We start from the raw sequence: 144179 nt of genomic DNA, 5'->3' as shown, positions 1-144179 counted from the left end.
CTTGTAAATCAGAAATACCTAATATAAATGTGAACACTATTATAGAATCAGGGAATGTTGTGTTTTTTGAACATGTTTTTCCTTATAAGAAGGGACAGGAATTAAGTTCATAGAAAAGAACTTATAATTGTACACAAAGTCAGGAGACTAATGACAATCAAACTCAAGAGACTAGTAATGGTCTCAACTAACAGGATTTAACTGATGATGAGCCAAGACGAAGTAAGCCAGCGAGAACATCAAAATCCTTTGGTCCAAATTTTCTGACATACCTGTTAGAAAATGAACCTTAAAGCTTTAAGGAAGCAATGAAAGGTCCTGAAACACCTTTGTGGAAAGAGGTTGTTAATAATGAAATTGAATCCATTATGTAAAATCATACTTGGGAATTGGTGGATCTTCCACCCGGTTCCAAACCTCTTGGATATAAATGGATATTCAAGATAAAAATGAAAGCAGATGGTTCAATAGACAAGTATAAAACAAGACTTGTAGTAAAAGGTTACAGATAAAAGTAAGGTCTGGATTATTTTGACACATATTCCTCTGTGATAAGAATAACATTCATTCGCATGCTTATTGTTATAGCAACGTTGTATAATTTAGAAATACATCAAATGGATATTAAGACAACTTTCTTAAATGGTGATCTAAATTAAGAGATCTATATGGAGCAACCTAAAGGGGTTATAGTGCCAGGGTAAGAAAAGAAAGTTTGTCGGCTTGTAAAATCTCTTTATGGATTAAAACAAGCACCTAAGTAATGGAATGAAAAATTTGATCATGCTATACTTACTAATGAGTTTAAGATAAACGAACGTGACAAGTGCGTCTATGTTAAAAACACTGACCAAGGATATGCCATAGTTTGTCTTTATGTAGATGAGATGCTTATCATTGGAGGCAGTCAAAACATGATCAAATCAAATAAGCAAATGCTGAATAGAAGATTTGATATGAAAGATATGGGGGTCGTAGATGTAATATTAGGAACGAAAACTACTAAAACATCTGACGGATATGCATTATCTCAATCTCATTATATTGAGAAAATTCTTGGTAAATTTATCAAAGATCATATGAATGTAGCTAGAATACCTGTAGACATTAGTCTTTATTTATCAAAAAATATAGGTGATGCGGTGTCTCAGTTAAAATACTCTCAAATTATTGGAAGCCTAATGTACGTAATAAATTGTACTTGTCCTGACATAGCTTATGCAGTCAGTAAATTGAGTAGGTACACTAGTAACCCCGGAAAAGACCATTGGAAAGCGCTCATTCAGATTCTTAGATATCTAAGATTTACCTGTGATCATGGTTTGAACTTTACGCGATATCCTGCAGTACTCGAAGGTTATTGTAATGCCAATTGGATATCGGATACTAAAGATTCAAAATCTACTAGTGGATATGTCTTTACTCTGGGAGGCGCTACTATTTCTTGGAAATCCACGAAACAAACATGCATCGCATAATCCACATTGGAATCTGAGTATATTGCTTTAGACAAAGCAGGAGAAGAAGCAGAATGGTTTCGCCACTTCTTAGAAGACATTCCAATGTGAGCAAAACCTATGCCAGCTATTTGCATTCATTATGATAGTCAATCTGCAATAGGTAGGGCACACAATCATATATATAATGGTAAGTCACGACATATTCATCGTCAACATAATACAGTAAGACAATTGCTTTCAAATGGAATAATCTCAATAGATTATATAAAATCTAAAGAGAATATTGCAGCTCCGTTAACAAAAGGTTTGACAAAAGAGCAAGTGTATAGTTCATCAAAGGGGATGGGATTAAAGCCTATTACATAAGAGTCATCATAATGATAACCCTACTTAGATGACTGGAGATCCTAAGAACTAAGTTCAAAGGGACAACTAAGTTATGTGAGGCTCGTTAGAAATCACCAAGGGATTAAAATTCCCTACCCATTCCTATAGTGAGAGTGATATCTGCAATATATGTTGTATACAGGGGTTTAAGGATAAGCTTTGCTTTTAATGATTACTTATATCTTGATTTAGGCATAAAATCAAGATGAGTATGAGAGCTACTCACAATAAGAATCACCTATATGAATGTTGAACTGGGGTCGGTTCTATGAGAATGAAGAGACTAAATTCTCTAGAAAGCACTTATGAAAACCAAGAGCATTCAAGACCAAAATGAACACAACCGTGAGAACCACGATGTGTCAGAAGATATTTTGTGTGAAATCTATTGTCTTGACTTACACAAACGGCTGAACAATTCAAGGCATTACATCCAGTAGTTAGCTAGTAAGTCCAATAAGTTATCACTAGGGAAGGTTCAAGGCCGAAAACTACCTATTCTAATGCAAGATATTTTCGATTTATACTCTTTTGACAAATTCTGCATATTGTTGCATTTCCGTTGTCATCAAATTCCATTCATGTGGGGGATTGTTAGAAATGGTTTTGGGAAATTAAATTTTTCTTAAACTTTTGTCTATTTTTTAGGTGGGACCCATATCCCAAAGTTAGTGGGTCAAAGTGGTAATGCGTTCTATGTCGCGTTGTGATTCACGTAGTATATTTAATTGTTCAAAACCATTATCGGGTGAATGAGAAATTGAAACCAAAGTGAGCTCTATAGAAATGGAGTTTTTGTGGAAATTTCTTAAAGGTGTGGTTTAAGGCTTGTCCCACATTGATTTGGTGGGCATACTTTGAGTGGGTTTATAAGGCTTGAGTTTGGAACTTGGGGTAGGCCTCAAGGAGCACCCAAGTTTTGTAGAGAGGGAGGTTATGGGCAAACTGGGCTAGGCCCATTGGACCCAAAAAAAACACGCGCGCGCGCCGTCGTCCGTCTAGTCGGTTGGGCAGGCTGGGCTTGGGCGTCGGTGTGTGGTGTGAGGTTAGGTTGGGCTTGTCTGGCCTAATACCTATCTTTTTGGGTCAAAAAAATTTGAATTTTATTTTATTTTTTGGTAAAATAAAATCTATCTAGAATTCGAAAGTAATTCTGAAAAAATCTGACCTTTTAAATTCAAATTTTTGTTGGAAAATTTGCACATTTCTGTACAAATTTTGAATCTGTCCGAACAGATTCAGTTTCCTCTCTTACTTGTTTAATTTAAATTCAAATAGATTTGTATCTGTTTAATTTAAACCAAACAGGTACTATTCTTGTTAAATTCAAAACTAAGAGGCATCATTGCACCTATAAATAGACTAGTCCTCACTTGGTTTTTTCACTCAATTTTCGTCTAAAAAAAATAAAATATTGTAACTACCCTCTACATTTTGTTGCATTATTTTTCTTGTGTGAAAGTGTATAAATACAAATTGTGTTCGTTGTGCAAACAGTTTGTAATGCTGCTACTGTTTGTTGTTGATCATTTTATCTTGGGAGATAGACGTCCACATTCTGAAAGTACCAATGTTAAACACTGGACTTGATCAGAAAATTTGTTCAAGAAATTAATTAGTAAGTTATTAATTTACTTTCTATTTTATTTTATTTTTTTGCTTCAGATTTTGATTTTGTTTTTTGTAACAAAATAAAAATCTGTTTTATTTATTTTATTTTATTTTCTGATTTGATTTTTTTAATCAAACAATCTCTCTTATTTCCTTTATTTCTTTTGTATTCCGTTTGTTGTTAAGTATACAAACAAAAATTATTTTTTTTTAAATACAGTGAAGATTGTTTAACAAAAATTTTGTTGCAAAAGACATTGAAGGACCAATTTCTATTGTCATGACGATTGTCGCTAAAAGGTCGATCTTAAAAATAAAAAACAAGGCTTTTAGCAATAAAATTTTAAAAATGTCACTAATAAATAGACTTTTAGGGACAAAATAATTTGGTCTAAAAATGGTTTATTTTTTTAGCCAAAAAAATTGGTCCCAAAATGATAATAATTCATCACTAATGTCCAATTTTCGTTGCTAAAAATATAATGACGACACTTTTCTCAACAAAAATATTTAGTTCCTAAAAAATAATTTTATCTCTAAATTTTGATCTCTAAAATCTTAATTTTTTTTTGTAGTGTCTCTCAATAAGCTCTCTCTCTTGGTGAGCGCTCTCTCTCTAACCTTTTGTTTTTTTTAGCTTTTTGTTCCATCGTTATCTACAATTCTAACAACTCCAATCTAAACAATTGAGTGGAAGCATTCAGGATATGAATATTGAAGTGTTACCGTCTAGAGGAGATGTGGAGTCTGGGGAGATTCCATCTTTGGTCGATTTGGGTCTCAATTAACGCATCTGCAAGATTGGGTCAGGTATGGGATTTGTTGTTGTTTTATATGGTTCAATTTCATTCTATTACTGGTTCTTTAAAATTGTTTTTTTTTATTCAATTTAGTTCTTGTTGATTCTATGATAACTGTTCTGCTATTTTGTATTTATGCCTTTTGTATTGCAAATGATTGGTGGAAGGAAGGGAATAGGAATTCTTTGTGACTAGTCATATAATATTAGCTTAGTTGAGAGTATTTAAATATTGAAGTTTTGAAGTACTACTGATTTTGTTAACCTTACCAATAGTTGTAAACATAAAGAAATAAAGATAATTGAATGAACAAAGACTAGTAGCTTATAATGCATTCTGTGGGAAGAAATATGAGTACTGTTGAATTGTTTCAAGTTCACAATTAAAACAATTTGATTGTTTTTGTTTTCTTTTTTGATTTGAACCATGTAAAGGATATGCATTCATATCCTGAGTCAAGCCTTTATTACTTTGATGTTATATTTATGTTTTTATAAAATTAAAATGTTTTATATATATATATATATATATATTTTGTTATTTAATTATATGAATCTATAGTCCTAAAGCGATTTAATCCGTACTTAAATGGATTGATTCGGATTGGTTTCACGATTTAAATGGATTAGATTGGTTACAATTTTTCAAGAACCGTAGATAACAGATTGGTTTTGATTTTACCCTAATCTAAACCAATCCGAACCATGTTCACCCCTACCTAATGTAGGGTTGAGCAAAGGAATCCATATAATCCGTAATTCCATCCGGTCCAGTCCAATCCGGTAGGATTAGATTGGTTTTTTGAATCCGTGGTCTAGTTTCGGATTAGGAATTTGAAAATCCGTAGGTCACGGATCGGTTCCGGATTGAACCTCACAGTTCCGAATTGGAACCGATTCGGACCGTATACATTTAAGTCTATATTTATACCATGTACCCTCACATATAATATAATTTATTGTTTCATATAAAAGCTCAACACTAACCCTAATTCACCTCACACGCGGCTTAGCAGCTCATTCACTACCTTAGTGCCTCTCACACTCTCGTCTCTCTTTCTTCTCTTTCTCATCCATCTCCGATCATCATCCATCTCCAATCATGCATCTCAGACGCCGCTCACTCAGTCACTGCCTCTCACACTCTCATCTCTCTCTCTTGGTACTCTCTCTCTCTTCTCTTTCTCAGACACTCTCAAATCTTTCATCTCCGATCATCCATCTCAAATCTTTAACCTCACACACCACTCACTCACTGACTTTCACACTCTCATCTCTCTCTCTCTCTCTCTCTCTCTCTCTCTCTCTTTCAGATCCTCCATCTCAGATCAGATCATCAATCTCAGACTGGTAGCTGTAGCTCTCTCTCTCTCTCGGTGAGCTCACTCTCTTTCTCTCTCTATATATATGTATATATTATATTTTGTTTTTGTGGGTTTCTTCTGTAACCTGTTTGCTGATTTTTTTTAGCCCCTGATTTGTTACATTTGATAACTCTTATATATATTTTTTTGTAAGTTTCATTTGTGTTCTATTTCTTTTTGCATTGTAGTCTCAGATTTATGTTTGTTTTCTTTATAACTCTGTTTTTGCATTGTACTCTCAGATTAATATTATATTTGTGTATGATATGTTGGATTGCTCTATTTTTTAAGTCATAATTGATAACTCTGCTCATATATAATCTATTTGATTTCATCTCAGATCATCCTTTCCCCCTATTTATGGAGTTTGTTAATGTGTATCCAGAATATCAGGAATGTGTATCCATGATGTGATGCATTCATGCTTCTTCTTTTTTCTTTTCCTTTGTGTAATGTGCATCTAGTTTTAGGAGAACTCTTCTATGGTGGTTATGTTTTTTAGAAAGTAAAATATTCTATATTTTTATTATTATTTAATTATGTGAATCCGTGGTCCTAAACCGATCCAATCCGTGTTTATACGAATTAGTTCGGATTGGTTCCACGATTTAAACGGATTGGATTGGTTCCCATTTTTCAAGAACCGTAGATAACGGATTGATCTTAATTTTACCCCAACCCAGACCAATCCAGACCATGCTCACCCCTAACCTAATGTATATGAAAAAGTTTTTTTTTTTAAAAAAACAAAATTAATTTGAGATTTAAATAACTCAAGCCCATTAGATGCATGTGGTGGTAGATTTTTATTGATGCGGTAAATAATAAATGTATTCACTGAGATTTAATTAAAATACGAATCACTCTTTGTGATTCTCTATAAATTACATTCCACTCCTGAGGTTTCTAATTTCATAACAAATCGCTCATTTATTAATAAATCATGAAATCAATCAACAATTTTAAATGATGTTAAAAATATATTTTAATAAATAATTTAGATAATTTTATTATTGTATAAGAAAGCAATTATTAATTTCATTTTTTAGTTAATTCTGTTAAATAAAAAATTCTAATAAAAAAATATTTATAATTTTTCAAATCATAAAGATAATTTATATTTTAAGCAAAACTTTAAAGTGTATTTGTAATTTAACTTTATTTATGTTTGGTCCGATTAAGTGGTCAAAAAGGGTGGCTGAATTTTCTAGAAGAAAGTCTACTAAAAAATGTCGGGTAAATTATAAATACATATCTTGAGATTTATTTAAATTATAAATTATTTCATGTGGTTCTAGAAATTACATTATGCCCTTAAGGTTTCTAATTTTCATAACAAATAGATCCTTTTATTAATAAATTGTCAAGTTAATTAACAGTTTTTAATAATGTTAAAATTTTATTTTAATTAATAATTCAGATAATTTTATTATTGTATAGGTGAACAATTAGAAATTTCACTTTTTCAATTAATTCTGTTAAATAAAAAATTCTAACAGGGAGATATTTGTAATTTTTTAAACCACATGGGTAATTTGTATTTTAAGTAAACCTCAGAGGAATTTATAATTTACCCAAAAATATCTTATGGCCAGAATGACTGGAGGTAAAGTGAAACTTTTTCTTGTATTTGGATTTGTTTGGTTTGTATCTTAAAATATAATTTTTGAGAAAATTTTTTAAAATTTTGTTTGGTTTAAATTTTTTGAATTTTTTTTTTCAAATCACTTTCTCTCTCCTACGCATCAATTAATCACTTTTTTTTCTCTTATCTCTCATTCTCAATTACTTTTTCTCTCTCACACACATCTACTCAACTATAACAAGTTATCAAATTATCCCAAACTCCGAAACTCTAAAACTATTTTCAAAATATGCAAATAAACAAACCCAAAAAATTTATAAACTCTCTCAATTTTTTTTTTTTTGAAAATTTATCTCAAACATAAACCAAACACAATTGTCTTCTCCACTCTTGTATCGATTTTTTATGAATTTATTTTTTAAATTGTTGATCAAAATTATATTTTTTAAAACATAATTTCAAAATAATTTCAATTAAAAATTGATATGTATTTGATAAATAGCTTATGTTTATATTGATGTGTGTTAGTTCTTCCTAGATTATAACTAATTGTGGTATTACTTATCACTCATTATAATTTTTTATGATTATTATTTTGATTATAATTTAAAAAAAATTAAATTATATGTTATGTGGTGTTTGATTATTACTCATTATTATTTTTTAGTTATGATTAAAAATAATTTAATTATATTATTTGTGATAATTAATACTATTATAATTAACATATGTTACAGCCTTTTAAAATATAAATAATGATTTTTTTGATCATAGCCTTTCAAAAGTGTATTATAGCGTGATCCTAGGTCCATATCAATTTATAATGAGTTGGTTTTTTCTAGGTAGTTGCATTTGCATGTTCCTAAAATTATCTCTTTTGTTAGGTTTTTATTCTTGGCAATCCCGTTTGACAAAATTCCTTTTAGTTGTATTTGTTTTCGTACTTTTATTTTAGTGATGCTATGAGTTTATTAGATGCGAATCCAATTCGAATTGTGCCTTGCAGAGAAATTTGTGATGTTAATGCTTTCAAGATTGCCACTTCGCTGATTATGACGGGGGTCGAGCTGCCCGGTCAGCTCGTGGGGTCGAGGGGCAGCGCCCCCGATGCAAAATGCAAAAATTCATTCAAAGTTGCCTCTCTGCTCGAGAGTCCATTCCCCCGCTCGAGCGGAGAATGCTGAGTTCCAGAAGTTTGGTGAGCTTGCAAAAATACTATGATCCGTGTTTTCACGCTCGAGTGTCGAAATCCCGGCTCGAGCGTACATCCTGGTTTGGAACACGTCATATAGTGTCCCCACTCAAGTGTCCATTTCCCCGCTCGAGCGTACACCCTAGTGCGAAACACTTCATATAGTGTCCCCGCTCGAGCGTCAATTTCCACGCTTGAGCGGACCTCGTGATTTCAGATTCTATAAATTTGCAAGTTGCTCCAAATCTAGGATTACTCTTCCAGATGTTCTTCTTGGGTTCTAGTGTTTATATCTAGAGATATTTTGCTAGTTTTCTTTGATGTTTTGATTGAGTATTCAACTCATGGTTTAAAGAGTATACATTAAAAGATTATTTGTTTGTTCTGTTGGAACAATCTTCTATGTAATTAAATCAAACAAAATAAAATAAATCTTACAGAATTTATTTCATTGAACCGAATAAATAATTCAAGACCAAGTCGAGTGTGTGACACTCTGTCCTTAAGACAGCTTCGCCCCGCTACTGTGTTTACGGTTGAGTGGCGTCTATCTCCCAGGATACAATGATGTTCACAAATTTGTAGAAGCACTTCAAACAAATTTGTTCGGCGAACTAAACCTGTGATCTATACTCTCTTTGAATTATTCTAAAACTAAATATGAAGAATAAATGCACTAGAGGAAAAATTATACAGCAATGAGACAAAATAACAGACTGAATTTTTTCCGACCCCTAGACTGCTAGAATCAGATTGTATTTATAGGCAAATTTCTAAAGCCCTGAACAGGTACCAAACCTCGAAGTCAACAGGTGCAAAACTATTCACAATTTGAATATATGAATTGACCGTTGGTCAGAACAAAATTTCAAACAAATGAAAAAAGTGACCCGTTAGTGGAACAGATTCCTTCCACCTGTTTGGAAAATTTATTATTAAACTATTTGGTATATATATACTAAACAATTAGAATATATATATTAAAAGATTTGAATAGTTTAATAAATAAAGGAAGAAGTACAAACTTTAGGAAATCACTTAGGAACCCAAAAATTTTAATTTAGAATTAAATTAAATTCCCACAATTACAAACTTTAGGGAAACACTTAGGAATCCAAAATCTGAATTTAGATTTAAATTAAATTCTCACAATAATTTTTATTGAAAAAATTCAAATAAATTTTATCTAAAAAATTAATGTTAGACTCGAAAAACGACGTCAACTTCCCATTCACTCATAAATGGTTTTGACGTTCTGTCTTCACATCTTCGGACCCACCCCAAACAACGTTTGGGGCGCACTCAAATTTGGGCTAAAAAATATGCCTATATTAAACCATTTTTCCAACAATCCCTCACATGAATGGAATTTGATGGAGAGAAAATGCAACAACATGATCTAAATACAGAGAGTATAGAAATTGAAAATATTCTGCAAAGGATAGGTAGTTTTTTGCTTTGAACCTTCCCTTGTGAGGCACTATTGGATTTACTAGCTAACCAGTGAACATGATGTCTTGAACTGTTCAGCCGTTTGTGTAAACCAAGACAATAGCACTCACACAGTATATTCCTAGACACAGTTTAGTTCTCACTATTGTGTTCATTTTGGCCCTGAACAACCTAGTCTTTCATGAGTGCTCTAGAGAATTATAGCCCTTCACAAATCTCATAAAATCGGCCTAGTTCACACTCACATAGGTGATTCTTATGAAAAGTATCCTGCTATACTCCATTAGGTTAACCTAGATATAAGAATCATTAAAAGTTTTACTTAAACTAAAATGCTACAGACATCACTATTTCATCATAGAAATGGGTAGGAGTTAGACTCCCCAGTGATCCTTCTGAGTCATTCACAACTCGGTTGTCCCTTTGAACCTAGATCTTGGGATCTCCAGTCAACTAGGTTGGGTTGCCATTGTGGTAACTTTTATTTAATAGGCTTTAGTCCCATTTCCCTCGATGAATTCTTAACTAGCTCTCCTGCTAACCCTTTGATTAGTGGATCCGCTATGTTGTCTTTAGACTTCACATATTCAATGGAAATAATTCTATTAGAGAGCAGTTGTCTTACGGTATTATGTCGACGACGAATATGTCTAGACTTACCGTTATATATATGACTCTGTGCTCTTCCTATTGCTAATTGACTATCGCAATGTATGCATATAGCAGGCACCGGTTTTGGCCATATTGGAATATCTTCAAGAAAGTGACGGAGCCATTCTGCCTCTTCCCCAACTTTGTCTAAAGTTATGAATTTTGATTCCATAGTAGACCTAGCAATACAAGTCTGTTTGGAAGATTTCCAAGATACAGCCGCCCCACAAAGAGTAAAGACATACCCACTGGTGGACTTCGAGTCTCTAGTATCCGATATCCAATTTGCATCATAGTATCCTTCAAGTACTGCTGGATATCTAGTATAATTAAGCCCAAGGTTATGAGTAAATTGGAGATATCTAAGAACCCTTATAATTGCTTTCCAGTGTTCTACTCCCGGATTACTCGTATATCTACTTAATTTACTTACTGCATAAGCTATATCTGGGCGAGTGCAGTTCATCAAGTACATTAAGCTTCCAATAATTTGGGCATACTCTAATTGAGAAATACTTTCCTGTACATTCTTAGAAAGATACAAATTAACATCTACAGGTGTTCTATCAAGATGATCATCATCTTTGCTGAATTTGTCAAGTATTTTCTCAATGTAATGAGATTGTGACAAAGCATATCCTTCTGATGTTTTGGTAATTTTCATACCAAGAATTACATCAGCAATGCCCATGTCCTTCATGTCAAAATGTTTATTCAATATTTTCTTGGTAGTTTTAATCATATCATTATTACTACCTATGATGAGCATATCATCTACATAAAGACATACAATGACATAACCTTTATCTGTGTTTTTAATATAAACAAATTTGTCACACTTATTAATTTTAAATCCATCTGACATCATTGCCTTGTCAAATTTCTCATGCCATTACTTTGGCGCTTGTTTTAAACCATATAATGATTTAACCAATTTACACACTTTCTTTTCTTTCCCTGGAACAGAAAACCCTTATGGTTGTTCCATGTAAATTTCTTCATTTAACTCACCATTTAAGAAAGCGATTTTAACATCCATTTGATGAATTTCTAGATTGTATAGAGATGCGATGGCAATTAGCATTCTAATGGATGTTATTCTAGTAACCGGTGAGTATGTGTTAAAGTAATCTAGACCTTCTTTTTGTCTAAAACCTTTGACTACAAGTCTTGCCTTGTATTTGTCTATTGATCCATCCGCTTTCAATTTTCTTTTGAAAATCCACTTGTACCCAAGAGGTTTACAACCTGGTGGCAAATCCACTAATTTCTAAGTGTGATTTTGCAATATGGATTCAACTTCACTGTGACAGCTTCTTTCTATAAACGAGCTTCAGGAATGGACATAGCATCTTTAAAAGTTAAAGGCTCATTTTCTAACAAATATGTTAGAAAATCTGGACCAAAAGATTTTGAGGTTCTAGCACGTTTACTACGCCTAGGTTCATCTTTCTCATTTTGATCTAACTCTTGTTCTTGATCATGTTCTTGATCCTGACTAGTAATAGCATCATGAGATCTTTTATTGTTACTAGTCTCTTGTCCAGTCTTATTTGGAAATACATGTTCAAAGAAAGATGCATTCCGAGATTCAATAATAGTATTTACATGCATTTCGGAATGTTCTGATTTATGAATCAAAAACCGATATCCACTACTATTCTTGGCATAACCAATGAAAATGCAATCAATGGTCTTAGGACCTATCTTAGTCTTTTTAGGACTAGGAATAGCCACTTTAGCCAAACACCCCCACACTTTTAAGTATTTGTAGGATGGTACTCTACCATGTCACAATTCATAAGGTGTTTGATTCACTTTTTTTCGGGGTACTTTATTAAGTATATAATTAGCAGAAAGTATTGCTTCCCCCCACAAGTTCTGAGGTAATCCAGAACTGATTAACATGTCATTCATCATTTCTTTTAAAGTCCTATTTTTCCTTTCAGCAATTCCATTTTGCTGAGGTGAGTAAAGAGCAGTAGTTTGATGAATTATTCCATGTTCTTTACAAAATTCACCAAAAGGTGATTCATATTCACCACCTCTATCACTTCTAAGTTTCTTGATTTTCTTACCAAGTTGATTTTCAATTTCATTCTTATATTGAATGAAAGTTTCCAAAGCTTCATCCTTGGTTCGAATTAAATAAACATAATTATATCTAGTATAGTCATCTATAAAAGTGATAAAATACTTTTTCCCACCTCTAGTTTGAATTGATTTAAAATCACAAATGTCACTATGAATTAATTCAAGTGGTTCCGTACTTTTTTCAATTGAATGAAAAGGAGTTTTAGATAATTTTGCCTCAACGCAAATTTCACATTTATGATTTGAATCAATGTTAAATTTAGGTAAACATTCCATATTAATTAATCTACGCAAAGATCCATAATTAACATGTCCTAGTCTACCATGCCATAAATTTGAAGACTCAAGCAAGTAAGAAGAAGATGTAGTATTATTAATAACTGAGGGTACAACGGTCATTACATTTAACTTGAAAAGGCCATCAGACATGTAATCTTTTCCTACATACATCCCATTCTTTGTAAGTACAAATTTATCACTCTCAAATACTAGCCTAAACCCATTCTTACTCAATAAAGATCCGGAAACAAGATTCTTGCGAATGTCCGGTACATGCAGCACATTGTTGAGAGTGAGTTCCTTTCCTGATGTCATCTTGAGAACAATCTTTCGTTGTCCTTCTACTTTGGAAGTTGAGGAGTTGCCCATAAAAAGTTGTTCACCATTGTCCACTGTAGATAAGATGTGAACATCTTTTTGTCGGCACAAATATGGCGAGTAGCACTAGTGTCCACCCACCATTCTTTAGGATTTCCGACAAGATTAGCCTCGGAAACAACTGCAGAAAGATTGATGTCATCGACACCATTGAAAATATTGTCCACTTCGGTCATATGGGCTTGAGCAGGCTTCTTGCTTGTTCTTCTTTTGCCTTTACGTTTGTAACGGCTATCTTTGGCCCGATGTCCCTCTTTATTACAAATGTAACACATGCCATTAAACTTGTATTTCTTAGTTTCCCCTCCTTTAAATAGCATTTTCTTCTGCCATCTTTTAAAAACAGTTTCTAAGAACTTCTCTGGTTTTTCACCATGATTCGCTGGCACAGTCCCAACATAAGGAGAGGTTGGCGTAATGGCAGCCACCATAGACTGTGTAACGAAACAAGTAGTTTTCCATCCACCTGGTCTACCTGAATTTGTGTTTAATGGGGTTGGAGTAGTACCTCCCCCATATTTGATTTCATCTGTGAAAGTTGTTAAATTGATTAGGAAGGGATGTAAAGCGTATCTGTGTTCTGTACTGACTGTATCGACTAATGATAATGCTAATGTGAACTGTATTCCTATATTCAGAGAATTCCTAGATGTTTTTCCAGACAATTTGCCAGGGGATTTGACTGACAGGGAGATTGAATTTACCGTTGATGTGATTCCCGGAACACAGCCAGTTTCTAAAGCTCCTTACCGAATGGCTCTAACTGAACTGAAAGAACTGAAAGTACAACTGCAAGAACTGTTAGACAAAAAGTTCATCAGACCTAGTACCTCACCGTGGGGCGCACCTGTTTTGTTTGTAAAGAAGAAAGACGGCTCACTGAGACTGTGCATTGACTATCGTGAACTGAATAAGATAACTGTAAAGAATAAATACCCATTACCGCGTATTGATGACCTGTTTGATCAGTTACACGGTGCTAAAGTATTTTCGAAGATCGATCTCAGATCCGGATACCATCAGTTGAAAGTTAAATTAGATGACATTGATAAAACTGCTTTTAGAACGAGGTATGGACATTATGAATTTTTAGTTATGCCTTTCGGAGTCACGAACGCACCAGCTGCATTTATGGACCTTATGAATAGAATTTTAAAACCATACCTTGACAATTTTATTGTTGTATTTATTGATGACATATTGATTTACTCCAAGAGTATAGAAGAACATGAACATCACCTGAGACTTGCCCTGCAAACCTTAAGAGAACAGAAACTGTATGCTAAACTGTTTAAATGTGAATTTTGGCTTGACCATGTTATGTTTTTGGGGCATGTTGTTAGCAAAGATGGAATTTCCGTTGATCCGCAGAAAATCGAAGCTGTAGTGAACTGGCCTAGACCAACCAACGTGACTGAAGTCCGAAGCTTTTTGGGTTTGGCTGGATATTACAGAAGATTTGTAAGAGATTTCTCCAAAATTGCTTTACCATTGACTCAACTAACTCAGAAGGGGATATCATTTGACTGGACTGACCAAAGAGAATCTTCTTTCCAGGAGTTGAAAACTCGATGAGTGACTGCACCCGTTCTGACCTTACCTTCAGGTACGGATGGTTACACTGTGTTTAGTGATGCTTCTCATAAGGGTTTGGGATGTGTTTTAATGCAGAATGGGAGAGTAATTGCCTATGCTTCCGGACAACTGAGACCGCACAAAAAGAACTACCCGACCCATGATCTGGAACTTGCTGCAGTAGTATTTGCACTGAAAATCTGGCGTCACTATCTGTATGGGGTGACATGTGAAGTATATATCGACCACAAGAGTTTAAAATATTTCTTCACACAGAAAGAACTGAACATGAGACAGCGGAGATGGCTAAAACTGATTAAAGATTATGACGTACAGATATTGTACCATCCGGGAAAAGCCAATACCATTGCTGATGCATTGAGCCGAAAATCGATTGGAAACTTAGCCTGTTTACTCACTGGACAGAAAGAGCTGCTTTGTGACCTTGAAAAATCTGAAATTGAAATTGTTTTACGAGAACAAGGTGGAACCTTAGCTGCTATTTTTGCTCAACCGGCACTAATTGAAGGGATTAAAGAGAAACAGCAACTGGATGACTTCTTGAAAAAGATCATCGAAGAAAGAGAATCTAAACCGAGACCGGGATTCAAATTTGAGAATAATGTACTGAAATTTCAAGAAAGACTGTGTGTACCGAACGATACTGAACTGAAAAGAAGAGTTCTGCAAGAGGGCCACAACTCAAAATTTTCTATCCATCCAGGGAATACGAAAATGTATCAAGACCCGAAATTTAATTTCTGGTGGCCGGGAATGAAGAAAGAAATCGCAGAATTTGTATCGAAATGTCTTCATTGCCAACAAGTTAAAGCCGAACATCAACGACCCGCAGGCTTATTGCAGCCCTTACCGATACCGGAGTGGAAATGGGAACATATTACTATGGATTTTATCGTTGGGTTGCCTCGCTCCAGTAAAGGTATGGACTCGATTTGGGTTATTGTTGATAGACTGACTAAATCTGCTCACTTCTTACCTGTTAAGACAATTTATAATGCGGACAAATTGGCTATACTCTATATTGATGAAATTGTTAGACTGCATGGAGTGCCTGTGTCCATTGTTTCTGACAGGGATTCGAAGTTTACATCGAGATTTTGGCAAAGCCTACAGACTGCACTGGATACTGAACTGAGACTAAGTAGTGCCTATCACCCTTAGACAGATGGCCAGTCAGAAAGGACCATCCAGACTCTAGAGGATTTACTGAGAATGTGTGTCCTTGATTTTCAGGGAAACTGGGAAAGCCATTTGCCATTAGCTGAATTCGCCTACAACAACAGTTACCATTCGAGTATTGGTATGGCGCCTTTCAAGGCATTGTATGGCAGGAAATGTAGATCTCCGATTTGCTGGGCAGAAGTTGGAGATGGGCCTTTGCTTGGGCCCGAGATTGTATATGAAACAACTGAGAAAGTGAAACTGATACAACAGAGATTGAAAACTGCACAGAGCAGACAGAAGAGTTATGCTGATGTTAGAAGACGAGACAGAGAGTATGAAGTAGGTGATCACGTATTTGTGAAAGTGACACCGATGAAAGGCCAGACTCGTTTTGGAGTCAAAGGCAAGTTAGCACCGAGATACGTCGGGCCATATTAGATTATTGAGAAAATCAATTCGGTGGCGTATCAAGTTGCGCTTCCTCCTGAAATGGAGCATATGCATAACGTCTTCCACATTTCTATGTTGAGAGACTATCTTCGGGATCTTTTCCATGTAATAGAGCCTACTCGTGTAGTGCTGAGTGATGACTACACTTACGAGGAACGGCCTATACAGATTGTAAACAGACGGATCAAGAAACTAAGAAACAAAGAAATCCCGCTGGTAAAAGTTGACTGGCAGAACCATGGTGGTGTGTATGCCACTTGGGAAAGGGAAGAGGACATGGCTAAAAGATATCCTGAACTGTTTCCATTGAATCCTGTTTTCTTCCAGAACGAAGGTAACTCGAGTTTAGAGGACTAAACTCTTTATAAGGAGGGGAGACTGTAATAACCCTCATCACTGCTTACCGATAAAACATTGATTACCGTCAAACTGAACTGATTATGACTGATAATTGAACTGATTAAAGTACTGAACTGACTGACTAAACACTGGAACTGAATTGACTGAGTATGTGTGTTAATCTCTATTCTATCTGTTTGATTGTTTACTTGATCTGTCCACGTTTTACGTTTAAACTGTTAATTGAAGGCCTTATCGGCGGCTGAACCGGGAATTGATTGATGTTTTATGATCCTCATAATTAATGTGATTTTATGGTAAATTTATCTGAAAACTGATTAGGTATGATTAAATTAGATTAAATATTGATGGATTGCAAGTTTTGGACTTAATTACCAAACTAACCCTAGTGGTCCACTACTTGAATCATCTTTGAGCCTTACACTTGATCATAACATAACTCCTTCAGCCTTTCTTCTTGAGCCTTAGCCGACCAAGAGAGGGAGAGAGTGAGAGAATTGGATTCCATCTTGAGTTTTGCTTGGTAATTGAAGTATAGATCACATATTTGAGCACATAGTCTTCTAATTCCAAGACTTAGGTAAGGATTTCATCTTCTCATTCTTGTGTTTGAGCTAATTCTTGCATGGTCCATGTTACATTGTAGAGCTAAGTCATGTTTTAGTTCATACATGTTGATATAGAGCATAATCCATGCATGCATGTTTGAATTGTTGGATTTTGAGTTGAGTTCATGGCAAATTGTTACATGCATGTCCATGATTTTGTAATGGTCCATGTTTTCATCTTGTTTTTGGATCAATTGGCTCCTTAGAGCATCAAATTGAGCTTTGAGTTGTTTAAAATTCATGCATGTTTGCATGTTCTCCATGTTCATGAAATGGGTTTGAAATTGAGTTTGAATTAAACACCCTTGGGCTTTGATTTCTCAAATTGAGCTTTGAATCATGTTATTCCATGTGTTTACAAGTGTTTTTCCAGAAATTAGCCCAAGAGGATTGAAAATTATGCTTTTGAGCTTGAGTTTGAGCTTGGAGGTGCAATCTGGAATTTCCAGATTCTGCACTCCCGCTCGAGCGGGTTAAGTGACGCTCGAGCGTGGAATCCGAGCATCCAGTATTTTCTCTGCACTGTTTTACAGTCCGCTCGAGCGGAGGATTGGGCGCTCGAGCGGAGTCATGTGTCTCGAGCTCGAGCGGGCGTCGAGCGTCCGTCGAGCGGAGATTTCACCCATCCAGTACTTTTACAATGCGCTCGAGCGGGAAAGTTGACGCTCGAGCGTGTACCTTTGTTGCATGACCGCTCGAGCGGGGAAACCTGCGCTCGAGCGGGACTCTGTTTTTCTGAAACTTCTGAAACTGCTTTTAAACGTGTATCTTTGCATCCTCATCCCATTCTAGGCACTCTTAGGCCTAGTTTAAGACATCTTCATGAGGGCGTAGATGTAGAACACACCGAGGCATTAGGGGTTAAGTTACTATCTTTCCCAGCTGTGTAGCTTAGTGTGTTCAATCTGTTAACTGTGTAGGGTTGGTGACTGGGGAGGCACGCTCTAGCATACCGTAGCCCAAACTCTGTGAGTAACGATTGTGTAAAGATATGTTCACAAATGATTATCTTCTGAACAACTGAACCGTACTGTTTTCTGAACTGATTTACTGTTAACTGAATGAATGTATGTCCTATATTCTGAACTGTATTGTGGCATCCTTAGCACTTACTGTTTACTGTTACTGCGACAGAATTCTCTGTCGGTTTCCTTCTTGGAACCACTACTGTTTACTGACTGATGGCCATCATTACTGCTCGGTCTTTTAAGACCTACTGTTTACTGTGCTGTTATGCTAATGCGTGTACCACATATGACTGTACTGACTGAACGACTGAAATACTGATTTAATGAACTGTTTTCATTACTGTAAGGACATTCATTCTTAATCCCTTTACGCATTATGTTATTCACTGGGCTTTAGCTCACTGCTCTTATATATATGTAGGTGTTCAGGCACCAGACCGCGGCTAGGAGCGTCAGGGTTACTCCAGTTTTGTCAAGCCAGCCTATGTGCCTCACTGCGAGGTTCCGAGCCTATCGTGTTAAGGCTTAGGGGTGTTTTCCAATTCCCCCTTCTGTACTGTGTTACTGTTCTGTATAGACTGAATGTTTACTGCACTGTTATGTAAGGGGTTGAGTCCCTAGTCTGAATGATTGTACATTTTGTGCATACTGTTCTGTACTGATTATGTATATATGTATGAAAGTCTTTTTGCATACAGACTGTCACAGCTCATTGGACATTGTTTATTTACTGTTTTGGCTTCCGCCAGGCCCTGTACTCTGTTTTACTGTTCTACTGTTCTGCAGGCCTTCGGTAATCTCGGATTACTGGCCGGTTACGGTGCTAAACCCATAGGGCCGGGTTTGGGTCGTGACAAGTAATAGCGTCATGAGATCTTTTATTGTTACTAGTCTCTTGTTCAATCTTATTTGGAAATACATGTTCAAAGAAAGATGCATTCCGAGATTCAACAATAGTATTTATATGCATTTCGGAATGTTCTGATTTATGAATAAAAAGCCGATATAAACTACTATTCTTGGCATAACCAATGAAAATGCAATCAATGGTCTTAGGACCTATCTTAGTCTTTTTAGGACTAGGAATAGCCACTTTAGCCAAACACCCCCACACTTTTAAGTATTTGTAGGATGGTACTCTACCATGCCATAATTCATAAGGTGTTTGATTCACTTTCTTTCAGGGTACTTTATTAAGTATATAATTTACAGAAAGTATTGCTTCCCTCCACAAGTTCTGAGGTAATCCAGAACTTATTAACATGACATTCATCATTTCTTTTAAAGTCCTATTTTTCCTTTCAGCAATTCCATTTTGCTGAGGTGAGTAAAGAGCAGTAGTTTGATGAATTATTCCATGTTCTTTACTAAACTCACCAAAAGGTGTTTCATATTCACCACCTTTATCACTTCTAATTTTCTTGATTTTCTTACCAAGTTGATTTTCAACTTCATTCTTATATTGAATGAACGTTTCCAAAACTTCATCCTTTGTTCGAATTAAATAAACATAACTATATCTAGTATAGTCATCTATAAAAGTGATAAAATATTTTTTCCCACCTCTGGTTTGAATTGATTTAAAATCACAAATGTCACTATGAATTAATTCAAGTGGTTCCGTACTTCTTTCAATTGAATGAAAAGGAGTTTTAGATAATTTTGCCTCAACACAAATTTCACATTTATGATTTGAATCAATGTCAAATTTAGGTAAACATTCCATATTAATTAATCTACGCAAAGATCCATAATTAACATGTCCTAGTCTACCATGCCATAAATTTGAAGACTCAAGCAAGTAAGAAGAAGATGTAGTATTATTAATAACTGAGGGTACAACTGTCATTACATTTAATTTGAAAAGGCCATCAGACATGTAACCTTTTCCAACATACATCCCATTCTTTGTAAGTACAAATTTATCACTCTCAAATACTAGCCTAAACAGATTCTTACTCAACAGAGATCCGGAAACAAGATTCTTGCGAATATCCGGTACATGCACCACATTGTTGAGAGTGAGTTCCTTTCCTGATGTCATCTTGAGAACAATCTTTCCTTGTCCTTCAACTTTGGAAGTTGAGGAGTTGCCATAAAAAGTCATTCACCATTGTCCACTGTAGAATAAGATGTGAACATCTTTTTGTCGGCACAAATATGGCGAGTAGCACCAGTGTGCACCCACCATTCTTTAGGATTTCCGACAAGATTTGCCTCGGAAACAACTGCAGAAAGATTGATCTCATCGACACCATTGGAAATATTGTCCACTTCGGTCATATAGGCTTGAGCGGGCTTCTTGCTTGTTCTTCTTTTGCTTTTGCCTTTGCTACGGCAATCTTTGGTCCGATGTACCTCTTTGTCACAGATGTAACATTTACCATTAAACTTGTACTTTTTATTTCCCCCCCTGTAGAGCCTTGTGATGAACTTTCTCCAGAAGACTTTCGTTTCTTGGTTTTTGAATCATGTTCCGCCACATTTGCCTCCATAGGATGCTTACCAGCCCGCTTTTTAGAATTGTGGTTGTCCTCCTCAATCCTTAAACGCACAATTAACTCGTCCATAGAAATTTCTTCGCGCTTGTGTTTAAGGTAGTTCTTGAATTCCTTCCAGCCTTTTGGTAATTTTTCAATTAAGGCTGCAACTTGGAAGGATTCACTGAGAGATATGCCTTCTGCGTGAACGTCATGCAGAATGAGTTGAAAATCTTGAGCTTGGCTGATCACAGTTTTTGAATCAACCATTACAAAATCCAAGAATCTGCCAACCACAAATTTCTTTGAGCCGGCATCTTCCGTTTTGTACTTTTTCTCCAATGATTCCCAAAGTTCCTTTGCTATCTTGATTTTACTGTAGACGTTGTATAATGTGTTGTCAAGTTCGTTCAAGATGTAATTCCGACAAAGGAAATCGGCATGTTTCCAAGCTTCAACCGCAGCAACCACTTGTCGGTCGGTTTTATCCTCTTTCAGGATAGGAGTATCTTCACGGAGGAAACGAGCTAGGTTCAGAGTTGTAAGATAGAACAATATTTTCTGTTGCCATTTTTTAAAGTCAGTTCCTAAGAACTCTGGCTTCTCTCCATGATTTATTGGTACTGTCACCACAGGAGAAGGGGTTGGTGCAATTGCAGCCACCACAGTAGTACTTGTTTGGGCATTAGTTTCAGTAGCCATCAATTCTAATATATAAAACAAAATTATAATTAGAATTTACACTACACAGAAAATTAAACCAAATTCACAGAATTAAATTCTGTAAAAATAAAAGAAACAAGAATGTAACTTTTATTTTCTAATTAATTTGAAAATAAAATAAAATTTTATTTAAACAAATTAATTCCACACAGAAAATTAAATTCTGTAAAATAAAAGACATAAGAATATAACTTTTATTTTTTAATTAATTTGGAAATAAAATAAAATTTTATTTAACCAAAATAACTTCACACAAAAAATTAAATTCTGTAAAAATAAAAGAAACAAGAATGTAACTTTTATTTTTTTTTCAATTAATTTGGAAATAAAATAAAATTTTATTTAACCAAATTAATTCCACACAAAAAATTAATTTCAGTAACATTTCAATAATTAAAATACTGAAAATAGAATTTAAATTAATGAAAACTAAGAAAATAATTTCTAAAAAACCAAAATTAATTTTCTGGCAGAATTCCCCAAAAATATATTCTGAATTGTTAATGACACCAGTATCATACTACTAGTTGTCAAAGAAAAGAGACAGTATATTACTACTATCTGTCAAATAGATTATAATCTCTATTTGTTTTTCCAACTAGAATATTATTTTGTAAATTCACAGAAAATAATTTTCTTAAAAGAAGAAAGAGAAAAGGAAACAAACGAAAAAATTCTGTAAACAGAATAAATTTGAATCTGTCTTAAGATTGTTGGAACAATCTTCTGTGTAAATAAAATAAACTGAAATTAAATCAAACAAAATAAAATAAATCTTACAGAATTTATTTCGTTGAACTGAATAAATAATTCAAGACCAAGTCGAGTGTGTGACACTCTGTCCTTAAGACAGATTCGCCCTGCTACGGTGCTTACGGTTGAGTGGCGTCTATCTCCTAGGATATAATGATCTTCACAAATTTGTAGAAGTACTTCAAACAAATTTGTTCGGCGAACTAAACCTGTGATCTATACTCTCTTTGAATTATTCTAAAACTAAATATGAAGAATAAATGTACTAGAGGAAAAATTAGACAGTAATGAGACAAAATAACAGACTGAATTTTTTCAGACCCCTAGACTGCTGGAATCAGATTGTATTTATAGGCAAATTTCCAAAGCCCCGAACAGGTACCAAACCCCGAAGTCAACAGGTGCAAAACTATTCACAATTTGAATATGTGAATTGACCGTTGGCCAGAACAAAATTTCAAACAAATGAAAAAATTGAGCCGTTAGTGGAACAGATTCCTTCCACCTGTTTGGAAAACTTATTATTAAACTATTTGGTATATATATACTAAACAATTAGAATATATATATTAAAAGATTTGAATAGTTTAATAAATAAAGGAAGAGGTACAAACTTTAGGAAATCACTTAGGAACCCAAAAATTTTAATTTAGAATTAAATTAAATTCCCACAATTACAAACTTTAGGAAACAACTTAGGAATCTAAAATTTGAATTTAGATTTAAATTAAATTCCCACAATAATTTTTATTGAAAAAATTCAAATGAATTTTATCTAAAAAATTAATGTTAGACTCGAAAAACGACGTCAACTTCCCATTCACTCATAAATGGTTTTGACATTCTGTCTTCACCTCTTCGGATCCACCCCAAACAATGTTTGGGGCCCACTCAAATTTGGGCTAAAAAATATGCCTATATTAAACTATTTTCTCAACATGTTCTACATAAAAGAGAGAGTTGTTCTTCGGTGGATTCTGAAGAATTCGAGCTTGAAGCTTTGGTGGATTCTGGAGTGGCTCATCGTCAAGACAATTTCGAGGTGAAGACGGGGTTGGAAGAGACATATGGAGGTTGGTTCAATTCGGTCGTGGATTTGCTAGGTAATTGAGAGTATACCTGTGTAATTCCTTTATATCTTCTTAGTGGATTGCTTTGTGGCTGTTGCCCGTGGTTTTTTTTATCACAATTGGAGGTGTCCAATTGTGATTTTTTCACGTAAAATCGTTGTGTTGATTTGTCTTGATTGTTTGATTGGGATTGTTGTTCACTGCTTAAAATTGATACATAATCACAAATCAACATCTAGGGGATTTCTAGATTTTTCATCTTTTTTTTTTTTAATTTGTTTTCTTCCCATTTGTTGCACTTTGTACTTTTAAAATGGAAAGAAATGAAGTTTTGTTTGTTCTCTGGCCAAGAAAAGAGTTTCTTAACTAGCAAGGAAAACACAAGTAAATAGGAAGAGCTTATTGTTGATCTAGAAATAAAACACACTACGGGATTGTTTGGTATGTGACTTTTTAGTTTAAAAAAAAGAGAAATGTTAGGGATCATGAATTTTTTTTCATGAAAATGATCATGAAAGATTTGTAACCTTTAGATTACCTTGATTAGTGTGTAGTGCTTTATTCTAAATGTAATCCAAAGGTCACAAATCTTTCATGATCATTTTCATGATACCTAGCATTGCTGTTAAAAAAATGATATATAAATTTATTTTTTAGATTCAGTGATGTGTCAATAAAATGAGTAGTTGATACCTCTAAATTACTTACAAATCTAGCAATATGAATACATAACTAGAAGCGTTGAATGAAGATTGTGAGTCAAGGAGGCTGTGAATCAATAAAAGAGCTTTTGCAATTTTTGTGTTTCTTAAGAAATGGTTGATCAACGAGAGCAAGGAGGATGATACCGGTGGTAAGGAAACGAGGTAGGCACGGGAAGCTGGAAGCGTGGAATGAGAAGAGAAGATCAGGTCTGTTCACATTATTTGTAGACAATCTACCAGAAGCAATGCACCCAAAGAGCATGTATACGTTGTTTACAAAGTTTGGAGTGGTTAGGGATGTGTTTATCCCAAATAAGAGGAGGTCAGTAACAAAAACAAGATTCGGTTTTGTTCATTTTGATTGCCCAGTAGCAGCTCAGATTGCTAAACAAAAGGCAAATGGCCTATGGATAGATAACAAATCGTTGGTTGTTAAAAGTGCAATCTATGCGAAAGAGCAAACCGAAATCAAATGGAGGCAACCAGATCACAGGGGAAAGTTTGTGGTGCAACAAGATATGGAGGTAGTACAGAAAAATGTGAGAAATCCTGGTAGGGATAACAGATCCTTAGTTGAGGTATTAAAAGGGGTTGAGAAAAGAGGCACAACAATGACTACCATTGCAGTAAAGGAGATTGGGAATGGGTGGCTATATTCGAGCAAGATCATGAGACTTAAACCGCAGTACTCTAACATGGAGCTGAAAGAGGAACTAAATAACAGAGGTTTGAGTGATGTGGTAGTTAGAAGGAGAGCTGGTAAGGATGTGACAATAACATTCAAATCAAAGGAGGAGCTCAGAAGCAAAGAACGTGTACTAAATGCAGGGTTTCACAAATGGTGTAAATATATCACAGATTGGGCTCCAGGTCTTCATCTTGATCAAGAAAGATTGGTCTGGTTGAGTTGTTATGGGATCCCATTGAACCTGTGGAATTCTGATACTTTCAGAAAAATTAGAAGAGCATGGGGTGAGGTGGTTAACTTTGATGAGGATGTATGTGAACCTTCATCTTTCAGCTATGAAAGGATTAGAATCGTTACCAGTGTAATGGAGTTGATTAATTCAAGTTTAAATCTAGAATGCAAAGGAAAAATATATCCCATAAAGGGTATGCGAAGAACATATAGTGAATGAGGTAAAGAGCAGGTGCATGTGTAGTACATATGAAAGTGGAAGGGATTATGGAAGTTCAAATGTTCATGGTGAGGCACAGAAGGTAGAGGTAGGCAGAAATGAAGAAGATGATGATGTCATAGCTGATGAAGAAAGTGAGAAAGAGGAGGTGGCAAAAGGGGTTATGGCAGATCAGAGGCAGGGTAGAGGTGAGCTCAAGATGGAAGGCAGGTGGGAGGTAGTATCCGTAGTTGTAGAGTCTGCAGATTGCTTAGGGAAATCAAATGTGATAGGTCCAGATATAGAGGTATCATTGTTGAGGGAGGAAAGTAGGCAACTGCAGAGGCATAATCATGAAGATCAGTTAGTAGAGGGTCAGATTGTTACACATTGATTTATTTCGAGCATCAATAGGACTCAACGAGAAAGACTAGGTATTTGTCTGGAGGTAAATTTGGCCCAGGATCAGTTTAGTAGCCAAATCAATAGGCCTAGGCCATGTGGATCAGATCTGAAGAATTCAAGTCAGACCAATGAAGGGTGATAAGAAGTTTCAAGTCACCCAAACACCAAGGGCCAAGATAATACAATAATACAACAATTACTGCTTGAGGAGGGTGATAAGGAGAGAGTGGGAAAAGGGTGGCAGGTGCTTGTAATCAGCTCTTTGTGGGTGGACTACAGTGGTTAATACATGGTGCTATGAAGATGTTAAGCTGGAATATTAGAGGAGCTGGAAGATCTGAGAAAAAAAGACATATCAAGAAACTCCTAATCGCTAGAAAGATTGATATGGTTCTATTTCAAGAGGCATATCAATGGAGGTCAGAAGGTTATGGCATAGAGACAGGTTTGAATACATATCAGTGGAGGCTGAAGGAAGAGCTGGAAGGCTGTTATGTATTTGGGATCCTGGAATGTTTCAGTTGTCAGATTGTTGTAGCAACAGAAATTTTATACTACTATCAGGTACTCTTCATAATTCTTTTGAGTGTGTAATCCTCAATATATATGCTCCAAATGATGTGGTGAAGAGAGGCAACGTATGGGAGGTCCTGCTAAACATGAAAAGTAGCTTCTCAAAGCCTTGGTGTTTGGGTGGTGATTTTAATGAAATTAGAAATGTTGCTGAAAGAGTAAGGTGTTCAAGAAGGGATAGGGGAATGAAAGACTTCAATGAGTTCATAGATAGATGTGAGGTGACTGAAATTCAGATGCTTGGCAGAAAATACACACTGGTCCAATGCTCATGAGGGGATTAAATGAAGTAAAATTGATAGGTTCCTTCTTAGCCCTGAATGGATTGAAAGGTTTAAGCTCAAATTATGGGGATTATCAAGAACCATCTCAGATCATTGTCCCCTAGTACTTATGGAGGATGTGAGGGATTGGGGACCAAAACCGTTTAAGTTCTTGAATGCGTGGCTATTGCATCCTAAGTTTGTTTCTCTAATGGAGAAGGTTTGGGGAGAGTCACACATTGTAGGGGATGCTGGCTTCATTTTACAAAAGAAATTACAAGCTCTAAAGATGGCGTTGAAACAGTGGAATAGAGAGGTGTATGGTACTGTGGAATCAAAACTAAAAGCAGTGGAGGACGAATTGCATATGCTTGATTTGAAAGCTGAAATCAGTCCATTAGTGGAGGCAGAACTGAAAAAGAAAAGAGAGCTAAGAAGTGAGTTGTGGAATCTTAGTCGTATCATTGAATGGTCATGGCTTCAAAAATCAAGATTGGATTGGAATCTAAGAGGGGATAGGAATACTAGATTTTCCATATCATAGCAAGCTGCAGACTCAATAGAAATGCAATAAACTCCATTATAGTTGGGAGGAGTGTAATTGAAGAACCTGACCAAGTAAAACATGAGGTGTGGACCTATTTCAAAAAACATTTCTCAGAAGAGTGGAGAAGAAGGCCTGTGTTAATAGGGGATTTCAAGTCTGTAAGGAACAGTCAGAATTTTGCACAACTCGAAGTAGATTTCTCTGAAGAAGAGATATGGGCAGCAGTGAAGGACTGTAATGGTAATAAAGCGCCGGGTTCGGATGGTTTTAATTTGCTGTGCTTTCAAAAGAATTGGAGGGTGGTCAAAGAAGAAGTGATCCGTTTTATGAAAGAGTTTTATATTAGAGGAAGGCTAGAGTATGGGTTGAACTGCTCATTTATTACTCTCATTCCTAAGAAGGAAAATGCTTTGAGTCTAAATGAGTTTAGGCCAATAAGTTTGATAGGATCTATGTATAAGATTCTATCTAAGGTTCTTGCAACTAGACTAAAGTCAGTGCTTCATGAGGTAATTAGTGAAACTCAATCTGCTTTTATAGGAGGGAGAAACATATTGGATAGAGTGTTAATAGCTAATGAAATAGTAGATGGGTGGAAGAAAGCTAAGAAGAAAGGGTTGTTGTTTAAGCTTGATTTTGAGAAGGCTTATGATTCCATTAACTGGGAATTACTTGTTTCAATGCTTTCAAATTTTGGGTTTGGATCAAAGTGGATTTCATGGATGAAGGAATGTGTGTCATTAGCCAGAGTCTTAATTTTAGTGAATGGAGCACCGACTAAAGAGTTCTCTCCTCAGAAAGGGCTTAGACAAGGGGATCCTTTATCACCATTCTTATTTAACTTGGCGGCTGAAGGGCTGAGTGTTTTACTGAGGAGAGCAAGAGATTTAGGAATCATTAAAGGGGTGGAAATTGGTGTCAATAGAATAGTAGTTTCTCATTTGCAATTTGCTGATGATTCCCTTTTGTTTTGTAAGGCTAATAGGCAGGAAATGCTAAATATCAAAAGGATTCTTAGGTGGTTTGAAATCCTATCAGGTCTTAAGATTAATTATCATAAAAGTGTGGTGTGTGGGGTAGGTATTTCTGAAATTTTGAGCAAGGAGTTTGCAACACTTTTGAACTGCACAACTCAGGGGTTCCCATTGAAATATCTTGGAATGCCTTTGGGTGTGAGCCCAAGTAGAAAAAACATATGGAAACGAGTTGTGGATAAAATAAAGGCTAGGCTTTCTGGATGGAAAAAGAGATTTTTGTCATTTGCTGGTAGGTTGACGTTGATCAAGGCAGTATTATCTAATCTGCTAGTGTATTGCCTATCATTGTTTAAGATGCCTGAAGGAATTGCTAAGGAAATAGATAGCATTCAGGCTGCTTTCTTATGGAGAGGCACAGACTTGAAGAGGAAAGTACATATGGTGAGATGGAAGGAGGTAACGTTGAGCAAAAGTCAGGGAGGTTTGGGTATTCGGAGAATTAGGGATGTTAATATATGCCTTTTGCTTAAGTGGTGGTGGAGGTTTGCAAATGAAGGGGAATCTTTATGGAAAAAGGTAATATACAGCAAGCACAATCTGGAAGGGGCAGACTGGTTTCCTAGTCTAAATCAAGACAATAGGAGCTCAAAAATCTGGAAGGATATCTTGGTTGTGGCAGAGTGTAGAACCAACTTGGTTCAATTTTATGTTAATCATTTCAAGATTGTAGTGGGCAATGGCCTTAGAGTGAAGTTTTGGCATGATAAATAGTGTGGTGATGTATGTCTTAAAGAGGAATTCCCTAGATTATTTAGGTTATCCACTAAGCAAAGGGGATCTGTTCGGCTCCTTGTTGACAAGAAAGAAAATTCAAAAAATTGGGTGTTTAGTTTCAGAAGGCAGCTGTTTGTTTGGGAGGATAAGGAACCTATCAGGCTCCGAGAGGTACTGAGATTGGTTCCATCTCTTAATCTGGATGGTGTGGACAAACCAGTGTGGTTGGCCGCCAAATCTGGTCAGTCTTTTGTATCGTCATTGTACAATTACACAACAATAGAGGCTGTGGAGTTAGGGTTTCTTAGTAGGTCAATATGGGTGAACTATCTTCCACCCAAAGTGCAATTTTTTGGATGGCTTGCTTGGAAACATAAAGTAAAGACCTGTGTGTTTCTACAGAGGATTGGGATATTGGATGAGAGTGTATCTACTGATTGTGTCTTTTGCAAAAATGAGCCTGAGACAATAGAACATGTTCTTATCTTGTGCCCCTTGGTTTGGAGGGTGTGGACAGGTCTGTTACAGTGGTGGGGCATGCTTTGGGTGGTGCCAAACTCCGTCGAATGTCTGCTGCACTGGTGGGCTGGAATTTGGCTTAACAAAGCTGAGGGGAGAATTTAGAAGACCATTCCACTTGTAGCTTTTTGGTCAATTTGGAAGTGTAGAAATGATTGTGTATTCAATGGTGCTCAATCAAAAATGGGAGAATTGCAGGAATTAATCATCCTCAGAGTTGCTATTTGGCTTAGGGCTTCATTCAAAGACCTCAATTTCTCTGTTACTGATTTTCTGTTCAACATTTATCAGATTAGGAAATGTATTGGTAGAAGGGTGTGAATTTGTCTATTTGCTGTGATGTTGAAGGGTGTGTTTTGCACAGGTGCTGCTGTGATGCTCTGAAGGGTGTGTTTTGTTGTGGTGCAACTAGTCCAATGTAGTGTTGATGACCACTGGCATTTTGTTGCTGTGATCACTGGTGCAACTAGTCCATTGTAGTGTTGATGAGCAGTGGCCTTTTGCTGGGCAGTGTTGGGAGGGTGTGAATTAGTCCAACTGGGCAGTGGCATCTTGCTGGTGCAACTAGTCCAATGGGTGCTCTGCTTGGTCTCTGTAGTATCCTGAACTGGAGATGTAGTGTTGCTGTGATGATGTGATGAAGTTATGTTACTGTGCAACAGTTCCTCCACATTCGGGATGAAGGAAATTGCAAATTCATTCTGGCTTATGTTTTTTGAGCCATAGTGAGTGTGGAAGTGCTGGTTGGTTGTGTGCTGGCTGGTGGTTAAACTGTTATGCTGGTTGAGCTTTGCTGGTTGATGTAGCTTTGCTGTTTGCTGGTTTGGATCAAAATGGAAAGGCTGAATTGTTGTTATGAGCAGAAATGGGAAGGCTGCTTTGCTGCGATGTAGATTTCGCATGCTCTGTTGTGGCTGTTATGCTGTTTGGTGTTCAAACCAGCAGGCTGCTTTTAAGTATCACTCTTCCTGGGGTTCCTGTCAAGGCTGGTTTGGAGCACTGGTTTGTTTTCTGTTTCTCTTTGTTGGTCTCTCACCAACTAGGAGTTTGGAGCTTTTTTAGCTCCAAACTCCTCTTTATTGATGTAATTTTTCATACTCTGTATGTGTTTATCATCAATAAAGTCTTCCCTTTTGTCGATCAAAAAAATAAAAAATAAAATGAGTAGTTGCTGATTAGAGAATAATAGAGAAAAAGATTTGACTTAGATATTTTAATAGAGTAACACATTAATGGGTTTAGAAAGTGAATTTGATTTTTGAACCAGAATAACAATACTCTTTGGTTAAAATAGTCAAAAAATCAAAACACCCAATCATATCACTCTCTCTATTTTTTATATATATTTTCTTAAAAAAAAAAATTAAAAAACCAGCTAAAATAGTCAATTCTCAAATGAGCTCTAAATTATGCAATTGTCCTTTGAAAAATATCAATTTTATCATTATTATGAAAGAAACTTTGGAATTTTAACCCTACTAAAAGTTATATTTTTAGTTCATATTCTTCAAAACCTAGTCATTTTTACTTTTGCTTCAATTTTTTTTGAAAATCTCATTATTTCCATGCAATTTTAAGTATTTTAAAAGAAACTAATATTTTGACACTTAAAATTTGTTAGGTTTTTGTAATTGGCAATCTTGTTTGACAAAACTCTTTGCAGTTGTAATTTTATTCACTCTTTTATTTCAGTTGAATCCAACCTGAATTGTGCCTATGTAGAGGAGTTTGTAATCTTGAGTCGTTCATGTTTGCCATTTCGCTTACTATGTACAAGGATCGAGCAGTAATTAGTGCGCTCGAGCGGTGGATAGGAGCATGCAATTAAATTGTTTGACCGCTTAAGCGGTAATTTGTGCACTCGAGCAATGAATAGGAGCATCCAGTATCTTTGCTTGCAAATTGAACTTCTAGGAAGCAAGTTTTACCGCTCAAGTAGTGAATGTTGCGTTCAAGCAGTAGGCCAATATGTTTTGCGCCGCTTTTACTCACGCCGCTCAAGCGGTGAAGTGTGCACTTGAGCAATCTTCGCAAATCAATTTATTATAAAGTGCGTTGTTTGTTATTTTTAGGGTTTAAGCAATCCAAATTCTAAGAGAGTAGAGCTACCAAGGCTTTCTATATTAGAGGATATTTTTGTAAGTGTTTCCTTAATGATTTGAAAGTGATCAATGAATCTACGAGCTTTATATTGACTTCATCAAGGAGTTGTTTTTACTGTTATGTTCACAAAAGAGAGAGGTGTTCCTCGATAGATACCGGGAAACTTGGGCTTGAAGCTTTGGTGGATTCTGGAGTGGCTCATTATCGTGGATTCGACATTAGCGTTGTGGATTTAAAGTTGGGTAAGACAATTTCGAGGTGAAGACGGTAGTGGAAAAGGCACATCAGGGTCAATTCAATACAAGCGTAGATTCGTTAGGTAACTGAGGGTATACATGTGTAATTCATTTTTTCCTTTTTAGTGGATTGCTTTGTGATTTTGGTCCATAGTTTTTTTTAGGGCGAATTACAATAATGGTCCTTGTAGTTTGAGACTTGTGTCATTTTGGTCTCGACATTTCAATTGTGATAGATTTGACCCTGAATTTTGAATTTTGTTCCAAATAAGGATAATTGAAGACACCATTGCTCCATTTGAAGGCCAAAGTTGTCAATTTGATAAAATGTAAACTAGTTTGATAAAAATAAATGTCAAAAAAATATTTTTGAATTTTTAAAAATTATTTTTACCTACCAAAGATAAAATTATATAAAAATGATAATTTTTTTACATTTTTATTTTTTTACCAAATTAATTTTTAGTATGTGTTTGGATGATGATCATGTAATAAGTGTGGCTATTTTAGTTGATGTTTTTGGATGGTTATCATGTAATAGATTGTTGTATTTATTGTTAATAGATATTTTTGGATGGTTATCATGTAATGGATGGTTATTAGGCTTTTAATGTATAATCGATATGTTTAATATATAAAATATTTTTAGTTTTCAATTTTTGATTTAATTGATTGATTTAATAATGATATCAAAGTTGTCACTATATTTGACTTTTAAAAAAATAGAAACCAATTTAATGAAAATAAATATAAAAAAATTATTTTAAAAAATTATTTCTATCCTCCCAAAAGATAAAATTATATAAAATGATATGTTTTTTTTTTTTTTTTCACCAATTTAATTTTTAGTTTCTTAGAAAAAATTTCTCAAAATAGATTATGAAAATCAAACCAAAAGAACTTTATAACCAAAAAGTTTCAGCATTATTTATTTTTTTAAAAAAAGGCCATTACATTTCAAACAATATACAAGTTAACCAACACGAAATAAATTGTATTATGACTTTATCCTTGAAATGGACCATTTGCAAATGAAACATCTTCGATTGTCCTTATTTCGAATAAGATTCAAAATTCAGAGTCAAATGTATCACAATTGAAAAATTAAAGACCAAAGTGACACAAGTCCCAAACTATAAGGACTATTAGTGTAATTCATCTTTTTTTTTTTTAATCACAATTGGAGGCACTTTAATTGTGATTTTTTTCACATTAAATCGTTGTGTTGATTTGTTATTGATTATTTGATTGGGATTGGTATTCATTATTTAGAATTAAAATGTAATCATGACTCAATATCTCGAGTTATTCAGATTTTTCAAAATTTTAATAATTTATTTTAATTCCTTCAAAATAAATAATAATATTGTTTCAAGGACTTGGATCAAATCTTAGATATGAATGACAGTCATAGTGCATGACGTCGTAGTGGTACGTAGCAAAAAAGGGACATGTGGAGGGCTAAGGGTTGTTGTGGGATAGGAGGATGGTAATAGGAAATGGATGGAGATGAGGTGGCGGTGACAGCGACAACGGCGGTAGCAGTGACAGTGTGGTGATTGACAATAAAAACTAGTGGTAGGGAATTGCAATGTGAGTAAAGATAGATGAGAAACGAGTAAAGAGAAAAAAGAGGGTAAAAATGTAAGAAAATCGTGATTTTATAACTGTTTTGGGAGTTTCTCTCCACATTTCTTCTTTGGACTCTGTCTTCATAAATTTTTTAAATTACAATTTAGCCTATTAAAGTATCTCCATCAAAATAGTCAAATTTTTAGTTAAATTTTAATTAAAAGTCTATTTTTATATTTTAACTAACCATATTTTTAAATTTATTCTCCAACAAATTCTCTATTTTTTATTCTATTCTATTCTATTTTTATTTTATTTTTTTCCAATTCCAAATTTAATATTTAAGAGAGTATTAAAATAATGAATGATCACATTTGTTTAATAGAAACTGAATAATAGATTGTATAGATATTATATATATTCTCTAAAAAATTAACAATATTATACACCTATTACATATATATGTAGTATTATTATTATATTTGCGGGTTAGGTAGGATTCGGGTAAAAAATATTCCCCTCCACCCTTGACCCGAACCCAATCGAGACTTTAAAAAGCTTCCTCAAATCCGACCCTACCCTATTCAACTACTCCCGAACCCATCCCATTAGGGCCCGGGAGAGTCGGGGACCAGGAAAATTGGGGTATTGTGCCATCCCTAAGCGCAAGAGATGGGAGAAGGAGGAATGAGTCAATTTTGTTTATAGTTATAAGAATTCAATAAATTTTGTAAATTATTTATAAATTTTTTAAAACAAAAATTTTAGAACTTTTATAAATATAAATAGAAAGTTACAAAACATACCTTAAACATCTGAGAGATGTTTGGCAAATAACATAGGATCAAATAAGTTTAATCCTCTAATTTACAACATATTAGCAACTGTAACAACATATGAAGAATGAAACAAAAAATTAGAACAGAGAATTTCAAAATCTCTTGAGTGCCTCTTTCATTCTCCTCATCCCTGACGACAATGAGTTTCTGCCGAGCATCCCCTAGTGTATGTGTTGGCCGGAGGTTCATCATGGTGTGGCCCTATGTGATTACGACCCATAGCACCATAGTTGATATACTCGTCATCTTGAGTTTCAAATTCATGTTCCTCGTTTTTTTCCATTTCCATATGCGGAATATCTTTAGCTATGGTACTCACCAAGAATGAGCACAAGATTGCTCCCACACAAAACACAATCATTTTTTTGGATATGGAAGCCATAGTGAGCAAAATTATGGAAAGGTTTTTTGTGCAACAAGGAAAAAGTTAATGCATTGCTAGGATAATTCTCCCATATTTTATAGCTATAAAAAAGTTCCTATTTTAAGGCATGATAAGTTAGGAGTTTGTAATATGAGGTTGAGAATTTTTTTTTTTATTCAACCGAAAATTAACAAACATAGAAGTTTAAAAGTAGTATTACAACAAAATGGAGGGCTAATCCCTCTCAATACTAATTACAGTCATATCTGCTATAACCAAAACTCTTACATACTCTGGGGATCATCTACTATCACCACATGTTCATATTGAGCACACCCATGTTAGCCAACTTGTCTGCAACTTTATTTCCTTTTCTCAGGGTATGACCAAGTGAACAGTTGCATCTTTTCATTAGGAACATTATATCCTCTATGAGGGCTTTGTAAGGAGTGTTATGGCTTCTGCCACTCTAAATTAGCTCGATGGCGTATGAAGCATCAGAGGAGGAATAGAGAGAAAGAGAAGCCCCAATTCTTTTAAGAGCCAATGTCAAAGTTATGAGGGGTGACGTAACAAACTGAAAGACTGCTTGCCACGTGTCTGTAATATTAAGCTTTCGTTTGGGAAGGGTTAATGTAGCTTGACTTTTTAGCTTTTTAACAAATTTAATCTAGCTGAATTAGTTTTGTTTAGAAAGAAGTTTTGACTTTTTTTAATTTGGATATGAGAGTTGTGAGAGAAAAAAAAATGATTATGATTTAAATATGATATTTTATCTTATTTATTAAATTAATTTATTTTGTCTTTTTCTACTAATTTAACCAGTTTAATCCTTTCCAAACAAAGCCTAAGTGGTCTCAGAGGTCTTCTTGTGTATGTTGTGAGTTGTGTGTGACAGAAGCCATTTTTAGGTCATCATAGTAGTTCCATAAAATAATAGCAATGATTTGGATTTTAAATAAATATTTGATAATTTATACAAGATTCTTAGTATTTTCTAGAATAAATATTATTCTAACTCGAGTCTTGGTTAATTCATGATAGTTGTTGATTTGATTAAAATCAATTTTAAAAATAAAGAAATAAAATTTAAATAGGTTTTTAAAATTTATATATTCGACTAGACTCCACTTATTTATAATTATTTATATATATTTTCAAATTTTCATATATAGGGAAATGCACTATCCATAGAAATGTGGCTTCCCAAATAATGTCGGTAGAAAGAGTTCATAAATATGAATGAAGAATTAAAATAAAATAAAAAATTAAAGGAGTGTGAAATTCAAAACTAATTATAAGAATATGAATTTTTGATGTTTCATCCCTTTTACTTTCTATCGCTTCCTCTAACCTATAACCAATTAGTTTTTCCTATCTTAACCCCGTAGTTGGTCACCCGTCCGCCACCCTTAGTGTCACGATTTAAACCTGTCCCTATAGGTTTAGTGTTGTAACCAGCCAGTGATCTTGGGATTACTAAGGCCTCTGAACAAATAAATAACATACAAGGGCTAATGGAAACAAACACAAACATCTAACGTCCATAGAACTGTGTAGACAAACATGAGACTGAAAATTTAAAACTTAATTTACATAATTAAGACGTCATACCCATGTCACCATTCACACATACAGACAAACAAAAGGCTTGTTCAACTTAACAAAATAAATACAAAAGATTTGTCACATGATTCACAAAAACTCGACCATTGCAAAATAGGAACCTCATCGGGAGGCACTGTGGCTGGCTAATAGAATAAAACTCCAGGCAATCAACTCTGAGCCTGGTCACCTACATACATACATAATAATACGGTGAGTTGGAGCCTAGTGAATAACAACAGAGTAATCGATTTATGAATGATGTCCAAATAGTTTCAAGAATCAGAGTTCATATCAGAAACATATTCAAATTTATATATGTAACCAGAAATCATAAGCAGTTATATGTGGTACATCCATTAGCTATCATATCATCTTGGCCCTAGGACCAATATGCATAATCGGTATCGACGACCCCAAAGGTCCATATCTTGTGCACAAGTAGCAATGGTATTGTTTCCCCTAGGCAATGGCCATGTATAAAACACAATATTGTTTCCCCCGGGTAAGGGCCATATGATCATTAGCCACAGTATTGTTTCCCCCGGACGAGAGCCATATAAACATATGTCACGGTGTTATTTCCCCTTGAGCAAGGGCCATGTGAACTAAGGATGCCACAAATACATTTTAGAAAATCGAACATTCATTCATTATTCATAAAATAACAGTTTATAAACAGATCATATCTTATCATTTTGAAAATACTTATAATCAAACATAGCTTTATAGAGTTGTTACTCACAGATAGCTCTGATAACAAAATGGACTGTGCAGACATATTGGATAGCCTATGGCACGTGACCTACACAAGCACATAACAAATGCTTATTGAACACACACTCGGAAAACACATAACTCATTCATTTTCTATCTTGGTGTGTTTCTAATTCTTATCCTCATAATTACACATTAAATAAGGCGTAGGAATGCATAACATGCAATGAGGATGCCAAAATGTAAGTTGAAACACTTAGTCAAATTTTCAAAAACATGGCAGTCCGCTCGAGTGAAACATCGGTTGCTTAAGTGGTCTGTAAAGTTTGCAAAAGTACTAGTTGCCTGATTTTTATGCTCAACAGATATGTACCGAGCCTTCCAGCTGATACCGGTAAAAATGGTAATTGGTAGTGCTTGTAGCCTACTTATAGACACGTCCTAGAGATTCCCAGTGTTGTCGCCACTATCTTGTTTTCTGTTGTAAATGAAATGTTTTCATGAACTGTGATATAAGTATGGCATCGCATGGTTTTGGAAAGAGATATAAAATGTTTTGGCATGAGCATTGCATATGCATTCACTTTATAACTTCATTAAGATTCATACGCTGTGTTAAAATATCTTTACTGGGCTTTGGCTCACCTTATGTGGAAAACCATTTTCAAGTGCTGATGATATGCCTCCGCCAAGGTCGTAGCTTGGGAAGACTTGGAGCCAAGAGCTTCTTGTTTTGTTCTTGTTGTACTTATTTTGTACAAGCCTAGGGCATTATTTGTATTGAGTTTCAAACTCACTTTTGTTGTAACCAAGCATCGACTTGGAAAGTTGTAGCCATTAAGGCATTCATTTATCTGTTTAACTCTTATTTATATCTTTTGCTTATGACACATGCTATAGATTCAGGGTTATGACTTATGAATGTACAATTGCATGTGCCATATATTATACAACTGGATCATATGAATGCAAAGATATCATATTTTGAAATGTATTGGTAATTGGTAATTATTGTGAGATGATCCTATTGTTAATTACTTCGGGGGGTGACATTGCTCTAATCTCATTCTATTCCACCATTTTCCACTAGCCCCAATTCCAATCATTCCCTCATTTGCTTACCCTACAACTTCCTCCACCACTGCACCCCTAGTTCATTTTTCATACTATCACAACATTTCTAGTTCTTTCTATACACCACCAAAGCACCCTAATCCCTTTAACATTACCACCACAACACCCATAATCCCATGCAAGTCTCTTTGCAAAACCATGGATTCTCCATTCCCCCACGCCATTCCCATCTTTAAATTTGTACGAATCTCTCTAACGGTCACAATTTCCTTCTCTCTTTAACAATAGTGATTTGCAAGGAAGGAGACTGAGGGCCCGTTTGTTTTCAAATGTAGAATGGAAGGGATTGATAATGAGGGATTAATAGTGAGATGATTAAGTAAAATTGTATTTGTTTTGATAATAGTTGTTTGTGTGGGTATTGTTAAATTATTTTTATATAAAATAAAAATGAAATAATAAGACAAATAAAAACCATGGTTTTTACTTAACAAAAACTAGAATTTATTAAATATTAATGTTCAAAATGTGTAGTCCAACATTTAAAAAATAAAAAATAAAAAAAAAATTTGCTCTTGGACGGTTGACCGGCCAGATGACCAGCCGGACGTCCCCCCAAACGACCAGTAACACCCTAAGCCGAATAGACTATTTTTTAATACCATGTCTCTCGGCGAACTATGAATCCCAACACTGAAGACCCATCATAATCTGAAGGTACTATGAATCCCCTCCATAAATTTTCCAACAAACACAATATTAGTAGATCCCACCTCTATCTCAATCCCATCTCTTCCTCCATCTTCCAAAACAAATAGACCCTAAGAGTGAGTAGTGACATAGAAAATGGGTTGGCAATGATTAAGAATGGTGGCATGTTGGTGGACGATGAAGGAAGAGGTTACAAATAAAAAAAGAAGAATATATATATTGGAAGAGATTGTTAGCCGAGGTGCCACGTGGATGGACCAAGTCGCCGAGTTATGATGTGATCATATCTAAATCTGAGATATTCGAATAGATGACAAGAGTCCAAAATGGTTTTAGGTTCTGTGTTTCGACAAAGATGAGACTCTTAAGGGAGTTCATTCTAATCTAAATAGAAGGAGTCTTAGATAAGTGATATCCTTATAAATGATAGAATCCCATGAAGTAAGATTTCTAGGCGAATTGGATACTATTCACTACATAAAGAGAGCACCCATGTGGGTCTAAGGGACGCTTTAATTGAGAGTTGTTTTACTCAAGTTAATATCTTGTGATATAAGTTACTGACTTGATCGTTAGAGTGTCCCCGAATGGACGAGCCACCACGGTATTTCTTACTCTCTTATGTGCATGTGTTGGCTTAATCTATTCTGTCATGTGCTCTCCACCTAAGCTCCCTAGATCTCGAACAAGAGAATTGTTTGGTTATGAGGTTGTAAATCAATACCCACAAAAAGAAATATATTGGAAGAGAATGATGGGCAATTTCACCATTTCAATGGTAAATTTCACACATTTATGATTTTTGTTTTCACCTTTTACTATAAAAATGATTTTCCACAAATTTGAAAACATTCTCTTTTTTTCTTTTTCATTTTCATAAGATAGCGATTAATGCATATCAACATATTTTTCATTCCTTTGTCTTTTTCAGTTGTTTGGATGCTTTCCATACGGCCTGTACATCCCCAAATTAATTAGCACCAATATTTGTTCTCTTGATAACTCCATAGGTTTGGACCGGTTCTCAATTTCACCATTGAAGAGCTTACTTCTTCGCCAATTATGGTTCTCAGGTAAGTACCGGTGAGCACCCATATGCCCTATCTTACTTCGCAAACTCTGAGATGATGCATCCATGTTACAATTAGGGCAAGCCAAGTAACCTTTTATACTCCAACCATACATGTTACCATATGCGGGAAAGTCATTGATGGTCTACATGACTGTTGCATGCATTGTAAATATTTGGCCGTTTGAAGCATCATATGTTTGCACACCAAGCTCCCACAGATTGTTTAACTCCTCTACCAATGGTTGCAAGTAAACATCGATGTCTCTTCCAAGTGCGGTTCGTCCGGGAATAAGTAATGACATCATCACAAATGGATCTTTCATACACTTCCATGGGGGTAGATTGTAAGGCATTAAGATTACGGGCCACATGTTGTATGATGTACTCATATTTCCAAATTGATTGAAACCATCTGTGGCAAGCCCTACCTTTACATTCCGAGGATCCGCAGAGAACGTAGGATGCAGCCTATCAAAGTCCTTCTATGCCTCACCATCAGCTGGATGTCGTAATACTCCATCATCCACACGCTTATCTTTGTGTCATCTCATATATGTGGCTGTTTTTTTCGACATGTGTAATCTCTTCAACCTCGGTGTCAAAGGAATGTACCTCAATATTTTGTGTGAAATTTTTTTACCCGTTTTGTCATTCAACTTGTATGTAGACTCCATACATGTAAGGCAATTTTCCAATGTTACGTTATCCTTCCAAAATAAAGTACAATCATTCTTGCATGTATGAATGGCCTCGTATCCCAAACCCAATTCACGTAAGAACTATTTCGCGTCATAAAGGGTCCATGGAACAGTTTTATCACACTTTGGTAGAATGTCTTTGAAAATTTGCATAACCATATCGAAAGATTTGTTGCTCCATTTATTGTACACCTTGACGTGAAGCATCTTAATTACGAAGGACAAGATGGAGAACTTTTCACACTCTGGATATAATTTTTGTTGAGCATCATCAAACAACTTCATGAACTTTAACAAATTGTGCCTTTCCGAACTAGTATGCTCTTCGTCGATATGATCATTCATAAGACCACTCATGTAAATCTCTTCTAACATGGTAGGAAGTTCACCCAAATTTTCGTGATTGGCTGTCATTCTAGCTCCATTGCTTTCAGTATCATCGTTTCGCATAGTAGGAAGATCACGAGACATGGGAACATGTTCCCCGTGGTGCACCCAAGTTCGATAAGAACACGCGATTCCTCTTTGAATCAAGTGCAACCGTACAACTTGTCGACTAAATTTTATGTCGTTCAAGCAATAGATACACGGACAACGAATTTCATCCCCAGGTCCTAAATTCTTCGTAGCAAACTCAATAAGACTGAATGTCTTCTTGATACTCTTTACTTTTCAGCCTATCTTTTATCATCATCCAACTCTTGTCCATTATTCGAACCCTACACATCAAGCAAAGATGGTCAAGCAGAAGTAATATTCACTGAGAGTGAGAGATTACACTTTCTACTCGTTAAAAGGCTTGAAAAATATAGTAGACGAAACAAGGTGGGTATGGAAAAGTAAAATATTAAGGTAATTTTCTAAATAATTAGTATTTTGTATTTAATTGCAAATATTGTTATTGTGATTATTAGAAAAATTCCACGCCATCAATAAAAAAATATTATTTTATTCCATGTCATCACCACATCATTGTGCCTAGTCATTAGTGCACTATCTGGACTCGTTAGATCCACCACGAGCCCTATTTCAATAAAAAATAATAAAATAATAATTTGATATGACAATTATAATATGTTTAATTTATCGTGTTTGTCACAAAAAATATGAATAGTCTATTTGTAAAAACACACATATCTTCTTTTTTTTTTAAGGGGATGGGGGGAGATAAAAATAACAAACTGAAAAGGCTAATATATCGAATCAACCTAATTTTTTTTAATGATAAACTATTCAAATAATTAAAATAGAATCCATGATAGGCCCTACGAGACTGGACAACACCATTCAATCCATTACTATCAAAATCTCAATAAAAAAAGAGTAAAATCAAAATCAGTATAAAAAAAAGAGTCATTCTTTGGTACATGTGTATGCAAATTATAATATTTGTGATGTTGATTACCAAATTTATCACAACTAAATTGTGACATTTTGTTTTCAGGGCCGCTGCAGGGAAACCGCCGCTCGAGCGTAGAATTGTTGCTCCTAGCATTTGGTTGCATTTCAGGCATGTCTGCTTGAGCGTGAAATGTTAGCTTCCAGTAAATTTACTGTAGCACTGCAAAACTTGTGAAGTTTCTCTTTTTTCGCTTGAGCGAAGAAGTTATTGCTCAAGCGGACCCTCTTGATTGTGTCTGGACGCTCGAGCGTGGGAAGTTATGCTCGAGCGGGAAACGCAATATCAGCTTTTTAAATATGGTGATTCTAGATCATTCTTTCATCTCTTTTGTTCCATCTTCCATCTCCTCTTCCTCTCTCTATGAAACCCTAGATTTCTACCTCCCAATACCTCTCATACCTTTGAAATCCACCCAAAATTGCTTGCTAGAGGCAAAGAACACTGGAAGATTATCATTACCTACTAATTGGATTGTGGGTTTGCGATAGATTCATGAAGAAGCTTGGATTTTGGGCTTGATAGTTGAGGTAGGGGCACTTTCATCCTTGCATGTCCTCATTTGTGAAGAGATTTCAAGGTATTGTATGTGATTTGTAAATCAATTGGGAGATTTCATGGTATTGTGTGTGATTTGTGAACTAATTGAATATTTTGTTGGATTAAACCCTCATTTCACATGTTTACTCACTTGCTTAATATTTTGTTTGAAATCTCTCCATTCCTTCTTTAAAATATGAATATAAATGTGGTTAAAATCTAGATTGGTGATAAAGAATAGAAACCCCCAAATTAGGTGAAACCCTAAGTTTCCAAGTTGAGTAGAAGATACAAAACTCAATGGAATTTCTTTTGATTCATGAAACTTTGAGAACAATGGAGAGATGGGAAATGTGGATATTGATATAATTAAAGGAATTATAGCTTGTATGCTATTGTTCTTTGAGTCTTGTGCGATGTTCATATATATCGTAATGTTTGATGTTTGATTTTGGGATTAGAATGTGAATTAATTGCTGAGCATCCATCAGTCCAATGTGTGAGTCGATTTTGGGTAAATGTGGTGTTGAGTTAGTACCCGCGCGGGGAGTCTTAAAAGGTGCCCAAATGCCTTGTCTAGGCTTATCTCTGGACGAATGTGGAAAAATGTTTTGGGGTGTCCACACAGTCCCGCCGTATAATAGCCGGCGAAAGTTGAAAAATGGATGGTTTTCTTTAGGGTGTCCACGTCCCGCCGTATAATAGCCAGCAAATGTGGGGGTTGTTTGCAAAAAGTGAAAGTAAGGGTTGTTCTCTATTGGACTCATGTAGGTGAATGTGTGACATGATTTCCATGGTTGTGGATGTTTAATTGTTTTATATGATGACATGAATTGTAATTGGCCATGTTATATTATTCGGTTCATTCGGAATTGTTGATGATTATCTGTGAAGATGAATTTTATTGTATCATTTTATCACATAAATACCATAAACTTGTTCAAAGGATTAGATACCTGGATAAATGTATTCCTATTGGGCATATAGCTCAACCCTAATTTATTTTTCAGGAATTGATGAAGTTCAGCCTCATTGAAGGATTGGTTCAAGCATTAGCTCCACTTTCTTTTTGGGAAAAGTTGAAGTCAGAAGCATTTTGGTTGTTTTCCTTTAAATTTGGGATTTTGTAATAGAATTACTATATGTATTTTGTGATGTTGTACACCTAAGGGGCTTATATTTTGTTAAGTCATCTAGTTCATTGAACTGAAAAGGAAAATTGAAATATTATGGGAATGTATTTATTAAAGTGTAAACAATTGATTATTAGTTCAATGAGAAAGATGACCTTTTGGGATTTAATGACATCATGTTATTATTGTCCATTATAGTGTGAATTTCCAGGGTGTTACACAATTTTTTTTCAATCATAATTAAAAAATAATAACGAGTCATAACCAAGGGTAATGCTATGGTACATACCCTCAAAAAGGTGTGTACAAAATGTGAGTTGTGATATTTGTTTAGTTTTTTTTAATAATTGAGTGTTTGTACTAGCTTATGATATTTGTGAAGTTGATTACCATAAATGTCATAACTCAATCTTATATGAGTCATAACTACGAAAGAAAAAAGAAAAAAAAAAGAATTATAACCAAACATCAAATAAAATATAACTAAAGAGCTCTTGGAATATAACTAAAATAATATCATAACAAATATCACAATGAGTCATAACTAATACCATAAATTACTTCAGTGGTGGGCTAGTGACAATTTGAGAAAAGTTGAAAGGAAAATCTAGAGAGCCATATCCCTTGCAATACTTCGGTCCATTTGAAAGCACAGAAATAAGTGTGTATTTAATGGTTGCAATCCCAGTTTTAATGAAGTATGTGAACTTGTCAACATTAGAGTTGCTCTTTGGTTTAAGTCTTCTAATAAGATGGCGCATTTTTCAGTAAATGACTTTGTAACCTAAGACAAATGAAGTCTGCTTTGGTGGAAGACCTTTTTGATATGCTTATGTTATTGGGGGCTGTCAAGATTAGCTATTTTTTGCTCTGGTTTGTGTGGCTGAAAACAGGGCAGCCAGAGTGGTTGTTGTTATTTTGATTTTGATTTTTGGTTTCTCATCAATACTGGTGTGATGTTAGCATATGATTGAATTTGTATGTTGGTGCCAACATAATTAGGATGGATGTGTTAATTATGATACTTCTTGCACTCTCACCTTCCTTCTTTTTATTAATGTAATCCTTGTATGATGTACTTTGCGATTTATCAATAATGTTCTTTTTTAGCAGATAAAAAAAAAAAAAACAACTAGTGGCATAATGTTTATAAGGAAATCATAACCAACACTCTAATGTCATAACCAAAGACTATACAAGTTGTAATATATGATACACACCCATTTAGAATTTTCCAAGAACAAAACACCACATAAGAAAAGAAAAGGAAAAAAAAAATGGGGAAATAAACATAGAATCCAGGATTAGGGCAGCATCATACCATCAAATTCCAATTCAAATATTCAGCCATGGTCAATAAACATAAAATCGTATATTACCGGCCATACATGCAAATAAATACACAACAATGGATTAGGGCTTTCAAACTAATAAGAGAGAAAGGAAAATGAGGGGGAAATCAAACCAGTTAAACCCAATTTTAGAAATTACAAACCAATTTCAGAATTCAAACCAGTTGAACCCAAAAAACCAGTTGAACCCAATTTGAAAATGGATTAGGGCTAACTATTTTGGCCATCAAACCCTTAAAATTGAAGAAAACAAACATGCTTTGAACCAAACCAATTTCAGAAATCAACGCAAAATTAAACTAAAAAAATATATCAAACCCTAGAGTATTGTGTGAGAAATGGGGAAATAGATTAAGCGAAAGAGAGAGAGAGACCGAGATCGACAAAGAGGGATAGACACCCAGAGAGAGAGAGAGACCTGTGATTCGCCGCCAGTGGGGGAGGTGATTTGCGGCGGTGGCAGGGGTGCCATGCGACGCTGGCGAGCGACAGTGGTGCACGACGGTGGTGATCGTCAGTGGTGAGCGGGGGTGAGGTTTGGTGTAGACTCTATTCTCTGTGTGTATGACACAAAACATAGAGCAAACTGTGTAAGTGTAGAGAGGAGACACAGGTGCCAAAATTAATTCGTTTGCCTCTTAAAAAAAAAATTCAAGCTTTAGTGACCAAAAAACATTTTGTAGCCAATAGATACCATTTTGCTACTATTTTTTTTTTTTTGGTCGGCAAAGAGTTATCATATGACGATTAAATTTTTTTAGTCACCAAAACCTCATATTTGGCGACCAAATTATTTGGTCGGCAAAAAGAATTAAAAAAAAATCGCTAACTGTTTGGCGACTAAACTTTATTTTGTCAGCAAATAATTATATTTTCCGACAAATTAAATCTTTAGTAGCCCAAAGTTTAGACAATCGCCGACTAATAGCTTTTTAGTCGCCTATCAGTGAATATTTAGCGACTAAATATTTTCTTTAGTCGCCAATAAATAAGATATCTCAACTAAAATCATATAGTAGCTGAAACTTGAATCATCGCTAACTAATTTTATTTTTAGTCAGCAAAACTGTCTCTTTTGGCGACTAATTTTATTTTGGTCTCCAAATTTAGTCGCCAAATGTGTAAATTCTTGTAGTGAAAGCACCCTGTAGGTCTAAGGACGCTTTAATTGAGAGTTGTTTTACTTGAGTTGATATCTTATGAGATAAGTTACTGACTTGATCATCAGAGTGTCCCCAGGTGGACGAGCCACCACGGTATTTCTTACTCTCTTGTGCGCATGTGTTCGCTTAATCTATTCTGTCATGTGCTCTCCACCTAAGTTTCCTAGATCTCGATCAAGAGATATGTTTGGTTGTGAGGTTGGAAATCATCACCCACAAGAAGATATATATTGGAAGAGAATGATGGGCAATTTCACTATTTCAAGGATAAATTTCACACATTTATGATTTTTGTTTTCACCTTTTACTATAAAAATGTTTTTTCACAAATTTTAAAACATTCTCTAGGTTGGTTTGGGAAGTGGGTTGGCTTTTTGACTTTTTGGCTTTTTTGATTATTTTAGCTTGGGCTAAAAAGCTTGGTTTGGGAAGGGCTTTTTGATTTTTTTTTTGTGAGAGAAGAGTGTAATGATTATGGGTTGGATGTGATGTTTTATTTTTTGTGACTAAAATAGCATATTTTGTCTTTTGTGGCTAAAATAGCCAAAAAAGCCCAATCTAGCTCTTCCCAAACGGAGTCGCTCTCTCTCTGTTTTTTTTTTCATAAGATAGCGATTAATGCACATCAACATATTTTTATAAACTCAAACTTTAAAAATCTCACTTAACTTAATTCCTAAATATCCTTTCCCTGATCACTTAAACAATTGCCCACGGTCGCTCGCTCACTTTTTCTCAAATAATTGCTAACCAAGGAAGTGAAAGGAAAAATGAAAGGTCATGTAAAGGCCTTAATGGGTGTCTCAAAAAATTTGTTAGAAGAATTGAAATCCATGGGAAATTTGTCACAACCCAAACCCGCCCCTACAGGTTTAGCATCGTAATCGGCTAGTAATCCTGGGATTATCGAAGGCCTCTGAGACAGATTGTCATAATATTAGGGGCTAGCAGAAGCAAATAACAATATACAATGTCCATTGAGTTGTGCAGACTTATATGAGACAGAAAAATTTTAAACTTTTTATATACATATATACGCATCATCTTTAAGTCATTATATATATACAGATTAGACAAAAAGGGACTTAGCCCTATTTACGAAATACGCATGACTTGTTCAACCAAACACGAAAACAAAACTTAAAATTTAAATCACATGGCCATAATCACTTGACATATCCGGAACCTCCACGGGAGGAACATAGGTTGGCTGACAAAAACAAATTCTAGGCAGATGCCTCTAAGCCTGGTCGCGCGCGTGATCACCTACATACATAAATAATACAGTGAGCTAGAGTCCAGTGAATAATAACAAAGTAAAGAGGTTTTATGAATGATGTCCAGCACAAATTAGGATCCAGTAATTAAATCAGAACATATTCAGACTTCAAACAGAAATAGATTCAGATACACACTCATGTTCTTATTCTGACTTTACATAAGATCATACGTGGTACACCCATTAGCTATCAGATCAATTTGGTCCAGAGACCCACATGCATAGTTGGTACCAATGACCATAAAGGTCCATATCTTGTGCGCAAGTAGCCATAGTATTGTTACCCCCAAGCAAGGGCCACGTGCAGATTGGTCGCGGTATTGTTACCCCCGGGCGAGGGCCACGTGAATTAAGGGTGCCACAAATACTTTTCAAAAAATTGGACATTCATTCATAATTCGTAAGATTCAGAAAACAGATCATACCATACCAGACAGAAAATACTGAAGTTAAACATAACTTTATAGAGTTATTACTCACAGATAGCCGCAGAAGCAAATTAGAGGGATTGGACATATCAGATAAATCAGGCAGACAATGGCGCGTGACCTACACAAACACATAACACATACACATTGAAATACAATATTACTCCCTTGATCAAACTTGACTTTCCTAGTCTTTTTCCATCTAAATAGTCCGAAGTTCTACTATGCTTATTCTTTCTCATTCAAATAAACCGGGTTCTTATTTCACATATTCTTTCATTACTAAGCCCTTCTTTTCCAAATAGATTGATCTTTTACTTGGCTTTTTAAACAATTACCACTAGATCAATTATTCATTCTTCACTAACTAATCTATGTTGATTGGTAGCTTATTAATCTTTATTGAGTCATAAATCATGTCTAGAATACCTTGGAAAGAGATGATAATAAAAATGTGAACTAAATGCAACTTTCCAAAATATGCTGAAAATGGGTCCTCGCTCGAGCGCCACTTTGGCAGCTCGAGCGGACTGTAAAATTTGAAAAACTTCTAGGAGCTCGATTTTCACGCTCGAGCGAGACTTTCCTCGCTCGAGTGAACAACGCAAATTCTGAAATTCCAAAATTGCAATTTAAATTCAAATCTGGTATTCAAAGTCTCAAAACATGTATTTCTGGTACACAAAAATGGAGAACCATAGTATGCGTTAGTAAGCACTTTCAATTAGAAAACATTCATTCAAAATCATGTTCTAATTGCCAGAATTTAGTTTTAATTCATCTTATTAATATCAACCCACAATTCTAAAATATAAATTAGACTTCCCAACGTCTTGAAATTCCATGATGTATGTAATACAAATAGATCCCACCTTATTATTAATAACAAAATCAACTTAACTCAATTCTTGACCAAATACTTGATTTATAATCATGGGTGTTCTAAAATGTATCTAAATAGAATTATTCTAAAATGTATCTAAATTGAATAAAATTCTTAAATTACATCACATGCATAGATTAAATAAAAAAAATCTAATTATAAAATCAAAACTTTAGGATCAATTCCAAATTTCCATAAACTTGATTTTCTTAAAACATTTCCTTTGTCTCTTCAAAATATGAACTTGAATGGCTCGATTCCTTTAAAATTCATGTATTACAGGAAAATACTACAAAATCAAATCAAATAATTAATTTTCCAAATTAATTTCCACAACTATGAGTCCACTCAATTCCTTACTTAAAACCTTATTTCTCACAAAATCCATGAGACTAATTCCATAATTTTCTTAATTCATGATGCATGGAGGATTATCTAAAACATGAAATTAAAGTTATAAAACTCTTAGAAAATATTTGCATGTGTAAAATTTGGGTCAAAATTCAAACCAATTACATCCAAAATTCCTTTAATTCAATATTAAGTTCAAAATGTCAATGAATTCATAATTTCCCAAAACTTGCTCTCCTTATACCCAGACATGAAATTAATTCTCCAACTTTCTTAAAGATTTATTGATGCATGTAAAGATGAAGTCCAAATTCATGAGGAATAACACAAATTAAACTTACTTGATAAATTTTCCCAAACTCATTTCCTTAATCTCAAGCTTAACTCAATTTATTTTAACCTCAATTTAATTCATAGTCATAGATATTCCAAAATATGTTTAATTTGAGTCAAACTCTTAGATTACATTACATGCATGGGTTAATAATTAAGATCAAAACCCATATTTATTATTTAATTCTTCCAAATTACATGCATGTAGAAATAAGACCCAATTCATGCAAGATTACAAAAATTGAATGCAAAATAATTAATTTCTAAATTAATTTTCATAAATTGAACATAACTTCATTTATTCATCATCTTGCTAACTCCTCCTATTTATATGAAATTGGATCCAAGTTAAACAAATATAAGAAACCATAATTCATATTCTTTATCCTAACTTGATTTCACATGCAAACCCAAATCTTAACAATTTTGGTGTGTTTGGTAACGTTTACGTTTTCAGTTTATGTTTACAAAAATTTTATAAACTGATTTTTGTTTATTTTTAGAAAAACATAAACTACAAACGCGTTTGGTAATTGACAAAATGTTTAAAAAATATAAAAAATAAAAAAAAGAGTGAAAAATGGCAAGTGGTGGCGAAAGACAATGATGGAAAGTGGTGACGGTGGGTGGTAGGTAGCTGGTGGTGGGTAACGGTGGCAGGTGGGTGGGTGACCGTGGCGGTGTGGTGGATGGTAGCGAGTGGGTGGTGGCGATGGCGGTGGCGGGTGGTGGTGGCAGGTGGGTGGCGGATGGCGGGTGGTGGCAGGTAGGTGGTGGTGGCGGGTAGGTGGCGGGTGGTGGTAGTGGGTGGGTGGGTGACGGTGGCGGGTGGTGGGTGGTGGCAAGTGGTTGGTGGTTGTGGTAGCGGGTGGTGGGTGGCGGATGGCAGGTGGTGGCGGGTGGTGATGGTGGTTGGATGGGTGACGGTGGCGGGTGGTAGCGAGTGGGTAGTGGTAGTGGTGGCCGCGGCGGGTGGTGGGTGGTGGTAGCAAGTGGATGGCGGATGGCGGGTAGGTAGCGGGTGGTGGGTGGGTGGGTGGGTGACGGTGGCGGGTGGTAGGCGGTAACGAGTGGGTGGTGGTAAGTAATAGTGGTAGGTAGGTGGCGGGTGGGTGATAGTGTCAGTGGTGGTGGTGGTGGGTGGGTGGGTGACAGATGGCTGGTGGTGGCAGGTGGTGGATGGTGGTGGCAAGTGGGTGGTGAGTGGTGATGGCAAGTAGGTGGTGGGTGGTGGCGGTGGGCGGTGGATGGTAGTGGCGGGTGGTGGATGGCAGGTAGGTGGTAGTGGTGGTGGTGGTGGTGGTGGTAGTAGTGGCAAGGGGTGGGTGGTGGTGGCGAGTGGGTGGCAGGTGGGTGGTGGTGGCGGGTGGTGGATGGTGGTGGCAGGTGGGTGGTGGCAGGTGGTGGTGGAAAATGGTGGGGGTGGTGGTGATGGAAGACGGTGGTGGAAAATAGGGACGGGTGGTGACTAGTGTTGGGTGATAAAAAAAAAAAAAAAACTGAAAACTCAAAATGGAAACACATTTTTTGTGTTTTCATTTTTTGCCCAAATTTATAAACTGAGACCACTGATTTATAAATCAAAAATTTTACCAAACAAGTTTTTATTTGAGCTTTTTAAATTTTTATAAATATAAACAGAAAACTGAAAATACCAAACAGCACCTTTATAATTGACCTACAAAGCTTTATTTTTAATTCCCTCAAAATTCACCTTAAATCAATTTATATCTACATTATTTAAACAATAGTAGGCAGAGGATAAGATTTCTTACCTTAGGATGATTTTTCCACAATTTTTGACTTAAATCTTGGTATCCCACAAGGCTTTCTCCTTCCCCTTCTCTTCTTCTTCTTGGTCTCTCAGCCGTGCACTCTGTCTTTCTTTCTCTAATCTCAGCCGTGCTCTCTCTCTAATTTGTCTCCAGCAGAAACAAAGCTTCTATGACTCCATTCTTCATCCTTTTATTTTATTATTTTATTTATCAATTTAGTGGGACACTTGTCCACATCATATGAATCCATGTTTCATTAGCTTAACAGACTAATCACACTTTAATTTAATTAAACATCAATTAGCCTTGATTGATCATAACTAATTACGATTCCTACATGATTTAATTAGTCTAACTCGACTTCCATAATACCCAATTAATTATATTTAAATTTATCCTTCTGAATCAGATTTTTAATCCACTCCCAAAAGGCTCCAAATATTAAATTAAATTTATTATCATTATCAATTTTGATTTTCCAAATTATTTAGGCCTTCAATTTTTGATCAGACTCAAATTTCTATCAATAAATTACATATTCAAATTGAACACATCATAATTAAATTTAATTTATAATAACCACAATTCTCAATTCTCATGACTTAATCAACTCTAATTAGGACCTAATTAATCGAATCTCAATTTTACTAAACTGAATCGAATATTTAATTAAACTCTCAAATGGGTCCGTAATTAAAATTAAATTGATTCAATTTCTCAATTTTACTTCCTTAAGCCATTTGGACCCTTAGTTTCTAATTTCGAAATAACTCTTTAATAGAATCATATATGAATCAGACCGGCCTACAATTCCCATAAATCCCGAATTAAATTATAATACCCGGTAATTAAATTTCAAATCTTCTTAACTAATCAAGTACTAATTATCATACGTGATGGGTCATTACACAATTGGCCGTCAAGAGATAGCTAAATTACATCGGACTTGGGGTCACTACTATGGCAAACGCACAACAGTGACTGCTGTGCTTCATTTTGTGATACATTATGGGTTTATTTTTATGATCTGAACCGTTCATTTTGTAGGATTTGTTGAGTACTTCAAGCTTACCAAAAATCATATTAATCGGATATCAACAACTAATGATCGAATTGCATATTTTTATATTATTTTTCAAAAGAAAAACTTCCTGTTTGTTTTTTTGGTTACCAATCATATAGTTATTGGTATCCGATTAATATGATTTTTGGTAGGCTTAAAGTACTCAACAAACCCTACGAAATGAACGGTTCAGATCATAAAAATAATTTCATAATATATCACAAAATGAAGCACAACAATCACTGTTGTGCCTTTGCCAAAGCAGTAAGCCCAATTCCAATTACATCTACATATGGGTTGTACGTGTCCGCGTGTCTGAGTACCCGAAAGTGTCTCCAATCACCCAACTACTTTTAGAGCGCATGTGATCATCAACACATTACCTTTTTTCCATTCTATTTTATTTCAATCTTATTTAATCCTGGTTTGGCATATATTAAACGGAAATTTTTTAATTAAAATTGTCACAAAAAGATAAAATAATTTTTTAGTTTAATAAGACATAATATTACATTAAAATTTTTTAGTCTAATAAGATATAATGTCACAATAAAATTATAATCATTTCATTTTTTCTCTCACAAAAGTCAAAAAAACCTCTATTACTTGATGCTATGTTTATGTTTTTATAAAATTAAAATATTTTAAAGTTTTTTTATTATTTAATTATGTGAATCTATAGTCCTAAACTGATTCATTATATTTAAATGGATTGATTCGGATTGGTTTCACAATTTAAACGGATTAGATTGGTTCCAATTTTTCAGAAACCGTAGTTAACGGATTGGTCTTGATTTATCTCCATCCAAACCAATCCGAATCATGTCTACCCTAACTAATGTATAAGAAAAAGTTTTTTTAAAAAAACAAAATTAATGTGAGATTCAAATAACTCATGCCCATTAGATGCGCGTGGTGGTAGATTTTTATTTATACGGTAAATTATAAATACATCCCTTCAAATTTGATTAAAATACGAATAATTTTGTGTGGTTTTGAAAATTATATTTCATCCCTGAGCTTTTTAATTTCATAACAAATCGTCCATTTATTAATAAATCATGAAATCAATCAACAATTTTTAATAAATAATTTAGATAATTTTATTATTTTATAAGAGAGCAATTATTACTTTCATTTTTTTAATTAATTTTATTAAATAAAAAATTCTAATCAAAAAATATTTATAATTTTTCAAATCACATAAGATTATTTATATTTGAAGCAAACCTTTAAAAGTGTATTTTTAATTTATCTTTGTTTATATTTGGTCCCAATGAGTGGTCAAAAAGGGTGGCTGAATGTTCTAGAAGAAAGTCTACTAAAAAATATCCGGTAAATTATAAATATACCCCTTGATATTTATTTAAATTACAAATTACTCCTTGTAGTTCTAGAAATTACATTATGTCCCTAAGGCATCTAATTTCAAAATAAATTATCAAATGAATTAACATTTTTTAATAATGTTAAATTTTAATTTTCATTAAAAATTTAGATAATTTTATTATTGTATAGGTGAACAGTTAGAAATTTTATTTTTTCAATTAATTCTGTTAAATAAAAAATTCTGAAAGAGAGGTATTTGTAATTTTTCAAACCACATGGGACAATTTGTATTTTAAGCAAACTTCAGGAGTGTATTTGTAATTTACCCAAAAATATCTTACAGTCAGAATGACTGGAGGTAAAGCGAAACTTCCTCTTGTATTTGAATTTGTTTGGTTTGTATCTTAAGATATAATTTTTGAGAAAATTTTTTAAAATTTTGTTTGGTTTAAATTTTTTGAATTTTTAAAAAAAAATCACTTTCTCTCTCCTACACATCAATCAATCACTTTTTTTTTTCTCTCTCATCTCTGATTCTCAATTATTTCTTCTCTCACACACATCTACACAACTATAACAAAATATCAAATCTTTCCAAACTCCCAAACTACAAAACCATTTTCAAAATAACCAATCAAACAAAAAAAAATTCTAAACTCTCTAAAAGAAATTTTTTGAAAATTTATCTCCAAACACACTTGTCTCCTCCACTCTTATATCGATTTTTTTATAAATTTATTTTTTTAATTGTTGATCAAAATTATATTTTTTAAAACATAATTTCAAAATAATTTCAATTAAAAATTGATATGTATTTGATAAATAACTTATGTTTATATTGATGTGGGTTAGTTCTTACTAGATTATAACTAATTGTGGTATTACTTATCACTCATTATAAATTTTTATGATTATTATTTTGATTATAATTTTAAAAAAAATTATTTATATTTTATGTGGTGTTTAATTATTACTCATTATTATTTTTTAGTTATGATTAAAAATAATTTAATTATAATATTTGTTATAATCAATACTATTATAATTAATTAACATATATTACACAACCTTTTAAAATATAAATAATGATTTTTTTGATCATAACCCTTTAAAAGTGTATTATAGCGTGATCCTAGGTCCATATCAATTTATAATGAGTTGGGTTTTTCTAGCTAGTTGCCTTTGCATGTTCCTAAAAGTATCTCTTTTTTTTATTATTATCTATTTTCTTCCCATTTGTTGCACTTTCTACTACTTTTTGAAATGGAAAGAAATGAAGTTTTGTTTGTTCTCTCGCCAAGAAAAGAGTTTCTTAACTAGTAAGGAAAACACAAAAACAACTAGGAAGAGCTTATTGTTGATCTAGAAATAAAACACACTACGGGATTGTTTGGTATGTGACTTTTCAGTTTTAAAAAATAATATATAAATATATTTTTTAGATTCATTTTTTAGACTCAGTGATGTGTCAATAAGATGAGTAGTTGATGATTAGAGAATAATTGAAAAAAAGATTTCACTTAGATGTTTTAATAAAGTGACACATCATTGGGTCTAGAAAGTAAGTTTAATTTTTGAACCTGAATAACAATGCTCTTTGATTAAAATAGTCAAAAAAATCAAAACACCCAATTATATCATTTTCTCTATGTTTTGTACATAATTTCATAAAAAATAAAAAATAAAAAACCAACTAAAATAACCAATTCCCAAACGAGCTCTAAATTATGCAATTGTCCTTTGAAAAATATCAATTTTATCATTATTATGAAATAAATTTTAGCATTTTAACCCTATTAAAAGTTATATTTTTATTTCCCCTTCCGTCAAAACCTAGTCATTTTTACTTTTGCTTCCAATTTTTTTGAAAATCTCATTATTTCCATGCAATTTTAAGTATTTTAAAATAAATTAATGTTTTTACACTTAAAATTCGTTAGATTTTTATAATTAGCAATCTCGTTTGACAAAATTCCTTTCAGTTATAATTTTATTCACTCTTTTATTTCAGTTGAATCCAACCTGAATTGTGCCTATGTGGAGGAGTTTGTAATCTTGAGTTGTTCATGTTTGCCACTTCGCTAACTGTGTACAAGGATCGAGTAGTAATTAGTGCACTCGAGCAGTGAATAGGAGCATGCAATTAAATTGTTTGACTGCTCAAGCGGTAATTTGTGCACTCGAGCAACGAATAGGAGCATCTAGTATCTCTGCTTGCAAACTAAACTTCTAGGAAGCAAGTTTTATCGTTCAAGTAGTGAATGTTGCGCTCGAGCGGTCGGCCTATATGTTTTACGCTGATTTTACTCACACCGCTCAAGCGGTGATGTAACGCACCGACCCTTCACACGTCATCGATATTGTCCGCTTTGGGCCACGCCCGCACGGATTTGTTCTTCCTAGTGGGTCACCCATCCCAGAACTACTCCAACCTAAGCACGCTTAACTGTGGAGTTCTGTTAGGGATTTCACCACCCAAGAAAAGTCCTCGATGCTATATAAGGGTATAGGTTTTTACTTTTATAGCCCAAATGGTATCAGAGGCGACTCTCCAGAGTACCGAGTGTGGGCCCCTAGCGTCTCTCGGTGCATGTGGGTGGGCTTGCGGGCTTGCGAGATGGCAGGCTACTGCACGGAGACGTGCAGCCTTATGGGGGTTGGATTATAAGGCCCCGGTGTCCCACATCGGGAATGGAGAGGGAGTTCTTGGGCTATAAAAGTAAAAACCTGTACCCTTATATAGCATCGAGGCCTTTTCTCGGGTGGTGAAATCCCTAACAGAACTCCACAGTTAAGCGTGCTTAGGCTGGAGTAGTTTTGGGATGGGTGACCCACTGGGAAGAACAAATCCGTGCGGGCGTGACCCAAAGCGGACAATATCGATGACGTGTGAAGGGTTGGGGCGTTACAGGTGAAGTGTGCACTTGAGCAGTCTTTGCAAATCTATTTATTATAAAGTGCGTTATTTGAGCAGTCTTTGCAAATCTATTTATTATAAAGTGCGTTATTTGAGCAGTCTTTGCAAATCTATTTATTATAAAGTGCGTTACTTGTTATTTTTAGGGTTTAAGCAATCCAAATTCTAATAAGAGAGTAGAGCTACCAAGGTTTTCTATATTAAAGGTTATTTTTATAAGTGTTTTCTTGATGATTTGAGAGTGATCAATGAATCTAAGAGCTTTATATTGACTTCATCAAGGAGTTGTTTTTACTGTTATGTTTACAAAAAAGAGAGGTGTTCTTCGGTAGATTCCGGGAAACTTAGGCTTGAAGTTTTGGTGGATTCCGAAGTGGCTCATTGTCGTGGATTCGACATCAGCGTTGTGGATTCAACGTTGGGTAAGACAATGTCGAGGTGAAGACGGTAGTGGAAAAGGCACATTAGGGTCAGTTCAATATGAGCGTGAATTCGCTAGATAACTGAAGGTATACATGTGTAATTCATTTTTGCCTTTTTAATGTATTGCTTTGTGGTTTTGGCCTATAGTTTTTTTTAGAGCGAATTACAATAATGGTCCCTGTTATTTGTAACTTGTGTCACTTTGGTCCCTAACCTTTCAATTGTGATACATTTGACTCTGAATTTTGAATTTCGTTCCAAATAAGAATAATTGAAGACACCATTGCTCCATTTGAAGGCCAAAGTTGTCAATTTGATAAAAATATAAACTAGTTTGATAAAAATAAATGTCAAAAAAATATTTTTTAATTTTTAAAAATTATTTCTACCTACCAAAGATAAAATTATATAAAAATGATAATTTTTTTTCATTTCTATTTTTTTACCAAAGTAAATTTTAGTATTTGTTTGGGTGATGATCATGTAATATATAGGTGGCTATTTTTGTTGATGTTTTTGGATGTTTATCATGTAAAAGATTGTTATATTTATTGTTAACAGATATTTTTGATACTTATCATGTAATGGATGGTTATTAAGCTTTTAACGTATAATCGATATGTTTAATATATAAAATATTTTTAGTTTTCAATTTTTGATTTAATGGATTGATTTAATAACGATATCGAAGTTGTCACCATATTTGACTTTAAAAAAAATAGAAACTAATTTAACGAAAATAAATATTTTAAAAAATTATTTCTATCCTCCCAAAAGATAAAATTATATAAAAACGATGTGTTTTTTTTTTCACCAATTTAATTTTTCGTTTTTTAGAAAACATTTCTCAAAATAAATTATGAAAACCAAACCAAACAGAACTTTATAATCAAAAAAGTTTCAGTTTTATTTATTTAAAAAAAAAAAAGGCCATTACATTTCAAACAATATACAAGTTAACCAACACGAAATAAATTGTATTACGACTTTGCCCTTGGAATGGACCATTTGCAAAGGAAACATCTCTGATTGTCCTTATTTGGAATAAGATTCAAAATTTAAAGTCAAATGTATCACAATCGAAAAGTTAGAGACCAAAGTGACACAAGTCCCAAACTATAAGAACTATTAGTGTAATTCGCCTTTTTTTTTTATCAGAATCGAAGGTGCTTTAATTATGATTTTTTCCACGTTAAATTGTTGTGTCAATTTGTTATTGATTATTTGATTGAGATTGGTATTTCACAATTTAGATTTGAAATATTATCAAGAATCAATATCTCGAGTTATTCAAATTTTTCAAAATTTTAATAATTTATTTTAATTCCTTCAAAATAAATAATAATATTGTTTCAAGGACTTGGATCAAATCTTGGATATGAATGATAGTCATAGTGCATGACGTCGTAATGGTACGTAGCAAAAAAGGGACATGTGGAGAGCTAAGGGTTGTTGTGGGATAGGAGGATAGTAACAGGAAATGGATGGAGATGAGGTGGCGGTGATGGTGGTAATAACGGCGGTGACGGTGTGGTGATTGACAATAAAAACCAGTCGTAGGGAATTGCAATGTGAGTAAAGAGAGATAAGAAATGACTAAAGAGAAAAAGAGGGTAAACATGTAAGAAAATCATGATTTTATACTGTTTTAGGAGTTTCTCTCCACATTTCTTCTTTGGACTCATCTTCATAAATTTTTTAAATTACAGTTTAGCCTATTAAAGTATCTCCATCAAAATAGTTAAATTTTAATTAAATGTTTATTTTTTTATTTTAACTAACCATATTTTCAAATACATTCTCCAACAAATTCTATATTTTTTATTCTATTCTATTTTTATTTTATTTTTTTCCAATTCCAAATTTAATATTTAAGAGAGCATTAAAACAATAAATGATCACATTTGTTTAATAGAAACTGAAAAATAGATTGTATAGATATTATATATATTCTCTAAAAATTTAAAAATATTATACACCTATTACATATATATGTAGTATTATTATTATATTTGCGGGTCAAGTAGGATTCGCGTAAAAAATATTCCCCTCCAACCTCGACCCGAACCCAATTGGGATTTTTAAAAGCTTCCTCAAATCCGACCCTACCCTATTCAACTACTCCCAAACCCATCCCATTAGGGTCCGGGAGAGTCAGGGACCAAGAAAATTGGGGTATTGTGCCATCCCTAAGCGCAAGAGGTAGTGACTAGAGGTGTTGGTGAGTGGTGCTGGTGATTAGGGGTGGATGGTGGCCGGAGGATGGGAGAAGGAGGAATGAGCCAATTTTGTTTATAGTTATAAGAATTCAATAAATTTTGTAAATTATTTATAAATTTTTAAAAACAAAAATTTTAGAACTTTTATAAATATAAATAGAAAGTTACAAAACATACCTTAAACATCTGAGAGATGTTTGGCAAATAACATAGGATCAAATAAGCTTAATCCTCTAATTTACAACATATTAGCAACTGTAACAACATATGAAGAATGAAACAAAAAATTAAAACAAAGAATTTCAAAATCTCTTGAGTGCCTCTTTCATTCTCCTCATCCCTGACGACAATGAGCTTCTCTCTCACATCCCCTAGTGTATTTGTTGGCCGGAGGTTCATCACCTATGGGGTGTGGCCTTACGTAATTATGATGTATAGCACCATAGCCAATATAGTCGTCATCTTGAGCTTCAAATTCATGTTCTTCTTTTTTTTCCATTTCCATACGTGGAATATCTTTAGCTGTGGTGCTCACCAAGAATGAGCACAAGATTGCTCCCACGCAAAACACAATCATTTTTTTGGATATGGAAGCCATAGTGACCAAAATTATGGAAAGGTTTTTTGTGCAACAAGGAAAAAGCTAATGCATTGCTAGGATAATTCTCCCCTATTCGATATTTTGGTGGATAAGGGTTTTATAGCTATAAAAAAGTTCCTATTTTAAGGCATGATAAGTTAGGAGTTTGTAATCTGAGGTTGAGAATTTTTTTTTTTATTCAACCAAAAATTAACAAACATAGAAGTTTAAAAGTAGTATTACAACAAAATGGAGGGCTAATCCCTCTCAATACTAATTCCAGTCATATCTGCTTTGACCAAAGCTCTTACATACTCTGGGATCATCTAGTATCACCACATGTTCATATTGAGCCACACCTCTGTTAGCCAACTTGTCTGCAACTGTATTTCCTTTTCTCAGGATATGACCAAGTGAACAGTTGCATCTTTTCATTAGGAACCTTATACCCTCTACGATGGCTTTGTAAGGAGTGTTATGGCTTCTGCCACTCTAAATTAGCTCGATGGCGTATGAAGCATCAGAGGAGGAATAGAGAGAAAGAGAAGCCCCAATTCTTTTAAGAGCCAATGTCAAAGTTATGAGGGGTGACGTAACAAACTGAAAGACTGCTTGCCACGTGTCTATAATATTAAGCTTTCGTTTGGGAAGGGTTAATGTAGCTTGACTTTTTAACTTTTTAACAAATTTAATCTAGCTGAATTAGTTTTGTTTAGAAAGAAGTTTTGACTTTTTTTAATTTGGATATGAGAGTTGTGAGAGAAAAAAAAATGATTATGATTTAAATATGATATTTTATCTTATTTATTAAATTAATTTACTTTGTCTTTTTCTACTAATTTAACCAGTTTAATCCTTTCCAAACAAAGCCTAAGTGGTCTCAGAGGTCTTCTTGTGTATGTTGTGAGTTGTGTGTGACAGAAGCCATTTTTAGGTCATCATAGTAGTTCCATAAAATAATAGCAATGATCTGGATTTTAAATACATATTTGATAATTTATACAAGATTCTTAGTATTTTCTAGAATAAATATTATTCTAACTCGAGTCTTGGTTAATTCATGATAGTTGTTGATTTGATTAAAATCAATTTTAAAAATAAAGAAATAAAATTTAAATAGGTTTTTAAAATTTATATATTCGACTAGACTCCACTTATTTATATATATTTTCAAATTTTCATATATAGGGAAATGCACTATCCATAGAAATGTGGCTTCCCAAATAATGTCGGTAGAAAGAGAAATTCATAAATATGTTAAATATGAATGAAGAATTAAAATAAAATAAAAAATTAAAGGAGTGTGAAATTCAAAACTAATTATAAGAATATGGGGTATGTTTGGTTTGAGTTTTAGAGATGAGTTTTAGAAAAAAAAAATTTAAAAATTGTTTGGTTTGAGATTTTTCTCAAAAAATTTTCAAAATCACTTTCTCTCTCTTACACATCAATCAATCACTTTTTCACTTTCTTCTCTCCTTCTCAATCGCTTTTTCTCTCACACACATCTACTCAATTACAACAAAATATCAAATCATCCCAAACTTCCAAACTCCAAAACTACTTTCAAAATATACAACCAAACAAATCAAAAAAATTTCTAAAACAAAATTTTTTTTCAAAAACAACTCTCCCAAAAATAAACCAAACAAGCCCATGAATTTTTTATGTTTCATCCCTTTTACTTTCTATCGCTTCCTCTAACCTATAACCAATTAGTTTTTCATATCTTAACCCCGTAGTTGGTCACCCGTCCGCCACCCTTAGTGTTACGATTTAAACCTGTCCCTATAGGTTTAGTGTTGTAACTAGCCAGTGATCTTGGGATTACTAAGGCCTCTGAACAAATAAATAACATACAAGGGCTAATGGAAACAAACACAAACATCTAACGTCCATAGAACTGTGTAGACATACATGAGACTGAAAATTTAAAATTTAATTTACATAATTAAGACGTCATACCCATGTCACCATTCACACATATAGACAAACAAAAGGCCTGTTCAACTTAACAAAATAAATACAAAAGATTTGTCACATGATTCACAAAAACTCGACCACTGCAAAATAGGAACCTCATCGGGAGGCACTGTGGCTGGCTAATAGAATAAAACTCCAGGCAATCAACTCTGAGCCTGGTCACCTACATACATACATAATAATACGGTGAGTTGGAGTCTAGTGAATAACAACAGAGTAATCGATTTATGAATGATGTCCAAATAGTTTCAAGAATCAGAGTTCATATCAGAAACAGATTCAAATTTATATATGTAACCAGAAATCATAAGCAGTTATATGTGGTACATCCATTAGCTATCATATCATCTTGGCCCTAGGACCAATATGCATAATCGGTATCGACGACCCCAAAGGTCCATATCTTGTGCACAAGTAGCCATGGTATTGTTTCCCCTAGGTAATGGCCATGTATAAAACACAATATTGTTTCCCCCGGGTAAGGGCCATATTATCATTAGCCACAGTATTGTTTCCCCCGGGCGAGAGCCATATAAACATATGTCACGGTGTTATTTCCCCTTGAGCGAGGGCCATGTGAACTAAGGATGCCACAAATGCATTTTAGAAAATCGAACATTCATTCATTATTCATAAAATAACAGTTCATAAACAGATCATATCTTATCATTTTGAAAATACTTATAATCAAACATAGCTTTATAGAGTTGTTACTCACAGATAGCTCTGATAACAAAATGGACTGTGCAGACATATTGGATAGCCTATGGCACGTGACCTACACAAGCACATAACAAATGCTTATTGAACACACACCCGGAAAACACATAACTCATTCATTTTCTATCTTGGTGTGTTTCTAATTCTTATCCTCATAATTACGTATTAAATAAGGCGTAGGAATGCCTAAGATGCAATGAGGATGCCAAAATGTAAGTTGAAACACTTAGTCAAATTTTCAAAAACATGGCAGTCCGCTCGAGTGAAACATCGGTTGCTTAAGTGGTCTGTAAAGTTTGCAAAAGTACTAGTTGCCTGATTTTTATGCTCAACAGATATGTACCGAGCCTTCCAGCTGATACCGGTAAAAATGGTAATTGGTAGTGCTTGTAGCCTACTTATAGACACGTCCTAGAGATTCCCAGTGTTGTCGCCACTATCTTGTTTTCTGTTGTAAATGAAATGTTTTCATGAACTGTGATATAAGTATGGCATCGCATGGTTTTGGAAAGAGATATAAAATGTTTTGGCATGAGTGTTGCATATGCATTCACTTTATAACTTCATTAAGATTCATACGCTGTGTTAGAATATCTTACTGGGCTTTGGCTCACCTTATGTGGAAAACCATTTTCAAGTGCTGATGATATGCCTCTGCCAAGGTCGTAGCTTGGGAAGACTTGGAGCCAAGAGCTTCTTGTTTTGTTCTTGTTGTACTTATTTTGTACAAGCCTAGGGCTTTATTTGTATTGAGTTTCAAACTCACTTTTGTTGTAACCAAGCATCGACTTGAAAAGTTGTAGCCATTAAGGCATTCATTTATCTGTTTAACTCTTATTTATATCTTTTGCTTATGACACATGCTATAGATTCAGGGTTATAACTTATGAATGTACAAGTGCATGTGCCATATATTATACAACTGGATCATATGAATGCAAAGATATCATATTTTGAAATGTATTGGTAATTGGTAATTATTGTGAGATGATCCTATTGTTAATTACTTCAGGGGGTGACATTGCTCTAATCCCATTCTATTCCACCATTTTCCACTAGCCCCAATTCCAATCATTCCCTCATTTGCTTACCCTACAACTTCCTCCACCACTGCACCCCTAGTTCATTTTTCATACTATCACAACATTTCTAGTTCTTTCTATACACCACTAAAGCACCCTAATCCCTTTAACATTACCACCACAACACCCATAATCCCATGCAAGTCTCTTTGCAAAACCATGGATTCTCCATTCCCCCACGCCATTCCCATCTTTAAATTTGTACGAATCTCTCTAACGGTCACAATTTCCTTCTCTCTTTAACAATAGTGATTTGCAAGGAAGGAGACTGAGGGCCCGTTTGTTTTCAAATGTAGAATGGAAGGGATTGATAATGATGGATTAATAGTGATAGGATTAAGTAAAATTGTATTTGTTTTGATAATAGTTGTTTGTGTGGGTATTGTTAAATTATTTTTATATAAAATAAAAATGAAATAATAAAACAAATAAAAACCATGGTTTTTACTTAACAAAAACTAGAATTTATTAAATATTAATGTTCAAAATGTGTAGCCCAACATTTAAAAAAAAAAAAAAAAAAAAAAATTTGCTCTTGGACGGTTGACCGGCCAGATGACCAGCCGGACGTCCCCCCAAACGACCAGTAACACCCTAAGCCGAATAGACTATTTTTTAATACCATGTCTCTCGGCGAACTATGAATCCCAACACTGAAGACCCATCATAATCTAAAGGTACTATGAATCCCCTCCATAAATTTTCCAACAAACACAATATTAGTAGATCCCACCTCTATCTCAATCCCATCTCTTCCTCCATCTTCCAAAACAAACAGACCCTAAGAGTGAGTAGTGACATAGAAAATGGGTTGGCAATGATTAAGAATGGTGGCATGTTGGTGGACGATGAAGGAAGAGGTTACAAATAAAAAAAGAAGAATATATATATTGGAAGAGATTGTTAGCCGAGGTGCCACGTGGATGGACCAAGTCGCCGAGTTATGATGTGATCATATCTAAATCCGAGATATTCGAATAGATGACAAGAGTCCAAAATGGTTTTAGGTTCTGTGTTTCGACAAAGATGAGACTCTTAAGGGAGTTCATTCTAATCTAAATAGAAGGAGTCTTAGATAAGTGATATCCTTATAAATGATAGAATCCCATGAAGTAAGATTTCTAGGCGAATTGGATACTATTCACTACATAAAGAGAGCACCCATGTGGGTCTAAGGGACGCTTTAATTGAGAGTTGTTTTACTCAAGTTAATATCTTGTGATATAAGTTACTGACTTGATCGTTAGAGTGTCCCCGAATGGACGAGCCACCACGGTATTTCTTACTCTCTTATGTGCATGTGTTGGCTTAATCTATTCTGTCATGTGCTCTCCACCTAAGCTCCCTAGATCTCGAACAAGAGAATTGTTTGGTTATGAGGTTGTAAATCAATACCCACAAAAAGAAATATATTGGAAGAGAATGATGGGCAATTTCACCATTTCAATGGTAAATTTCACACATTTATGATTTTTGTTTTCACCTTTTACTATAAAAATGATTTTCCACAAATTTGAAAACATTCTCTTTTTTTCTTTTTCATTTTCATAAGATAGCGATTAATGCATATCAACATATTTTTCATTCCTTTGTCTTTTTCAGTTGTTTGGATGCTTTCCATACGGCCTGTACATCCCCAAATTAATTTGCACCAATATTTGTTCTCTTGATAACTCCATAGGTTTGGACCGGTTCTCAATTTCACCATTGAAGAGCTTACTTCTTCGCCAATTATGGTTCTCAGGTAAGTACCGGTGAGCACCCATATGCCCTATCTTACTTCGCAACTCTGAGATGATGCATCCATGTTACAATTAGGGCAAGCCAAGTAACCTTTTGTACTCCAACCATACATGTTACCATATGCAGGAAAGTCATTGATGGTCTACATGACTGTTGCAAGCATTGTAAATATTTGGCCGTTTGATTCATCATATGTTTGCACACCATGCTCCCACAGATTGTTTAACTCCTCTACCAATGGTTGCAAGTAAACATCGATGTCTCTTCCAAGTGCGGTTCGTCCGGGAATAAGTAATGACATCATCACAAATGGATCTTTCATACACTTCCATGGGGGTAGATTGTAAGGCATTAAGATTACGGGCCACATGTTGTATGATGTACTCATATTTCCAAATTGATTGAAACCATCTGTGGCAAGCCCTACCTTTACATTCCGAGGATCCGCAGAGAATGTAGGATGTAGCCTATCAAAGTCCTTCTATGCCTCACCATCAGCTGGATGTCGTAATACTCCATCATCCACACGTTTATCTTTGTGTCATCTCATATCTGTGGCTGTTTTTTTCGACATGTGTAATCTCTTCAACCTCGGTGTCAAAGGAATGTACCTCAATATTTTGTGTGGAATTTTTTTACCCGTCTTGTCATTCAACTTGTATGTAGACTCCATACACGTAAGGCAATTTTCCAATGTTACGTTATCCTTCCAAAATAAAGTACAATCATTCTTGCATGTATGAATGGCCTCGTATCCCAAACCCAATTCACGTAAGAACTATTTCGCGTCATAAAGGGTCCATGGAACAGTTTTATCACACTTTGGTAGAATGTCTTTGAAAATTTGCATAACCATATCGAAAGATTTGTTGCTCCATTTATTGTACACCTTGACGTGAAACATCTTAATTACGAAGGACAAGATGGAGAACTTTTCACACTCTGAATATAATTTGCGTTGAGCATCATCAAACAACTTCATGAACTTTAACAAATTGTGCCTCTCCGAACTAGTATGCTCTTCGTCGATATGATCATTCATAAGACCACTCATGTAAATCTCTTCTAACATGGTAGGAAGTTCACCCAAATTTTCGTGATTGGCTGTCATTCTAGCTCCATTGCTTTCAGTATCATCGTTTCGCATAGTAGGATGATCACGAGACATGGGAACATGTTCCCCGTGGTGCACCCAAGTTCGATAAGAACACGCGATTCCTCTTTGAATCAAGTGCAACCGTACAACTTGTCGACTAAATTTTATGTCGTTCAAGCAATAGATACACGGACAACGAATTTCATCCCCAGGTCCTAAATTCTTCATAGCAAACTCAATAAGACTGAATGCCTTCTTGATACTCTTTACTTTTCAGCCTATCTTTTATCATCATCCAACTCTTGTCCATTATTCGAACCCTACACATCAAGCAAAGATGGTCAAGCAGAAGTAATATTCACTGAGAGTGAGAGATTACACTTTCTACTCGTTAAAAGGCTTGAAAAATATAGTAGACGAAACAAGGTGGGTATGGAAAAGTAAAATATTAAGGTAATTTTCTAAATAATTAGTATTTTGTATTTAATTGCAAATATTGTTATTGTGATTATTAGAAAAATTCCACGCCATCAATAAAAATATATTATTTTATTCCATGTCATCACCATATCATTGTGCCTAGTCATTAGTGCACTATCTGGACTCGTTAGATTCACCACGAGCCCTATTTCAATAAAAAAATAAAAAAATAATAATTTGATATGACAATTATAATATGTTTAATTTATCGTGTTTGTCACAAAAAATATGAATAGTCTATTTGTAAAAACACACATATCTTTTTTTTTTTTAAGGGGATGGGGGGAGATAAAAATAACAAATTGAAAAGGCTAATATATCGAATCAACCTAATTTTTTTTAATGATAAACTATTCAAATTATTAAAATAGAATCCATGATAGGCCCTACGAGACTGGACAACACCATTCAATCCATTACTATCAAAATCTCAATAAAAAAAGAGTAAAATCAAAATCAGTATAAAAAAAAGAGTCATTCTTTGGTACATATGTATGCAAATTATAATATTTGTGATGTTGATTACCAAATTTATCACAACTAAATTGTGACATTTTGTTTTCAGGGCCGTTGCAGGGAAACCGCCGCTCGAGCGTAGAATTGTTGCTCCTAGCATTTTGTTGCATTTCAGGCATGTCTGCTCGAGCGTGAAATGTTAGCTTCCAGTAAATTTACTGTAGCACTACAAAACTTGTGAAGTTTCTCTTTTTTCTCTTGAGCGAAGAAGTTATTGCTCAAGCGGACCCTCTTGATTGTGTCTGGACGCTCGAGCGTGGGAAGTTATGCTCGAGCGGGAAACGCAATATCAGCTTTTTAAATATGGTGATTCTAGATCATTCTCTCATCTCTTTTGTTCCATCTTCCATCTCCTCTTCCTCTCTCTATGAAACCCTAGATTTCTATCTCCCAATACCTCTCATACCTTTGAAATCCACCCAAAATTGCTTGCTAGAGGCAAAGAACACTGGAAGATTATCATTACCTACTGATTGGATTGTGGGTTTGCGATAGATTCATGAAGAAGCTTGGATTTTGGGCTTGATAGTTGAGGTAGGGGCACTTTCATCCTTGCATGTCCTCATTTTTGAAGAGATTTCAAGATATTGTATGTGATTTGTAAATCAATTGGGAGATTTCATGGTATTGTGTGTGATTTGTGAACTAATTGAATATTTTGTTGGATTAAACCCTCATTTCACATGTTTACTCACTTGCTTAATATTTTGTTTGAAATATCTCCATTCCTTCTTTAAAATATGAATATAAATGTGGTTAAAATCTAGATTGGTGATAAAGAATAGAAACCCCCAAATTAGGTGAAACCCTAAGTTTCCAAGTTGAGTAAAAGATACAAAACTCAATGGAATTTCTTTTGATTCATGAAACTTTGAGAACAATGGAGAGATGGGAAATGTGGATATTGATATAATTAAAGGAATTATAGCTTGTATGCTATTGTTCTTTGAGTCTTGTGCGATGTTCATATATATCGTAATGTTTGATGTTTGATTTTGGGATTAGAATGTGAATTAATTGCTGAGCATCCATGAGTCCACTGTGTGAGTCGGTTTTGGGTAAATGTGGTGTTGAGTTATTACTCGTGCGGGGAGTCTAAAAAGGTGCCCAAATGCCTTGTCTAGGCTTATCTCTGGACGAATGTGGAAAAATGTTTTGGGGTGTCCACACAGTCCCGCCGTATAATAGCCGGCGAAAGTTGAAAAATGGATGGTTTTCTTTAGGGTGTCCACGTCCCGCCGTATAATAGCCAGCAAATGTGGGGGTTGTTTGCAAAAAGTGAAAGTAAGGGTTGTTCTCTATTGGACTCATGTAGGTGAATGTGTGACATGATTTCCATGGTTGTGGATGTTTAATTGTTTTATATGATGACATGAATTGTAATTGGCCATGTTATATTATTCGGTTCATTCGGAATTGTTGATGATTATCTGTGAAGATGAATTTTATTGTATCATTTTATCACATAAATACCATAAACTTGTTCAAAGGATTAGATACCTGGATAAATGTATTCCTATTGGGCATATAGCTCAACCCTAATTTATTTTTCAGGAATTGATGAAGTTCAGCCTCATTGAAGGATTGGTTCAAGCATTAGCTCCACTTTCTTTTTGGGAAAAGTTGAAGTCAGAAGCATTTTGGTTACTTTCCTTTAAATTTGGGATTTTGTAACAGAATTACTATATGTATTTTGTGATGTTGTACACCTAAGGGGCTTATATTTTGTTAAGTCATCTAGTTCATTGAACTGAAAAGGGAAATTGAAATATTATGGGAATGTATTTATTAAAGTGTAAACAATTGATTATTAGTTCAATGAGAAAGATGACCTTTTGGGATTTAATGACATCATGTTATTATTGTCCATTATAGTGTGAATTTCCAGGGTATTACACAATTTTTTTTCAATCATAATTAAAAAATAATAACGAGTCATAACCAAGGGTAATGCTATGGTACATACCCTCAAAAAGGTGTGTACAAAATGTGAGTTATGATATTTGTTTAGTTTTTTTTAATAATTGAGTGTTTGTACTAGCTTATGATATTTGTGAAGTTGATTACCATAAATGTCATAACTCAATCTTATATGAGTCATAACTACGAAAGAAAAAAGAAAAAAAAAAGAATTATAACCAAACATCAAATAAAATATAACTAAAGAGCTCTTGGATTATAACTAAAATAATATCATAACAAATATCACAATGAGTCATAACTAATACCATAAATTACTTCAGTGGTGGGCTAGTGACAATTTGAGAAAAGTTGAAAGGAAAATCTAGAGAGCCATATCCCTTGCAATACTTCGGTCCATTTGAAAGCACAAAAATAAGTGTGTATTTAATGGTTGCAATCCCAGTTTTAATGAAATATGTGAACTTGTCAACATTAGAGTTGCTCTTTGGTTTAAGTCTTCTAATAAGATGGCACATTTTTCAGTAAATGACTTTGTAACCTAAGGCAAATGAAGTTTGCTTTGGTGGAGGATCTTTTTGATATTGGGTGGCTGCTGTCAAGATTAGCTATTTTTTGCTCTGGTTTGTGTGGCTGAAAACAGGGCAGCCAGAGTGGTTGTTGTTATTTTGATTTTGATTTTTGGTTTCTCATCAATCCTGGTGTAATGTTAGCATATGATTGAATTTGTATGTTGGTGCCAACATAATTAGGATGGATGTGTTAATTATGATACTTCTTGCACTCTCACCTTCCTTCTTTTTATTAATGTAATCCTTGTATGATGTACTTTGCGATTTATCAATAATGTTCTTTTTTAGCAGATAAAAAAAAAAAAAAACAACTAGTGGCATAATGTTTATAAGGAAATCATAACCAACACTCTAATGTCATAACCAAAGACTATACAAGTTGTAATATATGATACACACCCATTTAGAATTTTCTAAGAACAAAACACCACATAAGAAAAGAAAAGGAAAAAAAAAAGGGGAAATAAACATAGAATCAAGGATTAGGGCAGCATCATACCATCAAATTCCAATTCAAATATTTAGCCATGGTCAATAAACATAAAATCGTATATTACTGGCCATACATGCAAATAAATACACAACAATGGATTAGAGCTTTCAAACTAATAAGAGAGAAAGGAAAATGAGGGGGAAATCAAACCAGTTGAACCCAATTTTAGAAATTACAAACCAATTTCAGAATTTAAACCAGTTGAACCCAAAAAACCAGTTGAACCCAATTCGAAAATGGATTAGGGCTAACTATTTTGGCCATCAAACCCTTAAAATTGAAGAAAACAAACATGCTTTGAACCAAACCAATTTCAGAAATCAACGCAAAATTAAACTAAAAAAATATATCAAACCCTAGAGTATTATGTGAGAAATGGGGAAATAGATTAAGCGAGAGAGAGAGAGAGAGAGACCGAGATCAACAAAGAGGGATAGACACCCAGAGAGAGAGAGAGAGAGAGAGAGAGAGAGAGAGAGACCTATGATTCGCCGCTAGTGGGGGAGGTGATTTGCGGCGGTGGCGGGGGTGCCATGCGACGCTGGCGAGCGACAGTGGCGCGCGACGATGGTGATCGTCAGTGGTGAGCGGGGGTGAGGTTTGGTGTAAACTCTATTCTCTGTGTGTATGACACAAAACATAGAGCAAACTGTGTAAGTGTAGAGAGGAGACACAGGTGCCAAAATTAATTCGTTTGCCTCTTAAAAAAAAAATTCAAGCTTTAGTGACCAAAAAACATTTTGTAGCCAATAGATACCATTTTGCTACTATTTTTTTTTTTTGGTCGGCAAAGAGTTATTATATGACGATTAAATTATTTTAGTCACCAAAACCTCATATTTGGCGACCAAATTATTTGGTCGGCAAAAAGAATTAAAAAAAAATTCGCTAACTGTTTGGCGACTAAACTTTATTTTGTCAACAAATAATTATATTTTCCGACCAAATTAAATCTTTAGTAGCCCAAAGTTTAGACAATCGCCGACTAATAGCTTTTTAGTCGCCTATCAGTGAATATTTAGCGACTAAATATTTTCTTTAGTCGCCAATAAATAAGATATCTCAACTAAAATCATATAGTAGCTGAAACTTGAATCATCGCTAACTAATTTTATTTTTAGTCAGCAAAACTGTCTCTTTTGGCGACTAATTTTATTTTGGTCTCCAAATTTAGTCGTCAAATGTGTAAATTCTTGTAGTGAAAGCACCCCTGTAGGTCTGAGGACACTTTAATTGAGAGTTGTTTTACTTGAGTTGATATCTTATGAGATAAGTTACTGACTTGATCATTAGAGTGTCCCCAGGTGGACGAGCCACCACGGTATTTCTTACTCTCTTGTGCGCATGTGTTCGCTTAATCTATTCTGTCATGTGCTCTCCACCTAAGTTTCCTAGATCTCGATCAAGAGATATGTTTGGTTGTGAGGTTGGAAATCATCACCCACAAGAGATATATATTGGAAGAGAATGATGGGCAATTTCACTATTTCAAGGATAAATTTCACACATTTATGATTTTTGTTTTCACCTTTTACTATAAAAATGTTTTTTCACAAATTTTAAAACATTCTCTGGGTTGGTTTGGGAAGTGGATTGGCTTTTTTGACTATTTTAGCTTGGGCTAAAAAGCTTGGTTTGGGAAGGGCTTTTTGATTTTTTTTGTGAGAGAAGAGTGTAATGATTATGGGTTGGATGTGATGTTTTGTTTTTTGTGACTAAAATAGCCTATTTTGTTTTTTGTGGCTAAAATAGCCAAAAAAGCCCAATCTAGCTCTTCCCAAACGGAGTCGCTCTCTCTCTGTTTTTTTTTTTTCCATAAGATAGCGATTAATGCACATCAACATATTTTTATAAACTCAAACTTTAAAAATCTCACTTAACTTAATTCCTAAATATCCTTTCCCTGATCACTTAAACAATTGCCCACGGTCGCTCGCTCACTTTTTCTCAAATAATTGCTAACCAAGGAAGTGAAAGGAAAAATGAAAGGTCATGTAAAGGCCTTAATGGGTGTCTCAAAAAATTTGTTAGAAGAATTGAAATCCACGGGAAATTTGTCACAACCCAAACCCGCCCCTACAGGTTTAGCATCGTAACCGGCCAGTAATCCTAGGATTACCGAAGGCCTCTGAGACAGATTGTCATAATATTAGGGGCTAGCGGAAGCAAATAACAATATACAATGTCCATTGAGCTGTGCAGACTTATATGAGACAGAAAAATTTTAAACTTTTTATATACATATATACGCATCATCTTTAAGTCATTATATATATACAGATTAGACAAAAAGGGACTTAGCCCTGTTTACGAAATACGCATGACTTGTTCAACCAAACACGAAAACAAAACTTAAAATTTAAATCACATGGCCATAATCACTTGACATATCCGGAACCTCCACGGGAGGAACATAGGTTGGCTAACAAAAACAGATTCTAGGCAGATGCCTCTAAGCCTGGTCACGCGCCTGATCACCTACATACATAAATAATACAGTGAGCTAGAGCCCAGTGAATAATAACAGAGTAAAGAGGTTTTATGAATGATGTCCAGCACAAATTAGGATCCAGTAATTAAATCAGAACATATTTAGACTTCAAACAGAAATAGATTCAGATACACACTCATGTTCTTATTCAGACTTTGCATAAGATCATACGTGGTACACCCATTAGCTATCAGATCAATTTGGTCCAAAGACCCACATGCATAGTTGGTACCAATGACCATAAAGGTCCATATCTTGTGCGCAAGTAGCCATAGTATTGTTACCCCCAAGCAAGGGCCACGTGCAGATTGGTCGCGGTATTGTTACCCCCGGGCGAGGGCCACGTGAATTAAGGGTGCCACAAATACTTTTCAAAAAATTGGACATTCATTCATCATTCGTAAGATTCAGAAAATAGACCATACCAAACCAGACAGAAAATACTGAAGTTAAACATAACTTTATAGAGTTATTACTCACAGATAGCCGCAGAAGCAAATCAGAGGGATTGGACATATCAGATAAATCAGGCAGACAATGGCGCGTGACCTACACAAACACATAACACATACACATTGAAATACAATATTACTCCCTTGATTAAACTTGACTTTCCTAGTCTTTTTCCGTCTAAACAGTCCAAAGTTCTACTATGCTTATTCTTTCTCATTCAAATAAGCCGGGTTTTTATTTCACATATTCTTTCATTACTAAGCCCTTCTTTTCCAAATAGATTGATCTTTTACTTGGCTTCTTAAACAATTACCACTAGATAAATTATTCATTCTTCACTAACTAATCTATGTTGATTGATAGCTTATTAATCTTTATTGAGTCATAAATCATGTCTAGAATGCCTTGGAAAGAGATGATAATAAAAATGTGAACTAAATGCAACTTTCCAAAATATGCTGAAAATGGGTCCCCGCTCGAGTGCCACTTTGGCAGCTCGAGCGGACTGTAAAATTTGAAAAACTTCTAGGAGCTCGATTTTCACGCTCGAGCGAGACTTTCCTCGCTCGAGTGAACAACGCAAATTCTGAAATTCCAAAATTGCAATTTAAATTCAAATCTGGTATTCAAAGTTTCAAAACATGTATTTCTGGTACACAAAAATGGAGAACCATAGTATGCGTTAGTAAACACTTTCAATTAGAAAACATTTATTCAAAATCATGTTCTAAGTGCCCAAATTTAGTTTTAATTCATCTTATTAATATCAACCCACAATTCTAAAATATAAATTAGACTTCCCAACGTCTTGAAATTCCATGATGTATGTAATACAAATAGATCCCACCTTATTATTAATAACAAAATCAACTTAACTCAATTCTTGACCAAATACTTGATTTATAATCATGGGTGTTCTAAAATGTATCTAAATAGAATTGTTCTAAAATGTATCTAAATTGAATAAAATTCTTAAATTAGATCACATGCATAGATTAAATAAAAAAAATCTAATTATAAAATCAAAACTTTAGGATCAATTCCAAAATTCCATAAACTTGATTTTCTTAAAACATTTCCTTTGTCTCTTCAAAATATGAACTTGAATGGCTCAATTCCTTTAAAATTCATGTATTAGAGGAAAATACTACAAAATCAAATCAAATAATTAATTTTCCAAATTAATTTCCACAACTATGAGTCCACTCAATTCCTTACTTAAAACCTTATTTCTCACAAAATCCATGAGACTAATTCCATAATTTTCTTAATTCATGATGCATGGAGGATTATCTAAAACATGAAATTAAAGTTATAAAACTCTTAGAAAATATTTGCATGTGTAAAATTTGGGTCAAAATTCAAACCAATTACATCCAAAATTCCTTTAATTCAATATTAAGTTCAAAATGTCAATGAATTCATAATTTCCCAAAACTTGCTCTCCTTATACCCAAACATGAAATTAATTCTCCAACTTTCTTAAAGATTTATTGATACATGTAAAGATGAAGTCCAAATTCATGAGGAATAACACAAATTAAACTTACTTGATAAATTTTCCTAAACTCATTTCCTTAATCTCAAGCTTAACTCAATTTATTTTAACCTCAATTTAATTCATAGTCATAGATGTTCCAAAATATGTTTAATTTGAGTCAAACTCTTAGATTACATTACATGCATGGGTTAATAATTAAGATCAAAACCCATATTTATTATTTAATTCTTCCAAATTACATGCATGTAGAAATAAGACCCAATTCATGCAAGATTACAAAAATTGAATGCAAAATAATTAATTTCTAAATTAATTTTCATAAATTGAACATAACTTCATTTATTCATCATCTTGCTAACTCCTCCTATTTATATGAAATTGGATCCAAGTTAAACAAATATAAGAAATCATAATTCATATTCTTTGTCCTAACTTGATTTCACATGCAAACCCAAATCTTAACAATTTGGGTGTGTTTGGTAACGTTTACGTTTTCAGTTTATATTTACAAAAATTTTATAAACTGATTTTTGTATATTTTTAGAAAAACATAAACTACAAACGCGTTTGGTAATTGACAAAATGTTTAAAAAATTTAAAAAATATAAAAAAGAGTGAAAAATGGCAAGTGGTAGCGAAAGACAATGATGGAAAGTGGTGACGGTGGGTGGTAGGTAGCTGGTGGCAGGTGGGTGGGTGACCGTTGTACCCTCAAAATAACAATATTAAACCCATCAAATAAAACATTCATTGACATACGAAATATCCACATTCTTCTATTCATCAGAGTTTCATTACAAAAGTATTACATGTTAATAACAAAAGCAAAATGCCCTACGGGCTTACAACTTTCCAAGTTAACACTTGGTTACAACAAAAGAGTGCTAACTTATCTACACATTAAGCCCTCGGCTTGAATATACATGTAATACATCAAAAAGGAACTTAAACAACAAAAATCTGCCCGCCTCTAGCCTCCCAAGTTATGACCTTGGAGGTGGCATGCTACCTGTACCTGAAAATGATATTCCCATATAGGGTGAGTCACAGCCCAGTAGAAATACACTAAACCAACCATGAACAATGACTAAAAGATTAGCAATTGATAGATGGCCAACACTGATACATCCACATAAATCACATTTTATGCCATACGACTTATGAGTCCAAGTTACTCTTCATTTTCCCCTTTTTAACAGATAAGCATATTAGCTCTATCGTCATCTCAACAGATATGTATAAAAACTATATCCCACATTCACAGATAAGCATATTAGCTCTATCCACATTCTCAACAGATATATATAACAACTATATCCCACATTCACAAATAAGCATATAAGCTGTATCCACACTTCACAAAGATAAGCATATGAGCTCTATCTTCACTTCTCTAGACAAGCATATGAGCTGTATCTACGGAGTTCATCCCCCATCTCCTCCCAACACTATCCGGTTTAGAGGTACATCCCCCATCTTCCCCTAAACCGCGAAGTACATCCCCCATCTCCTCCTCTACACATAACGTATACAAACACATTGGTTCTATATACCATCATTCAATACATAGAGTTAATGTATTCTATCAACCGTCAAATTTCATGACACATTCCATTGATTAGTTTTCGTTTACCTAATCATCATGCATTGTCTACAACAATCACAACTATCCTCCACCCATAGCCCAAAGCAGTTATTTCTAGACAGAAAATAAATGCATAAATGGATATTCAATCAACATTTCATTTCGATGAGTGATAAATAATTCAACTACACCCTTTAACCCCATACATTCCCAATCTCAACATTCCTATTTCATAACCTGATTTCTTACGATTAATTAACCCAATTAATCAACTAATGTAATTAGGGCATTTTCCATAATTAACATTACCACCCTTAAGGTCCCATTTTCATCAATGGTTCAACATTTATTCCATTTCTCTATGCCAAACATGCATCTAGGTTTATTATAAATAAAACCCCAACTTTTGTAAAATTACACAAAAGCCCCAAACTTTCGCAAAATTACCAAACCAACCCCAACATCTGAAAATACTAAAATTTAAAGACAAAATCCATAGAGAGGAGTAGGATATCCCTACCTCAATTCCGGAGCCCCAAGGGAGAAGATGACAAAACCCAATGTGCTCCAAATCTCGAAATTTTCAGATTAAAATATAGCCCTCGATGATCAACAACTTTTTTGTAAAGGCCAAAGATGAGCAAACCACTCATACTAGATCAAAACCTAGAGAGAAGGTAGAGTTCTAGAGTGAGAGGCTCAACAATGGTGTTTTGGAAAAGTAGGAGAGAGAAGAGAAAGTGAAAAAGTGATTCAAAAATGCCTAGCTGCCCTCTGTTATACGACATTCCCGCTCGAGCAGAAAACACAACGCTCGAGCGCCAGAAACACAAATCTGGACACGCTCGAACGCAATAAGACTCACTCGAGCGCCAAGACACAGAAATAAAATACATCAGCTCGAGCGAGAAAACCAGTCCGCTCGAGCGCAAATCTCCCTCTCCCAGAATCCTCACCAAGACAGTACTGCCCGCTCGAGCGCCAACAATCCCGCTCGAGCGCCACCTGCTCGAGCGCAGAAAAACCCGCTCGAGCGTAGAAAACTCCTCTGCAGAAGTTTTGCAGGGACACGAAAAACTAGGAGTGTGCAATCTCCGCTCGAGCGCCAGAACGCCGCTCGAGCGCTAAACTAGAAACCAAACTCCGCTCGAGCGCAGGATGACCCGCTCGAGCGTAACACCAAAAACCTGGGCAACAAGGATATAGACCAAGGCTTAATCCACCTGTTCAACACAAGCCCAAAAACATCCTAAAACTCAAACAACGGATTTAAAGGATAGCAACATGATAGATACAACTACCAACATCCACGGACACATGTCCAGATCACTATACAACAAGGGTAAATCCGGGATCGCTATAACCTCCCCCCCTTAAAGAATTTCGTCCCCAAAATTAAGCACAAGTTTTCAAAAAAATAGGTTTTTCCCCATTTTTAACAATGTTACTTTTTAACATTCAAAAACTTGACCCATTACCGGTCCTCCCCTCTTATCAAGAGGCATTTCACAATATGTAAACAACATATGTACTTTCAACATGCATCAACGTTACGCATTTCCTTTCCAATTTCAACAATATATTTCAACATATATAATGTTACATTCAACTTCCATATGAGGCAAGTTCCAAAACATACTTTCAATAAATCAAAACATTTTCAATGTTTCACAACTTAAGACATATACAAAAGCTCTTAAGTTCAACAACAGTTCAAAATCTAAATACAAGATTACATATCAACAAACAAGTCCGGATATTTCTCGCGGACCTCCAACTCACGTTCCCAAGTGGCTTCCTCCACTCCGTGATGTTTCCACAAGACTTTCACCAAAGGAATGGTCTTGCCATGCAGGACCTGATCCCGCCTATCCAAGACCCGAACCGGTCCCTCCTCATACGAGGCATCCTCATCTACCTCTAAGTCGGTCCAATCTAATACATGTGATGGATCCGGCTCATACTTCCGAAGCATACTAACATTAAAGACGTCATGCACCCCGGACAACGGCGGCGGTAAAGCCAAACGGTAAGCCACTTCCCCAATCCTCTCAAGGATTTCAAAAGGGCCAATAAACCGAGGGGATAACTTCTCACTCTTCCCAAACCTCACCTAGGTGATATTTTCAAGAAAACATGATCACCTACCTCAAACGCCAAAGGCCTCCTCCTACGGTCAGCATAAGATTTCTGACGACTCTGGCTTGTAACAAGCCTCCTACGGATAAGTTCAACTTTCTCCGTCGTCTCCCTAACCAACTCCGGACCCAACAAAGGTGCATCGCCCACCTCGGCCCAACAAACTGGAGACCTACACGGTCGGCCATACAAGGCCTCGAACGGTGCCATACCGATACTAGACTGAAAGCTGTTGTTGTAGGCAAACTACACCAATGGTAAGTGCCTCTCCCACGTCCCACTAAAGTCAAGGACACAACCCTGAAGCATATCCTCAAGGATCCGAATAGTACGTTCGGACTGCCCGTCAGTCTGCGGATGATAAGCCGTACTAAAGGTCAATTTAGTGCCCAAGGCACTCTGCAAACTCTGCCACAACCTAGCAGTAAAACGAGGATCTCTATCTGAGACGATCGTCACTGGGACCCCGTGTAATCTCACTATGTCCCGAATATACAAGTCGGCAAGATGGTCTACTGAATCTCTCACGCGCATAGGAATGAAGTGCGCTGACTTAGTTAACCGGTCTACAACCACCCAAATAGCATCACTACCCCGCTGAGTCCTCGGAAGACCTACAACGAAGTCCATAGTGACATGCTCCCACTTCCACTCGGCAATAGGCAAGGGTTGCAACAAACCCGCTGGCCTCTGATGCTCGGCCTTCACTTGCTGGCAAGTAAGGCATCTCGATACGAAAATAGCCACATTTCTCTTCATACCCCGCCACCAAAACTGGCGACCCAAATCCCGATACATCTTAGTGCCTCCCGGATGCACCGCAAGACGTGAATGGTGAAACTCTCGGAGTACCTCCTCTCGGCAAGACTCCGGCACGAACAAACGGTCTCGGTATCTCACAATCAAGTCGGGATACACCGTCAAACCCTTCTCAACTTTCCCACCTGAGATTTTCTCTCGGAGGGATTCTACCTCAAGGTCACCTCTCTGTGCCTCTAACACTCTAGTCACAAGTGTAGGCTGCGCGACAACGGAAAACAAGGCCGCAGCCTCAACAGATTCGCCTAGTAACAAATCAAACTCGCCAAGAGCTCCCAACATCTCCCATTCTCGGATGGCAATTCAAGCTACATCAGTAATGGATTTCCTACTAAGGGCATCGGCCACAACATTGGCCTTTCCCGGGTGATAATGCAACTCAAAGTCGTAGTCCTCAATGAACTCCATCCATCTCCTCTGCCTCAAGTTCAAGTCTCTCTGGGTAAACAGATACTTCAAACTCTTGTGGTCCGAGAACACCTCGAACTTCTCACCATAAAGGTAGTGCCTCCAAATCTTCAAGGCAAAGATCACTGCTGCTAACTCTAGGTCGTGTGTGGGGTAATTCTTCTCGAGAATTTTCAATTGACGTGAGCCATAAGCTACCACTTTCCCCTCTTGCATCAACACACAACCCAAACCCTCTCGTGAGGCATCACAATAAACCGCATAACCCAACCCTCTCTCCGGAATAATCAAAACCGGAGCAGTGGTCAATCTAACTTTCAGCTCTTGGAACGACTTTTCGCAAGTCTCACTCCACACAGATTTGACTCCCTTCCGAGTCAATCTAGTCAACGGCGAAGCTAGCCTGGAGAAATCTTTTACAAACCGACGGTAATACCCGGCTAATCCCAGAAAACTGCAGATCTCAAACACACTCTTAGGCTGTGCCCAATCTTGCACTGCCTCAATCTTGGATGTATCTACAGACACCCCTTCCCCGGAAACCACATGGCCTAAGAATTTCACCTCTCCTAGCCAGAACTCACACTTCCCAAACTTGGCATACAGCCTATGGGCTCTAAGCAACTCAAGCACCACTCTCAAGTGTTCCTCGTGCTCCTCCTCTGAAGGCGAATAGATAAGAATGTCGTCCACGAAAACGACCACAAATCGATCTAAGAATTCCCGGAAGATCCGGTTCATCAAGTCCATAAAGACTGCCGGTGCATTGGTAAGCCCAAATGGCATTACCAGAAACTCATAATGGCCATACCGCGTACGGAATGCCGTCTTCGGAATATCCTCCTCCCTAACCCTCAACTGGTGGTAACCCGATCTCAAGTCTATCTTAGAGAAACAACGGGAACCCTTCAACTGGTCAAATAAATCATCTATACGGGGCATAGGGTACTTATTCTTGACCGTAGCCCGATTCAACTTCCAGTAGTCTATACACAATCTCAAGGCACCATCTTTCTTTTTAGCAAAGAGGGCCGATGCTCCCCACGGTGAAACACTAGGGTGAACAAAACCCTTATCTAGCAATTCCTGGAGCTGAACTTTCAACTCAACCAACTTTGCTGGAGCAAAACGGTAAGGTGCCATAGAAATCGGCGCCGTGCCGAGCACTAGATCAATAGAGAACTCGATCTCTCGATGAGGTGGCAAACTAACGAGATCCTCGGGAAAGACATCCGAGTACTCACAAACTACCCTCGGCAAAACAACCTGGGTTTCATCACACTCACCACTCTCAAAGCTAGCAAGTAGACCACTAAGCTCATTTCACCCTCGTGAATCATACCCCGGTGGCAAAACACTACCAACCCGGTCTCCCAAGAAATGGAACCACTACCCGCTCAAGGTACATAACGTGACCCTCTGGCGGTAGCAATCGATAATAGCCCGGTATGACGATAGCCAGTCCATACCCAAAATAACATCAAAGCCCTTCATGGGCATGACAACAAACGAAAAAGGAAGCCTATGGTCGGCGACCTCTATATCACAACCTCTAACACCTTGTTTCAGGATCAGTTCACCCCCAAGAGGTAACACTACACAAATAGGAGATGCTAACTGTGCTAACTCCAATTCCAAAACAGATGCAAATACAGCAGATACAAAAGAATGAGATGCACCCGTGTCAATCAACACACTAGCAACCGAGTTGCAAAACAGAAAAGTACCTCTCACTACCGATGGAGCTGGTACTAGATCCTGCGCAGTAACAGCATACACGCGCCCTGTAGGCCCCTGATCTACCTGCTCACCTCTAGGAGCATACGACTGCTGCACTGACTGGGACGACGAAGCCCCCGGATTGGCCCTCGAGGCCTGCACAGACTGAGCTGGCTAGAATCCCTACGTCTGTCTAAAACCAGACGCTCCTGAAGTGGCACTCAACTGTGGGCAAAACCTCTTCAGATGCCCAGGCTGTCCACACTGATAACAAGACAAGGGCTGCCCCCTGCCCAAACCCTGACTCTGCGGTCTAGCTGAAGAAGAAGCAGCTCTCTGACCCCCACCCTTCTACAGGCAAACTGAAACCTTGTGACCCGGCTGGCCACACTTGTAACAAGCAAACTCCCCCTGATTGCCTCTCCCCGAGCCTGCACTCGGCACTGGAAAGGTCGATCTAGAAACTGCACCCTGAGGCTGCTGAGGGTTATAACCCCTCTGTCTCTTGCCATCACCCTGGCCATCCTAGCCCCTCTTGGAGCCCCTCTGCTTTTCCTCCTCTTCCTGCATCATAATTTCCATATGAGCAGCAGCATCTACCAGGTGTCTATACTCTCAGATGTAAGACCCACCAACTCTCAACTTGAGGCCCCACCTCAACTTCCGCTCAAACTCATAGCAACGGCGTTCCTCGGACGCCACCAGTTCAGGTGCAAACCTGGACAGACTGGTAAAAGTAGCCTCAAACTTGGCCACCGACAGGCCCTACTGTTTAAGCCGGCTAAACTGATCCTTCAGCTTCTCCCTAGCTGCTGCAGACAAAAACCTTTCCTGAAAAGCATTTACAAACGCCTCCCATGTACCCCTGACACGAGCCTTCTCGTACTTCCACCATTGACCCGCATCTCCCTTCAGTTGGAAGGATGCCAAGGTCACTTTCAGCGCTCCGTCCTCGATGCCAAGCATTTCGAACGTCTTACTCATTTGCTCTAGCCACTCATCAGCCTTCAGTGGCTCTTTTGGATCCCCGATAAATTCATTCGGGTTAGACCGGAAAAACTCCCTCTTCAAGAAGGAAGGCCCTGCCTCAGCTGCCTGATTCCCAGCTCTAAGAATACCCAAAGCTCCTGCTATTTCTCTGGCCAAGGCACCCATGGCCTGCTGACCCGCTGGCTCGGCCACATTGGCCTGGCCAACTCCCTCCTGCACTGCCGGAATCTCATCCGGTAAAGGTACTTCCTGCCTTGCAGGTCTACCACGCCTAGCACCTCTTCCTCGTCCTGACATCCTAATAAAGGTAGCACTGAACGTTAGCACATTCATAAATATGCTGAAACTAAACACTTACGTCCTAAAGCTTGGACAACTGTAATTCACTCCACGTAAGCACATAAACACATAAGCACTTGCGAATTTCGTTTCCGGATAATGATAGTCCCAAGGCGTTACTAGAGTTCCGGTCAGAAACGGCATTGATCAAGTGCCTTTCCAACGAGACTCCCAGAAACCCAAGGATCCAATCAACATCCTAGAAATTAAATCTCATACCCAAATAAACACATAAGCATTTTATCAATTGAACACATAGCATATGACACTACATCTAAGTCTCTACCAAGCGAGGCAAACCCATTGTGATAATAATCACTTCCCACGTACCCAAAGTATTCGAACCCGGTACGCTCTGATACCAAGTTGTAACGCCCTCAAAATAACAATATTAAACCCATCAAAAAAAACATTCATTGACATATGAAATATCCACATTCTTCTATTCATCAGAGTTTCATTACAAAAGTATTACATGTTAACAACAAAAGCAAAATGCCCTACGGGCTTATAGCTTTTCAAGTTAACACTTGGTTACAACAAAAGAGTGCTAACTCATCTACACATTAAGCCCTCGGCTTGAATATACATGTAATACATCAAAAAAAAAACTTAAACAACAAAAATCTGCCCGCCTCTAGCCTCCCAAGTTATGACCTTGGAGGTGGCATGCTACCTGTACCTGAAAATGATATTCCCATATAGGGTGAGCCACAGCCCAGTAGAAATACACTAAACCAACCATGAACAATGACTAAAAGATTAGCAATTGATAGATGGCCAACACTGATACATCCACATAAATCACATTTTATGCCATACGACTTATGAGTCCAAGTTACTCTTCATTTTTCCCTTTTTAACAGATAAGCATATTAGCTCTATCGTCATCTCAACAGATATGTATAAAAACTATATCCCACATTCACAGATAAGCATATTAGCTCTATCCACATTCTCAACAGATATATATAACAACTATATCCCACATTCACAAATAAGCATATAAGCTGTATCCACACTTCACAAAGATAAGCATATGAGCTCTATCTTCACTTCTCTAGACAAGCATATGAGCTGTATCTACGGAGTTCATCCCCCATCTCCTCCCAACACTATCCGGTTTAGAGGTACATCCCCCATCTTTCCCTAAACCGCGGAGTACATCCCCCATCTCCTCCTCTACACATAACGTATACAAACACATTGGTTCTATATACCATCATTCAATACATACAGTTAATGTATTCTATCAACCGTCAAATTTCATGACACATTCCATTGATTAGTTTTCGTTTACCTAATCATCATGCATTGTCTACAACAATCACGACTATTGGCGGTGTGCTGGGTGGTTACGAGTGGGTGGTGGCGGGTGGTGATGGCAGGTGGGTGGCGGATGGCTGGTGGTGGCAGGTAGGTGGTGGTGGCGTGTAGGTGGCGGGTGGTGGTAGTGGGTGGGTGGGTGACGGTGGCGGGTGGTGGGTGGTGGCGAGTGGTTGGTGGTTGTGGTGGCGGGTGGTGGGTGGCGGATGGCGGGTGGTGGGTGGCGGATGGTAGGTGGTGGTAGGTGGTGGCGGGTGGGTGGTGATGGTGGTTGGATGGGTGACGGTGACGGGTGGTAGCGAGTGGGTAATGGTGGTGGTGGCCGCGGCGGGTGGTGGGTGGTGGTAGCAAGTGGATGGCGGATGGCGGGTGGTGGCGAGTAGGTAGCGGGTGGTGGTGGTGGTGGGTGGGTGGGTGGATGACAGTGGCGGGTGGTAGGTGGTAACGAGTGGGTGGTAGTGAGTAGTAGTGGTAGGTAGGTGGCGGGTGGGTGATAGTGTCAGTGGTGGTGGTGGTGGGTGGGTGGGTGACTGGTGGCTGGTGGTGGCTGGTGGTGGATGGTGGTAGCAAGTGGGTGGTGAGTGGTGATGGCAAGTAGGTGGCGGGCGGTGGATGGTAGTAGCGGGTGGTGGATGGCAGGTGGGTGGTAGTGGTGGTGGTGGTGGTAGTAGTGGCAAGGGGTGGGTGGTGGTGGCGAGTGGGTGGCAAGTGGGTGGTGGTGGCGGGTGGTGGTGGTGGCGGGTGGTGGGTGGTAGTGGCAGGTGGGTGGTGAGTGGTGGTGGCAGGTGGTGGTGGAAAATGGTAGGGGTGGTGGTGGTGGAAGACGGTGGTGGAAAATAGTGGCGGGTGGTGGCTAGTGTTGGGTGGTAAAAAAAAAAAACTGAAAACTCAAAATGGAAACACATTTTTTGTGTTTTCATTTTTTGGTCAAATTTATAAACTGAGACCACTGATTTATAAATCAAAAATTTTACCAAACAAGTTTTTATTTGAGTTTTTTAAATTTTTGTAAATATAAACAGAAAACTGAAAATACCAAACAGCACCTTTATAATTGACCTACAAAGCTTTATTTTTAATTCCCTCAAAATTCACCTTAAATCAATTTATATCTACATTATTTAAACAATAGTAGGCAGAGGATAAGATTTCTTACCTTAAGGTGATTTTTCCACAATTTTTGACTTAAATCTTGGTATCCCACAAGGCTTTCTCCTTCCCCTTCTCTTCTTCTTCTTGGTCTCTCAGCCGTGCACTCTGTCTTTCTTTCTCTAATCTCAGCCGTGCTCTCTCTCTAATTTGTCTCCATCAGAAACAAAGCTTCTATGACTCCATTCTTCATCCTTTTATTTTATTATTTTATTTATCAATTTAGTGGGACACTTGTCCACATCATATGAATTCATGTTTCATTAGCTTAACAGACTAATCACACTTTAATTTAATTAAACATCAATTAGCCTTGATTATTTATAACTAATTACAATTCCTACATGATTTAATTAGTCTAACTCGACTTCCATAATACCCAATTAATTATATTTAAATTTATCATTCTGAATCAGATTTTTAATCCACTCCCAAAAGGCTCCAAATATTAAATTAAATTTATTATCATTATCAATTTTGATTTTCCAAATTATTTAGGCCTTCAATTTTTGATCAGACTCAAATTTCTATCAATAAATTACATATTCAAATTGAACACATCATAATTAAATTTAATTTATAATAACCACAATTCTCAATCCTCATGACTTAATCAACTCCAATTAGGACCTAATTAATCGAATCTCAATTTTACTAAACTGAATCGAATATTTAATTAAACTCTCAAATGGGTCTGTAATTAAAATTAAATAGATTCAATTTCTCAATTTTACTTCCTTAAGTCATTTGGACCCTTAGTTTCTAATTTCGAAATAACTCTTTAATAGAATCATATATGAATCAGACCGGCCTACAATTCCCATAAATCCCAAATTAAATTATAATACCCGATAATTAAATTTCAAATCTTCTTAACTAATCGAGTATTAATTATCATAAGTGATGGGTCATTACACAATTGGCCATCAAGAGATAGCTAAATTACATCTACATATGGGTTGTACGTGTCCGCGTGTCTGAGTACCCGAAAGTGTCTCCAATCACCCAACTACTTTTAGAGCGCATGTGACGATCAACACATTACCTTTTTTCCATTCTATTTTATTTCAATCTTATTTAATCCTCGTTTGGCATATATTAAACGGAAATTTTTTAATTAAAATTATCACAAAAAGATAAAATAATTTTTTTAGTTTAATAAGACATAATATTACATTAAAATTTTTTAGTCTAATAAGATATAATGTCACATTAAAATTATAATCATTTCATTTTTTCTCTCACAAAAGTCAAAAAAACCTCTATTACTTGATGCTATGTTTATGTTTTTATAAAATTAAAATATTTTAAAGTTTTTTTTATTATTTAATTATGTGAATCTATAGTCCTAAACTGATTCAATATATTTAAATGGATTGATTCGGATTGGTTTCACAATTTAAACGGATTAGATTGGTTCCAATTTTTCAGAAACCGTAGTTAATAGATTGGTCTTGATTTATCTCAATCCAAACCAATCCGAATCATGTCTACCCTAACTAATAAGAAAAAGTTTCTTTAAAAAAACAAAATTAATGTGAGATTCAAATAACTCATGCCCATTAGATGCGCGTGGTGGTAGATTTTTATTTATACGGAAAATTATAAATACATCCCTTCAAATTTGATTAAAATATGAATAATTTTGTGTGTTTTGAAAATTATATTTCATCTCTGAGCTTTTTAATTTCATAACAAATCGTCCATTTACTAATAAATCATGAAATCAATCAACAGTTTTTAATTATATTAAAAATATTTTTTAATAAATAATTTAGATAATTTTATTATTTTATAAGAGAGCAAGTATTACTTTCATTTTTTTAGTTAATTATATTAAATAAAAAATTCTAATCAAAAAATGTTCATAATTTTTCAAATCACAGAATATTATTTATATTTGAAGCAAACCTTTAAAAGTGTATTTGTAATTTATCTTTGTTTATATTTGGTCCCAATGAGTGGTCAAAAAGGGTGGCTGAATGTTCTAGAAGAAAGTCTACTAAAAAATATCCGGTAAATTATAAATATACCCCTTGATATTTATTTAAATTACAAATTACTCCTTGTAGTTCTAGAAATTACATTATGCCCACTAAGGCATCTAATTTCAAAATAAATTATCAAATGAATTAACATTATTTAATAATGTTAAATTTTAATTTCCATTAAAAATTTAGATAATTTTATTATTGTATAGGTGAACAGTTATAAATTTTATTTTTTCAATTAATTCTGTTAAATAAAAAATTCTGAAAGAGAGGTATTTGTAATTTTTCAAACCACATGGGACAATTTGTATTTTAAGCAAACTTCAGGAGTGTATTTGTAATTTACCCAAAAATATCTTACAGTCAGAATGACTGGAGGTAAAGCGAAACTTCTTCTTGTATTTGAATTTGTTTGGTTTGTATCTTAAGATATAATTTTTGAGAAAAATTTTTAAAATTTTGTTCGGTTTAAATTTTTTGAATTTTTTTTTAAAAAAATCACTTTTTCTCTCCTACACATCAATCAATCACTTTTTTTTTTCTCTCTCATCTCTGATTCTCAATTATTTCTTCTCTCACACACATCTACACAACTACAACAAAATATCAAATCTTCCCAAACTCCCAAACTACAAAACCATTTTCAAAATAACCAAACAAACAAAAAAAATTTCTAAACTCTCCAAAAGAAATTTTTTGAAAATTTATCTCCAAACACACTTGTCTCCTCCACTCTTATATCGATTTTTTTTATAAATTTATTTTTTTAATTGTTGATCAAAATTATATTTTTTAAAACATAATTTCAAAATAATTTCAATTAAAAATTGATATGTATTTGATAAATAACTTATGTTTATATTGATGTGGGTTAGTTCTTACTAGATTATAACTAATTGTGGTATTACTTATCACTCATTATAATTTTTTATGATTATTATTTTGATTATAATTTTAAAAAAAAATTATTTATATTTTATGTGGTGTTTAATTATTACTCATTATTATTTTTTAGTTATGATTAAAAATAATTTAATTATAATATTTGTGATAATCAATATTATTATAATTAACATATATTACACAACCTTTTAAAATATAAATAATGATTTTTTTGATCATAACCCTTTAAAAGTGTATTATAGCGCGATCCTAGGTCCATATCAATTTATAATGAGTTGGGTTTTTCTACCTAGTTGCCTTTGCATGTTCCTAAAAGTATCTCTTTTTTTTATTATTATCTATTTTCTTCCCATTTGTTGCACTTTCTACTACTTTTTGAAATGGAAAGAAATGAAGTTTTGTTTGTTCTCTCGCCAAGAAAAGAGTTTCTTAACTAGTAAGGAAAACACAAAAATAACTAGGAAGAGCTTATTGTTGATCTAGAAATAAAACACACTACGGGATTGTTTGGTATGTGACTTTTCAGTTTTAAAAAATAATATATAAATATATTTTTTAGATTCATTTTTTAGACTCAGTGATGTGTCAATAAGATGAGTAGCTGATGATTAGAGAATAATTGAAAAAAAGATTTGACTTAGATGTTTTAATAAAGTGACACATCATTGGGTCTAGAAAGTAAGTTTAATTTTTCAACCTGAATAACAATGCTCTTTGATTAAAATAGTCAAAAAATCAAAACACCCAATTATATCACTCTCTCTATGTTTTGTACATAATTTCATAAAAAATAAAAAATAAAAAACCAACTATAATAACCAATTCCCAAACAAGCTCTAAATTATGCAATTGTCCTTTGAAAAATATCAATTTTATCATTATTATGAAATAAATTGTAGCATTTTAACCCTATTAAAAGTTATATTTTTATTTCCCCTTCCGTCAAAACCTAGTTATTTTTACTTTTGCTTCCAATTTTTTTGAAAATCTCATTATTTCCATGCAATTTTAAGTGTTTTAAAATAAATTAATATTTTTACACTTAAAATTTGTTAGGTTTTTATAATTAGCAATCTCGTTTGACAAAATTCTTTTCAGTTATAATTTTATTGACTCTTTTATTTCAGTTGAATCCAACCTGAATTGTGCCTATGTGGAGGAGTTTGTAATCTTGAGTTGTTCATGTTTGCCACTTCGCTAACTGTGTACAAGGATCGAGTAGTAATTAGTGCACTCGAGCAGTGAATAGAAGCATGCAATTAAATTGTTTAACTGCTCAAGCGGTAATTTGTGCACTCGAGCAACGAATAGGAGCATCTAGTATCTCTGCTTGCAAACTAAACTTCTAGGAAGCAAGTTTTATCGTTCAAGTAGTGAATGTTGCGCTCGAGCGGTCGGCCTATATGTTTTACGCCGATTTTACTCACACCGCTCAAGCAGTGATGTAACGCACCGACCCTTCACACGTCATCGATATTGTCCGCTTTGGGCCACGCCCGCACGGATTTGTTCTTCCCAGTGGGTCACCCATCCCAAAACTACTCCAGCCTAAGCACGCTTAACTGTGGAGTTCTATTAGGGATTTCACCACCCAAGAAAAGTCCTCGATGCTATATAAGGGTACAGGTTTTTACTTTTATAGCCCAAATGGTATCAGAGCCGACTCTCCGGAGTACCGAGTGTGGGCCCCTAGCGTCTCTCGGTGCATGTGGGTAGGCTTGCAGGCTTGCGAGCTGGCAGGCTACTGCACGGAGACGTGCAGCCTTATGAGGGGTGGATTGTAAGGCCCCGGTGTCCCACATCGGGAATGGAGAGGGAGTTCTTGGGCTATAAAAGTAAAAACCTGTACCCTTATATAGCATCGAGGCCTTTTCTCGGGTGGTGAAATCCCTAACAGAACTCCACAGTTAAGCGTGCTTAGGCTGGAGTAGTTCTGGAATGGGTGACCCACTGGGAAGAACAAATCCGTGCGGGCGTGACCCAAAGCGGACAATATCGATGACGTGTGAAGGGTCGGGGCGTTACAGGTGAAGTGTGCACTTAAGCAGTCTTTGCAAATCTATTTATTATGAAGTGCGCTGTTTGTTATTTTTAGGGTTTAAGCAATCCAAATTCTAATAAGAGAGTAGAGCTACCAAGGTTTTCTATATTAAAGGTTATTTTTATAAGTGTTTTCTTGATGATTTGAGAGTGATCAATGAATCTACGAGTTTTATATTGACTTCATCAAAGAGTTGTTTTTACTGTTATGTTTACAAAAAAGAGAGGTGTTCTTCGGTAGATTCCGGGAAACTTAGGCTTGAAGTTTTGGTGGATTCCGAAGTGGCTCATTGTTGTGGATTCGACATCAGCGTTGTGGATTCAACGTTGGGTAAGACAATGTCGAGGTGAAGACGGTAGTGGAAAAGGCACATTAGGGTCAGTTCAATATGAGCGTGAATTCGCTAGATAACTGAAGGTATACATGTGTAATTCATTTTTGCCTTTTTAATGTATTGCTTTGTGATTTTGGCCTATAGTTTTTTTTAGAGCGAATTACAATAATGGTCCCTGTTATTTGTGACTTGTGTCACTTTAGTCCCTAACCTTTCAATTGTGATACATTTGACTCTGAATTTTGAATTTCGTTCCAAATAAGAATAATTGAAGACACCACTGCTCCATTTGAAGGCCAAAGTTGTCAATTTGATAAAAATATAAACTAGTTTGATAAAAATAAATGTCAAAAAAATATTTTTTAATTTTTAAAAATTATTTCTACCTACCAAAGATAAAATTATATAAAAATGATAATTTTTTTTCATTTCTATTTTTTTACCAAAGTAAATTTTAGTATTTGTTTGGGTGATGATCATGTAATAGGTGGCTATTTTTGTTGATGTTTTTGGATGTTTATCATGTAAAAGATTGTTATATTTATTGTTAACAGATATTTTTTGATACTTATCATGTAATGGATGGTTATTAAGCTTTTAACGTATAATCGATATGTTTAATATATAAAATATTTTTAGTTTTCAATTTTTGATTTAATGGATTGATTTAATAACGATATTGGAGTTGTCACCATATTTGACTTTAAAATAAAATAGAAACTAATTTAACGAAAACAAATATTAAAAAAAATATTTTAAAAAATTATTTCTATCCTCCCAAAAGATAAAATTATATAAAAACGATGTGTTTTTTTTTTCATCAATTTAATTTTTAGTTTTTTAGAAAAAATTTCTCAAAATAAATTATGAAAACCAAACCAAACAGAACTTTATAATAAAAAAAGTTTCAGTTTTATTTATTTAAAAAAAAAAGGCCATTACATTTCAAACAATATACAAGTTAACCAACACGAAATAAATTGTATTACGACTTTGCCCTTGAAATGGACCATTTGCAAAGGAAACATCTCTGATTGTCCTTATTTGGAATAAGATTCAAAATTTAAAGTCAAATGTATCACAATCGAAAAGTTAGAGACCAAAGTGATACAAGTCCCAAACTATAAGAACTATTAGTGTAATTCACCTTTTTTTTATCAGAATCGAAGGTGCTTTAATTATGATTTTTTCTACGTTAAATCGTTGTGTCAATTTGTTATTGATTATTTGATTGAGATTGGTATTTCACGATTTAGATTTGAAATATTATCAAGAATCAATATCTCGAGTTATTCAAATTTTTCAAAATTTTAATAATTTATTTTAATTCCTTCAAACTAAATAATAATATTGTTTCAAGGACTTGGATCAAATCTTGGATATGAATGATAGTCATAGTGCATGACGTCGTAATGGTACGTAGCAAAAAAGGGACATGTGGAGAGCTAAGGGTTGTTGTGGGATAGGAGGATGGTAACAGGAAATGGATGGAGATGAGGTGGCGGTGATGGTGGTAATAACGGCGGTGACGGTGTGGTGATTGACAATAAAAACCAGTCGTAGGGAATTGCAATGTGAGTAAAGAGAGATAAGAAATGACTAAAGAGAAAAAGAGGGTAAAAATGTAAGAAAATCATGATTTTATACTGTTTTAGGAGTTTCTCTCCACATTTCTTCTTTGGACTCATCTTCATAAATTTTTTAAATTACAGTTTAGCCTATTAAAGTATCTCCATCAAAATAGTTAAATTTTAATTAAATGTTTATTTTTTTATTTTAACTAACCATATTTTCAAATACATTCTCCAACAAATTCTATATTTTTTATTCTATTCTATTTTTATTTTATTTTTTTCCAATTCCAAATTTAATATTTAAGAGAGCATTAAAACAATAAATGATCACATTTGTTTAATAGAAACTGAAAAATAGATTGTATAGATATTATATATATTCTCTAAAAATTTAAAAATATTATACACCTATTACATATATATGTAGTATTATTATTATATTTGCGGGTCAAGTAGGATTCGCGTAAAAAATATTCCCCTCCAACCTCGACCCGAACCCAATTGGGATTTTTAAAAGCTTCCTCAAATCCGACCCTACCCTATTCAACTACTCCCAAACCCATCCCATTAGGGTCCGGGAGAGTCAGGGACCAAGAAAATTGGGGTATTGTGCCATCCCTAAGCGCAAGAGGTAGTGACTAGAGGTGTTGGTGAGTGGTGCTGGTGATTAGTGGTGGATGGTGGCCGGAGGATGGGAGAAGGAGGAATGAGCCAATTTTGTTTATAGTTATAAGAATTCAATAAATTTTGTAAATTATTTATAAATTTTTAAAAACAAAAATTTTAGAACTTTTATAAATATAAATAGAAAGTTACAAAACATACCTTAAACATCTGAGAGATGTTTGGCAAATAACATAGGATCAAATAAGCTTAATCCTCTAATTTACAACATATTAGCAACTGTAACAACATATGAAGAATGAAACAAAAAATTAAAACAAAGAATTTCAAAATCTCTTGAGTGCCTCTTTCATTCTCCTCATCCCTGACGACAATGAGCTTCTCTCTCACATCCCCTAGTGTATTTGTTGGCCGGAGGTTCATCACCTATGGGGTGTGGCCTTACGTAATTATGATGTATAGCACCATAGCCAATATAGTCGTCATCTTGAGCTTCAAATTCATGTTCTTCTTTTTTTTCCATTTCCATACGCGGAATATCTTTAGCTATGGTGCTCACCAAGAATGAGCACAAGATTGCTCCCACGCAAAACACAATCATTTTTTTGGATATGGAAGCCATAGTGACCAAAATTATGGAAAGGTTTTTTGTGCAACAAGGAAAAAGCTAATGCATTGCTAGGATAATTCTCCCCTATTCGATATTTTGGTGGATAAGGGTTTTATAGCTATAAAAAAGTTCCTATTTTAAGGCATGATAAGTTAGGAGTTTGTAATCTGAGGTTGAGAATTTTTTTTTTTTATTCAACCAAAAATTAACAAACATAGAAGTTTAAAAGTAGTATTACAACAAAATGGAGGGCTAATCCCTCTCAATACTAATTCCAGTCATATCTGCTTTGACCAAAGCTCTTACATACTCTGGGATCATCTAGTATCACCACATGTTCATATTGAGCCACACCTCTGTTAGCCAACTTGTCTGCAACTGTATTTCCTTTTCTCAGGATATGACCAAGTGAACAGTTGCATCTTTTCATTAGGAACCTTATACCCTCTACGATGGCTTTGTAAGGAGTGTTATGGCTTCTGCCACTCTAAATTAGCTCGATGGCGTATGAAGCATCAGAGGAGGAATAGAGAGAAAGAGAAGCCCCAATTCTTTTAAGAGCCAATGTCAAAGTTATGAGGGGTGACGTAACAAACTGAAAGACTGCTTGCCACGTGTCTGTAATATTAAGCTTTCGTTTGGGAAGGGTTAATGTAGCTTGACTTTTTAACTTTTTAACAAATTTAATCTAGCTGAATTAGTTTTGTTTAGAAAGAAGTTTTGACTTTTTTTAATATGGATATGAGAGTTGTGAGAGAAAAAAAAAATGATTATGATTTAAATATGATATTTTATCTTATTTATTAAATTAATTTATTTTGTCTTTTTCTACTAATTTAACCAGTTTAATCCTTTCCAAACAAAGCCTAAGTGGTCTCAGAGGTCTTCTTGTGTATGTTGTGAGTTGTGTGTGACAGAAGCCATTTTTAGGTCATCATAGTAGTTCCATAAAATAATAGCAATGATCTGGATTTTAAATACATATTTGATAATTTATACAAGATTCTTAGTATTTTCTAGAATAAATATTATTCTAACTCGAGTCTTGGTTAATTCATGATAGTTGTTGATTTGATTAAAATCAATTTTAAAAATAAAGAAATAAAATTTAAATAGGTTTTTAAAATTTATATATTCGACTAGACTCCACTTATTTATATATATTTTCAAATTTTCATATATAGGGAAATGCACTATCCATAGAAATGTGGCTTCCCAAATAATGTCGGTAGAAAGAGAAATTCATAAATATGTTAAATATGAATGAAGAATTAAAATAAAATAAAAAATTAAAGGAGTGTGAAATTCAAAACTAATTATAAGAATATGGGGTATGTTTGGTTTGAGTTTTAGAGATGAGTTTTAGAAAAAAAAATTTAAAAAATTGTTTGGTTTGAGATTTTTCTCAAAAAATTTTCAAAATCACTTTCTCTCTCTTACACATCAATCAATCACTTTTTCACTTTCTTCTCTCCTTCTCAATCACTTTTTCTCTCACACACATCTATTCAATTACAACAAAATATCAAATCATCCCAAACTTCCAAACTCCAAAACTACTTTCAAAATATACAACCAAACAAATCAAAAAAATTTCTAAAACAAAAAATTTTTTCAAAAACAACTCTCCCAAAAATAAACCAAACAAGCCCATGAATTTTTGATGTTTCATCCCTTTTACTTTCTATCGCTTCCTCTAACCTATAACCAATTAGTTTTTCATATCTTAACCCCGTAGTTGGTCACCCGTCCGCCACCCTTAGTGTTACGATTTAAACCTGTCCCTATAGGTTTAGTGTTGTAACTAGCCAATGATCTTGGGATTACTAAGGCCTCTGAACAAATAAATAACATACAAGGGCTAATGGAAACAAACACAAACATCTAACGTCCATAGAACTGTGTAGACATACATGAGACTGAAAATTTAAAATTTAATTTACATAATTAAGACGTCATACCCATGTCACCATTCACACATACAGACAAACAAAAGGCTTGTTCAACTTAACAAAATAAATACAAAAGATTTGTCACATGATTCACAAAAACTCGACCAATGCAAAATGGGAACCTCATCGGGAGGCACTGTGGCTGGCTAATAGAATAAAACTCCAGGAAATCAACTCTGAGCCTGGTCACCTACATACATACATAATAATACGGTGAGTTGGAGCCTAGTGAATAACAACAGAGTAATCGATTTATGAATGATGTCCAAATAGTTTCAAGAATCAGAGTTCATATCAGAAACAGATTCAAATTTATATATGTAACCAGAAATCATAAGCAGTTATATGTGGTACATCCATTAGCTATCATATCATCTTGGCCCTAGGACCAATATGCATAATCGGTATCGACGACCCCAAAGGTCCATATCTTGTGCACAAGTAGCCATGGTATTGTTTTCCCTAGGTAATGGCCATGTATAAAACACAATATTGTTTCCCCCGGGTAAGGGCCATATGATCATTAGCCACAGTATTGTTTCCCCCGGGCGAGAGCCATATAAACATATGTCACGGTGTTATTTCCCCTTGAGCGAGGGCCATGTGAACTAAGGATGCCACAAATACATTTTAGAAAATCGAACATTCATTCATTATTCATAAAATAACAGTTCATAAACAGATCATATCTTATCATTTTGAAAATACTTATAATCAAACATAGCTTTATAGAGTTGTTACTCACAGATAGCTCTGATAACAAAATGGACTGTGCAGACATATTGGATAGCCTATGGCACGTGACCTACACAAGCACATAACAAATGCTTATTGAACACACACCCGGAAAACACATAACTCATTCATTTTCTATCTTGGTGTGTTTCTAATTCTTATCCTCATAATTACGTATTAAATAAGGCGTAGGAATGCCTAAGATGCAATGAGGATGCCAAAATGTAAGTTGAAACACTTAGTCAAATTTTCAAAAACATGGCAGTCCGCTCGAGTGAAACATCGGTTGCTTAAGTGGTCTGTAAAGTTTGCAAAAGTACTAGTTGCCTGATTTTTATGCTCAACAGATATGTACCGAGCCTTCCAGCTGATACCGGTAAAAATGGTAATTGGTAGTGCTTGTAGCCTACTTATAGACACGTCCTAGAGATTCCCAGTGTTGTCGCCACTATCTTGTTTTCTGTTGTAAATGAAATGTTTTCATGAACTGTGATATAAGTATGGCATCGCATGGTTTTGGAAAGAGATATAAAATGTTTTGGCATGAGCGTTGCATATGCATTCACTTTATAACTTCATTAAGATTCATACGCTGTGTTAGAATATCTTTACTGGGCTTTGGCTCACCTTATGTGGAAAACCATTTTCAAGTGCTGATGATATGCCTCCGCCAAGGTCGTAGCTTGGGAAGACTTGGAGCCAAGAGCTTCTTGTTTTGTTCTTGTTGTACTTATTTTGTACAAGCCTAGGGCTTTATTTGTATTGAGTTTCAAACTCACTTTTGTTGTAACCAAGCATCGACTTGGAAAGTTGTAGCCATTAAGGCATTCATTTATCTGTTTAACTCTTATTTATATCTTTTGCTTATGACACATGCTATAGATTCAGGGTTATAACTTATGAATGTACAATTGCATGTGCCATATATTATACAACTGGATCATATGAATGCAAAGATATCATATTTTGAAATGTATTGGTAATTGGTAATTATTGTGAGATGATCCTATTGTTAATTACTTCGGGGGGTGACATTGCTCTAATCTCATTCTATTCCACCATTTTCCATTAGCCCCAATTCCAATCATTCCCTCATTTGCTTACCCTACAACTTCCTCCACCACTGCACCCCTAGTTCATTTTTCATACTATCACAACATTTCTAGTTCTTTCTATACACCACTAAAGCACCCTAATCCCTTTAACATTACCACCACAACACCCATAATCCCATGCAAGTCTCTTTGCAAAACCATGGATTCTCCATTCCCCCACGCCATTCCCATCTTTAAATTTGTACGAATCTCTCTAACGGTCACAATTTCCTTCTCTCTTTAACAATAGTGATTTGCAAGGAAGGAGACTGAGGGCCCGTTTGTTTTCAAATGTAGAATGGAAGGGATTGATAATGATGGATTAATAGTGATAGGATTAAGTAAAATTGTATTTGTTTTGATAATAGTTGTTTGTGTGGGTATTGTTAAATTATTTTTATATAAAATAAAAATGAAATAATAAAACAAATAAAAACCATGGTTTTTACTTAACAAAAACTAGAATTTATTAAATATTAATGTTCAAAATGTGTAGCCCAACATTTAAAAAAAAAAAAAAAAAAAAAAAATTTGCTCTTGGACGGTTGACCGGCCAGATGACCAGCCGGACTTCCCCCCAAACGACCAGTAACACCCTAAGCCGAATAGACTATTTTTTAATACCATGTCTCTCGGCGAACTATGAATCCCAACACTGAAGACCCATCATAATCTAAAGGTACTATGAATCCCCTCCATAAATTTTCCAACAAACACAATATTAGTAGATCCCACCTCTATCTCAATCCCATCTCTTCCTCCATCTTCCAAAACAAACAGACCCTAAGAGTGAGTAGTGACATAGAAAATGGGTTGGCAATGATTAAGAATGGTGGCATGTTGGTGGACGATGAAGGAAGAGGTTACAAATAAAAAAAGAAGAATATATATATTGGAAGAGATTGTTAGCCGAGGTGCCACGTGGATGGACCAAGTCGCCGAGTTATGATGTGATCATATCTAAATCCGAGATATTCGAATAGATGACAAGAGTCCAAAATGGTTTTAGGTTCTGTGTTTCGACAAAGATGAGACTCTTAAGGGAGTTCATTCTAATCTAAATAGAAGGAGTCTTAGATAAGTGATATCCTTATAAATGATAGAATCCCATGAAGTAAGATTTCTAGGCGAATTGGATACTATTCACTACATAAAGAGAGCACCCATGTGGGTCTAAGGGACGCTTTAATTGAGAGTTGTTTTACTCAAGTTAATATCTTGTGATATAAGTTACTGACTTGATCGTTAGAGTGTCCCCGAATGGACGAGCCACCACGGTATTTCTTACTCTCTTATGTGCATGTGTTGGCTTAATCTATTCTGTCATGTGCTCTCCACCTAAGCTCCCTAGATCTCGAACAAGAGAATTGTTTGGTTATGAGGTTGTAAATCAATACCCACAAAAAGAAATATATTGGAAGAGAATGATGGGCAATTTCACCATTTCAATGGTAAATTTCACACATTTATGATTTTTGTTTTCACCTTTTACTATAAAAATGATTTTCCACAAATTTGAAAACATTCTCTTTTTTTCTTTTTCATTTTCATAAGATAGCGATTAATGCATATCAACATATTTTTCATTCCTTTGTCTTTTTCAGTTGTTTGGATGCTTTCCATACGGCCTGTACATCCCCAAATTAATTTGCACCAATATTTGTTCTCTTGATAACTCCATAGGTTTGGACCGGTTCTCAATTTCACCATTGAAGAGATTACTTCTTCGCCAATTATGGTTCTCAGGTAAGTACCGGTGAGCACCCATATGCCCTATCTTACTTCGCAAACTCTGAGATGATGCATCCATGTTACAATTAGGGCAAGCCAAGTAACCTTTTGTACTCCAACCATACATGTTACCATATGCAGGAAAGTCATTGATGGTCTACATGACTGTTGCAGGCATTGTAAATATTTGGCCGTTTGATGCATCATATGTTTGCACACCATGCTCCCACAGATTGTTTAACTCCTCTACCAATGGTTGCAAGTAAACATCGATGTCTCTTCCAAGTGCGGTTCGTCCGGGAATAAGTAATGACATCATCACAAATGGATCTTTCATACACTTCCATGGGGGTAGATTGTAAGGCATTAAGATTACGGGCCACATGTTGTATGATGTACTCATATTTCCAAATTGATTGAAACCATCTGTGGCAAGCCCTACCTTTACATTCCGAGGATCCGCAGAGAATGTAGGATGTAGCCTATCAAAGTCCTTCTATGCCTCACCATCAGCTGGATGTCGTAATACTCCATCATCCACACGTTTATCTTTGTGTCATCTCATATCTGTGGCTGTTTTTTTCGACATGTGTAATCTCTTCAACCTCGGTGTCAAAGGAATGTACCTCAATATTTTGTGTGGAATTTTTTTACCCGTCTTGTCATTCAACTTGTATGTAGACTCCATACACGTAAGGCAATTTTCCAATGTTACGTTATCCTTCCAAAATAAAGTACAATCATTCTTGCATGTATGAATGGCCTCGTATCCCAAACCCAATTCACGTAAGAACTATTTCGCGTCATAAAGGGTCCATGGAACAGTTTTATCACACTTTGGTAGAATGTCTTTGAAAATTTGCATAACCATATCGAAAGATTTGTTGCTCCATTTATTGTACACCTTGACGTGAAACATCTTAATTACGAAGGACAAGATGGAGAACTTTTCACACTCTGAATATAATTTGCGTTGAGCATCATCAAACAACTTCATGAACTTTAACAAATTGTGCCTCTCCGAACTAGTATGCTCTTCGTCGATATGATCATTCATAAGACCACTCATGTAAATCTCTTCTAACATGGTAGGAAGTTCACCCAAATTTTTGTGATTGGCTGTCATTCTAGCTCCATTGCTTTCAGTATCATCGTTTCGCATAGTAGGATGATCACGAGACATGGGAACATGTTCCCCGTGGTGCACCCAAGTTCGATAAGAACACGCGATTCCTCTTTGAATCAAGTGCAACCGTACAACTTGTCGACTAAATTTTATGTCGTTCAAGCAATAGATACACGGACAACGAATTTCATCCCCAGGTCCTAAATTCTTCATAGCAAACTCAATAAGACTGAATGCCTTCTTGATACTCTTTACTTTTCAGCCTATCTTTTATCATCATCCAACTCTTGTCCATTATTCGAACCCTACACATCAAGCAAAGATGGTCAAGCAGAAGTAATATTCACTGAGAGTGAGAGATTACACTTTCTACTCGTTAAAAGGCTTGAAAAATATAGTAGACGAAACAAGGTGGGTATGGAAAAGTAAAATATTAAGGTAATTTTCTAAATAATTAGTATTTTGTATTTAATTGCAAATATTGTTATTGTGATTATTAGAAAAATTCCACGCCATCAATAAAAAAATATTATTTTATTCCATGTCATCACCATATCATTGTGCCTAGTCATTAGTGCACTATCTGGACTCGTTAGATCCACCACGAGCCCTATTTCAATAAAAAAATAAAAAAATAATAATTTGATATGACAATTATAATATGTTTAATTTATCGTGTTTGTCACAAAAAATATGAATAGTCTATTTGTAAAAACACACATATCTTTTTTTTTTTAAGGGGATGGGGGGAGATAAAAATAACAAATTGAAAAGGCTAATATATCGAATCAACCTAATTTTTTTTAATGATAAACTATTCAAATTATTAAAATAGAATCCATGATAGGCCCTACGAGACTGGACAACACCATTCAATCCATTACTATCAAAATCTCAATAAAAAAAGAGTAAAATCAAAATCAGTATAAAAAAAAGAGTCATTCTTTGGTACATATGTATGCAAATTATAATATTTGTGATGTTGATTACCAAATTTATCACAACTAAATTGTGACATTTTGTTTTCAGGGCCGTTGCAGGGAAACCGCCGCTCGAGCGTAGAATTGTTGCTCCTAGCATTTTGTTGCATTTCAGGCATGTCTGCTCGAGCGTGAAATGTTAGCTTCCAGTAAATTTACTGTAGCACTACAAAACTTGTGAAGTTTCTCTTTTTTCGCTTGAGCGAAGAAGTTATTGCTCAAGCGGACCCTCTTGATTGTGTCTGGACGCTCGAGCGTGGGAAGTTATGCTCGAGCGGGAAACGCAATATCAGCTTTTTAAATATGGTGATTCTAGATCATTCTCTCATCTCTTTTGTTCCATCTTCCATCTCCTCTTCCTCTCTCTATGAAACCCTAGATTTCTATCTCCCAATACCTCTCATACCTTTGAAATCCACCCAAAATTGCTTGCTAGAGGCAAAGAACACTGGAAGATTATCATTACCTACTGATTGGATTGTGGGTTTGCGATAGATTCATGAAGAAGCTTGGATTTTGGGCTTGATAGTTGAGGTAGGGGCACTTTCATCCTTGCATGTCCTCATTTTTGAAGAGATTTCAAGGTATTGTATGTGATTTGTAAATCAATTGGGAGATTTCATGGTATTGTGTGTGATTTGTGAACTAATTGAATATTTTGTTGGATTAAACCCTCATTTCACATGTTTACTCACTTGCTTAATATTTTGTTTGAAATCTCTCCATTCCTTCTTTAAAATATGAATATAAATGTGGTTAAAATCTAGATTGGTGATAAAGAATAGAAACCCCCAAATTAGGTGAAACCCTAAGTTTCCAAGTTGAGTAGAAGATACAAAACTCAATGGAATTTCTTTTGATTCATGAAACTTTGAGAACAATGGAGAGATGGGAAATGTGGATATTGATATAATTAAAGGAATTATAGCTTGTATGCTATTGTTCTTTGAGTCTTGCGCGATGTTCATATATATCGTAATGTTTGATGTTTGATTTTGGGATTAGAATGTGAATTAATTGCTGAGCATCCATGAGTCCACTGTGTGAGTCGGTTTTGGGTATATGTGGTGTTGAGTTAGTACTCGTGCGGGGAGTCTAAAAAGGTGCCCAAATGCCTTGTCTAGGCTTATCTCTGGACGAATGTGGAAAAATGTTTTGGGGTGTCCACACAGTCCCGCCGTATAATAGCCGGCGAAAGTTGAAAAATGGATGGTTTTCTTTAGGGTGTCCACGTCCCGCCGTATAATAGCCAGCAAATGTGGGGGTTGTTTGCAAAAAGTGAAAGTAAGGGTTGTTCTCTATTGGACTCATGTAGGTGAATGTGTGACATGATTTCCATGGTTGTGGATGTTTAATTGTTTTATATGATGACATGAATTGTAATTGGCCATGTTATATTATTCGGTTCATTCGGAATTGTTGATGATTATCTGTGAAGATGAATTTTATTGTATCATTTTATCACATAAATACCATAAACTTGTTCAAAGGATTAGATACCTGGATAAATGTATTCCTATTGGGCATATAGCTCAACCCTAATTTATTTTTCAGGAATTGATGAAGTTCAGCCTCATTGAAGGATTGGTTCAAGCATTAGCTCCACTTTCTTTTTGGGAAAAGTTGAAGTCAGAAGCATTTTGGTTGCTTTCCTTTAAATTTGGGATTTTGTAACAGAATTACTATATGTATTTTGTGATGTTGTACACCTAAGGGGCTTATATTTTGTTAAGTCATCTAGTTCATTGAACTGAAAAGGGAAATCTATACTATATATATAATCAAATGTAGTGGTTTTGTCAAAAATCTGTAAATATTCAATCTTAAATTCTCATAATTTTAAAATTATCTCTTTCCTACGTAGCAACCCTTTCTTATTGTCTTTCGTGTTTTCTATTTTCCTCCATTTTCTATTTGTTTGATTAATTAAAATGAAAATTAATTTCATGGCTTATGGATAAAGATTTGAATTTCAATATTCCTCCATATAGATAAACATATAAAAACTGATAAATAATTTATGAGAATTAATTTCATAGTATACAGATAAAGATAAAAATTAAATACTTAATTTCATAACTTATAGATAATTTAAAATTTCTTCCCATAAATAAGCATATAAAAATTGATAAATAATTTATAAAAATTAATTTCATGGCCTACTGATAAAAATAAAGGTTAAAAAATTGATTTAAAAAAAAAAATTACTCATGTTTTTTGCCCTTCACTTTGTACTTTAATTAATTTCATTATAAATAAACATATAAAAAAATCATAAATAATTTATGGAAATTTATTTCATGACATTTAAATAAAGATAAAAATTTTAAAAATTATTTGAAAAATAATAATTTCATGACTTATAGATAAATAAACATATAAGAATTGATAAATAATTTATAAAAATTAATTCCATGGTCTACAGATAAAGATAAAGATTAACTAATTGATTTACAAAAAAAAATTAAAATAATAAAATTTAGATAAATATATGATTTGTTAATCCATATCTATCAAAAACATATCTATCTCAATCTTTATTTTGGTTTACTTATATTTTTTTTCTCCTTTTATCACATATTATCTTTTTTTATTTTGAATTTTTTATCTTGTGAAATACTCTTATCTATAACTTCTTATCTCCTCTTAACCTAATCCTCATAATTTTTATTATTTGTTACTATCTACCAAGTGATAAAGATATATATAAAAAAAGAATGGTTGGCTATGAATAAGAAGAATATTAATAATTAAATAATGAAAGCTGTATAGGAGAAGGCAATACAAAAATCTCACAAAATTATTTTCCGTCACTATATTTATCCAAGGTAATAATTTGATATTCTTTCTTTTAATTTTTAAAAATAGTTTACATTAGACCATTGCTATGTGCTTTTTCTTTTTCTTTCTTTTTATTTTTTTTATAAGATTGTCATTTGTTATAGTATTTTTTCAATCCCATCTCTAAATTTTCTCTTTGAAATTTCTATTTTTTTAATAATAAAGTTTAGAACTAATTTCTTATCAAATTTGTTTTCTTGGTGCTTATTTTATTGAAAGATTGAGACAAGTAAAACTTTCATATGATATATGAAATTAATGAATATAATACAAAGATGATAGAGAAATACTACATATTTGTTAATCTCTCTCTTTTATTGTTAGTTGATTTATTAGATTATATTATCAATTTAGAGTCCATATGATGTAATTCAATGTCCATGACTTTAGTTATATACGACCATTTTGTTGTTGAGTAACCTATATAATTTTTTTTTTTTTGGGTATATAATGATTAAAGCTATCATTTGTTATATTTCTTCAAATACAATTCAAATAATTTGTCATCATTTTTTTTTATAAATAAAATGGATTAAACTATTTTCTTATATAATTTTTATAATCCTACGAAATTCTTATCTTGATTTTTTTTTTAATATTGTAGAAACTATGCAAGTATTATTCAAGTTATGGAGAATGATTACTTACAAATTATAATTAAAAGTTGAGATTAATTCATAATTTGGTCCCACAATAATAATATAAATCATTGATTTAAAATAAGTAAATTTATGATAACTTATACAATTTATTTCTTTTAATGCTTTGTTTTTGTTTTTTTTTTTTTTGGCATGACACTATAGTCTGATACAAATTATTTATGTTAGCAAGTGATTGTAATACTATTATCCTAACTATCTTTATAATTAACAATTTTTTATGTATATCAAATTTTTATTGTGAAATTTTGTAGATTAATTATTGTGAACATCAACCAAGATGGCCTAACATCATGGCTTGCTGCTATTAAAATATAATTCAAGATTAGAATAATTTATATATCACACAAAATGTATATAGTTTATTTTTTCGTGCATCGCACGGGTTACCGCTAGTTGAAATATTATGGGAATGTATTTATTAAAGTGTAAACAATTGATTATTAGTTCAATGAGAAAGATGACCTTTTGGGATTTAATGACATCATGTTATTATTGTCCATTATAGTGTGAATTTCCAGGGTATTACACAATTTTTTTTCAATCATAATTAAAAAATAATAACGAGTCATAACCAAGGGTAATGCTATGGTACATACCCTCAAAAAGGTGTGTACAAAATGTGAGTTATGATATTTGTTTAGTTTTTTTTAATAATTGAGTGTTTGTACTAGCTTATGATATTTGTGAAGTTGATTACCATAAATGTCATAACTCAATCTTATATGAGTCATAACTACGAAAGAAAAAAGAAAAAAAAAAGAATTATAACCAAACATCAAATAAAATATAACTAAAGAGCTCTTGGATTATAACTAAAATAATATCATAACAAATATCACAATGAGTCATAACTAATACCATAAATTACTTCAGTGGTGGGCTAGTGACAATTTGAGAAAAGTTGAAAGGAAAATCTAGAGAGCCATATCCCTTGCAATACTTCGGTCCATTTGAAAGCACAGAAATAAGTGTGTATTTAATGGTTGCAATCCCAGTTTTAATGAAATATGTGAACTTGTCAACATTAGAGTTGCTCTTTGGTTTAAGTCTTCTAATAAGATGGCACATTTTTCAGTAAATGACTTTGTAACCTAAGGCAAATGAAGTTTGCTTTGGTGGAGGACCTTTTTGATATGCTTATGTTATTGGGTGGCTGCTGTCAAGATTAGCTATTTTTTGCTCTGGTTTGTGTGGCTGAAAACAGGGCAGCCAGAGTGGTTGTTGTTATTTTGATTTTGATTTTTGGTTTCTCATCAATCCTAGTGTAATGTTAGCATATGATTGAATTTGTATGTTGGTGCCAACATAATTAGGATGGATGTGTTAATTATGATACTTCTTGCACTCTCACCTTCCTTCTTTTTATTAATGTAATCCTTGTATGATGTACTTTGCGATTTATCAATAATGTTCTTTTTTAGCAGATAAAAAAAAAAAAAAACAACTAGTGGCATAATGTTTATAAGGAAATCATAACCAACACTCTAATGTCATAACCAAAGACTATACAAGTTGTAATATATGATACACACCCATTTAGAATTTTCTAAGAACAAAACACCACATAAGAAAAGAAAAGGAAAAAAAAAAGGGGAAATAAACATAGAATCAAGGATTAGGGCAGCATCATACCATCAAATTCCAATTCAAATATTTAGCCATGGTCAATAAACATAAAATCGTATGTTACTGGCCATACATGCAAATAAATACACAACAATGGATTAGAGCTTTCAAACTAATAAGAGAGAAAGGAAAATGAGGGGGAAATCAAACCAATTGAACCCAATTTTAGAAATTACAAACCAATTTCAGAATTCAAACCAGTTGAACCCAAAAAACCAGTTGAACCCAATTCGAAAATGGATTAGGGCTAACTATTTTGGCCATCAAACCCTTAAAATTGAAGAAAACAAACATGCTTTGAACCAAACCAATTTCAAAAATCAACGCAAAATTAAACTAAAAAAATATATCAAACCCTAGAGTATTGTGTGAGAAATGGGGAAATAGATTAAGCGAGAGAGAGAGAGAGAGACCGAGATCGACAAAGAGGGATAGACACCCAGAGAGAGAGAGAGAGAGAGAGACCTATGATTCGCCGCTAGTGGGGGAGGTGATTTGCGGCGGTGGCGGGGGTGCCATGCGACGCTGGCGAGCGACAGTGGCGCGCGACGGTGGTGATCGTCAGTGGTGAGCGGGGGTGAGGTTTGGTGTAGACTCTATTCTCTGTGTGTATGACACAAAACATAGAGCAAACTGTGTAAGTGTAGAGAGGAGACACAGGTGCCAAAATTAATTCGTTTGCCTCTTAAAAAAAAAATTCAAGCTTTAGTGACCAAAAAACATTTTGTAGCCAATAGATACCATTTTGCTACTATTTTTTTTTTTTGGTCGGCAAAGAGTTATTATATGACGATTAAATTATTTTAGTCACCAAAACCTCATATTTGGCGACCAAATTATTTGGTCGGCAAAAAGAATTAAAAAAAAATTCGCTAACTGTTTGGCGACTAAACTTTATTTTGTCAGCAAATAATTATATTTTCCGACCAAATTAAATCTTTAGTAGCCCAAAGTTTAGACAATCACCGACTAATAGCTTTTTAGTCGCCTATCAGTGAATATTTAGCGACTAAATATTTTCTTTAGTCGCCAATAAATAAGATATCTCAACTAAAATCATATAGTAGCTGAAACTTGAATCATCGCTAACTAATTTTATTTTTAGTCAGCAAAACTGTCTCTTTTGGCGACTAATTTTATTTTGGTCTCCAAATTTAGTCGTCAAATGTGTAAATTCTTGTAGTGAAAGCACCCCTGTAGGTCTGAGGACACTTTAATTGAGAGTTGTTTTACTTGAGTTGATATCTTATGAGATAAGTTACTGACTTGATCATTAGAGTGTCCCCAGGTGGACGAGCCACCACGGTATTTCTTACTCTCTTGTGCGCATGTGTTCGCTTAATCTATTCTGTCATGTGCTCTCCACCTAAGTTTCCTAGATCTCGATCAAGAGATATGTTTGGTTGTGAGGTTGGAAATCATCACCCACAAGAAGATATATATTGGAAGAGAATGATGGGCAATTTCACTATTTCAAGGATAAATTTCACACATTTATGATTTTTGTTTTCACCTTTTACTATAAAAATGTTTTTTCACAAATTTTAAAACATTCTCTGGGTTGGTTTGGGAAGTGGATTGGCTTTTTTGACTATTTTAGCTTGGGCTAAAAAGCTTGGTTTGGGAAGGGCTTTTTGGTTTTTTTTGTGAGAGAAGAGTGTAATGATTATGGGTTGGATGTGATGTTTTGTTTTTTGTGACTAAAATAGCCTATTTTGTTTTTTGTGGCTAAAATAGCCAAAAAAGCCCAATCTAGCTCTTCCCAAACGGAGTCGCTCTCTCTCTGTTTTTTTTTTTTCCCATAAGATAGCGATTAATGCACATCAACATATTTTTATAAACTCAAACTTTAAAAATCTCACTTAACTTAATTCCTAAATATCCTTTCCCTGATCACTTAAACAATTGCCCACGGTCGCTCGCTCACTTTTTCTCAAATAATTGCTAACCAAGGAAGTGAAAGGAAAAATGAAAGGTCATGTAAAGGCCTTAATGGGTGTCTCAAAAAATTTGTTAGAAGAATTGAAATCCACGGGAAATTTGTCACAACCCAAACCCGCCCCTACAGGTTTAGCATCGTAACCGGCCAGTAATCCTGGGATTACCGAAGGCCTCTGAGACAGATTGTCATAATATTAGGGGCTAGCGGAAGCAAATAACAATATACAATGTCCATTGAGCTGTGTAGACTTATATGAGACAGAAAAATTTTAAACTTTTTATATACATATATACGCATCATCTTTAAGTCATTATATATATACAGATTAGACAAAAAGGGACTTAGCCCTGTTTACGAAATACGCATGACTTGTTCAACCAAACACGAAAACAAAACTTAAAATTTAAATCACATGGCCATAATCACTTGACATATCCGGAACCTCCACGGGAGGAACATAGGTTGGCTAACAAAAACAGATTCTAGGCAGATGCCTCAAAGCCTGGTCACGCGCCTGATCACCTACATACATAAATAATACAGTGAGCTAGAGCCCAGTGAATAATAACAGAGTAAAGAGGTTTTATGAATGATGTCCAGCACAAATTAGGATCCAGTAATTAAATCAGAACATATTTAGACTTCAAACAGAAATAGATTCAGATACACACTCATGTTCTTATTCAGACTTTGCATAAGATCATACGTGGTACACCCATTAGCTATCAGATCAATTTGGTCCAGAGACCCACATGCATAGTTGGTACCAATGACCATAAAGGTCCATATCTTGTGCGCAAGTAGCCATAGTATTGTTACCCCCAAGCAAGGGCCACGTGCAGATTGGTCGCGGTATTGTTACCCCCAGGCGAGGGCCACGTGAATTAAGGATGCCACAAATACTTTTCAAAAAATTGGGCATTCATTCATCATTCGTAAGATTCAGAAAATAGATCATACCAAACCAGACAGAAAATACTAAAGTTAAACATAACTTTATAGAGTTATTACTCACAGATAGCCGCAGAAGCAAATCAGAGGGATTGGACATATCAGATAAATCAGGCAGACAATGGCGCGTGACCTACACAAACACATAACACATACACATTGAAATACAATATTACTCCCTTGATCAAACTTGACTTTCCTAGTCTTTTTCCGTCTAAACAGTCCAAAGTTCTACTATGCTTATTCTTTCTCATTCAAATAAGCCGGGTTTTTATTTCACATATTCTTTCATTACTAAGCCCTTCTTTTCCAAATAGATTGATCTTTTACTTGGCTTCTTAAACAATTACCACTAGATAAATTATTCATTCTTCACTAACTAATCTATGTTGATTGGTAGCTTATTAATCTTTATTGAGTCATAAATCATGTCTAGAATGCCTTGGAAAGAGATGATAATAAAAATGTGAACTAAATGCAACTTTCCAAAATATGCTGAAAATGGGTCCCCGCTCGAGTGCCACTTTGGCAGCTCGAGCGGACTGTAAAATTTGAAAAACTTCTAGGAGCTCGATTTTCACGCTCGAGCGAGACTTTCCTCGCTCGAGTGAACAACGCAAATTCTGAAATTCCAAAATTGCAATTTAAATTCAAATCTGGTATTCAAAGTTTCAAAACATGTATTTCTGGTACACAAAAATGGAGAACCATAGTATGCGTTAGTAAACACTTTCAATTAGAAAACATTTATTCAAAATCATGTTCTAAGTGCCCAAATTTAGTTTTAATTCATCTTATTAATATCAACCCACAATTCTAAAATATAAATTAGACTTCCCAACGTCTTGAAATTCCATGATGTATGTAATACAAATAGATCCCACCTTATTATTAATAACAAAATCAACTTAACTCAATTCTTGACCAAATACTTGATTTATAATCATGGGTGTTCTAAAATGTATCTAAATAGAATTGTTCTAAAATGTATCTAAATTGAATAAAATTCTTAAATTACATCACATGCATAGATTAAATAAAAAAAATCTAATTATAAAATCAAAACTTTAGGATCAATTCCAAATTTCCATAAACTTGATTTTCTTAAAACATTTCCTTTGTCTCTTCAAAATATGAACTTGAATGGCTCAATTCCTTTAAAATTCATGTATTAGAGGAAAATACTACAAAATCAAATCAAATAATTAATTTTCCAAATTAATTTCCACAACTATGAGTCCACTCAATTCCTTACTTAAAACCTTATTTCTCACAAAATCCATGAGACTAATTCCATAATTTTCTTAATTCATGATGCATGGAGGATTATCTAAAACATGAAATTAAAGTTATAAAACTCTTAGAAAATATTTGCATGTGTAAAATTTGGGTCAAAATTCAAACCAATTACATCCAAAATTCCTTTAATTCAATATTAAGTTCAAAATGTCAATGAATTCATAATTTCCCAAAACTTGCTCTCCTTATACCCAAACATGAAATTAATTCTCCAACTTTCTTAAAGATTTATTGATACATGTAAAGATGAAGTCCAAATTCATGAGGAATAACACAAATTAAACTTACTTGATAAATTTTCCTAAACTCATTTCCTTAATCTCAAGCTTAACTCAATTTATTTTAACCTCAATTTAATTCATAGTCATAGATGTTCCAAAATATGTTTAATTTGAGTCAAACTCTTAGATTACATTACATGCATGGGTTAATAATTAAGATCAAAACCCATATTTATTATTTAATTCTTCCAAATTACATGCATGTAGAAATAAGACCCAATTCATGCAAGATTACAAAAATTGAATGCAAAATAATTAATTTCTAAATTAATTTTCATAAATTGAACATAACTTCATTTATTCATCATCTTGCTAACTCCTCCTATTTATATGAAATTGGATCCAAGTTAAACAAATATAAGAAATCATAATTCATATTCTTTGTCCTAACTTGATTTCACATGCAAACCCAAATCTTAACAATTTTGGTGTGTTTGGTAACGTTTACGTTTTCAGTTTATATTTACAAAAATTTTATAAACTGATTTTTGTATATTTTTAGAAAAACATAAACTACAAACGCGTTTGGTAATTGACAAAATGTTTAAAAAATTTAAAAAATATAAAAAAGAGTGAAAAATGGCAAGTGGTAGCGAAAGACAATGATGGAAAGTGGTGACGGTGGGTGGTAGGTAGCTGGTGGCAGGTGGGTGGGTGACCGTTGTAACGCCCTCAAAATAACAATATTAAACCCATCAAATAAAACATTCATTGACATACGAAATATCCACATTCTTCTATTCATCAGAGTTTCATTACAAAAGTATTACATGTTAACAACAAAAGCAAAATGCCCTACGGGCTTACAACTTTCCAAGTTAACACTTGGTTACAACAAAAGAGTGCTAACTTATCTACACATTAAGCCCTCGGCTTGAATATACATGTAATACATCAAAAAGGAACTTAAACAACAAAAATCTGCCCGCCTCTAGCCTCCCAAGTTATGACCTTGGAGGTGGCATGCTACCTGTACCTGAAAATGATATTCCCATATAGGGTGAGTCACAGCCCAGTAGAAATACACTAAACCAACCATGAACAATGACTAAAAGATTAGCAATTGATAGATGGCCAACACTGATACATCCACATAAATCACATTTTATGCCATACGACTTATGAGTCCAAGTTACTCTTCATTTTCCCCTTTTTAACAGATAAGCATATTAGCTCTATCGTCATCTCAACAGATATGTATAAAAACTATATCCCACATTCACAGATAAGCATATTAGCTCTATCCACATTCTCAACAGATATATATAACAACTATATCCCACATTCACAAATAAGCATATAAGCTGTATCCACACTTCACAAAGATAAGCATATGAGCTCTATCTTCACTTCTCTAGACAAGCATATGAGCTGTATCTACGGAGTTCATCCCCCATCTCCTCCCAACACTATCCGGTTTAGAGGTACATCCCCCATCTTCCCCTAAACCGCGAAGTACATCCCCCATCTCCTCCTCTACACATAACGTATACAAACACATTGGTTCTATATACCATCATTCAATACATAGAGTTAATGTATTCTATCAACCGTCAAATTTCATGACACATTCCATTGATTAGTTTTCGTTTACCTAATCATCATGCATTGTCTACAACAATCACAACTATCCTCCACCCATAGCCCAAAGCAGTTATTTCTAGACAGAAAATAAATGCATAAATGGATATTCAATCAACATTTCATTTCGATGAGTGATAAATAATTCAACTACACCCTTTAACCCCATACATTCCCAATCTCAACATTCCTATTTCATAACCTCATTTCTTACGATTAATTAACCCAATTAATCAACTAATGTAATTAGGACATTTTCCATAATTAACATCACAACCCTTAAGGTCCCATTTTCATCAATGGTTCAACATTTATTCCATTTCTCTATGCCAAACATGCATCTAGGTTTATTATAAATAAAAACCCAACTTTTGTAAAATTACACAAAAGCCCCAAACTTTCACAAAATTACCAAACCAACCCCAACATCTAAAAATACTAAAATTTAAAGACAAAATCCATAGAGAGGAGTAGGATATCCCTACCTCAATTCCGGAGCCCCAAGGGAGAAGATGACAAAACCCAATGTGCTCCAAATCTCGAAATTTTCAGATTAAAATATAGCCCTCGATGATCAACAACTTTTTTGTAAAGGCCAAAGATGAGCAAACCACTCCTACTAGATCAAAACCTAGAGAGAAGGTAGAGTTCTAGAGTGAGAGGCTCAAGAATGGTGTTTTGGAAAAGTAGGAGAGAGAAGAGAAAGTGAAAAAGTGATTCAAAAATGCCTAGCTGCCCTCTGTTATACGACATTCCCGCTCGAGCGGAAAACACAACGCTCGAGCGCCAGAAACACAAATCTGGACACGCTCGAACGCAATAAGACTCGCTCGAGCGCCAAGACACAGAAATAAAATACATCAGCTCGAGCGAGAAAACCAGTCCGCTCGAGCGCAAATCTCCCTCTCCCAGAATCCTCACCAAGACAGTACTACCCGCTCGAGCGCCAACAATCCCGCTCGAGCGCCACCTGCTCGAGCGCAGAAAAAACCCGCTCGAGCGTAGAAAACTCCTCTGCAGAAGTTTTGCAGGGACACGAAAAACTAGGAGTGTGCAATCTCCGCTCGAGCGCCAGAACGCCGCTCGAGCGCTAAACTAGAAACCAAACTCTGCTCGAGCGCAGGATGACCCGCTCGAGCGTAACACCAAAAACCTGGGCAACAAGGATATAGACCAAGGCTTAATCCACCTGTTCAACACAAGCCCAAAAACATCCTAAAACTCAAACAACGGATTTAAAGGATAGCAACATGATAGATACAACTACCAACATCCACGGACACATGTCCAGATCACTATACAACAAGGGTAAATCCGGGATCGCTATAACCTCCCCCCCTTAAAGAATTTCGTCCCCAAAATTAAGCACAAGTTTTCAAAAAAACAGGTTTTTCCCCATTTTTAACAATGTTACTTTTTAACATTCAAAAACTCGACCCATTACCGGTCCTCCCCTTTTATCAAGAGGCATTTCACAATATGTAAACAACATATGTACTTTCAACATGCATCAACGTTACGCATTTCCTTTCCAATTTCAACAATATATTTCAACATATATAATGTTACATTCAACTTCCATATGAGGCAAGTTCCAAAACATACTTTCAATAAATCAAAACATTTTCAATGTTTCACAACTTAAGACATATACAAAAGCTCTTAAGTTCAACAACAGTTCAAAATCTAAATACAAGATTACATATCAACAAACAAGTCCGGATATTTCTCGCGGACCTCCAACTCACGTTCCCAAGTGGCTTCCTCCACTCCGTGATGTTTCCACAAGACTTTCACCAAAGGAATGGTCTTGCCACGCAGGACCTGATCCCGCCTATCCAAGACCCGAACCGGTCCCTCCTCATACGAGGCATCCTCATCTACCTCTAAGTCGGTCCAATCTAATACATGTGATGGATCCGGCTCATACTTCCGAAGCATACTAACATTAAAGACGTCATGCACCCCGGACAACTGCGGCGGTAAAGCCAAACGGTAAGCCACTTCCCCAATCCTCTCAAGGATTTCAAAAGGGCCAATAAACCGAGGGGATAACTTCCCACTCTTCCCAAACCTCACCTAGGTGATATTTTCAAGAAAACATGATCACCTACCTCAAACGCCAAAGGCCTCCTCCTACGGTCAGCATAAGATTTCTGACGACTCTGGCTTGTAACAAGCCTCCTACGGATAAGTTCAACTTTCTCCGTCGTCTCCCTAACCAACTCCGGACCCAACAAAGGTGCATCACCCACCTCGGCCCAACAAACTGGAGACCTACACGGTCGGCCATACAAGGCCTCGAACGGTGCCATACCGATACTAGACTGAAAGCTGTTGTTGTAGGCAAACTACACCAATGGTAAGTGCCTCTCCCACGTCCCACTAAAGTCAAGGACACAACCCTGAAGCATATCCTCAAGGATCCGAATAGTACGTTCGAACTGCCCGTCAGTCTGCGGATGATAAGCCGTACTAAAGGTCAATTTAGTGCCCAAGGCACTCTGCAAACTCTGCCACAACCTAGCAGTAAAACGAGGATCTCTATCTGAGACGATCGTCACTGGGACCCCGTGCAATCTCACTATGTCCCGAATATACAAGTCGGCAAGATGGTCTATTGAATCTTTCACGCGCATAGGAATGAAGTGCGCTGACTTAGTTAACCGGTCTACAACCACCCAAATAGCATCACTACCCCGCTGAGTCCTCGGAAGACCTACAACGAAGTCCATAGTGACATGCTCCCACTTCCACTCGGCAATAGGCAAGGGTTGCAACAAACCCGCTGGCCTCTGATGCTCGACCTTCACTTGCTGGCAAGTAAGGCATCTCGATACGAAAATAGCCACATTTCTCTTCATACCCCGCCACCAAAACTGGCGACCCAAATCCCGATACATCTTAGTGCCTCCCGGATGCACCGCAAGACGTGAATGGTGAAACTCTCGGAGTACCTCCTCTCGGCAAGACTCCGGCACGAACAAACGGTCTCGGTATCTCACACTCAAGTCGGGATACACCGTCAAACCCTTCTCAACTTTCCCACCTGAGATTTTCTCTCGGAGGGATTCTACCTCAAGGTCACCTCTCTGTGCCTCTAACACTCTAGTCACAAGTGTAGGCTGCGCGACAACGGAAAACAAGGCCGCAGCCTCAACAGATTCGCCTAGTAACAAATCAAACTCGCCAAGAGCTCCCAACATCTCCCATTCTCGGATGGCAATACAAGCTACATCAGTAATGGATTTCCTACTAAGGGCATCGGCCACAACATTGGCCTTTCCCGGGTGATAATGCAACTCAAAGTCGTAGTCCTCAATGAACTCCATCCATCTCCTCTGCCTCAAGTTCAAGTCTCTCTGGGTAAACAGATACTTCAAACTCTTGTGGTCCGAGAACACCTCGAACTTCTCACCATAAAGGTAGTGCCTCCAAATCTTCAAGGCAAAGATCACTGCTGCTAACTCTAGGTCGTGTGTGGGGTAATTCTTCTCGAGAATTTTCAATTGACGTGAGTCATAAGCTACCACTTTCCCCTCTTGCATCAACACACAACCCAAACCCTCTCGTGAGGCATCACAATAAACCGCATAACCCAACCCTCTCTCCGGAATAATCAAAACCGGAGCAGTGGTCAATCTAACTTTCAGCTCTTGGAACGACTTTTCGCAAGTCTCACTCCACACAGATTTGACTCCCTTCCGAGTCAATCTAGTCAACGGCGAAGCTAGCCTGGAGAAATCTTTTACAAACCGACGGTAATACCCGGCTAATCCCAGAAAACTGCAGATCTCAAACACACTCTTAGGCTGTGCCCAGTCTTGCACTGCCTCAATCTTGGATGTATCTACAGACACCCCTTCCCCGGAAACCACATGGCCTAAGAATTTCACCTCTCCTAGCCAGAACTCACACTTCCCAAACTTGGCATACAGCCTATGGGCTCTAAGCAACTCAAGCACCACTCTCAAGTGTTCCTCGTGCTCCTCCTCTGAAGGCGAATAGATAAGAATGTCGTCCACGAAAACGACCACAAATCGATCTAAGAATTCCCGGAAGATCCGGTTCATCAAGTCCATAAAGACTGCCGGTGCATTGGTAAGCCCAAATGGCATTACCAGAAACTCATAATGGCCATACCGCGTACGGAATGTCGTCTTCGGAATATCCTCCTCCCTAACCCTCAACTGGTGGTAACCCGATCTCAAGTCTATCTTAGAGAAACAACGGGAACCCTTCAACTGGTCAAATAAATCATCTATACGGGGCATAGGGTACTTATTCTTGACCGTAGCCCGATTCAACTTCCAGTAGTCTATACACAATCTCAAGGCACCATCTTTCTTTTTAGCAAAGAGGGCCGATGCTCCCCACGGTGAAACACTAGGGCGAACAAAACCCTTATCTAGCAATTCCTGGAGCTAAACTTTCAACTCAACCAACTTTGCTGGAGCAAAACGGTAAGGTGCCATAGAAATCGGCGCCGTGCCGAGCACTAGATCAATAGAGAACTCGATCTCTCGATGAGGTGGCAAACTAACGAGATCCTCGGGAAAGACATCCGAGTACTCACAAACTACCCTCGGCAAAACAACCTGGGTTTCATCACACTCACCACTCTCAAAGCTAGCAAGTAGACCACTAAGCTCATTTCACCCTCGCGAATCATACCCCGGTGGCAAAACACTACCAACCCGGTCTCCCAAGAAATGGAACCACTACCCGCTCAAGGTACATAACGTGACCCTCTGGCGGTAGCAATCGATAATAGCCCGGTATGACGATAGCCAGTCCATACCCAAAATAACATCAAAGCCCTTCATGGGCATGACAACAAACGGAAAAGGAAGCCTATGGTCGGCGACCTCTATATCACAACCTCTAACACCTTGTTTCAGGATCAGTTCACCCCCAAGAGGTAACACTACACAAATAGGAGATGCTAACTGTGCTAACTCCAATTCCAAAACAGATGCAAATACAGCAGATACAAAAGAATGAGATGCACCCGTGTCAATCAACACACTAGCAACCGAGTTGCAAAACAGAAAAGTACCTCTCACTACCGATGGAGCTGGTACTAGATCCTGCGCAGTAACAGCATACACGCGCCCTGTAGGCCCCTGATCTACCTGCTCACCTCTAGGAGCATACGACTGCTGCACTGACTGGGACGACGAAGCCCCCGGATTGGCCCTCGAGGCCTGCACAGACTGAGCTGGCTGGAATCCCTACGTCTGTCTAAAACCAGACACTCCTGAAGTGGCACTCAACTGTGGGCAAAACCTCTTCAGATGCCCAGGCTGTCCACACTGATAACAAGACAAGGGCTGCCCCCTGCCCAAACCCTGACTCTGCGGTCTAGCTGAAGAAGAAGCAGCTCTCTGACCCCCACCCTTCTACAGGCAAACTGAAACCTTGTGACCCGGCTGGCCACACTTGTAACAAGCAAACTCCCCCTGATTGCCTCTCCCCGAGCCTGCACTCGGCACTGGAAAGGTCGATCTAGAAACTGCACCCTGAGGCTGCTGAGGGTTATAACCCCTCTGTCTCTTGCCATCACCCTGGCCATCCTAGCCCCTCTTGGAGCCCCTCTGCTCTTCCTCCTCTTCCTGCATCATAATTTCCATATGAGCAGCAGCATCTACCAGGTGTCTATACTCTCAGATGTAAGACCCACCAACTCTCAACTTGAGGCCCCGCCTCAACTTCCGCTCAAACTCATAGCAACGGCGTTCCTCGGACGCCACCAGTTCAGGTGCAAACCTGGACAGACTGGTAAAAGTAGCCTCAAACTTGGCCACCGACAGGCCCTACTGTTTAAGCCGGCTAAACTGATCCTTCAGCTTCTCCCTAGCTGCTGCAGACAAAAACCTTTCCTGAAAAGCATTTACAAACGCCTCCCATGTACCCCCGACACGAGCCTTCTCGTACTTCCACCATTGACCCGCATCTCCCTTCAGTTGGAAGGATGCCAAGGTCACTTTCAGCGCTCCGTCCTCGATGCCAAGCATCTCGAACGTCTTACTCATTTGCTCTAGCCACTCATCAGCCTTCAGTGGCTCCTTTGGATCCCCGATAAATTCATCCGGGTTAGACCGGAAAAACTCCCTCTTCAAGAAGGAAGGCCCTGCCTCAGCTGCCTGATTCCCAGCTCTAAGAATACCCAAAGCTCCTGCTATTTCTCTGGCCAAGGCACCCATGGCCTGCTGACCCGCTGGCTCGGCCACATTGGCCTGGCCAACTCCCTCCTGCACTGCCGGAATCTCATCCGGTAAAGGTACTTTCCTGCCTTGCAGGTCTACCACGCCTAGCACCTCTTCCTCGTCCTGACATCCTAATAAAGGTAGCACTGAACGTTAGCACATTCATAAATATGCTGAAACTAAACACTTACGTCCTAAAGCTTGGACAACTGTAATTCACTCCACGTAAGCACATAAACACATAAGCACTTACGAATTTCGTTTCCGGATAATGATAGTCCCAAGGCATTACTAGAGTTCCGGTCAGAAACGGCATTGATCAAGTGCCTTTCCAACGAGACTCCCAGAAACCCAAGGATCCAATCAACATCCTAGAAATTAAATCTCATACCCAAATAAACACATAAGCATTTTATCAATTGAACACATAGCATATGACACTACATCTAAGTCTCTACCAAGCGAGGCAAACCCATTGTGATAATAATCACTTCCCACGTACCCAAAGTATTCGAACCCGGTACGCTCTGATACCAAGTTGTAACGCCCTCAAAATAACAATATTAAACCCATCAAATAAAACATTCATTGACATATGAAATATCCACATTCTTCTATTCATCAGAGTTTCATTACAAAAGTATTACATGTTAATAACAAAAGCAAAATGCCCTACGGGCTTATAGCTTTCCAAGTTAACACTTGGTTACAACAAAAGAGTGCTAACTCATCTACACATTAAGCCCTCGGCTTGAATATACATGTAATACATCAAAAAAAAACTTAAACAACAAAAATCTACCCGCCTCTAGCCTCCCAAGTTATGACCTTGGAGGTGGCATGCTACCTGTACCTGAAAATGATATTCCCATATAGGGTGAGCCACAGCCCAGTAGAAATACACTAAACCAACCATGAACAATGACTAAAAGATTAGCAATTGATAGATGGCCAACACTGATACATCCACATAAATCACATTTTATGCCATACGACTTATGAGTCCAAGTTACTATTCATTTTTCCCTTTTTAACAGATAAGCATATTAGCTCTATCGTCATCTCAACAGATATGTATAAAAACTATATCCCACATTCACAGATAAGCATATTAGCTCTATCCACATTCTCAACAGATATATATAACAACTATATCCCACATTCACAAATAAGCATATAAGCTGTATCCACACTTCACAAAGATAAGCATATGAGCTCTATCTTCACTTCTCTAGACAAGCATATGAGCTGTATCTACGGAGTTCATCCCCCATCTCCTCCCAACACTATCCGGTTTAGAGGTACATCCCCCATCTTCCCCTAAACCACGGAGTACATCCCCCATCTCCTCCTCTACACATAACGTATACAAACACATTGGTTCTATATACCATCATTCAATACATACAGTTAATGTATTCTATCAACCGTCAAATTTCATGACACATTCCATTGATTAGTTTTCGTTTACCTAATCATCATGCATTGTCTACAACAATCACGACTATTGGCGGTGTGGTGGGTGGTAGCGAGTGGGTGGTGGCGGGTGGTGATGGCAGGTGGGTGGCGGATGGCGGGTGGTGGCAGGTAGGTGGTGGTGGCGTGTAGGTGGCGGGTGGTGGTAGTGGGTGGGTGGGTGACGGTGGCGGGTGGTGGGTGGTGGCGAGTGGTTGGTGGTTGTGGTGGCGGGTGGTGGGTGGCGGATGGCGGGTGGTGGGTGGCGGATGGCAGGTGGTGGTAGGTGGTGGCGGGTGGGTGGTGGGTGGTGGTGGTGGTTGGATGGGTGACGATGACGGGTGGTAGCGAGTGGGTAATGGTGGTGGTGGCCGCGGCGGGTGGTGGGTGGTGGTAGCAAGTGGATGGCGGATAGCGGGTGGTGGCGAGTAGGTAGCGGGTGGTGGTGGTGGTGGGTGGGTGGGTGGATGACGGTGGCGGGTGGTAGGTGGTAACGAGTGGGTGGTAGTGAGTAGTAGTGGTAGGTAGGTGGCGGGTGGGTGATAGTGTCAGTGGTGGTGGTGGTGGGTGGGTGGGTGACTGGTGGCTGGTGGTGGCTAGTGGTGGATGGTGGTGGCAAGTGGGTGGTGAGTGGTGATGGCAAGTAGGTGGCGGGCGGTGGATGGTAGTAGCGGGTGGTGGATGGCAGGTGGGTAGTAGTGGTGGTGGTGGTGGTAGTAGTGGCAAGGGGTGGGTGGTGGTGGCGAGTGAGTGGCAAGTGGGTGGTGGTGGCGGGTGGTGGTGGTGGCGGGTGGTGGGTGGTAGTGGCAGGTGGGTGGTGAGTGGTGGTGGCAGGTGGTGGTGGAAAATGGTAGGGGTGGTGGTGGTGGAAGACGGTGGTAGAAAATAGTGGCGGGTGGTGGCTAGTGTTGGGTGGTAAAAAAAAAAACTGAAAACTCAAAATGGAAACATATTTTTTGTGTTTTCATTTTTTGGTCAAATTTATAAACTGAGACCACTGATTTATAAATCAAAAATTTTACCAAACAAGTTTTTATTTGAGTTTTTAAAATTTTTGTAAATATAAACAGAAAACTGAAAATACCAAACAGCACCTTTATAATTGACCTACAAAGCTTTATTTTTAATTCCCTCAAAATTCACCTTAAATCAATTTATATCTACATTATTTAAACAATAGTAGGCAGAGGATAAGATTTCTTACCTTAGGGTGATTTTTCCACAATTTTTGACTTAAATCTTGGTATCCCACAAGGCTTTCTCCTTCCCCTTCTCTTCTTCTTCTTGGTCTCTCAGCCGTGCACTCTGTCTTTCTTTCTCTAATCTCAGCCGTGCTCTCTCTCTAATTTGTCTCCATCAGAAACAAAGCTTCTATGACTCCATTCTTCATCCTTTTATTTTATTATTTTATTTATCAATTTAGTGGGACACTTGTCCACATCATATGAATTCATGTTTCATTAGCTTAACAGACTAATCACACTTTAATTTAATTAAACATCAATTAGCCTTGATTATTCATAACTAATTACAATTCCTACATGATTTAATTAGTCTAACTCGACTTCCATAATACCCAATTAATTATATTTAAATTTATCCTTCTGAATCAAATTTTTAATCCACTCCCAAAAGGCTCCAAATATTAAATTAAATTTATTATCATTATCAATTTTGATTTTCCAAATTATTTAGGCCTTCAATTTTTGATCAGACTCAAATTTCTATCAATAAATTACATATTCAAATTGAACACATCATAATTAAATTTAATTTATAATAACCACAATTCTCAATCCTCATGACTTAATCAACTCCAATTAGGACCTAATTAATCGAATCTCAATTTTACTAAACTGAATCGAATATTTAATTAAACTCTCAAATGGGTCCGTAATTAAAATTAAATAGATTCAATTTCTCAATTTTACTTCCTTAAGTCATTTGGACCCTTAGTTTCTAATTTCGAAATAACTCTTTAATATAATCATATATGAATCAGACCGGCCTACAATTTCCATAAATTCCAAATTAAATTATAATACCCGATAATTAAATTTCAAATCTTCTTAACTAATCGAGTATTAATTATCATAAGTGATGGGTCATTACACAATTGGCCATCAAGAGATAGCTAAATTACATCTACATATGGGTTGTACGTGTCCGCGTGTCTGAGTACCCGAAAGTGTCTCCAATCACCCAACTACTTTTAGAGCGCATGTGACGATCAACACATTACCTTTTTTCCATTCTATTTTATTTCAATCTTATTTAATCCTCGTTTGGCATATATTAAACGGAAATTTTTTAATTAAAATTATCACAAAAAGATAAAATAATTTTTTTAGTTTAATAAGACATAATATTACATTAAAATTTTTTAGTCTAATAAGATATAATGTCACATTAAAATTATAATCATTTCATTTTTTCTCTCACAAAAGTCAAAAAAACCTCTATTACTTGATGCTATGTTTATGTTTTTATAAAATTAAAATATTTTAAAGTTTTTTTTATTATTTAATTATGTGAATCTATAGTCCTAAACTGATTCAATATATTTAAATGGATTGATTCGGATTGGTTTCACAATTTAAACGGATTAGATTGGTTCCAATTTTTCAGAAACCGTAGTTAATAGATTGGTCTTGATTTATCTCAATCCAAACCAATCCGAATCATGTCTACCCTAACTAATAAGAAAAAGTTTCTTTAAAAAAACAAAATTAATGTGAGATTCAAATAACTCATGCCCATTAGATGCGCGTGGTGGTAGATTTTTATTTATACGGTAAATTATAAATACATCCCTTCAAATTTGATTAAAATACGAATAATTTTGTGTGTTTTGAAAATTATATTTCATCCCTGAGCTTTTTAATTTCATAACAAATCGTCCATTTATTAATAAATCATGAAATCAATCAACAGTTTTTAATGATATTAAAAATATATTTTAATAAATAATTTAGATAATTTTATTATTTTATAAGAGAGCAAGTATTACTTTCATTTTTTTAGTTAATTTTATTAAATAAAAAATTCTAATAAAAAAATGTTCATAATTTTTCAAATCACAGAAGATTATTTATATTTGAAGCAAACCTTTAAAAGTGTATTTGTAATTTATCTTTGTTTATATTTGGTCCCAATGAGTGGTCAAAAAGGGTGGCTGAATGTTCTAGAAGAAAGTCTACTAAAAAATATCCGGTAAATTATAAATATACCCCTTGATATTTATTTAAATTACAAATTACTCCTTGTAGTTCTAGAAATTACATTATGCCCACTAAGGCATCTAATTTCAAAATAAATTATCAAATGAATTAACATTATTTAATAATGTTAAATTTTAATTTCCATTAAAAATTTAGATAATTTTATTATTGTATAGGTGAACAGTTATAAATTTTATTTTTTCAATTAATTCTGTTAAATAAAAAATTCTGAAAGAGAGGTATTTGTAATTTTTCAAACCACATGGGACAATTTGTATTTTAAGCAAACTTCAGGAGTGTATTTGTAATTTATCCAAAAATATCTTACAGTCAGAATGACTGGAGGTAAAGCGAAACTTCTTCTTGTATTTGAATTTGTTTGGTTTGTATCTTAAGATATAATTTTTGAGAAAAATTTTTAAAATTTTGTTTGGTTTAAATTTTTTGAATTTTTTTTAAAAAAAATCACTTTTTCTCTCCTACACATCAATCAATCACTTTTTTTTTCTCTCTCATTTCTCAATTATTTCTTCTTTCACACACATCTACACAACTACAACAAAATATCAAATCTTCCCAAACTCCCAAACTACAAAACCATTTTCAAAATAACCAAACAAACAAAAAAAATTTCTAAACTCTCCAAAAGAAATTTTTTGAAAATTTATCTCCAAACACACTTGTCTCCTCCACTCTTATATCGATTTTTTTTATAAATTTATTTTTTTAATTGTTGATCAAAATTATATTTTTTAAAACATAATTTCAAAATAATTTCAATTAAAAATTGATATGTATTTGATAAATAACTTATGTTTATATTGATGTGGGTTAGTTCTTACTAGATTATAACTAATTGTGGTATTACTTATCACTCATTATAATTTTTTATGATTATTATTTTGATTATAATTTTAAAAAAAATTATTTATATTTTATGTGGTGTTTAATTATTACTCATTATTATTTTTTAGTTATGATTAAAAATAATTTAATTATAATATTTGTGATAATCAATATTATTATAATTAACATATATTACACAACCTTTTAAAATATAAATAATGATTTTTTTGATCATAACCCTTTAAAAGTGTATTATAGCGCGATCCTAGGTCCATATCAATTTATAATGAGTTGGGTTTTTCTACCTAGTTGCCTTTGCATGTTCCTAAAAGTATCTCTTTTTTTTATTATTATCTATTTTCTTCCCATTTGTTGCACTTTCTACTACTTTTTGAAATGGAAAGAAATGAAGTTTTGTTTGTTCTCTCGCCAAGAAAAGAGTTTCTTAACTAGTAAGGAAAACACAAAAATAACTAGGAAGAGCTTATTGTTGATCTAGAAATAAAACACACTACGGGATTGTTTGGTATGTGACTTTTCAGTTTTAAAAAATAATATATAAATATATTTTTTAGATTCATTTTTTAGACTCAGTGATGTGTCAATAAGATGAGTAGCTGATGATTAGAGAATAATTGAAAAAAAGATTTGACTGAAATGTTTTAATAAAGTGACACATCATTGGGTCTAGAAAGTAAGTTTAATTTTTGAACCTGAATAACAATGCTCTTTGATTAAAATAGTCAAAAAAATCAAAACACCCAATTATATCACTCTCTCTATGTTTTGTACATAATTTCATAAAAAATAAAAAATAAAAAACCAACTATAATAACCAATTCCCAAACAAGCTCTAAATTATGCAATTGTCCTTTGAAAAACATCAATTTTATCATTATTATGAAATAAATTGTAGCATTTTAACCCTATTAAAAGTTATATTTTTATTTCCCCTTCCGTCAAAACCTAGTCATTTTTACTTTTGCTTCCAATTTTTTTGAAAATCTCATTATTTCCATGCAATTTTAAGTGTTTTAAAATAAATTAATATTTTTACACTTAAAATTTGTTAGGTTTTTATAATTAGCAATCTCGTTTGACAAAATTCTTTTCAGTTATAATTTTATTGACTCTTTTATTTCAGTTGAATCCAACCTGAATTGTGCCTATGTGGAGGAGTTTGTAATCTTGAGTTGTTCATGTTTGCCACTTCGCTAACTGTGTACAAGGATCGAGTAGTAATTAGTGCACTCGAGCAGTGAATAGAAGCATGCAATTAAATTGTTTAACTGCTCAAGCGGTAATTTGTGCACTCGAGCAACGAATAGGAGCATCTAGTATCTCTGCTTGCAAACTAAACTTCTAGGAAGCAAGTTTTATCGTTCAAGTAGTGAATGTTGCGCTCGAGCGGTCGGCCTATATGTTTTACGCCGATTTTACTCACACCGCTCAAGCAGTGATGTAACGCGCCGACCCTTCACACGTCATCGATATTGTCCGCTTTGGGCCACGCCCGCACGGATTTGTTCTTCCCAGTGGGTCACCCATCCCAAAACTACTCCAGCCTAAGCACGCTTAACTGTGGAGTTCTATTAGGGATTTCACCACCCAAGAAAAGTCCTCGATGCTATATAAGGGTACAAGTTTTTACTTTTATAGCCCAAATGGTATCAGAGCCGACTCTCCGGAGTACCGAGTGTGGGCCCCTAGCGTCTCTCGGTGCATGTGGGTAGGCTTGCAGGCTTGCAAGCTGGCAGGCTACTGCACGGAGACGTGCAGCCTTATGAGGGGTGGATTGTAAGGCCCCGGTGTCCCACATCGGGAATGGAGAGGGAGTTCTTGGGCTATAAAAGTAAAACCTGTACCCTTATATAGCATCGAGGCCTTTTCTCGGGTGGTGAAATCCCTAACAGAACTCCACAGTTAAGCGTGCTTAGGCTGGAGTAGTTCTGGAATGGGTGACCCACTGGGAAGAACAAATCCGTGCGGGCGTGACCCAAAGCGGACAATATCGATGACGTGAGAAGGGTCGGGGCGTTACAGGTGAAGTGTGCACTTGAGCAGTCTTTGCAAATCTATTTATTATAAAGTGCGCTGTTTGTTATTTTTAGGGTTTAAGCAATCCAAATTCTAATAAGAGAGTAGAGCTACCAAGGTTTTCTATATTAAAAGTTATTTTTATAAGTGTTTTCTTGATGATTTGAGAGTGATCAATGAATCTACGAGTTTTATATTGACTTCATCAAAGAGTTGTTTTTACTGTTATGTTTACAAAAAAGAGAGGTGTTCTTCGGTAGATTCCGGGAAACTTAGGCTTGAAGTTTTGGTGGATTCCGAAGTGGCTCATTGTCGTGGATTCGACATCAGCGTTATGGATTCAACGTTGGGTAAGACAATGTCGAGGTGAAGACGGTAGTGGAAAAGGCACATTAGGGTCAGTTCAATATGAGCGTGAATTCGCTAGATAACTGAAGGTATACATGTGTAATTCATTTTTGCCTTTTTAATGTATTGCTTTGTGGTTTTGGCCTATAGTTTTTTTTAGAGCGAATTACAATAATGGTCCCTGTTATTTGTGACTTGTGTCACTTTAGTCCCTAACCTTTCAATTGTGATACATTTGACTCTGAATTTTGAATTTCGTTCCAAATAAGAATAATTGAAGACACCACTGCTCCATTTGAAGGCCAAAGTTGTCAATTTGATAAAAATATAAACTAGTTTGATAAAAATAAATGTCAAAAAAATATTTTTTAATTTTTAAAAATTATTTCTACCTACCAAAGATAAAATTATATAAAAATGATAATTTTTTTTCATTTCTATTTTTTTACCAAAGTAAATTTTAGTATTTGTTTGGGTGATGATCATGTAATAGGTGGCTATTTTTGTTGATGTTTTTGGATGTTTATCATGTAAAAGATTGTTATATTTATTGTTAACAGATATTTTTTGATACTTATCATGTAATGGATGGTTATTAAGCTTTTAACGTATAATCGATATGTTTAATATATAAAATATTTTTAGTTTTCAATTTTTGATTTAATGGATTGATTTAATAACGATATTGAAGTTGTCACCATATTTGACTTTAAAAAAAATAGAAACTAATTTAACGAAAACAAATATTAAAAAAAATATTTTAAAAAATTATTTCTATCCTCCCAAAAGATAAAATTATATAAAAACGATGTGTTTTTTTTTTCATCAATTTAATTTTTAGTTTTTTAGAAAAAATTTCTCAAAATAAATTATGAAAACCAAACCAAACAGAACTTTATAATAAAAAAAGTTTCAGTTTTATTTATTTAAAAAAAAAAGGCCATTACATTTCAAACAATATACAAGTTAACCAACACGAAATAAATTGTATTACGACTTTGCCCTTGAAATGGACCATTTGCAAAGGAAACATCTCTGATTGTCCTTATTTGGAATAAGATTCAAAATTTAAAGTCAAATGTATCACAATCGAAAAGTTAGAGACCAAAGTGATACAAGTCCCAAACTATAAGAACTATTAGTGTAATTCGCCTTTTTTTTTTATCAGAATCGAAGGTGCTTTAATTATGATTTTTTCTACGTTAAATCGTTGTATCAATTTGTTATTGATTATTTGATTGAGATTGGTATTTCACGATTTAGATTTGAAATATTATCAAGAATCAATATCTCGAGTTATTCAAATTTTTCAAAATTTTAATAATTTATTTTAATTCCTTCAAAATAAATAATAATATTGTTTCAAGGACTTGGATCAAATCTTGGATATGAATGATAGTCATAGTGCATGACGTCGTAATGGTACGTAGCAAAAAAGGGACATGTGGAGAGCTAAGGGTTGTTGTGGGATAGGAGGATGGTAACAGGAAATGGATGGAGATGAGGTGGCGGTGATGGTGGTAACGGCGGTGACGGTGTGGTGATTGACAATAAAAACCAGTCGTTGGGAATTGCAATGTGAGTAAAGAGAGATAAGAAATGAGTAAAGAGAAAAAGAGGGTAAAAATGTAAGAAAATCATGATTTTATACTGTTTTAGGAGTTTCTCTCCACATTTCTTCTTTGGACTCATCTTCATAAATTTTTTAAATTACAGTTTAGCCTATTAAAGTATCTCCATCAAAATAGTCAAATTTTAATTAAATGTTTATTTTTTTATTTTAACTAACCATATTTTCAAATACATTCTCCAACAAATTCTATATTTTTTATTCTATTCTATTTTTATTTTATTTTTTTCCAATTCCAAATTTAATATTTAAGAGAGCATTAAAACAATAAATGATCACATTTGTTTAATAGAAACTGAAAAATAGATTGTATAGATATTATATATATTCTCTAAAAATTTAACAATATTATACACCTATTACATATATATGTAGTATTATTATTATATTTGCGGGTCAGGTAGGATTCGGGTAAAAAATATTCCCCTCCAACCTCGACCCGAACCCAATTGGGATTTTTAAAAGCTTCCTCAAATCTGACCCTACCCTATTCAACTACTCCCAAACCCATTCCATTAGGGTCCGGGAGAGTTAGGGACCAAGAAAATTGGGGTATTGTGCCATCCCTAAGCGCAAGAGGTAGTGACTAGAGGTGTTGGTGAGTGGTGCTGGTGATTAGTGGTGGATGGTGGCCGGAGGATGGGAGAAGGAGGAATGAGTCAATTTTGTTTATACTTATAAGAATTCAATAAATTTTGTAAATTATTTATAAATTTTTAAAAACAAAAATTTTAGAACTTTTATAAATATAAATAGAAAGTTACAAAACATACCTTAAACATCTGAGAGATGTTTGGCAAATAACATAGGATCAAATAAGCTTAATCCTCTAATTTACAACATATTAGCAACTGTAACAACATATGAAGAATGAAACAAAAAATTAAAACAAAGAATTTCAAAATCTCTTGAGTGCCTCTTTCATTCTCTTCATCCCTGACGACAATGAGCTTCTCTCTCACATCCCCTAGTGTATTTGTTGGCCGGAGGTTCATCACCTATGGGGTGTGGCCTTACGTAATTATGATGTATAGCACCATAGCCAATATAGTCGTCATCTTGAGCTTCAAATTCATGTTCTTCTTTTTTTTCCATTTCCATACGCGGAATATCTTTAGCTATGGTGCTCACCAAGAATGAGCACAAGATTGCTCCCACGCAAAACACAATCATTTTTTTGGATATGGAAGCCATAGTGACCAAAATTATGGAAAGGTTTTTTGTGCAACAAGGAAAAAGCTAATGCATTGCTAGGATAATTCTCCCCTATTCGATATTTTGGTGGATAAGGGTTTTATAGCTATAAAAAAGTTCCTATTTTATGGCATGATAAGTTAGGAGTTTGTAATCTGAGGTTGAGAATTTTTTTTTTATTCAACCGAAAATTAACAAACATAGAAGTTTAAAAGTAGTATTACAACAAAATGGAGGGCTAATCCCTCTCAATACTAATTCCAGTCATATCTGCTTTGACCAAAGCTCTTACATACTCTGGGATCATCTAGTATCACCACATGTTCATATTGAGCCACACCTCTGTTAGCCAACTTGTCTGCAACTGTATTTCCTTTTCTCAGGATATGACCAAGTGAACAGTTGCATCTTTTCATTAGGAACCTTATACCCTCTACGATGGCTTTGTAAGGAGTGTTATGGCTTCTGCCACTCTAAATTAGCTCGATGGCGTATGAAGCATCAGAGGAGGAATAGAGAGAAAGAGAAGCCCCAATTCTTTTAAGAGCCAATGTCAAAGTTATGAGGGGTGACGTAACAAACTGAAAGACTGCTTGCCACGTGTCTATAATATTAAGCTTTCGTTTGGAAAGGGTTAATGTAGTTTGACTTTTTAGCTTTTTAACAAATTTAATCTAGCTGAATTAGTTTTGTTTAGAAAGAAGTTTTGACTTTTTTTAATTTGGATATGAGAGTTGTGAGAGAAAAAAAAATGATTATGATTTAAATATGATATTTTATCTTATTTATTAAATTAATTTATTTTGTCTTTTTCTACTAATTTAACCAGTTTAATCCTTTCCAAACAAAGCCTAAGTGGTCTCAGAGGTCTTCTTGTGTATGTTGTGAGTTGTGTGTGACAGAAGCCATTTTTAGGTCATCATAGTAGTTCCATAAAATAATAGCAATGATCTGGATTTTAAATACATATTTGATAATTTATACAAGATTCTTAGTATTTTCTAGAATAAATATTATTCTAACTCGAGTCTTGGTTAATTCATGATAGTTGTTGATTTGATTAAAATCAATTTTAAAAATAAAGAAATAAAATTTAAATAGGTTTTTAAAATTTATATATTCGACTAGACTCCACTTATTTATATATATTTTCAAATTTTCATATATAGGGAAATGCACTATCCATAGAAATGTGGCTTCCCAAATAATGTCGGTAGAAAGAGAAATTCATAAATATGTTAAATATGAATGAAGAATTAAAATAAAATAAAAAATTAAAGGAGTGTGAAATTCAAAACTAATTATAAGAATATGGGGTATGTTTGGTTTGAGTTTTAGAGATGAGTTTTAGAAAAAAAAATTTAAAAAATTGTTTGGTTTGAGATTTTTCTCAAAAAATTTTCAAAATCACTTTCTCTCTCTTACACATCAATCAATCACTTTTTCACTTTCTTCTCTCCTTCTCAATCACTTTTTCTCTCACACACATCTATTCAATTACAACAAAATATCAAATCATCCCAAACTTCCAAACTCCAAAACTACTTTCAAAATATACAACCAAACAAATCAAAAAAATTTCTAAAACAAAAATTTTTTTCAAAAACAACTCTCCCAAAAATAAACCAAACAAGCCCATGAATTTTTGATGTTTCATCCCTTTTACTTTCTATCGCTTCCTCTAACCTATAACCAATTAGTTTTTCATATCTTAACCCCGTAGTTGGTCACCCGTCCGCCACCCTTAGTGTTACGATTTAAACCTGTCCCTATAGGTTTAGTGTTGTAACTAGCCAATGATCTTGGGATTACTAAGGCCTCTGAACAAATAAATAACATACAAGGGCTAATGGAAACAAACACAAACATCTAACGTCCATAGAACTGTGTAGACATACATGAGACTGAAAATTTAAAATTTAATTTACATAATTAAGACGTCATACCCATGTCACCATTCACACATACAGACAAACAAAAGGCTTGTTCAACTTAACAAAATAAATACAAAAGATTTGTCACATGATTCACAAAAACTCGACCAATGCAAAATGGGAACCTCATCGGGAGGCACTGTGGCTGGCTAATAGAATAAAACTCCAGGAAATCAACTCTGAGCCTGGTCACCTACATACATACATAATAATACGGTGAGTTGAAGCCTAGTGAATAACAACAGAGTAATCGATTTATGAATGATGTCCAAATAGTTTCAAGAATCAGAGTTCATATCAGAAACAGATTCAAATTTATATATGTAACCAGAAATCATAAGCAGTTATATGTGGTACATCCATTAGCTATCATATCATCTTGGCCCTAGGACCAATATGCATAATCGGTATCGACGACCCCAAAGGTCCATATCTTGTGCACAAGTAGCCATGGTATTGTTTCCCCTAGGTAATGGCCATGTATAAAACACAATATTGTTTCCCCCGGGTAAGGGCCATATGATCATTAGCCACAGTATTGTTTCCCCCGGGCGAGAGCCATATAAACATATGTCACGGTGTTATTTCCCCTTGAGCGAGGGCCATGTGAACTAAGGATGCCACAAATACATTTTAGAAAATCGAACATTCATTCATTATTCATAAAATAACAGTTCATAAACAGATCATATCTTATCATTTTGAAAATACTTATAATCAAACATAGCTTTATAGAGTTGTTACTCACAGATAGCTCTGATAACAAAATGGACTGTGCAGACATATTGGATAGCCTATGGCACGTGACCTACACAAGCACATAACAAATGCTTATTGAACACACACCCGGAAAACACATAACTCATTCATTTTCTATCTTGGTGTGTTTCTAATTCTTATCCTCATAATTACGTATTAAATAAGGCGTAGGAATGCCTAAGATGCAATGAGGATGCCAAAATGTAAGTTGAAACACTTAGTCAAATTTTCAAAAACATGGCAGTCCGCTCGAGTGAAACATCGGTTGCTTAAGTGGTCTGTAAAGTTTGCAAAAGTACTAGTTGCCTGATTTTTATGCTCAACAGATATGTACCGAGCCTTCCAGCTGATACCGGTAAAAATGGTAATTGGTAGTGCTTGTAGCCTACTTATAGACACGTCCTAGAGATTCCCAGTGTTGTCGCCACTATCTTGTTTTCTGTTGTAAATGAAATGTTTTCATGAACTGTGATATAAGTATGGCATCGCATGGTTTTGGAAAGAGATATAAAATGTTTTGGCATGAGCGTTGCATATGCATTCACTTTATAACTTCATTAAGATTCATACGCTGTGTTAGAATATCTTTACGGGGCTTTGGCTCACCTTATGTGGAAAACCATTTTCAAGTGCTGATGATATGCCTCCGCCAAGGTCGTAGCTTGGGAAGACTTGGAGCCAAGAGCTTCTTGTTTTGTTCTTGTTGTACTTATTTTGTACAAGCCTAGGGCTTTATTTGTATTGAGTTTCAAACTCACTTTTGTTGTAACCAAGCATCGACTTGGAAAGTTGTAGCCATTAAGGCATTCATTTATCTGTTTAACTCTTATTTATATCTTTTGCTTATGACACATGCTATAGATTCAGGGTTATAACTTATGAATGTACAATTGCATGTGCCATATATTATACAACTGGATCATATGAATGCAAAGATATCATATTTTGAAATGTATTGGTAATTGGTAATTATTGTGAGATGATCCTATTGTTAATTACTTCGGGGGGTGACATTGCTCTAATCCCATTCTATTCCACCATTTTCCATTAGCCCCAATTCCAATCATTCCCTCATTTGCTTACCCTACAACTTCCTCCACCACTGCACCCCTAGTTCATTTTTCATACTATCACAACATTTCTAGTTCTTTCTATACACCACTAAAGCACCCTAATCCCTTTAACATTACCACCACAACACCCATAATCCCATGCAAGTCTCTTTGCAAAACCATGGATTCTCCATTCCCCCACGCCATTCCCATCTTTAAATTTGTACGAATCTCTCTAACGGTCACAATTTCCTTCTCTCTTTAACAATAGTGATTTGCAAGGAAGGAGACTGAGGGCCCGTTTGTTTTCAAATGTAGAATGGAAGGGATTGATAATGATGGATTAATAGTGATAGGATTAAGTAAAATTGTATTTGTTTTGATAATAGTTGTTTGTGTGGGTATTGTTAAATTATTTTTATATAAAATAAAAATGAAATAATAAAACAAATAAAAACCATGGTTTTTACTTAACAAAAACTAGAATTTATTAAATATTAATGTTCAAAATGTGTAGCCCAACATTTTAAAAAAAAAAAAAAAAAAAAAAATTTGCTCTTGGACGGTTGACCGGCCAGATGACCAGCCGGACGTCCCCCCAAACGACCAGTAACACCCTAAGCCGAATAGACTATTTTTTAATACCATGTCTCTCGGCGAACTATGAATCCCAACACTGAAGACCCATCATAATCTAAAGGTACTATGAATCCCCTCCATAAATTTTCCAACAAACACAATATTAGTAGATCCCACCTCTATCTCAATCCCATCTCTTCCTCCATCTTCCAAAACAAACAGACCCTAAGAGTGAGTAGTGACATAGAAAATGGGTTGGCAATGATTAAGAATGGTGGCATGTTGGTGGACGATGAAGGAAGAGGTTACAAATAAAAAAAGAAGAATATATATATTGGAAGAGATTGTTAGCCGAGGTGCCACGTGGATGGACCAAGTCGCCGAGTTATGATGTGATCATATCTAAATCCGAGATATTCGAATAGATGACAAGAGTCCAAAATGGTTTTAGGTTCTGTGTTTCGACAAAGATGAGACTCTTAAGGGAGTTCATTCTAATCTAAATAGAAGGAGTCTTAGATAAGTGATATCCTTATAAATGATAGAATCCCATGAAGTAAGATTTCTAGGCGAATTGGATACTATTCACTACATAAAGAGAGCACCCATGTGGGTCTAAGGGACGCTTTAATTGAGAGTTGTTTTACTCAAGTTAATATCTTGTGATATAAGTTACTGACTTGATCGTTAGAGTGTCCCCGAATGGACGAGCCACCACGGTATTTCTTACTCTCTTATGTGCATGTGTTGGCTTAATCTATTCTGTCATGTGCTCTCCACCTAAGCTCCCTAGATCTCGAACAAGAGAATTGTTTGGTTATGAGGTTGTAAATCAATACCCACAAAAAGAAATATATTGGAAGAGAATGATGGGCAATTTCACCATTTCAATGGTAAATTTCACACATTTATGATTTTTGTTTTCACCTTTTACTATAAAAATGATTTTCCACAAATTTGAAAACATTCTCTTTTTTTCTTTTTCATTTTCATAAGATAGCGATTAATGCATATCAACATATTTTTCATTCCTTTGTCTTTTTCAGTTGTTTGGATGCTTTCCATACGGCCTGTACATCCCCAAATTAATTTGCACCAATATTTGTTCTCTTGATAACTCCATAGGTTTGGACCGGTTCTCAATTTCACCATTGAAGAGCTTACTTCTTCGCCAATTATGGTTCTCAGGTAAGTACCGGTGAGCACCCATATGCCCTATCTTACTTCGCAAACTCTGAGATGATGCATCCATGTTACAATTAGGGCAAGCCAAGTAACCTTTTGTACTCCAACCATACATGTTACCATATGCAGGAAAGTCATTGATGGTCTACATGACTGTTGCAAGCATTGTAAATATTTGGCCGTTTGATGCATCATATGTTTGCACACCATGCTCCCACAGATTGTTTAACTCCTCTACCAATGGTTGCAAGTAAACATCGATGTCTCTTCCAAGTGCGGTTCGTCCGGGAATAAGTAATGACATCATCACAAATGGATCTTTCATACACTTCCATGGGGGTAGATTGTAAGGCATTAAGATTACGGGCCACATGTTGTATGATGTACTCATATTTCCAAATTGATTGAAACCATCTGTGGCAAGCCCTACCTTTACATTCCGAGGATCCGCAGAGAATGTAGGATGTAGCCTATCAAAGTCCTTCTATGCCTCACCATCAGCTGGATGTCGTAATACTCCATCATCCACACGTTTATCTTTGTGTCATCTCATATCTGTGGCTGTTTTTTTCGACATGTGTAATCTCTTCAACCTCGGTGTCAAAGGAATGTACCTCAATATTTTGTGTGGAATTTTTTTACCCGTCTTGTCATTCAACTTGTATGTAGACTCCATACACGTAAGGCAATTTTCCAATGTTACGTTATCCTTCCAAAATAAAGTACAATCATTCTTGCATGTATGAATGGCCTCGTATCCCAAACCCAATTCACGTAAGAACTATTTCGCGTCATAAAGGGTCCATGGAACAGTTTTATCACACTTTGGTAGAATGTCTTTGAAAATTTGCATAACCATATCGAAAGATTTGTTGCTCCATTTATTGTACACCTTGACGTGAAACATCTTAATTACGAAGGACAAGATGGAGAACTTTTCACACTCTGAATATAATTTGCGTTGAGCATCATCAAACAACTTCATGAACTTTAACAAATTGTGCCTCTCCGAACTAGTATGCTCTTCGTCGATATGATCATTCATAAGACCACTCATGTAAATCTCTTCTAACATGGTAGGAAGTTCACCCAAATTTTCGTGATTGGCTGTCATTCTAGCTCCATTGCTTTCAGTATCATCGTTTCGCATAGTAGGATGATCACGAGACATGGGAACATGTTCCCCGTGGTGCACCCAAGTTCGATAAGAACACGCGATTCCTCTTTGAATCAAGTGCAACCGTACAACTTGTCGACTAAATTTTATGTCGTTCAAGCAATAGATACACGGACAACGAATTTCATCCCCAGGTCCTAAATTCTTCATAGCAAACTCAATAAGACTGAATGCCTTCTTGATACTCTTTACTTTTCAGCCTATCTTTTATCATCATCCAACTCTTGTCCATTATTCGAACCCTACACATCAAGCAAAGATGGTCAAGCAGAAGTAATATTCACTGAGAGTGAGAGATTACACTTTCTACTCGTTAAAAGGCTTGAAAAATATAGTAGACGAAACAAGGTGGGTATGGAAAAGTAAAATATTAAGGTAATTTTCTAAATAATTAGTATTTTGTATTTAATTGCAAATATTGTTATTGTGATTATTAGAAAAATTCCACGCCATCAATAAAAAAATATTATTTTATTCCATGTCATCACCATATCATTGTGCCTAGTCATTAGTGCACTATCTGGACTCGTTAGATCCACCACGAGCCCTATTTCAATAAAAAAATAAAAAAATAATAATTTGATATGACAATTATAATATGTTTAATTTATCGTGTTTGTCACAAAAAATATGAATAGTCTATTTGTAAAAACACACATATCTTTTTTTTTTTAAGGGGATGGGGGGAGATAAAAATAACAAATTGAAAAGGCTAATATATCGAATCAACCTAATTTTTTTTAATGATAAACTATTCAAATTATTAAAATAGAATCCATGATAGGCCCTACGAGACTGGACAACACCATTCAATCCATTACTATCAAAATCTCAATAAAAAAAAGAGTAAAATCAAAATCAGTATAAAAAAAAAAGAGTCATTCTTTGGTACATATGTATGCAAATTATAATATTTGTGATGTTGATTACCAAATTTATCACAACTAAATTGTGACATTTTGTTTTCAGGGCCGTTGCAGGGAAACCGCCGCTCGAGCGTAGAATTGTTGCTCCTAGCATTTTGTTGCATTTCAGGCATGTCTGCTCGAGCGTGAAATGTTAGCTTCCAGTAAATTTACTGTAGCACTACAAAACTTGTGAAGTTTCTCTTTTTTCGCTTGAGCGAAGAAGTTATTGCTCAAGCGGACCCTCTTGATTGTGTCTGGACGCTCGAGCGTGGGAAGTTATGCTCGAGCGGGAAACGCAATATCAGCTTTTTAAATATGGTGATTCTAGATCATTCTCTCATCTCTTTTGTTCCATCTTCCATCTCCTCTTCCTCTCTCTATGAAACCCTAGATTTCTATCTCCCAATACCTCTCATACCTTTGAAATCCACCCAAAATTGCTTGCTAGAGGCAAAGAACACTGGAAGATTATCATTACCTACTGATTGGATTGTGGGTTTGCGATAGATTCATGAAGAAGCTTGGATTTTGGGCTTGATAGTTGAGGTAGGGGCACTTTCATCCTTGCATGTCCTCATTTTTGAAGAGATTTCAAGGTATTGTATGTGATTTGTAAATCAATTGGGAGATTTCATGGTATTGTGTGTGATTTGTGAACTAATTGAATATTTTGTTGGATTAAACCCTCATTTCACATGTTTACTCACTTGCTTAATATTTTGTTTGAAATCTCTCCATTCCTTCTTTAAAATATGAATATAAATGTGGTTAAAATCTAGATTGGTGATAAAGAATAGAAACCCCCAAATTAGGTGAAACCCTAAGTTTCCAAGTTGAGTAGAAGATACAAAACTCAATGGAATTTCTTTTGATTCATGAAACTTTGAGAACAATGGAGAGATGGGAAATGTGGATATTGATATAATTAAAGGAATTATAGCTTGTATGCTATTGTTCTTTGAGTCTTGCGCGATGTTCATATATATCGTAATGTTTGATGTTTGATTTTGGGATTAGAATGTGAATTAATTGCTGAGCATCCATGAGTCCACTGTGTGAGTCGGTTTTGGGTAAATGTGGTGTTGAGTTAGTACTCGTGCGGGGAGTCTAAAAAGGTGCCCAAATGCCTTGTCTAGGCTTATCTCTGGACGAATGTGGAAAAATGTTTTGGGGTGTCCACACAGTCCCGCCGTATAATAGCCGGCGAAAGTTGAAAAATGGATGGTTTTCTTTAGGGTGTCCACGTCCCGCCGTATAATAGCCAGCAAATGTGGGGGTTGTTTGCAAAAAGTGAAAGTAAGGGTTGTTCTCTATTGGACTCATGTAGGTGAATGTGTGACATGATTTCCATGGTTGTGGATGTTTAATTGTTTTATATGATGACATGAATTGTAATTGGCCATGTTATATTATTCGGTTCATTCGGAATTGTTGATGATTATCTGTGAAGATGAATTTTATTGTATCATTTTATCACATAAATACCATAAACTTGTTCAAAGGATTAGATACCTGGATAAATGTATTCCTATTGGGCATATAGCTCAACCCTAATTTATTTTTCAGGAATTGATGAAGTTCAGCCTCATTGAAGGATTGGTTCAAGCATTAGCTCCACTTTCTTTTTGGGAAAAGTTGAAGTCAGAAGCATTTTGGTTGCTTTCCTTTAAATTTGGGATTTTGTAACAGAATTACTATATGTATTTTGTGATGTTGTACACCTAAGGGGCTTATATTTTGTTAAGTCATCTAGTTCATTGAACTGAAAAGGGAAATTGAAATATTATGGGAATGTATTTATTAAAGTGTAAACAATTGATTATTAGTTCAATGAGAAAGATGACCTTTTGGGATTTAATGACATCATGTTATTATTGTCCATTATAGTGTGAATTTCCAGGGTGTTACACAATTTTTTTTCAATCATAATTAAAAAATAATAACGAGTCATAACCAAGGGTAATGCTATGGTACATACCCTCAAAAAGGTGTGTACAAAATGTGAGTTATGATATTTGTTTAGTTTTTTTTAATAATTGAGTGTTTGTACTAGCTTATGATATTTGTGAAGTTGATTACCATAAATGTCATAACTCAATCTTATATGAGTCATAACTACGAAAGAAAAAAGAAAAAAAAAAGAATTATAACCAAACATCAAATAAAATATAACTAAAGAGCTCTTGGATTATAACTAAAATAATATCATAACAAATATCACAATGAGTCATAACTAATACCATAAATTACTTCAGTGGTGGGCTAGTGACAATTTGAGAAAAGTTGAAAGGAAAATCTAGAGAGCCATATCCCTTGCAATACTTCGGTCCATTTGAAAGCACAGAAATAAGTGTGTATTTAATGGTTGCAATCCCAGTTTTAATAAAATATGTGAACTTGTCAACATTAGAGTTGCTCTTTGGTTTAAGTCTTCTAATAAGATGGCACATTTTTCAGTAAATGACTTTGTAACCTAAGGCAAATGAAGTTTGCTTTGGTGGATGACCTTTTTGATATGCTTATGTTATTGGGTGGCTGCTGTCAAGATTAGCTATTTTTTGCTCTGGTTTGTGTGGCTGAAAACAGGGCAGCCAGAGTGGTTGTTGTTATTTTGATTTTGATTTTTGGTTTCTCATCAATCCTGGTGTAATGTTAGCATATGATTGAATTTGTATGTTGGTGCCAACATAATTAGGATGGATGTGTTAATTATGATACTTCTTGCACTCTCACCTTCCTTCTTTTTATTAATGTAATCCTTGTATGATGTACTTTGCGATTTATCAATAATGTTCTTTTTTAGCAGATAAAAAAAAAAAAACAACTAGTGGCATAATGTTTATAAGGAAATCATAACCAACACTCTAATGTCATAACCAAAGACTATACAAGTTGTAATATATGATACACACCCATTTAGAATTTTCTAAGAACAAAACACCACATAAGAAAAGAAAAGGAAAAAAAAAGGGGAAATAAACATAGAATCAAGGATTAGGGCAGCATCATACCATCAAACAAATATTTAGCCATGGTCAATAAACATAAAATCGTATATTACTGGCCATACATGCAAATAAATACACAACAATGGATTAGAGCTTTCAAACTAATAAGAGAGAAAGGAAAATGAGGGGGAAATCAAACCAGTTGAACCCAATTTTAGAAATTACAAACCAATTTCAGAATTCAAACCAGTTGAACCCAAAAAACTAGTTGAACCCAATTCGAAAATGGATTAGGGCTAACTATTTTGGCCATCAAACCCTTAAAATTGAAGAAAACAAACATGCTTTGAACCAAACCAATTTCAAAAATCAACGCAAAATTAAACTAAAAAAATATATCAAACCCTACAGTATTGTGTGAGAAATGGGGAAATAGATTAAGCGAGAGAGAGAGAGAGAGACCGAGATCGACAAAGAGGGATAGACACCCAGAGAGAGAGAGAGAGAGAGAGAGAGAGAGACCTATGATTCGCCGCTAGTGGGGGAGGTGATTTGCGGCGGTGGCGGGGGTGCCATGCGACGCTGGCGAGCGACAGTGGCGCGCGACGGTGGTGATCGTCAGTGGTGAGCGGGGGTGAGGTTTGGTGTAGACTCTATTCTCTGTGTGTATGACACAAAACATAGAGCAAACTGTGTAAGTGTAGAGAGGAGACACAGGTGCCAAAATTAATTCGTTTGCCTCTTAAAAAAAAAATTCAAGCTTTAGTGACCAAAAAACATTTTGTAGCCAATAGATACCATTTTGCTACTATTTTTTTTTTTTTTTGGTCGGCAAAGAGTTATTATATGACGATTAAATTATTTTAGTCACCAAAACCTCATATTTGGCGACCAAATTATTTGGTTGGCAAAAAGAATTAAAAAAAAATTCGCTAACTGTTTGGCGACTAAACTTTATTTTGTCAGCAAATAATTATATTTTCCGACCAAATTAAATCTTTAGTAGCCCAAAGTTTAGACAATCGCCGACTAATAGCTTTTTAGTCGCCTATCAGTGAATATTTAGCGACTAAATATTTTCTTTAGTCGCCAATAAATAAGATATCTCAACTAAAATCATATAGTAGCTGAAACTTGAATCATCGCTAACTAATTTTATTTTTAGTCAGCAAAACTGTCTCTTTTGGCGACTAATTTTATTTTGGTCTCCAAATTTAGTCGTCAAATGTGTAAATTCTTGTAGTGAAAGCACCCCTGTAGGTCTGAGGACACTTTAATTGAGAGTTGTTTTACTTGAGTTGATATCTTATGAGATAAGTTACTGACTTGATCATTAGAGTGTCCCCAGGTGGACGAGCCACCACGGTATTTCTTACTCTCTTGTGCGCATGTGTTCGCTTAATCTATTCTGTCATGTGCTCTCCACCTAAGTTTCCTAGATCTCGATCAAGAGATATGTTTGGTTGTGAGGTTGGAAATCATCACCCACAAGAAGATATATATTGGAAGAGAATGATGGGCAATTTCACTATTTCAAGGATAAATTTCACACATTTATGATTTTTGTTTTCACCTTTTACTATAAAAATGTTTTTTCACAAATTTTAAAACATTCTCTGGGTTGGTTTGGGAAGTGGATTGGCTTTTTTGACTATTTTAGCTTGGGCTAAAAAGCTTGGTTTGGGAAGGGCTTTTTGGTTTTTTTTGTGAGAGAAGAGTGTAATGATTATGGGTTGGATGTGATGTTTTGTTTTTTGTGACTAAAATAGCCTATTTTGTTTTTTGTGGCTAAAATAGCCAAAAAAGCCCAATCTAGCTCTTCCCAAACGGAGTCGCTCTCTCTCTGTTTTTTTTTTTTCCATAAGATAGCGATTAATGCACATCAACATATTTTTATAAACTCAAACTTTAAAAATCTCACTTAACTTAATTCCTAAATATCCTTTCCCTGATCACTTAAACAATTGCCCACGGTCGCTCGCTCACTTTTTCTCAAATAATTGCTAACCAAGGAAGTGAAAGGAAAAATGAAAGGTCATGTAAAGGCCTTAATGGATGTCTCAAAAAATTTGTTAGAAGAATTGAAATCCACGGGAAATTTGTCACAACCCAAACCCGCCCCTACAGGTTTAGCATCGTAACCGGCCAGTAATCCTGGGATTACCGAAGGCCTCTGAGACAGATTGTCATAATATTAGGGGCTAGCGGAAGCAAATAACAATATACAATGTCCATTGAGCTGTGCAGACTTATATGAGACAGAAAAATTTTAAACTTTTTATATACATATATACGCATCATCTTTAAGTCATTATATATATACAGATTAGACAAAAAGGGACTTAGCCCTGTTTACGAAATACGCATGACTTGTTCAACCAAACACGAAAACAAAACTTAAAATTTAAATCACATGGCCATAATCACTTGACATATCCGGAACCTCCACGGGAGGAACATAGGTTGGCTAACAAAAACAGATTCTAGGCAGATGCCTCTAAGCCTGGTCACGCGCCTGATCACCTACATACATAAATGATACAGTGAGCTAGAGCCCAGTGAATAATAACAGAGTAAAGAGGTTTTATGAATGATGTCCAGCACAAATTAGGATCCAGTAATTAAATCAGAACATATTTAGACTTCAAACAGAAATAGATTCAGATACACACTCATGTTCTTATTCAGACTTTGCATAAGATCATACGTGGTACACCCATTAGCTATCAAATCAATTTGGTCCAAAGACCCACATGCATAGTTGGTACCAATGACCATAAAGGTCCATATCTTGTGCGCAAGTAGCCATAGTATTGTTACCCCCAAGCAAGGGCCACGTGCAGATTGGTCGCGGTATTGTTACCCCCGGGCGAGGGCCACGTGAATTAAGGGTGCCACAAATACTTTTCAAAAAATTGGACATTCATTCATCATTCGTAAGATTCAGAAAATAGATCATACCAAACCAGACAGAAAATACTGAAGTTAAACATAACTTTATAGAGTTATTACTCACAGATAGCCGCAGAAGCAAATCAGGGGGATTGGACATATCAGATAAATCAGGCAGACAATGGCGCGTGACCTACACAAACACATAACACATACACATTGAAATACAATATTACTCCCTTGATCAAACTTGACTTTCCTAGTCTTTTTCCGTCTAAACAGTCCAAAGTTCTACTATGCTTATTCTTTCTCATTCAAATAAGCCGGGTTTTTATTTCACATATTCTTTCATTACTAAGCCCTTCTTTTCCAAATAGATTGATCTTTTACTTGGCTTCTTAAACAATTACCACTAGATAAATTATTCATTCTTCACTAACTAATCTATGTTGATTGGTAGCTTATTAATCTTTATTGAGTCATAAATCATGTCTAGAATGCCTTGGAAAGAGATGATAATAAAAATGTGAACTAAATGCAACTTTCCAAAATATGCTGAAAATGGGTCCCCGCTCGAGTGCCACTTTGGCAGCTCGAGCGGACTGTAAAATTTGAAAAACTTCTAGGAGCTCGATTTTCACGCTCGAGCGAGACTTTCCTCGCTCGAGTGAACAACGCAAATTCTGAAATTCCAAAATTGCAATTTAAATTCAAATCTGGTATTCAAAGTTTCAAAACATGTATTTCTGGTACACAAAAATGGAGAACCATAGTATGCGTTAGTAAACACTTTCAATTAGAAAACATTTATTCAAAATCATGTTCTAAGTGCCCAAATTTAGTTTTAATTCATCTTATTAATATCAACCCACAATTCTAAAATATAAATTAGACTTCCCAACGTCTTGAAATTCCATGATGTATGTAATACAAATAGATCCCACCTTATTATTAATAACAAAATCAACTTAACTCAATTCTTGACCAAATACTTGATTTATAATCATGGGTGTTCTAAAATGTATCTAAATAGAATTGTTCTAAAATGTATCTAAATTGAATAAAATTCTTAAATTACATCACATGCATAGATTAAATAAAAAAAATCTAATTATAAAATCAAAACTTTAGGATCAATTCCAAATTTCCATAAACTTGATTTTCTTAAAACATTTCCTTTGTCTCTTCAAAATATGAACTTGAATGGCTCAATTCCTTTAAAATTCATGTATTAGAGGAAAATACTACAAAATCAAATCAAATAATTAATTTTCCAAATTAATTTCCACAACTATGAGTCCACTCAATTCCTTACTTAAAACCTTATTTCTCACAAAATCCATGAGACTAATTCCATAATTTTCTTAATTCATGATGCATGGAGGATTATCTAAAACATGAAATTAAAGTTATAAAACTCTTAGAAAATATTTGCATGTGTAAAATTTGGGTCAAAATTCAAACCAATTACATCCAAAATTCCTTTAATTCAATATTAAGTTCAAAATGTCAATGAATTCATAATTTCCCAAAACTTGCTCTCCTTATACCCAAACATGAAATTAATTCTCCAACTTTCTTAAAGATTTATTGATACATGTAAAGATGAAGTCCAAATTCATGAGGAATAACACAAATTAAACTTACTTGATAAATTTTCCTAAACTCATTTCCTTAATCTCAAGCTTAACTCAATTTATTTTAACCTCAATTTAATTCATAGTCATAGATGTTCCAAAATATGTTTAATTTGAGTCAAACTCTTAGATTACATTACATGCATGGGTTAATAATTAAGATCAAAACCCATATTTATTATTTAATTCTTCCAAATTACATGCATGTAGAAATAAGACCCAATTCATGCAAGATTACAAAAATTGAATGCAAAATAATTAATTTCTAAATTAATTTTCATAAATTGAACATAACTTCATTTAT

The 144179-nt window shown here is 35.2% G+C and overlaps 4 long non-coding RNA genes across 4 annotated transcripts; all 4 read right to left on the bottom strand.

Annotated features, from left to right (window-relative positions):
* Positions 1 to 46874: 46874 nt before the first annotated feature.
* LOC114284825 (uncharacterized) lies at positions 46875 to 51218 on the bottom strand. Its single transcript, XR_003637045.2, has 3 exons — positions 50932 to 51218; positions 47642 to 47710; positions 46875 to 47148 (listed from the first exon to the last, which is right to left on the bottom strand). It is a non-coding gene; the product is annotated as an uncharacterized LOC114284825 (long non-coding RNA).
* Positions 51219 to 72276: 21058 nt separating this feature from the next.
* Positions 72277 to 85248, bottom strand: LOC114284826 (uncharacterized). The gene is made up of 3 exons (XR_014348874.1): positions 84994 to 85248; positions 73039 to 73107; positions 72277 to 72545 (listed from the first exon to the last, which is right to left on the bottom strand). It is a non-coding gene; the product is annotated as an uncharacterized LOC114284826 (long non-coding RNA).
* A 22757-nt stretch (positions 85249 to 108005) lies between these two features.
* On the bottom strand, positions 108006 to 120987 carry LOC145805826 (uncharacterized). The gene is made up of 3 exons (XR_014347977.1): positions 120733 to 120987; positions 108768 to 108836; positions 108006 to 108274 (listed from the first exon to the last, which is right to left on the bottom strand). It is a non-coding gene; the product is annotated as an uncharacterized LOC145805826 (long non-coding RNA).
* A 20613-nt stretch (positions 120988 to 141600) lies between these two features.
* On the bottom strand, positions 141601 to 142647 carry LOC145806161 (uncharacterized). The gene is made up of 2 exons (XR_014348873.1): positions 142363 to 142647; positions 141601 to 141869 (listed from the first exon to the last, which is right to left on the bottom strand). It is a non-coding gene; the product is annotated as an uncharacterized LOC145806161 (long non-coding RNA).
* Between the last annotated feature and the right edge of the window lie 1532 nt (positions 142648 to 144179).

Source organism: Camellia sinensis, chromosome 13, assembly GCF_055761805.1.
Source record: "Camellia sinensis isolate YWXY chromosome 13, ASM5576180v1, whole genome shotgun sequence".
Classification (NCBI taxonomy): Eukaryota; Viridiplantae; Streptophyta; class Magnoliopsida; order Ericales; family Theaceae; genus Camellia; species Camellia sinensis.
Note: the sequence above shows the minus strand (reverse complement) of the source record. Positions and strands in the feature narration are given on the sequence as shown.